The sequence below is a fragment of the Genypterus blacodes genome, unplaced genomic scaffold, assembly GCF_046128005.1.
Source record: "Genypterus blacodes isolate CSIRO-AG114 ecotype Tasmania unplaced genomic scaffold, CSIRO-AGI_Gbla_v1 ptg000023l_1, whole genome shotgun sequence".
NCBI classification, from domain to species: domain Eukaryota; kingdom Metazoa; phylum Chordata; class Actinopteri; order Ophidiiformes; family Ophidiidae; genus Genypterus; species Genypterus blacodes.
This window is the reverse complement of record NW_027466836.1, coordinates 176,088-318,989: the sequence shown is the minus strand read 5'-3', so window position 1 is coordinate 318,989 and position 142,902 is coordinate 176,088. Positions and strand designations below refer to the sequence as shown.

The 142,902-nt window shown below is 46.4% G+C and overlaps 7 protein-coding genes across 9 annotated transcripts in view; 3 read left to right on the top strand and 4 right to left on the bottom strand.

The window, feature by feature from the left end:
• Positions 1-11,781, top strand: part of LOC142992813 (transmembrane protein 132D-like) — a 97,314-nt gene extending 85,533 nt beyond the window's left edge. Inside the window, exons 6-9 of the mRNA XM_076143317.1 lie at positions 1,759-1,970; positions 4,756-5,098; positions 8,720-8,911; positions 9,466-11,781. Of these exons, the coding sequence (XP_075999432.1) occupies positions 1,759-1,970; positions 4,756-5,098; positions 8,720-8,911; positions 9,466-10,554 (1,836 nt within the window). The 3' untranslated portion in view covers positions 10,555-11,781. The remainder of the gene's footprint in view (positions 1-1,758; positions 1,971-4,755; positions 5,099-8,719; positions 8,912-9,465) is intronic.
• Positions 11,782-34,670: 22,889 nt separating this feature from the next.
• On the bottom strand, positions 34,671-59,382 carry LOC142992815 (transmembrane protein 132D-like). The gene is made up of 10 exons (XM_076143320.1): positions 59,334-59,382; positions 55,041-55,932; positions 49,390-49,542; positions 47,103-47,274; positions 44,939-45,082; positions 42,296-42,504; positions 39,025-39,199; positions 38,809-38,922; positions 38,460-38,651; positions 34,671-36,125 (listed from the first exon to the last, which is right to left on the bottom strand). Exons 1-10 carry the CDS (start codon positions 59,380-59,382, stop codon positions 34,671-34,673), a joined length of 3,555 nt encoding a protein of 1,184 aa, XP_075999435.1.
• Positions 59,383-66,534: 7,152 nt separating this feature from the next.
• LOC142992823 (RIMS-binding protein 2-like) lies at positions 66,535-107,620 on the bottom strand. Of its 3 annotated transcripts, XM_076143335.1 has the most exons (25): positions 107,548-107,620; positions 106,955-107,056; positions 106,668-106,808; positions 102,295-102,438; positions 84,800-84,889; positions 84,170-84,292; positions 82,843-82,947; positions 82,620-82,670; positions 82,196-82,406; positions 81,457-81,632; positions 81,212-81,291; positions 81,012-81,121; positions 79,131-79,949; positions 78,918-78,941; positions 77,811-77,962; positions 76,546-77,346; positions 76,005-76,160; positions 75,545-75,691; positions 74,480-74,618; positions 72,536-72,705; positions 72,047-72,215; positions 71,824-71,924; positions 71,466-71,537; positions 70,970-71,164; positions 66,535-68,907 (listed from the first exon to the last, which is right to left on the bottom strand). In XM_076143335.1, exons 3-25 carry the CDS (start codon positions 106,806-106,808, stop codon positions 68,677-68,679), a joined length of 4,407 nt encoding a protein of 1,468 aa, XP_075999450.1. In that variant the 5' UTR covers positions 106,955-107,056; positions 107,548-107,620; the 3' UTR covers positions 66,535-68,676. The 3 variants fall into 3 exon arrangements, with proteins under 3 accessions (XP_075999450.1, XP_075999449.1, XP_075999451.1); XM_076143334.1 differs by lacking the exon at positions 107,548-107,620 and having other exon boundaries at positions 106,955-107,063; XM_076143336.1 differs by lacking the exon at positions 107,548-107,620 and having other exon boundaries at positions 72,536-72,582; positions 106,955-107,063.
• A 2,081-nt stretch (positions 107,621-109,701) lies between these two features.
• On the bottom strand, positions 109,702-113,969 carry noc4l (nucleolar complex associated 4 homolog). Its single transcript, XM_076143353.1, has 15 exons — positions 113,799-113,969; positions 113,567-113,687; positions 113,181-113,287; positions 112,994-113,101; positions 112,757-112,906; positions 112,571-112,673; positions 112,441-112,475; positions 112,298-112,348; positions 112,097-112,208; positions 111,590-111,650; positions 111,314-111,424; positions 111,031-111,194; positions 110,339-110,421; positions 110,114-110,227; positions 109,702-109,937 (listed from the first exon to the last, which is right to left on the bottom strand). The coding sequence occupies exons 1-15, from the start codon at positions 113,949-113,951 to the stop codon at positions 109,818-109,820; spliced, it is 1,593 nt and encodes a 530-aa protein (XP_075999468.1). The 5' UTR covers positions 113,952-113,969; the 3' UTR covers positions 109,702-109,817.
• Positions 113,970-114,643: 674 nt separating this feature from the next.
• On the bottom strand, positions 114,644-117,138 carry pus1 (pseudouridine synthase 1). The gene is made up of 6 exons (XM_076143314.1): positions 116,814-117,138; positions 116,121-116,347; positions 115,887-116,024; positions 115,696-115,798; positions 114,898-115,598; positions 114,644-114,815 (listed from the first exon to the last, which is right to left on the bottom strand). The coding sequence occupies exons 1-6, from the start codon at positions 116,875-116,877 to the stop codon at positions 114,783-114,785; spliced, it is 1,266 nt and encodes a 421-aa protein (XP_075999429.1). The 5' UTR covers positions 116,878-117,138; the 3' UTR covers positions 114,644-114,782.
• A 4,380-nt stretch (positions 117,139-121,518) lies between these two features.
• atp2a2b (ATPase sarcoplasmic/endoplasmic reticulum Ca2+ transporting 2b) lies at positions 121,519-140,801 on the top strand. Its single transcript, XM_076143318.1, has 23 exons — positions 121,519-122,140; positions 122,434-122,451; positions 122,558-122,640; positions 124,632-124,736; positions 125,685-125,823; positions 131,438-131,518; positions 132,015-132,100; positions 132,305-132,460; positions 132,610-132,751; positions 132,916-133,082; positions 134,285-134,373; positions 134,501-134,603; positions 134,726-134,857; positions 134,956-135,075; positions 135,177-135,395; positions 135,498-135,621; positions 135,743-135,954; positions 136,062-136,282; positions 136,372-136,574; positions 136,661-136,746; positions 136,905-137,038; positions 137,164-137,281; positions 137,375-140,801. The coding sequence occupies exons 1-23, from the start codon at positions 122,023-122,025 to the stop codon at positions 137,645-137,647; spliced, it is 3,129 nt and encodes a 1,042-aa protein (XP_075999433.1). The 5' UTR covers positions 121,519-122,022; the 3' UTR covers positions 137,648-140,801.
• A 1,068-nt stretch (positions 140,802-141,869) lies between these two features.
• Positions 141,870-142,902, top strand: part of bcr (BCR activator of RhoGEF and GTPase) — a 55,829-nt gene continuing 54,796 nt past the window's right edge. The window contains exon 1 of the mRNA XM_076143345.1: positions 141,870-142,902. This exon is cut by the window's right edge and continues 1,547 nt beyond it. Within this exon, the coding sequence (XP_075999460.1) occupies positions 142,769-142,902 (134 nt within the window). The 5' untranslated portion in view covers positions 141,870-142,768.

Below are 142,902 nucleotides of genomic sequence, written 5' to 3'. Positions count from 1 at the left end.
CTGATGATTAGTTATTGGTGCAGTTTTATAAGACAATATTGTTCATTTTGAGGCTGCATGATGAGAGACGCCGTCTGTGGAGAAATGACGGCGACTTGCCTGCTGTCATGGTGATAACTAGAGACCAGAGACTAGAAAAGACTTGGAGTCAAGTGACAGACTCTTCTTGCTGTCACCTCTCAGTGATCCCATTTAAATTTTAATTGTTATCATCTCTGATACCTTTTAATGATGAAAGGCCGAGATTGATCCGCAATTTGGGACGAGCAGGAGGGAGAATAGAGACGGAAAGAGAGAGAGAGAGAGAGAGGGAGAGAGGGAACAAAGCAAAGAGAGGAGCTTTTAGAGACTCAATCAGCTCTGACTACCTCTCACTCTTCAGCCCTTCCTGCTTCTAGAAACCCTTCCATGTCTTTCATCCCTGTTTGTCCCAGATCACAAATAGCAGCCTTAAAAATCCATTTCTACATTTCTTACATGTACAATTCGTTAACGTCGAGAGAATGCAGGTCGCAGGTAAAGTTTCATTAGATCAAAATAGATTTCGCTCCAGTTACAGATGTTTCGCAATTTTGTTGAAATAGTGTGAATGGCAAACTTTTACATGTGGAACATCTGGACCTTTTGTGATTGGCTATAATTGGCTGCCCAAATGGTGAGAATGGTCGAGTCAACAACCTGTTAAATTAATCAATGAGAGGCGGGGTCACTGCAGGAAGACTTCTCGGCCTTGGTGGTGGTATGAACCTCCGTGGGTTGAATCTATATCAACAGATTTAAGAAGAGTCCTTGTTAAACTCTGGTGCCAGCCTCACTTTGGTTCCTGATCTAAAAGCACGACCTGTTCTCATTACGGGAAGAAAGAGCCGCGTAGGAGGCAGCGCCGTGAAAACTGACGGCGAGGAAGAGTGGGTGAGAGGAAAAGAAAGGAAGTGGAGGAGAGAGCTGACAGGAAACCAAGCTGTCAGTTTTGTTCGGCGTGAGATGGGGGGCTGGTCTGACATCATTTGAGAGTAAAGCTGCCAAGTTGTATGCAACCGCAGGGGGAGGATGACGATGAGGCTGAGGATGTGAGGATGGCAGCTTTCTTGTGACTGGTTTGTTATAAGAGCAGCATTCACCAGCCGCTGTGGTCCTACGCTGAAATTATCTCTCCTGACTCCACTGGAAACACTGTGGGAAGGTGAGTGATTAGGAACCCCAAACCCCACGGCAGTTTTGCTAAATAGGTTCCCTTTGACTCTGGTGTGGAAGCGAACAACACATTTGATGTGAAGATCCTGGAGCTTTGAAGATAATGACGGACCTTTGCAGATGTTCCTGCCGTGCTGGAGGAACATCTGAGACTTCCGCAGCCAGTCGTGACTCGCTGAGGTTGCATCATCTCTCAACTCCATCTGTTATGTGGAGTTTAGATGCCAAAGTCACATTGGCATAAACATCACACATGTGTACGTCTGCATGCTTTCACATCCAGTCACTGTTCAAAAACCATACATTTGCACGCAGGAGCAGTTATCATTAGTCCACATACAGTATTTGCTCCTGAAGGAATTCCCCTCGTCTTCTCCTGTTCTGCTCTCTGAAGAAAGTCGTCTTTTCATCTTCATCGTGTTGGTTTTCGTCCTTTTGTTTTGCAGCGGCTCTGAAGGAGCTTAAACCGAGGAAGACTCATGAAATTCATTGTTAAGTCTTAAACCAAACTATATGAAAGAAGGTCTCAGCACAAACTCTAAACTCTCTCTCTGTCTCCCTCAGGTGTCCGAGCGCTGCGACTACGTGTACGTCAACGGCAAAGAGACGCGAGGGAAGAGCGGCGTGCGGCTCAACTTCACCTACAGCTTCCTGAGTGCTCAGCTGGAGATGAACGTGTGGACGCCCCGTCTGCCCCTGCAGATCGACGTGGCCGACCCCGAGCTCAGCCAAATTAAAGGCTGGAGGGTCCCCGCCGCTACTGTGGGCAACAGGAGGTGATGACAGCAAACCAAAGTTCCATTCTCACACTTTTCACGCATTTCACATTCCAGTCTACAAAGTGATCTGCCGATTGATGGAGGCGGCGTTGAGAGGAGAGCCGGGCGTGCGTGGGTAACGCTGAGTAAGCCCCACCTGCACCGTGAGAGGTGGTGGCGCCAAAAAGGTCGCGACGAATCAAGCACGCTCGGCACGTTTCCAGATTAACATGTCTGAAGGTTAGCGTGCAGGAGACGATGCTCGATGCTCTCAGTCTGCCGCCCAGGACAGCTGAAGGCACCACGTCTTCCTCTTCCTCCCGCTACTGCCAGGTTATATTTGGCTCTCGTGACATTTCCTTGAAGTGCGTTCAAATTCATCACGTGCCTTGTCACAGTTTTGCTCACTATAAGACCCCAAATGATGATGAGGACGAAGAGCACCTGCCACTTCGGCTGCGGCTCCGTGTTACCTCGCTCTCCTGACACGATGGCACGGGAACCAAAATGTAGGTTTGGTGGGAGGATGGTGGTTTAGTTGTAAGTTAAGGCTACAGATCCCTAAAAATTAGTCCAAACTCTCAGTATTTGTAGCGTTTGCATATTTAGATTCCCCCGCATGAGAATCTGAATCACATTATTCACTAAATATAATAAATGTAGCCTGGAATATTTTGCAGACGTGTCAGCAGTTGTGGCTGCAGAGCGATAATGAGTGTGGAAGTAGTTCACTGGATCAGATTCCCATAAGGTGAGTGGGACTGAGCACAGAGGGGGAGGAGTCATTATGTGGAGCTTAACATTACGCAACACGGTTTCAAATCCCTGAAGCTGGAATGTGACGAGGATCTGTGCAGCTCAGGAAACAGCAGTAATGTTAATTTGAGAAACAAGATCATCACTAAAGTACATGTGTTCTGTTGTGTCTGTATGTTGATAACACGGAGCACACGCGTGTTTAGAGGGACCGGTTTGGTCCTCGTGCTCCAGTGGTTCCCTTCATCTTCACAGCTGGTTGTTAGGTTTACACACAAACAGCCCTGTGAAATGGAAACTGTAATGACATCATGCTCACCACACTCCACCTCACTTTGATGGGCTTGTGGGGGAGCGTTTGTAGACGGTTCAGGTCCAGTGCGCCGTCCCGTCTCTCCCAGAGGGGGGCGCTCAAACACTAATACCCCCTGCTGTCTGAGCGTCCACTGCTGCTCCCCGATGCACTTAGCCATCCTACATCCATCCCTCCATGTGTGTGTGTGCGTGTGTGACTGAACAGAATCCATCTTTCAGCACGCGCTTTAACTTCATTCCCTCCGTCTGTGCACGTGCGCTCGCTCACATCCGCACACACGGGCGAGTAAGTCACCTCATTACACTCCGATACCTTAGCTGACCTGTCATTTATCGCTCCAAACATGACCCGACCTCGTGTTTCTGCTGCCAGCCACAAATGTCACCTTGGTTTCCCATTGCCCTCCCGTCACCGCCGTGGAATAGAGGAAGGCCAGCGGAGGTTGGGATCTAAGCCAAGCCATTGGGCCACAGCATGTTAACCTGTCAGCCCATTTTTATGCCTGACCGGCCATGCCTCATTAAACCTAATGGAAGCTGTCACTGTCACTCCCCCTCGGCCACCCACCTGACTGGTAGAAGGGGGGGGGGGGGGCAGACAGGGCACAGAGGTGGTGGAGGATGAAGGAGAGGGCAGAAAGCACAGAGCTGAAAAATAGATTAGCGCAAAAGCCGCATCAGAAGTCGACCGGCGCGAAACGGAACGAGAGTCTGATGAGCGAGAGAGCAGGAGAGCGAGAGAGCGAGACGACCATGAATGGACAGACAGAAGAAGTCTGGATATGCAGTGATGGATGTGGATCATCAGCGTATTTGGCAATTTCCCAAAACCTCATCACGACATCACTGCATTCACCCCCCGCCCCCCACACACTACCACCTCACACACACACACACTGAGCACAATCAATGCATTATAGTAACCCAGGCCAGAAGCTTTTGTCTCTATGGTAATGTGTTTATTAGGAGAGTTGGAGCAGCGATGATGGAATAGAATCCACAGGGACATGCTAAAACTGTTCATTTAGTTGTTTATTCTATCCAGGCCATTGCTTGTTGGGCATTGGTGGAGGTATGCAGCGAGTGGCCTTCTGCTGCTGTTGGTGTTCGGCCTTCAGTCGCCCAATCCCTCTTCTGTTTTTCATGCTTTGTCCTTATTTCACTCATAGTGTTGCCCTGTGGAGACCTTTGATATTATTAATTTGACAGGAGGGTAATGGAAAAATGCACATATAACTTACTTCAAAAACCAGGAAAGGGAAAGAGCAGATTGTCCAGAGATCACATTTTCCTCCAAAAAACACAACAACCCCAACATGACTGTGACAAACCTGGCTCTTTATATCTGCAACCCGCTCAGCTCAGACCCAATATGTGGCAGCAGAATATCACTTCCCCTTTCAGAGGAAATGAAAACAGGAGCGAGGCGGCAGTTTGGCCACTTTTAATGGAATGTTTGGAAGTATTGAGTCTGTGACATTCAGGGGTCAAACACACCTTAAGTAGAGAAGACAGTAAAGCCTCCGACTGTGGTAGATACATCAGTGTGTAGAGGCTTTCATAGTGATAAGGAACAAGTAATGACATCACTAACACCGGTGTTAACCTTCAAAGTGTTTCTCTCCTCCGAACACAAAGAGATCCCACAGCTTCCAAACGCAGGAACAACCTGAAAGTTATCTGTCTCATCCTTATCCTCCCTTTATGTCAACCCCCCCTGTTCTCCCTTCAGGTACGAGCGGGTGACAGACGACAAGAACGGCAGCGACCGGGCCGACAGGGAGGAGCGGGTGGAGAGCGGCTGTGTGGCCCAGTACCAGAGTACCACCCTGCGCGTCCTTACCCACTTTGTGGCCGACGGCGGCGGCGATGGGCGAGGGGCGGTGGCGGCAGAGGGGGAGGCGGAGGAGGAAGGGGATGGGCCGGGCCAGCAGAGCTTCCTGTTGGGCAGCGACTGGCAGGTGGACGTGACGCAGCTGGTGAAGGAGTCGCTGAGGGTGGACGACCTGAGGGTGGCCCAACTGTTGGATGGACAAGTTCTGATAGGACGCAGCGCCGGGACCGCTAAACTACAGGTGTGTATGTGTGTGTGTGTGTGTGTGTGTGTGTGTGTGTGTGTGTGTGTGTGTGTGTAAAATTGCAGTTTGAAGTGATTTTAATTTCTTGGCAGATTATTCCTTTTTTCTAAGTCATTATAAGCATTTACAGTAAACAAGGTCAATACTGTGATGATGAAAGCTCACTGACAGCTTCTCCTGTTAAAAACTGAAGCGAAAAATGCAATCAAGCTGCAAAGTCTTTCAAAGTAAGTCAGATATAATAAATAAAAAGTAGAACTCCCTGCTGCCTGAGCTGCGAAAGCTATTTTTACAGTTTCCAGGTTCCACACCCTCCTTTTATTCTCTTTTATTTCAAGTATACATTGATAAATCCCCACACAAAACACAAACAATGAGCCTTGATGACTGCGACTTACAGTGTGGACGGTATGGAGGATGTATGGGAGAGACTTGACTGGCGGCGCTGCACAAACAAGCTTATCATGAGTTGACACAACAACCTGCCTTCATGGCACGTCTAATAAAAGCTCCAGCCTCTGTGGTCTCTCTCTTTCCCTCACACACACATGCACACACACACACAGGCACACACAGGCACACACAGGCACGGAGAAGCTCAGAATCCTATTTATCTATTACCAACACCGGCTCCTCGCTCGGAATGGCACATGTGCCTGCTTGCCTTGTAAATCAACATCGATCTGGCATTTACAAGGTAGCACGATATAGAACAACACGCTGGAGCGTCCCACTGCAATCTCCACCTCCTCCTCTTTATTTATACATTTGTGGAGCTGTGTGTGTGTGTGTGTGTGTGTGTGTGTGTGTGTGTGTGTGTGTGTGTGTGTGTGTGAGAGTCTTAATTCACAGCCGCTCCACATGTTTGGAGGAAATGGTTTGACCAGAAGCTAGCAGGGACTTTAAAGACATTTGAGATCAGCCGCAAACTTCTTCTTCTGGATGAAAGAGATGGAAACGTTAGAAATGGATCCAATCAACGGCGATCATTTACTTCCCTTTAAAAGAAAAAGAATCATGTGCCTGATTTGATGATTCTTCAATGGTCCATGCAGATGTCCTGCAGTGGTTTGAGTGTCGGTAATTGTGATGTTTGAAGCTGCAGCTCTCACACACTCCACCAATCTGTCACCACATTGTCAGCCCACTAATTTGTATCCATGGTTACGCTAAAAAAGATAATAGGAACCTTCACATTCATTCTAGATGTAACAAACCTGAATATGATGCAGATTTGAGGACATTGGGTCTCTCAAACACACGACACACACATCACAATCACACCAAAGAGGGACCGATTCAACTCAGTGGTCATTTCCAGGTCATAGTTTGTTGTTTTATTGGATTGCATCATAGTGAAAGATGTGAACCTGGATTAAGGAGCAGCTGAGAGGTCAGAGAACTTCCTGCTGAGTGCTGGACCAGAACTAGTTTTGATATACTGGAGGCAAAACAAGTGAGAACTTCTGTAATGTTTTAAACCAATCTCAGTGGATTTAGTTTAGGTTTTTTTTGGCCTTTCACCACATTTCTTCCCATTCATTTCACCCATATCCTTCCATTAGCCACAGCTTTCAGCCTTGGTGATGTCTGCTTAGTCTGGCATGAAAAGCAGTTCAGTTCACCAAATTTGTACATAAATAAGTGGAAAATGCTAAAGGACTCCTCCTCCTGCCTTGTTGTCTTTCTCTCCATCTCTTAGCATGTAGCCCACGTAGGTCTGCACACTCACACACACCACCCAACTCATTCCTGTTAAACACAATCAATTAGTTGCACTCAGAGGAGTATCGACGGCGGTGTTGGGAGAGCTGTGACGTTTATATTGCCTTTGTTTCACTCAGATGGGGTTTAGCTCCAGACTCAAACCTGAGCACCCTCCAATTCTCTGCCATTAACTCCCATTAGATTTATAATCGTTGGAGTGACCACATAGATGGTGAAAGTATATGAGGTGGTGATGTAATCGTTCTTGTCGCTATCTCTTCTTTGGAAATGCACACAATAGTGATGGAGATAAAGGTTCAGTTCGCCCTCCACGGCAACTTTGAAGTGTAAGTTAACCGTTGTATAATGATGTGTATTCATATGAACAAAAACTAAATGAAGGATCTAACGCAGCGATGTAATGTTGCATAACCGTTAGTTTGTTCTCTATACGTCATTGATGTACCTAATAAACTGGTAACTCAGTGTGAAAATTTCATATTGCTTTGGAAATAACGAGGAATGAATATTCAGACTTGTGTTGTCACATCTCAGTGTTTACTTAGAACTCTGATCTTAAACACATTTTCATTTCTGTGGCAGCGGTGCGGTTGTGTGTGCGTTTAACATTCAAAGATGGAAATTTCACTGCGTGGGAATCAAAGGGAAAAGCCATGGAGGGTAAAAGCAAAGAAGGGAGGAAGAAAGCAGGGCAAGGGGTCCGCACAAATGAGCCTGTGATCAGCGCTGACAGTTCATTATGGCAGGTAAACGCGGCGGCGCGGAGGCGGCCGCAGGAGAGGCTGGAGCCCTAATTGGAGCGGATGGAGGGATTCTCATCTCACCACAATATCACAACTACTTACATGACTGCAATGTAGAGGTGGAGAGCGCTGAACACTGTCTGTGTGTGTGTGTGTGCGTGTGTGTGTGTGTGTGTGTGTGTGTGTGTGTGTGTGTCTCACACGGGGCATCTATCTGTGTACTTGCTCTTTGCCACAATGTTCACATTTCTGAATATGAGGGAGTCTGGAATACAGAGACCAATAAGTGGTGTGTTGCATTTCTATTCCAGGATCACGTACAGACCCTCTGCCTCATGACGGCACAGCTTTAGGTTCATGAATTGAGTTCATACGCTTTTATCCCAAAACGTTGATAAACTTTCAACTTTGAGGCGCCGTTTCGTTCTGCGTATGATTTTTACTTATAGGACTATTGTTTAGTGTGATGGAGGTAAGAGCCATCTGAGGAAAGAACCAGAGGTGGAGAATCATTACGTGTGTTTACAAATCCAGATCATTTCATTCCATTTTAACGCCACTGTGCTTTCTTACCTTTGGGTTTTAAATTCCGTCTTTGCTTAGACCTTTGGCCTTCCCTTCTTCCTTCCCTCCCTCCTTCCTTCCTTCCTTCCTTCCTTCCTTCCTTCCTTCCTTCCTTCCTTCCTTCCTTCCTTCCTTCCTTCCTTCCTTCCCCCTTCTCCCTACTTACCGTTTAAAAGTATTTCCTTCTGAAAACCCTCTGAAGTAGAAACAGCATTTTCACCCGGCTGTGAAACTAAACTCTTCTGTAGTTCCTGATTGTTGTTGATGTAAACAGCACATTTTACAGCTTATACAGCATTTGTTCACTTTTACCAGTTAAAGTCAGAAGCCCCATGCAGGTTACTTTGTGGCTTCAGTTTTGATACTTTCTGTTCACCACTGTGATGAGCTATCAATCCCCTTGTTTATAAAAGCTCAAGCTGCAGAATTGCTTACAAGGCTCCAGGATTGGACTTTCCATCACCTCCTTGTCAATAGTAGTGGCGACCTGCAAATGATCTTATCCTAATCTGAAAGTGCCCCAAGTGACAGAATGTTGGATCTTAATAGACTCCCATGAATAGCAAGTGTCCCTGTGTTGTAGGTTGTGTCCCCTCTGTCCTCGTCCGTCCTGGCTGAGAGGAGCGTCCGGGTGCTGGACGACAAAGTGAGCGTGACGGAGCTCGGGGTGCAGCTGGTGTCTGGACTCTCGCTGTCCCTGCAGCTCAGCCCGGGGAGCAACAGGGCCATCGTGGCCACGGCAACCACACGGGAAGTCATCGACTCGCTCAAACAGGCAATTCCAATTCATGCATTTCTTGCTCACACATTGAAATGAACCTTCTGTGTTCAGGGCTGGATCAGGGTCTCTGTGTATCCATCCAGTCTCTGTGCGTGTCCGTCGGGTACATAGGGACAATCTTAACACACACATGTAGATTGCAGGCAGAAGGCCTCTCTCACTGTGCCCGGGGTCTGTTATGTTCTTTGTTTTTTTGCCTTTGATAATTCATTCACTACTGATATGGTGAAGTGAGTGCTTTGATTTGTATAACCAACCACTGAATAGCTCTGTTATTCTATAATTATAATTTCAAAAGTAACACAGCTTCTGTCTTATCCCCGAGACAGAAAAAGTCTGTTTGGCAGTAATTCAATTTTCAGTCTGTGTTCCAAGCTGTTTGAGCCTTCTACTGTAATTAAAATCTACTTTCCTCTGTCAGTCTTACAGAAAAGAAGGAAATGTACAGTTCACTGTGATCAGGATCATTCTCAGGACCCCTGTGTAGCTGCTTTTATATCGTTTCTGTATGTGTGTGTGTGTGTGTGTGTGTGTGTCTGTCCTCTCAGGAGTCCCTCATCAGTGCCTGGCTCCAGTTCAGCGACGGCTCTATGACTCCTCTGGACAACTACAACCCTCATCACTTTGTCCTTTCAGCCGTCTCCTTGAACCAAAAGGTGGTGGCTGTGCAGCGCGGCGCAGCATGGAAGTGGCCCGTGATTGTTGCCAAGGGAGAAGGTCAAGGCTCGCTAATACGCGTCGAGATGAGCCCGTCAGAGGTTTGCCAGAAGGGAAAGCGACGGAGCATTTTAGCGTCTGGGACGGTAAACATATTGGTAAGGTTTGGCCAGCCTGAGGAGCCGTACCGACAACCGGGAGACCGACGGACTCGGCCAGACCCCCCTTATTACGGAGGCTCCATCTCTGATATGGAAACTGGAATAATCAACCGAGGGGCTACGACCGTCAGGGGCCACGTCCCCATGAGGCCTAATGGGGGTCGTCTCTCAGCAAACAGCGGGGTGAGAGTCCCCAGTGAATTTTCGGAATATCCAGTCCAGGCAGAGCTGCCTCGGGGCCACAGCACTGAGGATGACTTGTTGCCGTCCCGACGGGGCCTGACAGACCTGGAGATAGGTATGTATGCCCTGCTGGGAGTCTTCTGCCTGGCCATCCTGGTTTTTCTCATTAACTGCATCTCTTATGCGTATAAGTACCGCAGCAAGCATCTGTCCCTGGAGGCCCCGGAGGCCATGCCTCATGCCCATGACTGGGTTTGGCTGGGACAAGAGGAGGGGTTGTGTCTGCAGCAGCAGCAGCAGCAGCAGGACGAGCTGGGCGGCACCCTGGAGGAAGGGAGTCAGCTATTAAACGGAGGCGTCCAGCGTGGCAATAATGGCGTGGGAGGATGCAGCTCGAGTGGGAGGGAACACAAGAACGAGTCCATTAACTCACCCACCACCAAGAGAAAGAGGGTGAAGTTCACCACCTTTGCCAATGCCAAGTCCAGTAATGGATGCCCCGTGCTCAGCCCACTGGCACTCGTGCAGACCAGTGAGATAAAGTGGGTATGTCCAGACATTGAGCTCGGGGACTCACGGGATCTTAGGAACTACATGGAAAGGCTGAACGAGAATGCCATCAAGAACACAGCATAGGGGGTCATACGTGTGTGTGTGTGTGTGCGCGCGTGTTTTCCAATGAACTAAAGAGACACTCACCTGAATGCCTTCAGAACAAGGAGGGTGTGAGAGCTGGAAGGAGGCAAGGACAGAGGAAGAAGAACACGGACTAAGGAGTGCTGGACAAACGCTGGAGCTGCTGCTGTTAAACTTTAACCACAGGACCTCTGCTGTCTGTGTGAGGCCGACACACTGCTCAAGGTCCAAGCAGAGGACTTCACACTGCAGCATATTTAAGGAGGCTAAATGTGAAGTAGATATTGTTGCTTAACATCAATGTATCTTTTTTTGATCCGCTTAACTTTTTATCAACTTTGTTTGGCATTTACACTTTTTTTACTTTGAAAACAACATTCTGTTTTAATGTTGTATCTGTTGTATTTCTGAGCTTTGTTGCTATAACAACCTGTACCACCTGTCAACACCAGAATCTATAAGAGGAGAGCAGAGAAAGTAATTTGTATTGTATATAAATGCACAGTTTGATTTGCCGGTATTCTATGTATAGTAACATTTTTTGTAAAAGTGTAGTTTTTGTTTGTTTTATTTATTTATTTATGTTTTCGTCTCCAGAAACCAGATCTGTGCATGTTGTAATTAAAGAGGCATGTGTGTCTGATCTGGTGCCTGAAATGAAAGTGTGTACATAACTGCTTTAACTCCTGGAGACTCAGTAAACATTAGTCAGTTTTAATTGCTCCGTTATGTTTGTTTAAACTTGTATCTTTTCTGGTTTCCTTCCTTCAGTTTTCCTTCTGATGTTTATGAACCCTTGCTGTTCATTGCATATCAAGTGATATTTCGATCTGAAAAAAAAATCTTAATCTTAAAAAACTGATCACGGTCATGAGCATCAGTAGACAATCACAGTAATAAGACCCAAACCCATCATTTATATTGTTCCATAATACTCTGTTTACTATTTGTATGGCTTGTAGGTGGAGATCAGTACATGCACAAATGAAATATACTTCTTCTACTATTGTATTTAAGTTGATGGGTCCCAGAATAGACTCGTGATTGATCAAAAATGAAGCTGAAGAGCTGAGATCTTCATGTCAGATTAGTCGAGTCCACCCTTTTCTATCTCTGTTTTAAAATTTGGCTGCTGGACTAATTAAAACCGAAGGTGACTCGTCTCCATCATGCTGCTGCTGCTGTGTGAGTTATTGGTCTGTCTGTTTTATTTGTCTCTCAGTCTGCCTAGTTTTGCCCATCTGACTGGTTTATGTGAGCACACAAACATGCGGCTTCATCAAATATAAGGAAATGAAGTGCCGGTGTTGACAGTCTGTGCATCTGCCAGCCCAGGCAGGAGAGATAAGTCGCCTCTGCACTCCAAACCACCGCCACACGCGGATACTTGTGTTGTTTCACTGCTGAATTTTAGGGACTGAATGAGATTAAGATACAAGTAACAGAGCAAGAGGAAACAGGAAAAGAGTCATACACTTTTTGGTCAAAAATGTATACAATGCTTACAGTAAAGCTTTTGTGTGTTCCGTATAAATAAAGTCTCTAAAAAAGGAAGTCATAACTATAAACAGGCAACAAATACCAGATTGTCCACTTGGCGCCCCCTAGTGGAGGGAGTTCTGTCCAGCCCTTTGAGGAGTAACAAGCTCCACCCACCGTCTTTGTTTGACTTTTATGACTGCTTAAATGAATGCGTTTTTTGTCTTCAGCCACTTGCTACAATGTATTATGTGGGATGCTGACTGTCAGAGTGAAGTCATCTGAGCAGGACAGGAAAGAAAGGCAGTAATGTAAAAATGGTCCACAGGGTTTCAAGACGCTGAATCAATACTTGAGGCAAAGTATAGTGGAAGTGAAGCATCAATGTTTTTAAGTGTTCTATGTTTAAGAACAAGCTCTGAATTGTCCCCGATATACAAAAAAGACAGCCAATCAGGTCGTTCACGAAAAAAGCAACAAGGCACTTTGGCATCCGATACCAAAGATAAAAGCCTTCACAAACAAATGACACATCACAACAGCAAAATGGATGCAGAAGCTTCAAGAGAAAATAGCATCATGGGGCAATTACTACTAATTATCTCTCTGGCATTAGACTTTGTTCCGGAATTGAAACCATTGCAAAACATCTTGGCAAAGATTAAAAATCGCTTAAAAGCACAGACAGGCTCTGTAATGTTAAGATTAAAGATTAAGTCATAACCCAAAGTAAGTAAGACATGAGGTCAGAGAGACATGAGGTCTCTCTCTCTGACCTACGAGCCAAATGGAGAATGATTTCAAACTAATGCTTAACTCAAAGTAGTCGCCTTACAAAAGTAATAAACATTCTTACCACCTCCATTTCACACTGCGATATAACACCTGTGACAGCCATTTGCATAAAGTGATCAAGCATAAAATGGATTCAGGCCAAGAGTGTCAGTGACCCAGAGTGCCTCTAAGGCTCTCAGGCAATTTGTCTTTTCGGAGGGATCACAGACAGCCTCCCCCTCCGAAAGGCCAAACTAATTAGAGATGACTTAGTTCACTCTTATTACATGTTAATGTGACATTTTCTATACAGCTTGTCTTGCCAACGTGTTACACCTGTGAATGTGAGCAGCCTAATTGAGGGGAAAGTGGGACACCTGTGGACAGGAGGAGGTGACCAGATGGGTTCAGAGGGCTGCTGTTGTTTGGCTGAAGGAAAAGAAAGAGAGATGAAGTTAACGTTTGCACAGCCGACAGATATGCACTTAATCATGGAAGACACCCAAACTGAATCTGAATCTGTCTTCTAATCCTCTCAGTATTCTTCCAGTCTCCTCACCTTATCTTTGTTTCATGCCTCGCCTCATCATCTGCTGTCTCTCTGTCCTCTACCCTCTCATCTCCTTGAGGAAGGTTAGCGTTCGTCCTCCTCATCTTCTTCATCGCTGTCTCACTCCTCAAACCAATCTCGGCAGATCGATTCAGTTTTTGTTGACAGCTATTATCAACTCCGCTCAAGCGTCTGTACCAACAGCTGTCATTTCCTTATCTATCTTTGCCTTGGCTTGTCTGATGTCAAGCTAGAAGGGCTTCCAGAAGAGTGTATACCTCTGCCAAGGCCAAGACAAAGCCCTGACTGCAAGAGACAGAACTGACTATTATTCTACTGTATAGCAAAACTGTCTGCATGTCTGATGTTTGCAGTAGTGAGTCTGCATGTCCAACGACTTTGGTTACAATGGGCCGATTCATTCATCAGAAACAGCTCTTTAAGAACAATAAGCCACGCCCACTCAACTTACAAACAGGCGCCAAAAGTGAAACAGTAAAAAAGTTCAAGAAACAAAGATGGAATGTTTTCTGGATCTATTCACTCAAAATTGTAGGAGGAGATCCAGAATAACGTACGGTCGATATGTTCTATACTGAAATGAAGATATTACAGCGCCACCATCAGGCCAAACTTTAACAGGTTCTTCCTTGGCTCGGGTCTTACCTGCCTCACCAAGTTTCATGAATTTCAGTGCTTGACTTTTTTAACATATTAACAAATTAATCTACCTGTTGAACTCCAACTAGCATCTGGGTACAGCACACCGGATCACCCTGCAGCCGCTGAAGCGCTCCACTCTGCTCACACTCTGTTCACACACTGCTGTCTCTCACACTTCACTCTCAGAACCTTTTTACACTTATGTGCCAATGTCCTCGGCTGTGCTGACACAAGGCATTCTGGGTCTACTGCCTAACTAATAACTGACAGCTTCTTGTCAGGCAGAATGGAGCGAACCCCTGTCACCGTTACACGCCGGCGTTCTGCAACAGAGCTCAATCCTGCGCCGATACACTCTTGTTCTTACTCTACAACTTTTCCCCTACTGTTGCCATGCCAACCATATCCAACACTACTGTTTGCTCCTCACTCCCCCGTCCCCCCCACCACTTTGTTTCCTCTGAAACGCAAGTTGAAGCGGTGAGCCTTGCCAATTATTGAGCCGCTAGTAGCCTATCGTTGCTCTGCAGCTCTCTATTACCGCTGACGAAACCACACCGACTCCTGTCAGACTGACAAAACACCTGGTGTGATTCTGACCTTCGTCCGGCCTCCAACGTCGTCTTCTTTATCTGATCTTGGAGGATTTTGCGAGAGATTAAAGAAAGACAAGGTTGCTCAGGTGCGGTCTCCTGCAGCTGCACCAGGATTTATTTTGAAGCATTATGGATCCAGTCTAAGAGGAATAAGTGATGTGACAGTTTGCATGAATTCATATTGATCAGTTTATGTATGTGTATGCAAGTGTGTGTGTAGTGTACTGAATTGCCTGTCAGTGGCTAGGTGCGGATAAACTAAGACGAATAGTGCGGTCGTGCTTGCGTCTCCTGCCTGCGCACGGCGGTGTGATTTATGGCTTTGACTCATGCGGCTAATCAGGTTCAAACGCTGAATGTTTTCTTTTTTGTTTCTTCCTGACGCTGAGACGCTGTTCTGGGTCAGGAACAAGACGCTTTTAAAGACGCCTTTTGACCCGGCTCCTTCCGCACTTGTAAACAATGGAGCGCAGTGAAGCGAGGCGGGTCAGGATCCCGGGAGCGTACAGAGGAGCTGAGGACGCCTCTGAAAAACAATGAATAGTTCATTACAGGAAATGAATCATGGCATTTTTAGCAGCGTGCAGTTGATCATTGTAAGTCCCCGTGGTGATGGCCTTATTGAGCTGCTGGTGGGGAGACGAGGCTGCAGCTGGTAACACGCCTCCCTCCAAACTTACAGCGCCCCCTTTACTTTTCGTAGGAATTTATTTTTTGCTTATTTTGTATCTCTGATGGTATTTTTGTTTTTAGGTCTTGTGTTTTCCACCATCCTAGGGGGGAATGTGTATTCTGGGTCCCTGAAGTGATAATGATGGCTTACTTCTTTGTTCTGTAGCGCATTGCCACGCTGACAGACCAAGCTACGAGTTTTACTGTTGGAGGAAGAAAAAAAAAAACTTTTGTAGAGTTGGAAGTTGGGGAAATCATGAAAAGAGACAAAACATAGACGTGTGTGATGTGTTACACCAACTGAATCTATACGTCCACCAACCTTTAAGGTCGCAGTATGATTTAAAAGACTGAAGATGAAACAACAGAAAATCGCAGGAAACAACGTGATGATCTTAATCAAGTGTTCTTTCTATGTCAGCAGGGGAGCAAAGAATGGAGTCAGCAGCAGTGAAAGAGGCTTGTAATCAACACAGCGGATATATTCTATTATTGAACAAAAAAGAAGAAAGCAAAAAGGGAACACCTGAGCGGTCCAGGTTCAGGCTGTTTGTGAGGTCCAGCATGGAGCATCAACAAACGTAACTCTTCTGGTGCTTCTTGAAGCCAGCAGACTGGACTGGTCATGATAACAGTCATTTTCAAACTGGAACATAAGCACTGTGGCTCTGCCCCATACAGGCTCTGCAGGGAGACGGTAATTACATTTGAACGCAACATTAATCAATTGTTGATGATGGACTGCCTGTGTCCAGTCTGATGTAATTGCATGGCCTTAACTGGCATGACTGATGTGGACCCCTCAATGACAAGACCTGAGGGTATAACTAACTTAAAACACACTTTCATCTTAGTGAGAGGATAAAACGGATTATATTTTCTTCCATCCACGCAGATAATTCAGTTGTTCGACGTCTGAATCATCTTTGAAAGCCACCAGGGCACTTTAGTACAAAAGTATCAGAGCCCTTAAGCATGTGGGGGACTTGATAATGTCATGTTCAAAATTCTTCTTCAGGCCAGCAATAAGGACTTCAAGTAGAGAGAGGTCACACTTAAGCTGTTTATTAAGCAACAGAGGTTAAAGAGTATTTGACTCAGCTGAGGTCTGGTGTGCTTCAATGGTCCACAGACTGCACGCAGTTAAGTGTCTACATTTTCACAACATGAGCCACGAACCTTGGATTTCCATTTTCCATCTTTGTGTTGGTTTCTGGTTGGTGCGCAGGCGAGTCCACGCCTCTCGGCACACGATTCCTCTTCAAGTATCAGAAATGGAGCGTGGAAACCATCTTGAGCCGTCTGTGACGCTCCCTCGTGAGCAGCTGCACGGCGACATCCAGGTTTTGATGCTTCAAGACTTCAGCTGTGCAGAACTACTCTGGTTTCAAACCCTCAGCTGGCCTGCCGCCGCACAAGCAGCACCACAACCTGCTAATGTGTGTATGTGACAGGCTTGACAGGATGCACACAGCAACAGGGCAGAGGGAGGGAGGGGGAGAGAGAGAGAGAGAGGAGCACCTGCAGCTCTATATGAGGGTGGTAGAGCAACGTGTTCGCCCACAGACGGCAATGAAACACAGAAAGGCTAAGTGAAACGTGGAGGCTCAGCGTTGGCGTGATGAGTGAGCGAGATGAGCAACAGGTGTCTGTGATCAAAGCTGATGACTGCTGAGGTTTGTGATTAGCACATCCAGAGCGGTTTATGAGGGGGAGAGCGGAGGGCGTGACGGCGTAGTGAGGCGGAACTGCACCATCTGCACCTCAGCCTCCGGAGTGCAGCGGAAAAGTGATTGACACCTACACAGAGACGCTCCCTGGTGCCGTTTCTTAGGCACATTGTATTGTTGCCATATCATTTTCTCTCTCCCTCTCTCTCTCCCCCTCTCTTTCTCTCTATCTCTCTCTCTCACTTTGTCTCTCCTATATGGTATTTTTGCTGGAGCTGCAGGATTTATGTGACCTCATATGGGGACGTTAGGACTGTGCAGATGGCGCGCTCTCCTCCATGCAGCGCCTCTTATAGCACGTTGTGAATTCACCACTTTAATTTACAACTTGCGACAAAAACAAACGCCTCCCTCCCCAAAACATCTCACGGAAGAAATCTCAGCCCCCCTCTCCCCTCCTCCAACCCTCCTCCAGCACTCAACACCTGCTGCCAAACGTGATCAGCGGCGCCGTTACCCTTCGCTACCTCCTTATTTGTCGAGCAGGTTTGTGGTGTGGGTGCAAATTTAACGAGTACCTGAGTGAAATCCGGGCGAGGAAACACTTTTATGTATTCGCTTTTACAGTGAATAAAACCTGGCGATGAAAAACCTCTCACGTCCTGTGGCAGGGTGATGTTATGAGTGTGTGCGTGTGTGTGTGTGTGTGTGTGGTGCGTGTGTGTGTGAGCATGAAACAATAAAAGTGAAATTATGTGCAGATTTGATCGCACGATTTGAGCTCAGCGGGCGACTGAGATTAAAAACTACCCCCTCCACACTCCACTTGGTTTTAATTCCCACGTGTACTCTGAAAACGAATGTCATTAATCTGCGATTCATTTAAGCACAATAAATAAAACCCAAACGCAGCCTCACAGGGTAAATTAAGGTTAAAAAGAAGAAAATTGCCTTCAGGTGTCGTGAGTATAATAACAACACACTACTTGCTCTGGAAATGCTTTATGTTCTCCTCTTTTAAAGTCGGTGCACTACTATTCCCATGATGTATGAGTCTGTGTGTGTGTGTGTGTGTGTGTGTGTGTGTGTGTGTGTGTTCCAAATGTTTGTTTTTAATAGATTTACAAGGAATAAAAAAAACTATAAGCCCAGTGCTTCTCCCAGCAAGCGGCTACAAAATAAACAACGCCAGTAGGAGATCATAAAATGTGTATTGGAGCGCCGGCCGTGTGTTTTAAGGCCTCGTCTGGCACCGAAAAGGCTCCGCTTGGCAAACAGGCTCCCCGTGTGTGTGCGAGGGAAAATATTCCTCTACTGTCTTAAACATTTCCTCCTGTAGTTTTGTCAGATAAATATTTTAGTGTTAGCCGCAGCAGCGCGGTGCAGCAGCAGAAGCAGCAGATTTCTTCTTTCCAAAGAGTCGGTTCTCATGTTTTGGCTCCTGCTTCCATGTTTTACCAGTTTACAAATCTGTGCACGGATCTGTTTACACGTGTCGCTTTGCACATGTCAATACTGCCTATTCAGAAGAACACATTGGGCTTTTATACTCGCTTTTGGTGCTGCACAGGTTTCCACTCTGTCGCTCTATGAGATGTTACAGCGTCGCCTCCTCCTACTCACCGCCGTGCACAGTGGGCTCCATATGCAATCCCACCACGTGCAACCCCACTCATCCAGTTTGCACATGGAGCTATAACTATACGTGTCTGAACTGTCCTGTATCTCTCCAATTTTCCAATCACCCCTGCCACCAGCTACAGGCCCCTCTTTCCCTTTTTAATTCCATTCTTATGCCAGCCACACAAAATTGCTGCCATGTCTCTTGATTTAACAGGATGGAAGAAAGAGGCTCTGTATTTAATGTTCCATGGATCAGTGGTGGGCTCCATGCTGTCAATCCTTATCCTCACCTCCTCTCAGCCCTGGCCATTTATCAAATCACAGCCTGCTTGAAGGAGATGGGCGCACTCAGAATGAGAGGTGCTTTTCAGTGGAAGCCCCTGTGCCATAACCTCTAATCAATGCAGCCTCCTCTGCCTCCACTTACCCAGCTCCACTCCTGCTTCCTCTCTCCTCGCCTTCGCTCAGCCATCCATTTTTTTAAAGACCCAGTGCAAGCCTTGACACTGCATGCCTTTGCCGTGCCCTCGCCTCCCCTCCGCCCCGTGATTACCTCCTGTGCGCCTCTGTGTGTGTGCGTGCGTGCACACGTGTGTATATACGTGTTTTCTTTGGACGGCGTGTTTTGGCGGGGGGGTTGCGGCGACGCGGGAGAAGCCCCCGGCAGCTCCATTATCCGGCCGGTGTCAGCCTGTCTGCCTGTGCAGCCTCTTTCTTCAGGCCCCCGTTCCTCCATTCAAACATTTATTGGCTGCCCTGACATTCCCTGTCAGAGCCCGTCTGCCTCTCTGTCAGTGAGCTCCCATACACTGCACTGCAGCTTCAAGGCTGCCCTGGACCACCATGTCACACCATTGGCAAGACGGATTTGCCCCTTTTCCACACCCAAATTGAACATTTCTTCGATTTTCCACACAGAAAAAAACATTAAATGTCCTACAACAGGACGAAGAAATGAACCAGATCATATTTTAGGTCTTATTTTAGCTCATTTTGACCATATACTGTATGTCTGCATATAGTGTGTGTGTGTGTGTGTGTGTGTGTGTGTGTTGAGTGATTGCATGCAGCTGAGCGTGATGAGCAGCAGGTGTGTGTGATCACAGCAGATGAGTGCTAAGGTGTGTGAGCAGCTTATTTAAAGGCTGTTTGACTGCTGTTCAGGTTTGCTGCTTATTTGCTTCGTGCCTGTTTTATTGTGGCGTTTCTGCTGCTCTAGCTGTTTGATTTGAGTCTGCCACGGCTGTGAAAACATTTCTTTTTCTGTGTGCGAAAAGATTTCACACACACAAACACGCAAATGCAAAACCAGATTTCCCTAAATGTAGCCAGATAATCACTCCCTTACCACCCAGTTATGATTTTAAAAAGCCCTTTAAAGGTCAGAAAATGCACCTGGGTGGATTTATTCATTTATTTCTACATGTTATGAATGCTGAATATTAAAGATCAGGAGGCGGGGCTGTTAAAAACATCAGCACTTAATGGGAGGAACACCACATGTGAAACCCATAACGGCACAAGGAGTCCAGCCTTCTGTGCTGTTATGGGTTTCACATGTGCTGACTCCCCTAACGTCCACACACACTGACTCTGCATTCATGAAGTCGCTAATTGAGGTCAAAGTGTAAATATGAAACCACCTGCAGTCTGTGATCTCATTTATTAAAAGGTCTGAAGCTGGAGTGGAAGCTAAAGACATGTTTGCGTCTCCTAGACCAAACGCTCTGGCGCTCGTGGCGGCTCAATTAAAAGGGTTAAATGTATAAATGTATCGGGGCGCCATTTTACCAACAGCTTGGGAGAATATGTCCTTTTATTTATGCAGCTATTAAGCGACTCCAGAGCAGAAACATCCTTCCCTCTGGCTGGCACAGTGGACCAATCAGGAGGGAGACGGCGTTTTAGATGTGACAATTTCTCAGCCCAAGCAACAATTAGCACCTTATTCTCTGAGCCGCAGTCTTTGACGTGCGGCTTTAGACAGGATAGTAATGCCACAGAAGGTCAGGGAACCAATTATTTACAGGCGATAGTTGTACTTTCGCCTGAAAATATATATTTAAAGAAACGTGCTAATGTGTTTCAAGATAAAATGGTGCAGTTATAAATACTGCAGCCTCGCAGGAACACATTATGATCCAAACAAATACAAATAACACCAGTAAAGCAGAAGGCAGAATGTTTCAACAACTCCATCTAACTCGTTGCATTACATATGTAGCCAAGTGACATGTAACCTGTTGAGGGTCAATCTTGTCGCTCACCTGGTGTTTTGCTGGGATTTGAGCCCATAAGCATTAACCGGTGTAGAGACTGAACCTCCAATGAGCTTTAAATCAAATTAAATTCATTGTTTTGGTTTTCCAAACTGCAGATTTGTTGTGTGGTTGTTCATCGCCAATCGAAAAAACCAAAACTCTTCCAGCAGATAAACTCAAATTGTTTGGCTGACATGTTGGCCAGATAGTCCAGGGCCTAGTTGAAGTTTTCTGCCTCCTAGTGGCCAAACTGTTTCTACTGCAGCTTCTAAATCGACTTCCACAGCTTCATTCACATCCGCCCACTTTTTTCCTTCTATTTCTCCCACCGTCTCCCTCCGTCTCCCTGCTGGCTCCAAAATAAATCTGTTTCCCACCATCTGTCTCCCAGCGCAACGCATGCCCGCTCGAGTCACCAGGGAGAGGGAGACGAGCGCGCGGGGACACAATAGAACCATTACAAGAGCAAATCCCCTCCTCCCCTCCTTCGTCTTCCCTCTCCTCCTTCTCCTCCTCCTGCCTCCATCTATCCAGATGCCTGAGACCCAGAAGTCAGGTACTGTCATGGCGCGGTTGCATTGTGAGATAAAGAGAGCCAGCTGGATTGCAAACCTCGCCGGCCTCTCCTTCCTTCCCTTGGCCCCCTTTCCTTTGAACCTGCCGCTCACTGAGGTAAATGGCGGGTTCAAACGTGAGACAGATTGTTAGAAGGCCGCCATCATTTCACCGGGGAGACGGCAGAGACTCGCCCATGTGGGGGAAGAGTGATAGCATGTAGGGAGACACAATGAGGCAGCGCGAGAGGTAAAATTGTGATGGATATGAGGAGGAGTAAACGGAGAACAGGTCAAGCACACAGCAGAAAAACGGTATAATTACCAATCTACCCCAAGCGAAATGAAAATGGTAGATGGGCCCTTAGATGTAACCAACAGGCGACAGACGTGAGGAGAGTGCCAACAGCGGAAAGGCATCTCCAGCGAACACATTCCCTTTGTTTTCAGGCCAGCGACGCGTCCAGATGGCTGATTTGAATTGTGGCATTTTGGGGAAGCAACAGTACCTGATCGGCGATAAAGATCAGGCGGATTTAATTGGATTTGGATAATGAAAGACCCATTCAAACATGGAAACTGGAATAGCAGAGTTTTCAGTGGAGACAAAAAACATTCACATGTCATAAATTTCCTGCATATCCAGATAAAACCAAGATGGAAATCCATTAGCGGGGACTATGAGGGATTTACGCAAGAAGGAGGAGTTACGTCCTACAAAAATTAAAGTAATTATAGGTTGAGATATCGGGTAACACAAGATAACAGAATGATACCGATACCACGACCTGCTGTGAGGTCAAACAGTACAAACACCGACTCTTAATCTCATTTTAATACGCGAGGCCACCAACTTATTTTCCTCATTTCCTCACAATAACTGAAGGTTGCTATTTATATTAACATTTGAATTGGTTTTATAATTAATTGCCTATAAATTGTTTTGTGCCGAAGCAGAATGTATGAGCCAGCGGCATCAATCTCAGTTAAACATAAAACATTTCAAACATTCCTGTCACACGGCTGACAGTTTGAGTCTGTGTTCATAATCACCAGCCAGCGATGTAACTTTGCTGTCGGGCCGGTTCATCGCAAGGTTAACCTGTTGGCTGTTTCAGGCTAAAATTTTGGAAGCCAAGCTAACGCAACAATCAGGCCACGCCCATTTTTGGGGAAGCTACTTTGGAATGTGAGTCTTCTCAAGGTACAAGCTACACAGGATTTAAAGTAGCTAAAGATGCCAAGATACTCAGTATATTCGCTTTTCCATGAAGTTACAATGGAGCTTCACGGAAAAGCTTTCACAAAAACATTTCCCCCTTCTACACAGAAGAGTGTGTGTGTGTGTGTGTGTGTGTGTGTGTGTGTGTGTGTGTGTGTGTGTGTGTGTGTGTGTGTGTGTGTGTGTGTGTGTGTGTGTTTGTTGTCCCTCATTTCTTATTTCGGTGGCGTCTCCTCTCTCGCTGCGGCCTCCTCTGGGTTCGCGAGTGAAACACAACAACCCCAGACGAGCTGGGCGGAGATTCCAGCGGGCCATTTGGATGCTGCGATGGAGGATGCATGCACAAATAACACACGCCACAAGAGAAATGGTGTGTGTCTGTCTGTTTCTGCAGCAAAAGAAACAAATCAGTGGGTGGCAGAGGCCCTGTTTGACTCTGAGACTTTGGTAACAAGCATATCTTCTGTCTTTGCAGGCGCGGCGGTTGGCTCTGTGGCGGGGGTCCGACTGTTTTCCATATAAAATGGTTGTCCTGTCTGAAATCACCCTGCGGAGTGCGGCTACGTCCCCACAGAGTTCATTTTAACGGCCCACAGCACAAATTTGCTTCATATGACCAGGAGAGAAGACAATCTGATGGTGTTTGCTGTTTCTCTGTTGATGTGCAGCAGAATAAACTGCTGTAAATACGCAACAAGCTGGGAGCTGATTTGTTCCAGATTGAACCACGCTGGGGACAGATTTGTTTCTTGCCAAACCTCATAAAGAAAAGGAAAAAGCTGCTCTATCATCCAAATAGGTGTGACAAGGTAACGTCTAGAAGAGACAGACGTGTTTGAGATGACTGATATGAGAATCACGGAAATGGGGAAGTGTAGACGGCGTGTCAAGAATGCGTCGGTACGAACGCTCTGTGTCAGAATGTGGGCCGGCATCTGGCAGAGCATTCCCATCCCAGCGCATTCTTTCCGCCCCCCCCATTTCAGCCTTGCATCGGCATGGGCATCTTGTTCTCTGGATAACATAAGCAGATAATGACATGACACCATTTGGAATCTTTCAGGTACACTTGTATTTGCTGAGTCTTGTGGAGAGATTAGCTGCAGATCCCCAGAGTTTGACCCATCGGCTCCTAGCAACAGGCAGGATAGGTAAGGTATTTACACAATTTAAAGAGACACCTTCCTTTGTTTGAATAAACTAAACCAGGAATTACATGTGCACGGTGTGTGTACACATAAGCTTCACCTTCACCTGTGATGAAGAATGCAGTGAAAGCAGGACTAAGAGATGAACTTCCTCCTGATCTGATGCCTGTAGCTTCCCCGCAGAGGTAGTAAACGCTTTGTGAGGGACACTTTCTCGGTTGTTGTTGTTGTTGCATCTCCTGGGCGTTTGGATGAGGCTCAGGGTAAAAAGGAAAAAGCAGCTAATGGTTTTGGAGTGATGAAACTGAGCCACAGGCTGATGTGACTCCTGGCAGCACGAGGTCGACCACAAACTTTTCATTGTTCTAAAAATATCTCCAAACTTGAGCTCCATTACTTTTCTCGTGTAATTGATGTTATGTGCAAGAAAAGGTTTGAAATGTGACACAAACATGGAGGGGCTTCTTTCTATAATGACCTGCTGAACTACCTTATTCAGAAGTTTTGAATATTGGTCTTAGATTGGAAAGTGTGTAAGAGAGTTTAATAGGATCAGATGTCAACATATCTAAAGTTCAAGTGCCTGCAGGTCAAGAGGTTCGGGTCACGGAAAAACCACAAGACTCCTTCCTCTGTATTCCATGTTCTTCCCAGCCAAACCCAAGCCAGACTCCACACTCTGAGCTGTGAGAAGTGAGATGGGGCTCTAACAGCTCTTATGACTCTAACCAGACGGCACATCAGAGTCAAAACAGAGGTTTAAGGGGGCAGAAAGCTGCTGTTAAAGGTACGGAGCTAATTGAAAAGCATTCAGAGCAATTAGTTTGTAGAGCATGTAGGGGAAAAAAGGTCCCCATCAATTACCGGAATTATACATGGAAATGTATGCAGACAGACGGACAGCAGCTGTTTTGATTGCAAGGGAGAGATGAGAAAAACATGGAATATGCAGAGTGTGTATGACACAAAAATCCATTAAGGATGTAAATATTTGTAATTAGAGGGAGGGAAAAAAACAGGGAAGCAATATGTGCAGTGCCGGCAAATGTATAGAAACGGAGATGATGCACTGACGGAGATATGATGATATTCACTATGGACAATTGGTAAATGGACAGACTGTTGAATCGGACGTCGGTGTGTGTGTTTGTGTCGCTGGCTGTCTCCTTATCAAAACTCCAGATGGACACGCTGATTGAATTCCACGCATATCAGGCATTATTGGCACAGGCGTCATGGAAACAATATTGCCAAACCCTCTGAGAAGACTGAGCTGTGACACGCGTCTTGTAAAGCAAAATGGCAGAATGTCGGCAGTCTGCGAAACACACAAGCCGCGTGACTGTTTGCGTGGATCCTGTGTTATTCTATACCGAACATGCTAGCGCTCTCGTGGAAGCTGTGCGGCAAAAACTGTCAAGATCCCGATCACAGGAATGCGTCACATTCATTATGAGTCCATGCAGGCATCTGTGAGGGCACCATCATCTGGCAGGAAAGGCTCGTTATGCACCGGCTGATGTTTCAAGTTAAGGTGTGAAATCAAGACGTGTCAGCAGCACTCGATATGCCGTGCGATGGTCTGGGCTGAGTGATCATACATGGAGTCTTCACACCAATTAAAAACCTTTGAATTCTACCATGTTTCACACGCTTCATTGGCTTCGTTTCCCGGGTGATCAAAGGAGTCGTAGGAGCCTTTTTACAAAATGTGCTCTCTCTCCTTGTAGCGTCTCTGTTTCAAACTGTGTGAACAAATGTGATTCCCTGTTTAGATTGTTACGCAGTTGAGTTATTCCCTAAACAGATCAACCCTTAAAACCCATTTCTCATCCATTAGCATTACTTTACAGTAGCATTAGCATGAGTTTATGATATATTCCTGTAATTAGAACGGGCTGGTTGTGATTAAACATGAAGCATGAAACACTCGTAAATATTCATCAAGCAAGTCTGCATAGCTGTCATGCATTTAGATCAGAACTACAAATACCTCCATGTGTACAGAATGGATTGAACTCTTTTGTAGACGTGTGTGTCATTACTGATTTAGCAGTGGGAGGAAATGATGACTTGTAAATGAGTTGTAAAACATTCTAGCACATTTGCTAATGTGTTACCAAAAATGGCATTTAGTTGTGAACTGTAAGAAACGGAAAATCAGTCAAACTGGTTTACAGATCGATTCACATTCTGTTCTGCGATAGCTCTCTGTGGCGGGCATGAGAGGGACCCCCCCCCCCCCCCCCCCCCCCACCCTGCCCCCCTCCCCTCCTGTAACACTGTCAAGGGCTTAGATTCAGATGTGACGCTTTGTCAGAGAGGAAATCACTGCACCGAGGAACAGCGTGCGCTTGAAGAACACGGCGGGTTTCAAGATAGCACAGACGACAAGACAGGAGCTGATGTGAGCACCTGCAGCTCTTGTGTACAGAGAAGAAGCCACGCAGGAAGGAAATGAACACCTCCGTCTGTCTGTTTGCTCTCCAAATGACACTTGTAAGGTGTTTGGTATATTACCCAGTTACACGTCGTCAACACATCAAGACCCCGTGCAAGCGTGTGTGTGTCGACAAAGGAGAGAGAGAGAGAGAGAGAGAGGCGGATAAAACAAATTATTCAGCAGCGATTTTGAAGCACCACATGAGGCCTCGGGCGAACAATACAAACAACTTAGGCAGCCACTCTGTATCAGGGCTGTGGACAAAAAAGACACACACTGGGCTCACCATCAAAGGCTCTCCGTCTTTGCCAGCAAGTTGTCACCGCAAAGGTAATAACTCTCTCTCTCACTTGCTCGTTTGCTCTCTCTCTCTCCATTTTTCATGCAACACAATGTAATTACTCCGACTCGGCAGTGTAGGGATTGTTTGATAAAGACGCCCATCCCACAGACGTTGTGTGGGTGTCAAAGACATCTGACGGCTGTGGACGTCGCACCCCCACATCCCCCTTGCTGGGCGCTCCCCCGCATGTCGCTGCTTGATCCAGCTATCAAAGGCCTCGTATGTCTCGGAAAGACGATTACTTACTCGCAAAGTACAAGCAGTCCTGGACGGAGCACCCGTGGGTGTTTGTAACCGGGGTGCCGATGAAGATTCATACAGATGGAAGTCAGGGTGACAATGTGAAGCTTTGAGGTGGTGTGGTTACTTTGTCCAGTCTTCCTGTGGCAGTGAGGTCCTAACTTGATTGACTCGTAATTCTGTTTCATTGAACCTTACCTTGAACTGTAATGGATCTTTGGTGGTTCTAATGACGCCCAGTTTGAATCCCACCATCAAATACTTTAACGTTAATTCAACAGTAGCTGTGGTTAGCGGTGGTCTATGTGCAGGTGGTCTACCTGTAGATCCCCTTATGTTCCTTTAAGGGTCGAGTTCAGTTTAATTTTCAATTCATTGGAGTTTGGATCTTTGTGTGGAGCTTTTGTGTCAAGCTCAACCTCAATAAACTTTGACAGATTCAAAGTGTCTTCTAGCTAGGGAGCCTTGACAGCTGTGGCAGTTCATCATAGCCAAGATGGGAAAATTAATTTTGTTCCACCTCACTTCAGGTGTGACACTGAACTCCCTTCTCCTGTCTGACGCAGACTGGAGGTGTGTGTGTGTGTGTGTGTGTGTGTGTGTGTCAGAGACATGGGCGGCTGAGTGGAAAATGTTTCATGTGGACCCCACAATTTTGCTCTTAAGCACAGAAAGAGCTCAACTAATGGTGCGGAGCAAATTGAGGAATCGCTCTCCAGCACTGTGCTGAGCAGGAACGTTAGATTTGCGTTCAGTGACGACTGTGCTCCTATTCCCGCTGTGCTTCAAGCAACTTAAAGATGGAGGAAATTAGAACAAGTGACATCTCCTCCTCCTCCAGGTTTTGGGTAATTATGCGCTTCACAAGCTCAAACAAGCATCATCACAACATGCGTTTCGGAGGGACCGGTAGTTGTCACCCAGCGCCTTTGTGCACAAACAAAATTCAGAATTCCTCAGATCCTGGAAAGAAGCAGGTCACACCAGCATCCGTGTGTGTGTGTGTGTGTGTGTGTGTGTGTGTGTGTGTGTGTGTGTGTGTGTGTGTGTGTGTGTGTGTGTGTGTGTGTGTGTGTGTGTGTGTGTGTGTGTGTGTGTGTGTGTGTGTGTGTGTGTGTGTGTGTGTGTGTGTGTGTGTGTGTGTGTGTGTGGTAACCCACAAGGCATCAGGTCCATTTGATGAAAAGTCACAACAAAGACTTCTACTGCCATTCAGGAAATGATATCAAGGACAAACCTCCTTATCCACTTGTGTCCTGTAAAGCTTCCTTTATACAGCACTTAAGGCTCCAGCACTCAGCAGAGAGGAATGAAATCAGCACAAATCAAAATGTGACACAGTAAGACTATGTCCATTGTAACTCCATTTATTCCGGCATGTCAACGTCTCATTCTGCGTGTTTCCTCCTGCTGCAATGACACAACAGACGAAGATCAGGTGTCATGTGTACGTGTCGACCCCGTGCATGGAACGCCTGTTTTTATTATCTTTCATCGCAGTTTAGACAAATACTCTGATTATCTGGAGCATGGAAACGTGCGACTCCATCCGCCACACACACACACACACACATACAGTATACAAACACGCCGAGACAACACCCCCCGCTGTGAGAACCCCCCTCCGCCCCAGTGAGCTCCTGCTTTATGTTTCCAAACCTTGATTCATGTGAGACGTGACACTCACGGCCTCTTCATCTCCGGGGGAGCTGCACTGCTGCTAACCTCTGAAACACCGAAATGAATAAACACAACTGCCACAATAAACAACCTCACTCGCGCTGAATTAGTATTATCTAAATAGAATCACCTTTTCTTCTCGGCCACGTGTACGACAGGTTTAGCACAATGGAGCAATTAACATAATGGCCTCTAGCTGAGAGTGGGAGAGAGGGAGGCAGAGGGAGAGAGAGAGAGAAAGAGATATGAAGCAGGGACACATTGAGGTAATAAAGCTACAAATCAACACCGCAGCCTCCTGGTTTGTCTCACAGATGCATAATGCTGCAGATTTTAATAAAATATTCATTATGCTGCATACATACTACAAAGCTTTCCCTTGATTCTCCAGAGAATTCCCTCGTTTATAAAGATGCATTCAGTTATTCAGCATTTGGTCGATAATAGGGAGATTTCATCACGTTGACGATTCAGAATGAAATGTAATTAAGAACAAAACGGATGTAATTTCTTTTATAATTGTATGGAAACCTGTAGGTGTGAGGTGAAATTTGAGAAATGAACCTGATAGAGAAGGAATGTAAAAGTTTCATTTGTGAACCTTCCTAAGTCTCACCTTGTGTCTGACACTGATATATGCCACAGAGCAAAACGCTGAGTCAGCACAAAAACTGAAGGGAAACAAATATGGAGAGAGAGAGCGAGAGAGAGAGAGAGGGAGGAAAGGTGAGGGAGGAGGGCAGAACAGCAAGCCAGACTGACTCTGTGTGTGTGAGGGATGCAGGCGAGATGAAAGCAGCATGTGTATAGAGTGTGTAGTGTGCAAGGAGAGGAATGGAGAGGAGGACGAGGCAGGTAGAGAGAGGAAGGATCGAGGATCAAACGGGGAGAGAAAGACAACGCAGGAACTATAGCAACAAAACCGAAACAAAGCCGCTATTTTTCCACAAACGAACAGGCGAAGACGTCGATGTGTTTTATCAGCCCACAGGGAAGAAGGAACGTTATCTCCCTTCATCCCTTCATCCCTCCATCCCTCCATCCCTCCACCACAGCCTGTGTTTCCTTATGTGACAGGCTGACGAGCCTCTCCACTCATCCCTCAGTCCACAAACATCTGCCTTCACACACGTACACACAGCCAGACAGAGACACACTTTTATGCCTGCAAACCATCCAGCATGTGTGTACCTCTCGCTCTCTCTAACTCACACACACACACACACACATACGTGCACGCTCTTGCCTTCAGATCTGAAATGAGGTGGAAAAGTAACTGCGAGGCGAGCCGGGCGCCTGCAGCTATCTCAGGGATGAATACAACTATTCCATTACAAAAAGCTTTAATGTTGCCATATTGCGTCTGGCTCGCCGTGCAGTCCCATCATCACATTTCTCTTGAAGGTGGCCACACTGTTATTCCTGGCTGCAACTTTGCAGAGTAAGAGGGGTGAGGAGGGGGAGAGAGAGAGGGGAGAGAGAGAGGGTAGACGGCCAAACGACAGGAGTCAAGGGATGTGGCGTGAAAACAATGTGAACGCTTCTCCTCAACTGGCTTAACTCATCACACTGATTTCCATAATCCTGCTGAATCACATATTACGACACACACACACACACACACACACACACACACACACACACACACACACACACACACACACACGCATTGGGTCAGCGCAAGGCAGCCATGATGTTTTGGGGGTTAGGTGCCTTGCTCAAGGGCACCTTGGCAGCGCCCCAAACTGGCAACTCTCCAGCTGCCAGTCCACACAAGATCTCGGTAGCAGACCCACAATATTCTCTACGGTGGAAGAACATTCCCTGAACTTCCAGCAGAAACAGAGCAACACGGTTATCCCACTTGACACCTCTTAGGCCACCCTTCTGTATATAGGTAAGCCCACGCAAGTCTGACAATCGCTTGACTTTTGACTCTGATTTGAGAAATATCTCACTTCCACTTTCCTCCGAGCCGTTTCCTTTCATTCATTCCTCTCTGCCTGCGACTCTCACACACACACACACACTCGCTCCACTAACCCTATTTGAAGGAAACGGTCGACTCGCCACTCTGTGATGACTGCGCCCTGACCGTAAATGTGTTGTTTAATGCATTTTTTTTGTGGTTTTCGCCGGCTCCACATCACATGCAGAGATCAGAGCTAGAGAGGAGAAGAAGAAGAGTGAGAGAAGCAAAGAAGATGAAGAAAACAAAAGAATGCGGCATTGTATCTTTGCCATAAAATGAGTATTTATTAAAGTAATTGAGTTTCCTTTTCCCGGGCACTCGTAGATGCACAGAGGCTTATTAATCTACCGTGCTGTGGAATCTCTCAGAATTGGGAGGAAGCGGAAGGAGAATGAAAGGACGACTCATCTCTCACGCCAAACCTCCTGTTGCTCTGTCTGGAATGCTAAGGCGCTCTGAAGATCATAATCAATACCAGAATAAGGTTGTCTCATAACTTATTGCCAGCTCGAGCCATTTTCTGTCAACGGGAAAACGAGATGAATAGCGACGGAGCTGGTTTGTAGCAGTCTATCCTTCAAAGGCACATATGGAACAAAGAGGCGGGCTTGTTAATTTTCAGAAGCTCTATATTCGCTCTCTAATCTCAGCCGGGATCTCGTGCTGGGGTCAGAGACGCAGCATGAGGCCTGTTTTGTTCAACAGTTCAATAGGAGGATGCAGTTGGAGAAGCATGTGTGTGTGTGTGGGGGGGGAAGTGACGCAAAGCAAAGAGGTTTGAAAACGATTCGGAAATTCTGTTTGAGGGGAAATCAGAGTTGGAGGTGAAGCAGGTGAAGAGCATGTGATGACCATGTGCATTGGTCATCTGTGTGTGTGTGTGTGTGTGTGTGTAGCTTCACACACACTCTTATTGTCTGTGAGAGACGGTTCCAAGCAGCAGCAGTGACAGAACATGGGAAATGGGTCTGTAGCTGCAGCTGAAATAAGCGGCTGCCATTCAGAGGTAATAAAGTGCAGTTCCATGAAGCAAAACAAGCGAAGGCGACAGCGGCGGGTCGGCGTTTCCTCGACTGACAAAACGTGATGAAGTCTGACGTTTCCTCCTGGTTTCACCATCAGTCACTGGGGTTAATGTGCTGGAGTGTAATCCTGAACACATCAGACACGCTGTAATTACAGTTTTCCACATCAGGAGCTGCGATGTTGTCACTCAGGTTGATAACTCTGCAGTGTGTTGGTGAGACATCAAGCGGCGCACCCAGCTGCATACAAACACCTCACTCACCAGCTGGTTAAACACCAGGGGCCCTCCTGCTAAACAACGGCTTCATTCAAGGGGAGGCAGAATCATTCAACGCCACATAGTGTCTCACAAACACCACTCACTTCAGCCTTCATCATCATCAGCATCATCATGTGTCAGAATTTGACCTTAAATCCCAAATTAGTCACTCAAACGTTTTGGATGAATCATTTTGTTGCACTGCGCTTCTATACATTTCTGACTTTCACTATTTTGCAATCCTGGCTCAGTTTTCTCTTTATTGCAGCATCAGTTCAGACGGAACATTCCAGATGATGGATTGTTATAAATTGTTATTTCCTTTAAACATTCCCTCATTAGCTTGACTCCATTTCCATATGGTGCTTTTGCTCCCGGTATTTCTTAATGGTTTCCTGGAAAGTATCTTATTTGTATTTAAGATGAAATATATTACACTTCAGGTTTTCATATTTGCATACATTGGGCATTTCTGTATTTATATATCCTCCTCTCCCTCGGGGGGGTAAACGTTGTATATGGCAGCACCCTGCTGTGGAGAGACAGCCTCCCACATGTCTCAACTCTTTACACAGATAAACAAATTAATTACCGAGCCAGATTCCATCGTTCTCTCATGCGTCTGCTGAGAATGAAGAGGAATGATGTCGGAGGCACGCAGAGCGATATCGCCTCACCCCCTGACAACAACACGTGTACTGTGAGAGCACAGCGATGTCTGTGTGTGGCTGCCAGCACAGCCTGACTCATCGTCACCTCCACACCTTCATCTTTGCATTCATCTTCAAGTTCTGTGTTGGATCAAGCGACAGCTAAATGTGAGCACTCATAGCTGCAGCGTCTCACCAAATGGTTTGTTCCCGTCATGAACCCCTGCCTCCACATGTGAAACACCGGTGGTAAACCAGCTTTGTGAAGGAAGTGACCTTGCCTCTGTTGGCCTACATTAACTGGTGTGTGTGCGACTCAGAGAGGGTCCACTAATGCACAGTAATCCTCCCAACACAATGACCCCAATCCCTTAAATCTGTCAATAGGGAAGCTGATGCTGCAGATTAGAGATCTGATGTGATGATACCGAGCGACTCGGCTCTCATCTTCTAGCTTCCTAGACAGTTTGTGGCAGAAACGCGTCGCTGTTCACGCCCAGACTGCAGCGTGTTTGCAACTCTATCAGACAGGGTAACTTTCACTATGATGACTGCAACTATCCTCCACCGAGACGTTGTTTCCGCTCCACTCCAGACGAGCTTGAGTCCTCTGCCAGACAAATCTTGAGTGTGATTAGCGTGATTAGCGTGATGAATTTAAAGAGTCTCCCAGCGCTGCATCTTTTGGACGGATCTCTCGGCTGCTTTTTGGTTCCTCATGGGAGAATCAGTGATCAAAAATAAAATGAATAAGAATCACTTCAGACACAACACTTCAGTAAATTAGCATGTTAACAAGTATTTCATAGCGGTTCAATATCTCAATCATCAATTCTCTCTGAACTCTCTTTGAATTCCACCTCTTCTCTTTTCATATGGCTGGTTTGCAATCAAAGATGCCAGTCCACAATGTGCCGCCCAGGCAGCTTCGCCTCATCGCTTATCTACAAAGCGGGTTTGTATACTTTTGGGTGAGATAAATGGACTGGAGAGGGGAGAGAGTTTATGCCCACAGACCCTGAGCACCGGCAGGTAGAGAGAAGTTTTTTTGAGGGAAAGTTATTAAAATTCCTTTTTATCAACGTTTTAAATCCAGCCGGTGCCGCTGTGCAGCAAGAGTGACGACGACCTGCCGTCAAAATCCACAGCTGCCAGTTCCCGTTGTTCAAGGCATCAGATTATCTCAGACTTCTTCAAACTGGATGCGGCGTTTTTTGCGTCGCAGATCCTCAAAGGCAATTTTAAGATACCAGAGGAAGACCGGGAGATAGGAGCAAAACAAGAAATGAGCCAGGAGTTATCAAACGTGCACCTCAGGTAGTAAAATACCTATAATTCCTGTCACAATATAAGAGACGATAACTGCTTTCTGTTTGTGTGTTTTTCTCACAGCTGAGGAGGAAACATGAGCATTATGATCTGTATTTGTATATTTTCAGACGCTTCAAAACAATTATTCAAGGTAAACCCAGGAATAATAGTTCTTTATTGATATACAGGATGTCAAAGGAAAGACACGTCACATTTTGGTTCATAAATGGCAGGTTCAGACATGGAGGAGGCGTGCTTAGAAAACACACACGTAAATATGTGTTTCTGTGTGAAGAAACCGAGACATAGACCCAGATCTCCAGGTGACACTGAGACAATGTCTTCAAACTCTGCACGTCCGATATTTACATAGCATGCATCCATCTGAATAAAGGATGAGGCTGATGCGTCACTTGAGTTACAGTCATTCCACACACGCGTCACGCTTCTCCGGCAAATCGCACGCAACTCCATCGGGATCGTACAAAAGAATCTCAAGTACAAAAGCTGGAAAAACATAGAATTACGAGGAAATCGTGTGGGTTCTGCCACCGACACCTCCAGAGCTTCACTACAGGGGCGAGGTAACGTCACAAAAGCAAAAGGAGATGGAACATTCATTTGTTTTGAGTTAGAAATGTAGAAATAAGTCATAATATATAAATATATATACGTGTATTTACAGCTGCGGGTCTGTAGAGGATCAACACACTTTCTTACTCTAATATCTCTTCTTAGTTTTGTATGTATACACATTACTCTATGTACAGATCTTTACAGAGTTTACCACTTTAAACCTGCTCTCATGTCATCTTAATAAAATGATTGTTTCCATATTCTGATCCTCCTAAATCAAAGCCAACTTGCTTCAGACATTCCAGATCATAAATGTATATCTGTGCTTTTATGTTTACTCATACACACACACACTCTCTCTCGCTCTCCATCACACACACTCAGTGGGGCTCTCCCCTGCCCCGTTAGACCCCAGGCCATGGTATGTCAGGTAGTGGTATCTGTGGCGCTTGGTGCTGCTTGTGGGTCCAGTTGAGCTCCACGCCGTTCTTCTTCAGCGCCGCCAAATGCTTGATGTCCAGCGTGGTGAAGGTGGTGAACTGGACCTGGTTCCTCTTGCTGGTGGGGGAGTGGAGAGGCTCGTTGCGCTGAGGCTTAGCCAGTAAGGTGGCGGAGCGGCTCGCCATGGGATCCACCACCTGGGCCTGCATGTGCTGCTGGGAGCTGGACCGGCTGCGGCCCAGCGTAGCGGTTCTCTCCGGGACGGTGGTGATGCACACGCTGGGAATGTTGTTCAGGCCGTGATGGCCCATGGAGTCTATGGAGCAGCGCGGCAGCAGGGGGCGATGTGCCTCTCGTTTCAGGGTAGCCATTTGGGCCGCAGCCCCGCCCGAGCTCGGAGCGCAGTGGTTGTTGGGATCCAGCCACACCCAGTCGTGCTTGTGGTCTTTCGGGTCGGCGCTGGGCATGGGGCCTGCCTGTATAGGGGTCTTGGGTCTCCGGAAGCAGAAGTTATAAAAGGCACAGTTGAAGATGAAAGCAAAGATGGCCACACAGGAGACCCCCACCAACGCATACATGCCGATCTCCAAGTCTGACATGGCTCTGAATGTCCGGATGAGGTCGCTCTCAACAAATCTGGGAGTGGTCTTAGATCTGGGGGGCTCCTTCTTCATGCGTAGGTCCACTTTAGGAATGGCTCTCTTGGGGACTGAATTGGGGTCATCCAGCATGTTTCCAAAGTTTCTCCTCTGCTCGTCTCCTTTAGCGAGCAGACCCACTGTTGTGTCTGTTGGTGTACTAGATCCTGGCGTGGTCTCAGGTGTGGTGGGAGCCATGGTGGGATTGATGGTGTATGCTGTGTCTCGTGAGGCTCTGCTGGTGCTCCCAATCCACACCACCTGTGGCTTCATATGCCTGGTTGTTGAAAATGTGGCTGTGGTTGTAGATTCTACTAAGTTGGACTCCCGGCGCTCGGTTGCGGCGCTCCTAAACATCTGTCTATCCCAGTCAGCAAGACCACGCCGCGATGTCACCACCGCCTTGGGCTCTCTCATCAGCTCAGACGCAACATTTTCAATTGCTACACCTCCCTCTGTTCCGATCCCACCGGTGACACCTGTTATGGCTTCACTGTCACTGCGGATGTTAATCCTGAGGAGCCCCGTGCCGGCCGCCAGCTTGCTTTTCCTCTTGAACTTCTGGCATTCCTCGCAGATTCTCAGCTCCACTCTCACCAGCGCCCCCTGGCCCTCGCCTATGCCGCGCGCCACAACGAAGGTGGATCGCGGCGTGTGTCGTACGGTAGCCACCTCCTCGTCGGGGGTGGAGACCGTCAAAGCGTAGACGCTGCGGTCAAACAGCTCCAGGGGAGTGACAGCACCGTCGCTGAACAAAACCCAGCAACTGATCACCGCCTCCTGCAAAGGAAGAAAGAAATGCAGCTCTCTTTAATAACAACTAACTACCATCCTTAAGTTTAAACACTGTCTTTACAAATTAGAAAAGCTCTGTTACCATGGCTGTATTTCAAAGCCAACAATTACATCGCCTTGATTGCTAATTACAATAAATTGCTTATGGTAATCTCCATATGATTGCGCTCAGTAGGAAGCTATTCTGCCATATATTGGATGAGATGCAGTAAAACCATAAAGTTCTTTTGAGTTTGAACAAAACAATCACACGGCGCCGCAGAGCAGAGTTACCCAAAAACAATCACACGGCGCCGCAGAGCAGAGTTACCCAATGCAGTCACAGGGACGCACAGTGACCTACTTCCTGTCACTGGTGTGAGCCGCAGCAGAGGCCTAACCTCCATCTCATGGTGGTCTAATGGTTCAGTATCGACCAGCCGCAGTGACACGGCTGGTCGAGTTGGAAGCGTGGGCACGCTGCCACCACTAAATGTGTTAACGAGCTTTGGAAACGACCGCCCGAACGCCCGGCGTGTCGCCCGCACAGCAGGACCGCTGCACATGACGATCCGGGCCTGTGAACACAATGAGTTCACATCCAGCCAAACATGATTGGACCCCTAAGTCATAGTGTAATCTGTTCTGTTGCTGCAGTTCTTGTAATTCAAATCCACTTCCCCCCTTCACTTCTGTTATAAAATTAACAATTCATTGCCGAGTTGAATATGTAACTTTTCTTTTAAAGCCTTTTATGAAAGTTTTACAATAAACATATCTTACATGATATCATATATGGCACCTATAGTGCATTTGGTCTATTAATAATGCAGAACTCTCGTTCCCAGAGCATTACAGAACACTTAGATAAGTCTGCAGTATGGCAGTTATGTAGGGATGAATTATTAACAACTATTTGACATCATAGTATTTTTTTCCGCATTTGAAATTTATCTTTGAGGATGAAATGATAGAAGAGACGTACAGAATTTATTCATTACTCACACCAGGACTGATAAAATCAAATGAGAAATATTTAAATATGGTTTGAATGACATGAGGTGCCGTTCTGTGTGCTCGTCAATCCTGATCTGCTTTAATATTTGGATTATTCCCTATAGATCTATAGATCCGCAACAAAGTTCATGGGTTTAGATTTGAGTAAACCAAAGCAGCAAAGAGACAAACTGTGATTTCTAATCCACTAAGGATGTAGATAGCATGAGGGGAAAAGCTTTAGTTTGTGTTGTTGTTCTTTATAAATGCATCTCTTGTTTGTTTTGCAACCTGGAACACATAATAGGAGGGAAATAAGGGATTTGTCAGTGGATGTCATTTATCAGCGCCTCGGGCTTCTTCTTGATTGCCAAGAACTTTGAAGCGACAGGCGACGGCTTCCATGGCAGCTGCTCGGCACAAAGCCTAAATTTCATTTACTTGAGACAAATAAATAATTACACATTTGGGGGAAAAATACAGGGAAGGCGCAGTATGTACTTAATCACAGCCTTCAGCAAGTCAGTGTTGAGTTGCTAGGCACTCTTGGGTAAACCCACTGATAAAGCCTTTGTCTCGGCCGTGTGTGATTGAACGACGCCGCCCGAGGAACAATGCAGCACCAGTCACGGCGAAAACAAAATTGGTTCAATCTGCTCAAAACACAGATATTTACATAATTGAATGTGTCATGCAAGTTGTTCAGGAGTTTCCATCATCATCATCATCATCATCATCATCAGTTTTGGATGTTATGTAGTTGCCCCCTGCTGAGTGCTCTTGTTTTCTTTAGTAATTAAAGTTACTCAGGTCAATTTGATCTGCATAAGACAATATTGCATAAAATGTCTCTGAGGAGTTCACAGGCCCACTAAGCAAAGCGCTCCGCTGTCTGCGCTCTCCAGGGAGACCAGGAGAAACTTCCACACGGAAGGAAAACGGGAAGAACCCCTGTGAGGAAATCTAAAGGGAGATTCCCTCGATGCCTCGCACAGGCGCACGTGTGTGTGTGTTGTGTGTGTGCGATAGGAGCCATAGAACAATAGCTACAACAAGCGAGTCCTGATTCAATAAGAGGATCAAAGCTCTTTGATGTAAGTGAATGAAGTCTACAGTAAATCTCCCAGGATACTTTAGTATTTACGACAGTTTCCATAACGATGTAAAGTAGATTCTGCAGATGAGTCAGGAGGCCAAAAATGTATAAATAAATACAAAACAAATACTACAGAGGCTACAATCCACCCATTTGCACATTCCTGGTGGCATTTGACAGTGTTATTTAAAATTTTGGAATCCGTCTGTGCATTTTCTCCACAATGCTTGTGAGTCATTATCCGCTACCTGTTTGAGCTGTGTGATGATTTCCCTCGTGGCCGCTGTGGCGACGACGGCCCTGTTGCTCCCCGGGCTGAGCTGCAGGGACAGTGAGAGTCCAGACACCAGCTGCACGCCGAGCTCCATCACGCTCACTTTGTCCTCCAGCACTCTGACCGTCCTCTCAGCCAGGACGGAAGACGTCAGAGGGGACACCACCTGCAAACGCACAGCGGTACAGCCTCAAACTAACCATGGGTGGACATGCATGTAAGCCATTCAATGGAATGGCAGAGAGCATTTACACACACACACACACACACACACACACACACACACACACACACACACACACACACACACACACACGACTCACCTGTACCGTGGTCGTACCCACAGCTTGTCCTTGCAGCACGACTCCATCTTGCACCCGGGCGACTTCAGGGTCTGACACTTTCACTGAATTTCGTACAAGATTGGTCACGTCCACCTGCCAATCAAGAGAGAGGAAGAGAATCTTAATGTTTGTTCAATTTCTAATAGATCAGAGATGTCAAAGGAGACAAATCCTCTTTGGAAGATTGATATATACCTGCCAGTCAGGTCCCAGGAAGTACTTGACCTGTGCCCCCCCACTGAGAGGGTCAGGAGGCGCCTCAGACTGAGCGATGAAGGGTGTGAGCACCCTGAGCACAGAGTGTTGATACTGCAGCATGCAACCCCTGCCCTTCCTCATCTCCTCCTCCTCCTCACTGTCCCACATAGCCCTGATGTACACATGGACACACACCAAAACGCACACATTTAGTTACATTTGGTTCATATTTCTTCTGCCAAACTGGTGAATCTGAAGCATAACAGGTCTCATACATGAAATCTCTGATGTAATATATACTCATATGATATAAAAGAGGAGGAAGAATGGATATATGGGAAATCTGATGACAACATTAAGAACAGCTGAAACTAAAGATGAGATCAGCCAAAGCTAAAAAGCTCATACAAAGTCACATTAAAGTGTGTGATGCCCTCTGGGAAAGCGATGGTTTGAGCGATGAAGAAGACAATTCCCCATATGATGACGTCCCGAATCGTTATCAGCTGCTTGTAACGCCATTAAAGGAGCAGTAAAGTCGTGCAACATAATGCAGGGCGCTTGTGGAAGCGTTTCTTGAAATGATTGACTAAGGAACAACAATGATGACAAAATCCCGACCAATCAGAAAATGTTTGGTCCAGTTCCTTCAATCCAACATGAAACCAGACTATGATCCCTCACAAACCAACAAACGTTTGATTATCATTCATTCTGAAATGTAAATAACAGCATAAATCTCATAAAACAAAACAAAGAGAATGGTATGAGTCACTGCATTTAATCAGATTCTTGTTTAGTCAAGATCATTACATAAAGAATGAAACGTGCAAACGCTGCATTGGCTGTTTGTATATCATCTCCAATGAGACGCTGCCTTCAGGGACTGTGTTATCTGAGAGCGACAGATGAGTCGCGCTAGGGGGCCGTTTAGGAGATGATGGAATCCCTCCTGGATCTCTTCAACAAACCCCCCGGGAGCCACAGCAGGAGAACCAAAATAGTCTGAGCCTTAAACCTCCTCCTCCACATGCTGCCTCCTCCTGCCTGCTCAGCTACCAGCAGCAGACTGAGGCACATCGGCCTAACGCATCACAAAGAGCTCAATGCCGATACACGTATACAGCAGTAGATCGTCAGCGTATCGTCAAATACAGCAGAAATATAAAGACGTCATCCTGCTAGTTCTTGCAGGCCACAGAATGTCAGAACAAAAGAGTAAACTCATCCATCTAAGAGTAGATGTTTATGCAAATTGAAAACTCTCCAAAGACGTTGTGTTAATCTGCGCTGCCCCCTTCACCTCCTAAGTGTGGTTTCCTCCGAGCCCTGGGCGAGGGAGACGTAACTCATTGTTATTTCGGAACAGCAGTTAGGTCGACGCAGCACATTGGTTAGTGACCTTTCCCACTAAATGAATTGAAGTTAGATTAAGCGTGGGGGTCTCATGGCTAACCGGTTTTGTCCATAGGGGAGAGAGGTTAAGCTGCGAGCCGTCCTAAAGCCCCTCAGCAGTGATCATGTAATTATCATGCGCACAGCTGGACTAATACAAATTGCAGCACAGGTGCGCTGCGGGGAAGACGAGTGTGTGTGCGTGCGCACACTGCAGGGCCGGGAGCTTCTGTCAGGAGCAACGGTGCAAATAAACATCATTATTCTATAGCCCCAAGGTTGGAGAGCTTAGCATCTGATGGTGATGCTGCTTGAATTAAATCAGTCAGACTCAACGAGAGAGCAAAGGAACGTTTGTTTCCTGAATCCTTTTGTCCACATCGGCTGAGTGTGTGCGTTCTGCCTCCTACGGACAAATGAATAACACAAATCAAGCTTTAGACGTCTTGCATCTTCTGCCACACAGCCTCACATTTTCTTCCATTCCATGTTTTTGTACGTTTGCCATGGCTACCACACTTCTCTTCTTGTACTTTGGTGACCCTTCAGTTATCGCGTCTGTAACGACAGGCTGCTAATTACACGAAAAAGCACTTGTATCTAATAGTAATCTGTTTTAATTATACCCCACAAGCACTTGCTTAATCCATTTTAACACTGTTAGGGCTAAATAGAGGCTGAAAATCCTGCTACACTGTCGCTCCTGAGGACACGCGTCAACATCGCACAGACGTGGAACATTCATGAAGCTCAAACTTTGGCCACAGGCAGCTTTTATCTCTCCAGAACAAAGTAAGGGAAGAAGAATTCACAGCATCTGTTTTGGGTTGTCAGGCCAAACTCAACTGAAATTGCAGCAATCTTACAAAAGGCATTGATTTTGTGGAAACGGTGTCCAAACTAGTTTACTGACATCGTTTTATTTAGGAAACTGGAGCATTTCCACAATATTCCTCACTCACTTCCAGGTCTAGAGTTGGTGGAAAAGACCCAGAAATGGAAAAGTGACTTTAGCAGGCGTCATTACAGCGTGACACAGTTCTGTTTGTAAATCCACAAGATGAAAAAGCCTTTATTGTCCCTGAGTATCTCTTTAAATAGCTAAACCAAAATCTGGGAGGTTCCAACTCTTCATCAAGCGGACACGCATGGTTTTAGGTAATTGGGACCCGGAGCGACTAATCGGAAAGATGCTAAACATGAGACGAGGGCACATTGAACTCCCACGCAATTGAAAGTTTTTTAGGAAATGAAAGCGCCAAAGAGTTTTGAGCCCGGAGAGAGCGAACGGCCCATCAGCTGTGCCATCATCATTAGTATTGAGTGAAACCTAATGACCTCACTGTAAGTATTGAGTGAGAGGCCACTAACCTTTTTCCCGAGGGCAGCCGCGTTGCTTCCGCTCGCTGAAAACATCAATCCCGCAAATACAACCGACACAGATGTGAAATTTGGTCCATATAGATCATAAGACTACATTAAAGTATTTCCAACCAATTTCCCAGAGAGGAACTTATTACTTTTTGCTCCCGTTGTCCTCAGACCTCTGAGATTGCGGCTGATCCCAAGGCGAGAGGGGAGAATGAATGGCCGCCGCTCTCCAAAAGTCGGGTCACATGCAAATGAATTTCCCTGCAGGGATTAATAAAGTACCACTTAAAGAAATTTTCACTTTCTTTTTTAGTGCAGGACCTATTTTCAGAAGTTTTGGCCTTTCCTGCTGGTTATGATAACATTTACTCAGAGATATGGGGGAAGTTGTGAATCCATTAGACACACAGATTTAAAATGCCACCAGAGATCAGACTGAATATACTTAAATCTCTAGGTGTCTTAACTCACTGCTACACTTAATGATGCACAGGCGCCTCACTTTCTGCTTCCTGTGGTGATGGGGACCCTCCACCCTTTGATCTGGCTGAGCTCGGGGTCGGCCACGTCGATGAGTAGAGGCAGGCGCGGCATCCACACGTTCACCTCCAGCTGGGCGCTCAGGAAGCCGTAGGTGAAGTTGACCAGCACGCCGGTCTTGCCTCTGGTCTCGGTGCCGTTGACGTAGACGCGGTCGCATCGCTCAGACACCTGGACGTGAAGGACGAAAGGAAAAGAGACACAGACGTCACGACAACATGGCTCTGAAGATCCAGGCGATTGAAACTCTAGCAGTGCAGTTCAAGGCAGCTAACAAGCCTCATATTGCCTGGCCAAAGGTTAATGATGAAACATTTTCAACAGGCACAAGTCAGAAATGTTTAAGGAAGGAACTGACAAAGAGAAAAGGGAGTGAAAAGGAGGAACACAAGCACCAAGACAAAGCAGCTGTAAAACAGTCCACATTTTTATTCACTTTGTACACTTTTCCCAAGTCTGGCCTGGAAAATCCGGATTATGTTTTTGTTGCTGTCGTGTAAATCCACAAGCGTGATCTCTCGCGGAAAGGGCTTGCGACTACAAATGAGCTCTGCCTGGCGACTGGGCTTATACGGCGCTGCAGGTAGAGGAGAGCAATGAGCTGAAACACAGGAGCCGGTGTGTCTTATTTAAGATTGGGGGGCAGTGGAGGATGGGGGGGGGGGGGGGGTCCTATCTCTACCACCGCCTCACTTATCTTAACAAACCAGTGGCTCCACAGAGGTAATTGGAGAGCACTAGACTGGAGAATAGAGTGCAGCACTGGAGAAGGAGGAGGGAAGGAAAAGGGGGGGGGTCAAATTGAAGCGCTGTGTGGATGTATAGAGGGGAAGCCAGTACAGGATGACTTTTTCCCATCACGCCAAGTGATTCTGGCGCTGGGCTCTCCGGCGGGCGCACAGCCACACAAACCACTGGACACTAAAAAAAGAGAAAAATGATCTCTGAGCACCCAAAGCAGCTGATTGTCTGCTCTGGAGTGGGGAAAAAGATCACAAACATTTTTACAAAGTCATTCTCTTTCCTATTTGCTGGTCGGTTGCGCCCACCTGTCGCCAAGCGCTGCAGGCGGGAACTCGCGGTGTGTTTTAGGAATGTGGGAAAGAGGCTGACGAGCGGGAGAGAGGCGGGAAAATGCATTGTGTTAAATTAAGCAAATCAAAATGAAGAATCACTGGAGGAGATTTATTTAAATGGAGAAACGGACGGCACAATATGTCCTGCATCATTTATTTCTATTAGTCCTTTTCTTTTTTAGAACAAATCAATTTCTTTGTTTTTTTCAACACATCCAAAATGCAAATGAGGGAGCTTGTTGAATCTCCAGTGTGTGAGTTCATGCAGTCAGCTGTCGATTCTCTTCAGCTTTGAATCATTACTTATCGCCTTAACGGAGAGAGACAAGGAATCATCTGAAGCCTTATTCTGCTCAGACACACAACATCCATATACACGCTTCAGTCACTCTGCAGTTTCGCGCTTTAACCCTCAGCTGGTCAGTGGCTTTGCCTCTAAGAGGGGTCAGCGACCTCAGGGAGTGCAGGGGCCATTCAGAGACACAATAATAACTGGATTACAGCCGCAGCGCTGATAGAGAAATCATCACATGCTGACTCTCTCTCTCTCTCTCTCTCTCTCTCCTTCACATAAGCTGACACACTTACACACTCCCTCACAACTTACAAAGCCAGCGGATGGCATGTCACCTAATGAAAAACAATGCTCTCTCTCTCACTCTCTCTCTCTGTCTCTCATCTCCGCTCCGACTGTCCCACTAACATGGATCCATTACACGCGGGTCACATCGCTGTGCTTATAGCTTTTGAGTGGTGGGATCATGAGATCAGTCTCTAATGCTACAGTGGAGCGGCTGCTTTCATTCACCACACACACACACACACACACACACACTCCTGTTGATGCCATGGTCTTCGAGCCATTCATCACTAGAATACATCTTGTGTTTCATTGCCATTAAGCTTCTCAAATGGGACCAAACGTGTACAAATCAGCAGGAAGACAAACTAAATTCATATCAACATCAAAATATAAGAAACGACTTACGCCCTGCAAATCTTTATTACTGTAATATCATGTAACACACTGCAGAGCTCAAATAGCCAATAATCACATCAGTCATACATTCTAATATTTACTTGTGTGACTTGTCTACTTCTGTAAAGCGTCAAGGGAAACATTAAATCAAACAAATCTATTTATAGCGGAACTTAATGTGTACAGTTGTTGTGCTGTTATTGTTTTCTGTGACTTGTTTTATTCACAAATTAAGTGAAGACAGGATAATCCCACATTAGCATTCAGAGACGATGTCATTCAACAGGATTTAATTGAGCAGCACATACATCTCCACTGTGCACTGGTAAGACGGCCCCAAGGCGAAATAAATAATATATATTCCCAGCCACATCACAATGCAATAGCTGTCAGAAAAGTCAGAATATATCTCTCCATATAATGCTGCTGCAATGCAAATGTGTTTTACCAGCAGTGGGGGAAAGATTAAAATAAACATTTGGCTCTGTGGAAGTGTGTGTTTGGTTTTCAAAGTGGGTATTAAGCAAACCAAAGCCGAGGCTGAAATTACCCTGAGAGCGTCCTCGTCTGTGGACCTGCAGCTGGTGCGGTCGGTCACATCGGCCACTGAGCCGTCGGCCTCCACCGCCAGAGTCTTCACGGGCACAGACACCATCTTGCCTGTCAAGACTGCAGTGTTGAGGACGTCAGAGTTCTGCAGAGAGAGGAAGAGCTCAGCTTACTTTAACTGCTGCAATATAAACAAATACAGTGAGAAAGGTTTGGTATGAATATCAAGATAGTACTGCCTAATAATGCCTTACTGGACTGAATACATATCCGGGTCCTAACAAAAGAGATTTTGCTAATTCGAGTGTCAAATGACTAAAAGTGTCATTTGTATCATGCAGAGTTTCATCAAATCCAAATTAAGTCAGCCAATTTACATAAGAGATTTGGTTGGTGAAATATTAATGTTCAGCACCAACCCCACTAAACTAACACTCCAAAACTAAACCTCAAAAGCTGATTTGATTGAATTGTTCACACAGCCACACACATACAGACAGCTTTTCAGTGTTTCTATCATCCCTCGCTCTCACTCTCGCTCTCTCACACACACATACACACACGCACACACACACACACACACACACACACACACACACACACACACACACACACACACACACACACACACACACACACACACACACACACACACACACACACACACACACACACCTGCAAATCTCTTATTCCTCCACTGCATTTTTTGATTAACCACACATCTAATACTGATTACATTTTTAATCTTCCGTCGCATTTTCCCGACCTGGTACATCCACGTCCACCCTGATCGCCAGCTTTGCTCTTACACATCCTGTACATTGTCTCCACACCTGATGCAGTGTGTGTGTGTGTGTGTGTGTGTGTGTGTGTGTGTGTGTGTGTGTGTGTGTGTGTGTGTGTGTGTGTGTGTGTGTGTGTGTGTGTGTGAAGGAGCTCTGTGTGATCAGCTTTCTTGCTTGTGGCCTGAGAAGCGTTGGGCAGGACTCGACAAATGCTTCACTTCAATCATAATCAATAAAATAATCAAGCTCAGCACAAGTAGTTCAGCTTTCTATTTGAAATATGAGCATAACGATTGCAAAATGAGTTTGAATGAGTTCTTGTCATCTATTCAGAGCTCATCATCATCAATAGACGTAAACCAGACTTGTAATTTCTGGTAATTTACCCAAAAGCCTTTTGAGGCCACAACATGTCTCAAAGTAAATAATAGCAATGGAGAATCAATCTGAGCAATAGAGAAAAAATTGGTGCAAGCATTACGGATAACACTCCATGATTACAGTGTCATTTCACACTCTGCAGTGCAGACCTAATTTGAGACGGAAGAAAAAAAGCATTCGTGTGAAGATGAATATAATTACTACATGAATAGAAGCCTTCTAATGGTTGCAAAGTTCTGAAAGTAGGCAAACTTTGTTTTAAAGAACAAAGTTGAGACTAAATCATGGCCACGGGCAATTAACAACCGAAGACAAAATGATCAAAACACGTGCTATGTATGATGTCATCTCGACGACGTCTTTTACCGGCTGCCAATTTCATTGACCTCCTCAGACCCGGACAGCTGTTTTGTTTTCATTTTTAATTTCTCCTTGTTATTTGTGATTAGTATGTATGTAATACTTTGCGACCCTAAGTGATATTTATGCCACTAGGGGGTAGCGAAAAAATGTCCAGACATGAGGACAACAGGTTCAAGTTAAGCATAGTGATGTAGAAGGCGTAGGGAAGGAAAAATGTAATGTCCACATATGAGGACGTGGGGTCTTTAGGAGGTTAAGATGGAGTGGGGCCCTGAAGCGACCCTCTGATGTGAGGTAGCTGTTGTTTGGTCCTTCTGTGACTAACAAACCCTCACCTCATCCGACTTCTGTCTCCAGGTGCTCTACTTCATTTCCTACACTTAACCAGCGCTTTACAGCTTCCTCAACCTCCTTCGTCCAACAGCCTCACGTTCAATAAAACTACAATAGGCGTTAAATCACTGCGTGTCCCAGAGAACTTAATCACCCGTGAAGGAACTGAGGGGTTGATAAAGCTGCAGGAACAGGGAACTCGCTATATAACAAAAAGGTGCATAACAGGGCCAGACTCACGCTTACATGCTTACCTAAATGTATAGTAAACACGTGAGATAGAGACGCAGATACGTTTCTCACCATGATCAGCGGTGCCAGGCCCACGTAGTCCCTCTGCGTTGTGTATATCCGCATTACGCCGACATCTTTAACATTCCCTGGCAGCTCCAAACGCCATGAAATCAGTTGGCCCTCTGCCGGCTCGTATACTTCTTTGGGTGTGAAGTCCAACTGCAACACTTCCAACAGACCCCTGTCATGAAGATAAACAATACAGAGAACATGGATTAAAATAGAAATAGAATTAGAAATAGAACATACACATACAGTTTCATTTGTTGTCCTTCAAAGCAATCAATACATCCACACAGCAGACCAGTTAGTGAGCCGAAAGATGGAATTCCAGGGATTTATTCTTCAGGAAACTGCATGAAAGGAGCTGAGGTCATGTGTGCACCAAGTCTAAACATATTGAATATGAATAAATGTGACATTTGTGCTTATCAAAACGTAGAAAGGCTCTACTGGCAATACACAAGAGGTCTCATTTCTAACTGCGTAGGCAGAAACAAGTGAAGGTTTTGGGGAAAGATTGAGTTTGAGTGTCATTTATTTGCAGTCCTTTGACCAGAATATTTGATATTCAATGTTTGATTTGATGCTGTAGAGAGTGTGTGTGTGTGTGGATGCATACCTGCCAGAGAAAAAAGATCAAAGGGAGAGCAGGGTGTGAGTGTGAATAGAGTTCCAGCACTGTATAATCACCAACCAGCAAAACAAAGAAGCTCTGCATGGCGGAAATTTACATGGAATAAAATGAAACGCGAGAGACACCAACGCTGAAATCCGACACAACACGGACGACAACACACAGAAACAAACATTCGCCTGCGATCAAAAGCAACTCAAGGTCTCACAGCGACAAGCGAGGGAGCAACGACGCAGCGAGAGAGGCTAGAGAGGTGACGACAATAACATCGCAACGTCTCCCAACACAACGTTTGATCTGTGAGAAGGAAACATGGGGAGACACAGTTTCACACACAGGTCTTTTAGCGAGAACTGAAATACTGACGGAGCCGAAAGGCATCAGGGTGAATATGAGGTCATTAATTAAGCCTTATTAAAGCTTTGGCAGTAAAGAGCCAGAAGAAACCCTGATCCCATTTCCTGTTGTAGCATGACATCGCTGTCGCTCCCCGTTTCCTGCCTCTGCTCGATCAATCAAATCAAACAATCCTGCATTCCAGCCTCCTCTCTGCCCGTCCATCCATGTGTGTGTGTGTGTGTGTGTGTGTGTGTGTGTGTGTGTGTGTGTGTGTGTGTGTGTGTGTGTGTGTGTGTGTGTGTGTGTGTGTGTGTGTGTGCTTGTGCTTGTGCTGACCTATGGCTGCCATTTGTTTCCCTGACGACTGCCTCGCCCTTTTTAACCTCGCGTGTCTGCTTTCTGCTTTCAAATGTGGTTTTCTCCGGCTTGTTTGGGGCTGAATTTGCTTTGTTCCCAGTTACGGATCAAACTGCTCCCCTGCCTTGAACATTCACAGATCTGATCAGGGCCATCTGATGTTGCCCTACCTCACATTGCAGCCCTCCACTATACAAGGAAGAAACTAATTTCCTCGTTTTGCTTTTGTATTCCTGTTTTTGAGTTTGCTTTTTAATGAAATGGACTCAGGCCAAATGTATGATTCAGACTGCAGCGAGTGCATGAGAGAGAAGCAGAGAGGAAATTTAGAAGGCTTTAATTCCCCTGCTTCCTAGAAATCTATTAGGACGACTTTAAAGCCTGGGACGTATCATCGCTCCCAAAGCAGTGGTGGGAGAATGCGTCCGCGTGTGTGTGTGTGTGTGTGTGTGTGTGTGTGTGTGTGTGTGTGTGTGTGTGTGTGTGTGTGTGTGTGTGTGTGTGTGTGTGTGTGCGTTCCTGTGCCACTCGCTATATCTCCCTTTCTTTCTAATCTCTCCCCTTACTAAACGTGCAAGCGCTTAAGCCCGGATAACGTACCCGTGATTATGGATGATTACAGATAAGTGGGTCGGACGGACGGAGGGGTTGTGTGTGCATGTGTGTCCATGTGGGAGGGAGGTTGCTGGGCAGAGATGTGTATGTGTGTGTGTGTGTGTGTGTGTTAGTGTCTGCCACCAGCATCCGGTAGCAGATACAACTCCATGATTTATTATGATACTGAAGCCACATTCAAAATACACACAAAAAATAAGTATAGTTATAAGTAGAACATGTACACAATTTTAGTTCTCATAGTGAAATATCATGTACATCCCCTAAATCTTAATCTCAATTTTCATTAAATAGGTGAAAATAGATGGAAAGAAAGATGGCAATGTGGTGTTGAGTTCAGGGACCGACCTCTTCGCAGTGACTGTAAGCTTCCTGCGGCAGATGACGGAGATGGTGCTGCCCGTCGCCCCCCCTCCTCTGCCGGCGTCCAAAACCACGTCCCACAGCGCCGAGTCGCTGGGCCGCGCCGCGCTGAACACCAGGCCCTTCTTCACCGTCGCCCTGCGGAAAATACACACATGTACACACACACACACACATGTACACACACACACACACACACACACACACACACACACACCGAAGTTATGAGACGGTAAAGGTTATAAGCCGTGCGTGAGAATGAGGAAGTCTGGTGTTCCTGTGCTCAATTAGTTTGTTGTCTTTTGTCTTTTGTCTTGCTGCTATTTAACTATGAAGCACTTGACACTATGACATTTTAGTATCTGTGAATGGTGCAAGAACTTACCTACTTTCAAAGAACAATATATGGCCTTCAAGTTAAGGTTTTGCAGTAAATGAGATAAATTATGCTTGAAACTTCATTTTCATTTTGAAACACAAACAGGTTTTTGTTGTTTGTGTCCTTGCTTCAGGCCTCAATACCAGACAACATGAATCATTTTTTGAAAAAGCCAAACCATCTTTTCTCTGTGTACATATTCATGATAACAAAGAGCCACTCGCAGAAAAACGTGTCCATGTGATCGTTACCTCCAGGCTGGATTACTGCACCTCATCATCATCAGCCTGATGCTTCTCTAAAGACTCTCCAGCTGGTACAGAATGCAGCTGCATCTATGTTGCCTAAAGTGCCTTGACCTTTTGTTGTGGTTTGGTATGTACATAAAGTTGAATTGAATTGAAGTGAACTTGTTCTTCATCTTCAGCCAAACCCAACAGACTCCTAGAGCTATCAAGGCCCAATGCCTGTAAACATGTTGTCCTTTGAATGACAGAGAGACTAGGTAACCTGCCAGAATGACGCTGTCTCCACCGCCCTGTTGGAGAAACGTCTCTTTTGGACCTCTGGAGTTTTTTGTCTCTCCCCATGATCCCACTTAACTAACTGACTGATTGGCATTCTGTCTGGAACAATCTCATCCCTTGTCCCTCGTCTGAGTCACTTTTTGGATGTAAAATCTCACCTCGCCATTCGCACGGTGCCTAACGAGGTGAGACACCAACAGACTGATGTGCGGCTGGCTGCTGGCAGACACAGAATTAGCAGGGGTATTTAATTCCCATTAGCCCCGAGGAAAACTAGGCATCAGTTAATCAGATGTCTGATTCAGACACACACATCACTCCTGCTGGAAGGAGCTAGAATGCTGATTAGCCATAATGTGAATGGACTAGACGCTCCCAGAGGCGCAGCTACCGTCTCAGGCTTTAAACACACGGGTCACGACCTCTAATGGGCTTCAGGTATCTCTCTGTTAAGCAGCAATGTTTCATGCACAGAGGAGGATGAAACGTTGGGTGGATCAGAGGATGAAGCGAGAGCCAACTGCCAAGACAGACGCACAAATACTTTATATTTAAAATGCACTAAAGCACTGATCTGCACTCCGGCTATTGGAATTAAATTTAGTTTGATGCTGACTCGATAACATCAACTGCAGATTTTCAACCTCCAATAAATTGGTCTGTTAGATGCGGAGGACGTGCAGAAAAGTCACCAAAACAATCTCAGAATGAAACATGGTGCAATATCCTGCTGTGTGTCTGCAAAGAGATGCACCTCAGAACACACACACACACACACACACACACACACACACACACACACACACACACACACACCACCCTGATCTGCCTGATGTGTTGCACACTTTCATATTTACCTCTTTTAGCTCCATCAGACATCCTGAAACAGAATCCTGTGTTTATCAGATGGAGCGTTGATGGTGATGGTGCTTGTGCAGTGATCTCATCTCCCTTTATGGACCCGCCAGACACGCTTACGTGCGCAGCAATGGTCCAACGTTAGTCTGGCTGTAAGATATGATCGCGTATAGTCTGGCTAAGGCTATAAGTTTGGTGTAAAGATTCATCTGTGCCCTTGTATCGAATATAACACGACTTTAGCAATACAGGCTGAGGGATATGAGCATATGGCTGCTGTGTGTGAGAAGAAACATTCATCATTCTTCATATGTTAATGTTCCATGTGCCTCTTTACCTTGGCTCCATCTGTGTGCACCATGTTTCCTGATTCATAATCTGTGTGTCCGTCGCTTTGAAACATGCAGAGCTTTAGGTTCAAACCTCCGACAAGTTTGTCCAAACCAAGCCAGTGTATCTTAAGGAAGCACTAATCTTTCCTTCTCCCTCTGGGGTCTATGCTCCAGCTGTGCCACACACACACACACACACACACACACACACACACACACACACACACACACACACAGAACAACATGAGGGCTTAGAAAGGGGGAGAGGACATGTGAGGGACCAGGACCCGGGCTGGTGAGGACAGATGACAGGATGAAGCCTGGAATACACGACTAAATACGCCTTATATGATGTCAAACCTGTAATTTGTTAGGGATGCTAGATGGCCAATAAATGGACGAAGACAAAGACACCTGAAGACAAATGTTTAGTTTAGTGACATTGCAGCAAACTTCTGAGCTTAACAAACAAAGCTCACACTCACACTGTGACACCTTTTGACACGCTAACAGCACAGGGGTGTCATGCTGAGTCACTAATTGCTTCATAAATAGCAACAACTTACTCTACAATCCATACTCAAGACTTGTGAAACGTAAACTTTGGAGGGATTCTGTTGGCAACATCTCCTTCTTCTCTGCAGTTCAAAACCCCACATGAAACAAAACAAACGCACCTCATGTTTTGTTTGTTTGAATAGATCTTTATCTATCTTTATCTTTTGTATTTGTTTTTTTGAAGTTTAATATTTGTTGTTCGGATGTGTTTCCTTAACTTACAACCTGCGGATCTCCTTTGAAGGTTCCCACTTTTTGACGACTCGTCCCAGTATAAGACCAGTTTAGTTCCGTCGACAGCACAAGCAAATTAAACACAAAGACTGTCGCTCACTAATCAGTGTTTTCTAGGTCAGCTTACACACACTCCAGTCCAGATGCACACATGAACAAACACTGATCTGCAATCAAACAGCACCCAGACTAATCAATAACAGCTGAGACGGGGTCAAGGTCAGAGTCGTTCAGCGGCTGACAATCCAACCCGATGCTAGACAGCGACACACACACAGATGCTGATCAATATCTGGATGAAAACCTGTGAATGATTCACTCAATGAAGAATGAGAAATGATGAAATGTTGGATTTTTTAAGCTTTGCACCTTCCATCTCTTATTTTCTGCCATCTGTTCTGGACAAAAGCTGCACTCCTGTAAGGCGTCCTCACCCAATGCCTGAAGCACTTCAAAGCTCTGAGTGTGAGCGGGAACCCAGGGTCTCTGTGGAGCACTGAGCTTTCCAACTCATCACACAGTCACAACCCTCCTGCAGAGGAACATCAGGGTTTCTCTCCCGCGTGTATTTTTGCTCTCAGGTTTTGAACTATGACCCCGAGTTCATGACTGAGAGCTGAGTTCACTTCACATGATGTTTTTAAAATGGCTTCGAAAAGCACAAAGCAGTAATCAGATTGAGTCTCCAGCATTCGGAGGCAATTATAACCACAGAGGAGGAGAGAGGTTTTCTTCCTGCTGAGCCACTCGATACAGTTTTTGAATTAGCTGTGTCCTGTTTGTTCATTTAATGATGGCCTACGTAAGAGCTGCACCCTGGTTTAAGGGGTTGTTGGCCTGGTTATCTAAATAGAATCAGGATGTTCTCCAATGCTATTAAACATTTTGCCTGAGAAAAGAGAAAACAAGCTGAAGGATGGGAGAATAATTTGTAAACTGTAAAAGAGGAGATATTTGGTATTATTGTGTTTAACAGGTGAGTGTTATGTCCCTGTGCCACACTCTGACTCCCTCCATCCTGCTCACAGGCACACGTACAAACAAATCCACTCACACACACACACACACACAAACGCATGCTGTAAATCCTGGCAGTCAGCCCAGATCATCCCCATACCGAAGAGTTAACCTCTTGATTCGTTTTCAATCAGGCCCCACAGATTATGGGGCTAACCCTGCCGGCGTGGACTCAATCTTTGGCCAAGGAGTGAAGTGGAGCAGAGGATTTCTCCCAGGGAAGAATCAATCACTTCGTCCGGCTCCTCCGAGTGCCTTCGCTCGGATTTAACCGCTGTACTCTCTCTTCCCGGAAACACTGTGGCTGAAATTACAGACGCCACCGAGTTAATCCTTCCACAAACGGTCAAAACGGCAGCGGCAGATTCCATCTCCGCATCGTCTCTCTGTCTTATTTGCCTAATTTACACAAACTCTGCGTAGTTACCATTCAGGTCACGTATCCGTCTGGTGTTTGAGCGGAGCACTCGGTCTGACACACAGGTTTCCCTCTGTAAACTCTATGGATTAACCCATATCCTGCCTGCATCTCACTGCAGATTACTGTGGCAGCGGTTTGTTCGCCGCTAAATCGAGACATTAAGGCTCTAATAAAAACACTTCTCCTCACTTCGTCATGGAAACAGATTGAACTGTGTGTTTTGGCGGTGTGACATTAACCTCCGTCTTACCCAGTCTGGAAGTTGTTAGCGATTTGTTTGGCCGCTCCATTAAACCGATGTATTATTTATGAAGCCAAACACCCGGAGAACCTTGTTGGAATGTTAGCGAGATGTTGAGATATTAAAACTGGTAAATCACGCAGCCCGTTATTCCCCCGTTTATGGTAGAGCGCTCCTCCATAACTTCTGGGCTAACTGAGAAGTTGGAGCGGACGGGATTTAACGCGGGGCTGATTTATGAAGCCGGTGAAACTGGCAGGCGACACAAGTCATCCTGGCGTCGCAGCGTTTTACAGCGCGGCCTTGATGGCGCGGCCCCCATCAGTATTCAAGTGCCTTAAGTAACCATTTAAATGCAAGGAGCTTATCCTTCATGAAGACGCTCAAATATACATCATGATGATTCCGCTTTTTTTTCTTTCTTTTTTTCACCCAATCTCTTTTTCTGCTTCACACGTTTCAGTGACAATAAAATTTTATTTCACTCCCGCTAAACTCCTCTCCTCTGCAAACTCAGCAACGTGCTTTAATGGTTGTAGTGTTGCCCCAGACGTATACATTACCCCGGCCCAGCACGCTCCATTTCCCCATTACTCCACTCCCAAACGCACCGTTGTCATAGTACATACAGGACGCACTGAACTGAATCAATGGATCACTGAGTCAAATTAGATTTCATCTAATAATAATAAATAATCTTACTCACCCCATGTGTGACATTACTCACTCACTCACTTATTCCTATGTATTCTATTTTATGGATTTTCCTCTTTTGGGTTTCATTTGAGAATTAGTTGAGGCTGCATGTCAATATTAGTTATGAATACATCCATCTTAACCTCCTGAGACCCTGCGTCCTCATATGTGGACAATGCATTTTTCCTTCCCTACACCTTATACAGCATTATGCTTAACTTAGACCTGTTGTCCTCATGTCTGGACATTTTTTCGCTGCCCCTAGTGGTATAAATACCACTTTGGGTTGCTAGAAAAAATAGCAGGTCTCACAAATCCCAAATAGCAAGGAGAAATAAAGAGCAGTGTAATAAAGAGGCAATGCATCTCTAACCTGAGCGTGAAGTTCTCCAGGGTGGATGTGCTTGGCAGGAACACATAGAACGTTGCCACCTCTGTAGTCTTCAGGGGCCTGGAGGAAGTCTGGATCACCACCGCGCCTCCTAGTTTAAGTCGCAGGAAGGTGGGGTTCCCCAGTGGGGTTCGAATCAGGTTCACGCTGCCTATCCTCCTCATTGGTGTGCCCAAGCCGCCGGGGCGCCCGCCTCTCCCCACGCCCATGCGTCGTAGGCTATCCTGGGGAGCGCACTGGCCTGTCTGGTCCCCCCGGCTCTGGAAATAGATCTCCACCAGGTTCCCCTGCAGCCCTTTGACCCCTCCGGTTCCAGCTGTTGCCTCTCTGCTGCGGCCGACTGAGCTGAACCAGGCTGGCTCTGGCTTTAACTGGGCCACACAGAAGCCACCAGGCGACACTAGGCACGACCCACGGACTTCACGTGTCTCCCAGAAGGCGTAGGCTGTCATGCAGTGAGCCTCGTCCTTGGCCTTACCTGGGGGGTCTTTCCTGTCTTCTCTGGACACCCTGGTGATCTCACTGTCTGTGGGCATGTGGAAAAGGATCCTGATGATGGGGGAGGAAGAACGAACCTGGCGGAGCAGGATAACAGGGAGAATCCTGCGTCCGCTAAGTAGCAGATCTTGATTAATGGGGGCGTCCACAGTCAGGGGACCGTATGAGGCATTGACAGTGGGCTGAAGGAGTCCGAAGACTGGACCACTGATTAGAAACGTCTGAGCCTTCATGCTTGAATTTCCTGATGGCTTGTGGGTGTTCTGCCTCAGGAACACATGATCCACATTCTGGACGTGAAATCCAATCGTGGGATAAACCGGGGACGGGTTAGAGGATGTCCCGATGTCTTCAGCGTCCTCCTGGCTGTCAGCAACTATGAGGGGGGGGGGGGGACACACAAAACCAGGTGAATGAGCCTGTGTGTCGTATTCAAATCAACATTACAAGAATGGGGTCTAGAAGGATCAGACAGAGGAACAGCTGGAGTCCTTGTTTGGACACTAACTTTGTTGTACTAGTTCAGTCTGACGGCGACTGAATTTGCTGATGTGTAATTATGAATATGAGGATGAGGTGTATGTAGTTAAAGAGCTTTCAAAGTAATTACTGCTACATTGAGACCATTAACTTTAACAGCTATTTAACAAAGTGTGTAAACTGATGTTGTACCCGATGTGTGTGTGTGTGTGTTCACCCTCATATAAGATCAACTGACCTTTAAAGCAGCTACTCACGTTGTTATTTACAATGTTCCCAACACCTGTAGAGACCTTTATCCCGAAAAGGAACTTAAGAAAGCTGACACTCATCTGTTGATTCTCCCGGTGACACAGTATACACCAGTTTAAAACATCTTATGCTACAAAACTGACTTCATAAAGCTTCATTGTGGTTCTGTGGGAATAGCCAGTATAAGGTGTGAGCGGTGAAAAGGCCTCCCTCGTAAATGTTTGTGGGATGACTGTTTGGTCCCAGCAGGATGTTGCCGTGACAGCCTCCTCTTCCTCCTGCCAAACACACTTGATCATTTGCCACACTAGTGTTGAAGTGCTCCAAAATGACTGTCTGGCTGAGACTTTCCTCACAGAAATAATGTGTCTGACGGGGAGCGTACGGCAGAGACTCATTATCCACCGCAGGAGTCTAACAAACCACACATTTAGGTTCTCACATTTCTATAGGTTCTCACATTTCTATAGGATCTCACATCATTTTTTTGCAAATACGGGGATACATCAATCTGGCTTCTTGAAAAACAGCAAATCAAATCAAATATCTATAACTTTGTGTGACGGCATCACGTAATTCTTGAAGTCTTCCTTCTGCAATATGTCAACATCAATTTTGCAGAACTTTGGATGGCACTTTTCATAGCGAAATGCACAATTTTCCCATTCTGAAGGTGTCGTTCAACCGGCTTAATGTGCCGCCACGTCTAGACAAGACGACGATAGGGAGGAGCTCAACTCCAACTCACAGGCAACGTTACCTTGATGATTTAGAAAAGGAGGGAGAAAAAAAACCATCTTGGCTTATTCAAAACTTATTTATTCACTTTTGATTTCTTGAGAGAAAAATCGAGCAGAGAGCATGTTGCCTCCACTGGTGCTGGGAATTCCAAGCGTCCTTATAGATCAGATAAGTGATTTATTTGGTTTGGGTTTTTTTTACCCAGAAGGAAAGTTTGAGCCAAAGTGAGTCTCTTTCAAAAAAAAACTCAAAGTGAAACACAAATCATGCTTATATCTGCAGAACACACAGGCACACACAGGCACAATATGAGCTGTGTGATCTGTTGACAGCACAGTTGATCAACACATATCTGCTCATGAACTGTGACAGGCAGGAAACCGCACAGACGGCATCGCTGACTGCTTGGCTTTGTCGACTAACAACCTGTCTCACACACACTCACGCAGACAGATGCTCTCTAGAGGAACAACTGATTGATGAGGAAGATTTTCCTCTGCTCCCAATTTATGAAAAATCAGCATTTGGAAGCTTTCCGGATCCCCCACAGTGGGGACTCGGAAATGTGAAAAAGGAACGCCGTCCAAATCGGATCACAGGAGAGGAACTGAAAACATCAAAGGGAAAGCTGAGACTCGTGGTGATTAGTGAGTCTGCGAGGTGACGTTTGGGATGTGTGCCCGTCAATCACAGCCCAGATGCCACACACACCCCCAGTCCATTTCACTGGGTGGTCACTGAACAAAGCACCACCTCAACAATAAGCCCCTAGTCCTGCACAAAGAAGAAGAATTACAATGGATGAACATAGTGTGCAGACAAAATATCTATGTTTGGAATGAATAGGCTATTGTTGTAGTCTGATTGACAGGCTCCAGGTTCTACACCTTCTTGTTTAATGAGTCTATACCACCAGGAGTCATGTGTTACTTGGATACAGTGGCATTCACGTTTGCAGTTGGAGCTCTTGAATGAAGCCATCGTTATTATTTTAATGACTTTCCAGACTATTGCTTCAGTCTTGCTTGTTCTGATTCATGTATCTTAGTTACACAACTATTTATGTGTAATATGTCACCAACAGCTCAGTGTCATTTGGTGATTTCTGTTTCCATGAAGTATCTGCAACCTCACGTGTACGAAAACTTCAGCATTAAATCAGATTATAATCAGATTATAATGCTGTCGTGCATATTCATGAGTGTGAGGCAGAGATGAATTCAAAGGCTCAAGCCCTCATCACACCGAAACCACAACTGACAGCTGAGTCCTGTTGCCGGGAGAAGCGTCGCCATCGCTCACATCCACGATGAAATATTCACACTCAGGTATCTCCTGCAAACACTCGGGAGGGATACAAACGCCGGCCATCTGAGGATGTAGTCGACGGTGACATATCTTTATCAGTGAGATAGGCAGCTGAGCGCCGTGGCTTCTAATGCAGGTTATCTTTAAACAAGCACACCAACAGCTGGGCAACTTTGGCTTGGAGTCTCTTTAATCCCAGTGATGAATCTTTCCCTGGCTGAGTGCGTTTTACACACACACACACACACATGCACGGTAAAGAGGTCCAGCAAAGACCCAGAAAGACAACTTCAGAAACGGGCAAACACAAGCCGCAATTAGGCAACTTGGACTTATTTTGGTTTAAATGGGTTCATAATCTCAATATGGAATTTCCTGATAATCTGTCAGAGGTTTTGTAAATGTGACCTGGTTTGGACTAAGTGACTTTGAGGTCCCAGGCCTTTTTCCTAAACAAAGATATTGATGATGTTCAAGGCAGAAATCTGCGATCAACAAAGACGAAAACGCCAAATTAGAACCTGCGATCGATGGCAAATTCCATTGAGATTTCTTTCAAATGGGGACAAAACGTGGACAACAACTAGTTAACTAAGAATTCATTCAAGTTCTCTGGTGTTGTTTTACATCAGGATCACTTGAATCAGGGATCTGTCACCTTTGTAACATACTTTTGCCTTTTTAAGTCAAATTCCAGGCAAATTTTAACCATTTAGCTCTAACTTTCAAAATTAAGGCATAAGAGTGTTAAAGGAAGGTTTCACCTCTATCATATAGAACTGATTCATTCTGTCGGCTGGGGGCTGCAGGCTAATGTCGACCTGCTGCATCCTTTAAGCACACACACATTGCATGCATGATATAAGAGATACTTGGAAACTATACAAACCTTCAGCACGACAGCCTTTCAGAGCTCATATTTCTATTCTTCACCATCATCCTTACAGTCTGCTGTGACGTAAACGTGACACACACACACACACACACACATCTCACCTGTGATCGCAGCCGTGAGGAAGAGCGCGCGGAGGGCAAAGTTGAGCATCGTCCCGGTAAAAGTTGGAGGTTCAAAACTCTGAAGAAGCTTCTGTCAGTGTGGTGAGAGCTAAAGTCTGGATCTGGATCAGTGTTCACATGGTCCAGTGCTGGGAAAGTTCCGATCACAAAGCGCGCAGTTGAAGTATCCACATGATGCGTTCAGGGTTCGGAGCTCCGTGCGTAAAGTCTGGTGCCCGTCTCCAAACCGGGATCAGCTGGGTGATGACGATGATGATGGGGATGATGGTGATGATGATGATGATGGTGCGGTGACAAGACAGCAACAGGCTCACAGAGACACACAGATTAGCGTGTGTGTGTGTGTGTGTGTGAGCCACGTGGGTTAATCGTTGGTTAGTGAAAGAGCAGCTAGCAAATGAAATGTAGGAGGTCAAGAGGATCAGTGACTCACGTTGATCTGACAAATGAAGGATAGGAGGCCAAACGATTCTATATGTATAATTACAGATCAGACAGCTGCTGGTCCACATGAATCTCCTTATTTATTTACTTTTACTTGCTTTTTTTGATCATTGTACAGTAAATATGTCCTTGTTTTTCCATTTCCTGTTATTTATCTACATAATAGATATGTTAACATGTTATTTATCTTGGTATTTTTATTTATTTATATATCTAGAGGAAAAGTTTAAAAAAGTAAAAATAAAACACCTAGATTTGTATATATATATACAGTATACATGTTTGTGTGTGTGTTTAAGGTCAAACATAAGCAGCCAGATTGGAGTGTGTGTAATATGGCGCATTATGCAAAGATTTGCATAAACTGTAAACAACATTTTTAAATAATGTGTATTTTTTGACAGAGAGTTTCAAAATGAAGCCACCGTGCACACACACTGGCTCCACACTCACACACACACTGCCTCCACTCACACACACACATTGACTCCACACTCCAAACAGAATGTTGCCGGTGGAGGAAAAGTATGAATTACAATTAAAACAGTGAAACAAAGGCAAAAGTGTCTAAATGGCTTGCAAAGCTCCAGAGAGGCTCCCTGATGTTCACACGCTCTCCACAAACACGCCTTTGTCATAATCTTGACTTTATTTGAGCCCGGAAAAATCTGACTTTTTGCCAGCAGCAGTCAGCAGCACATGGATCATGTCTGCTGATGGAACAGATGGATGCAGGCGCGATGGAGAGCCCGGTGGTGTCAGAGCCCGCTGTACATTTGGCAACGAGAAGCAAAGCAAACACCCACATTCATCTCCTGCATGTGTCCCACTGCTCTACTTAATGTAAATGAATGCACACAATCAAATCAAGTAAAACACCTTTCTGAGTTTGGACGGCTGCGGGCCTTTAAGACGCATTTAAGTAAATCCTCTAATTGTCTGGTTTAGTGTTCCTGCCTTGATCTCAGCTCCCACACACTCATTATACTGCAAGTTCACAGTCTGATCTTGAAATAGAACGGCGGGTTCTGTGGTGAGCGAGCCAGAGGTCACGTGCTGCAGAGACACTGGACGCTGGAGCGCTGACATCAGCTGCTCTCTGCACCCGACCCAGAACACACGGACGGCCTAACGAGCCGCCGGGTCCCGCTCGTCCTCTCTTCTCCGTCCAATCTCTCCCCCAGACAACATGTTGTCTTGCTTGTCTGAACCGTCTTCACTTTACGGGCCGAGTCTCTGCCAGCTCGCCCCGCCGGGTCCGTCCAGTTTTGATTGTGAGATGGCGCCGATGCCAAGGTGACAACATTAAGCACGCAGACGCCAGCGAGCAGACATCCTCTGCCTTCAGGACGGAGCCTGATTTAAATACACGCGTCCCTCAGAGAGACGTTCAGGGCTCTAAATGCCAATAAAACTTTGAAGGACTAAAGGAGTTTGTATCATCTCTGGAGAGTCACTTAAATTTACTGTACACTTTTAATGATGCAGTGTTATTACACACATTGCGTTTTTAAAACCGCAAGGGTTCAACTTGAGTGGTTAGTGTGTGTGTGTGTGTGTGTGTGTGTGTGTGTGTGTGTGTGTGTGTGTGTTTTTTTGGCTGGTTGCGATTATTAAAGCTGACAGAGGCAGAGGCAACTGGCTGTCGAGTCTGGGAACGTCTCCAGATCTCTGCTGCTGCTGCTCGACGTGAGCGGAGGCAACTGAGACGTGGAGAAGCTTCACCATGTGTGACGCCAACTGGAGATAAAGAGGCGACCAGGTGGCGGCGAGGCTTTTCCGGAGGTTATTTCACGTGAAGGAACCCCAGTTTGCCCCTTAAATCGCTGGAATGATACAGGAAGCTTGCTGTTCATCGAGCTGTTCAGACAGATAATTAGTGATCAACGTGAACTCTTCATGGATCTATGAGGAGGAAGCAACAACTGTGACTGTAAAAGAGACACACACTGATTTAACCTGATGTTGTTTCAGAGCAGAAGTCTGGATTTAGGCTGGCTGGTGATGCATCATGGCTGCATTCAATTCATTTGAAGCCTGTTTGCAAACTCTCTACTCTCAATACGCAGGAGAACAAAGATAAGATAAGATGAAATTTTATTATCCCGAGGGAAATTACTGTGCAACAGTTACAGTACAGCATGAAAAAAACAAGACCCAGAAATCAGAAATCAGAAATCAGAAATCAGAAATCACCCAACTAGTGCAATAATGAAAAAGTGCAAGAATGCAAGTAGATAATAAGTACAAGAGAAGTACAAACAATAAGGGGGGTACGAAGTACATACAATGGGGGGAACAGTACATGACAAAATAAGTACATAAGGAAGTGCAAGTGCAATGTGCATCTGACTGAGGTATGAGTAATGACAATCTACAACTACAGCATACACATGTGTATATGTGACATACAACATTTAGTGCAATATACTATAAGTGACAGTGAAGCAGGTTGGGGGGGGGGGGCGGGCTCAGATCCCTATGTCCCCATCGTCCCATCCCGACCCGAGGTAGCTTTACTAAACAGTCCAATGGCCACAGGAAGAAAGGATTTCCTATGGCGCTCAGTAATACACCTGGGGGGAATGAGTCTGTTACTGAAGGTGCTCTTGTATGAGGCCAGCACCATGTGGAGAGGGTGAGAGTCAAACAACAACAAATGAATCAATCCAAAATCCATCTGAAATCATCTCAAACACACAGCTGAACCCTGAATCCCTGTGAATGTAATCTCAAAGTGGGTTCAGTCGAGGTGACAGAGATTACGTCAATGCCCGACTGACAAAAAGTGAAGATGAAGCAACCCAAAGGAGCTGACAGTGCCATTTTACTCCCCAGGAAAAACCTAAATGTCATCCCAAGAAACAGATGAATGGTTTCAAAATGGCATCATAACAAAGCTCCGAGAAGAATCACGTCCCAAACAACAAACGGGAAAAGGGAGAAGGAATAGATTCATATCATCTCTGAGGAGGAAGAAGAAGAGTTAGAAATGCAACACTGTGTGTGTGTGTGTGTGTGTGTGTGTGTGTGTGTGTGTGTTATTCCATCCAAATGACAAATGCCAGACCCATGTATTATAGTAACAGAACAAAGGTCACAGAATGGATCCACAAATCTGCAGACCACCTGACGAACGTTTCCACCTGGACGTTTTGACATTCAGATGAACTAGGGCCCAATCACTTCCTGGTTCATGGAGGGGTCACAGTCTGAGCGGCCCGGATCCGTTGACCTTTGCCGACAGTGATCTGGCTCAGAGGGAGATGCAGAGCGACGGCATTGTTCCATCTTAATGCCTCCACGCCTCTTAGCTGCTCCCACACTGAATGACATCAGGCGGGGGAGAGAGAGAGAGAGAGAGAGAGAGAGAGAGAGAGAAAGAGAGAGAGAGAGAGAGAGAGAGAGAGAGAGAGAGAGCTGAAGGGGATGACTGAAACCACCAAAATCTGAGCTGTACCACCTCAGTGTGTGTGAAGCAGCACTCCATGCTCCAGCGCTCCTCTGCTCTCTGGGGAGTCGTGGAGTCTGAGCGCGGCACAGGTGTCAAAGCGGTGTGATGACACTCCACATTCCCGCCATCCAGCCGGCCTTTTCCTCACTCAGGCTGCTAAACTGTGAGGGCTCTTCACTCGATGCCCCTGTGGACGCCTCTCTGCGCCCCGAGCTGCCTCAGACGAAGACTGATCACCGAAGGCCCCAGACTGAGTTCCGGCTTCTCTGCCTTTGCTGATGTCAGCCAACATTTGCGGCGTCCCTGACGAATGAACGTGCTCCTCGGAGCGTCGCCGCCATAAATATCCGCTTTCCCCCGGCGGGGGGCCTTGAATGAGCTGGCAGCCAGGTGGTATATCCTCCCGCAGACGGGCCGCCCTCTGAGCGGCGTGATGGACAGGTGAGATGCTCGCCTGCAGCCGCCTGCTGGGAAACACATTTATGTTGGAGCGGATGGATGGACACGCTGGGAATGTGCTCAGCGTGACGGAACGTTCTCCTCAGAATTTCTCTTACCTGAGCTGACAAAGGGATTACATGAGGCTTAATGTACACACAGCTGCAGGTCAAGGGGTCACTGCGTCGGGTTATTTATCGACAATGTTTCCATCCATGTTTGCTTTAATGGAATTGTTCTCATCACTGTCTTGTAACAGTGGGAGAGCTCAGCACCGTAACGTAAACAATACATGAAAGCCTCCATATTACTGCCATGTGGGACCAATTAGGCAATTAACGTGTGTGTGTGTGTGTGTGTGTGTGTGTGTGTGTGTGTGTGTGTGTGTGTGTGAAGCCAAAAGGTGATGTTTTATACTGTTGTTCTTATTTACAGCCTTTTATAATGTATTTTACCAAATGTACCTCATTATTTCTCATTGTAAACACATTCTGCACTGTTTCACTGATCACTTCTTCTGCATCTGTCCATCGGATGTGTTTTCTGCTGTCCACCATGTTTAGAACCAAAGTGCAGCTGCATCGTGGGAGTGAAAGTCAGTCTCCGCAAAATAGTGCTGCTATTGAAAGTGTGTGTTTAGGGTGTTTAAGGGTGTCAAGAGTGTCCTAAAACATCAAAATATGCCAGCGTGAGGAACAACAGAGGTGCCTGCTGTAAACTGTGCGGCGTATGGACGCATGATTCACGGCTACACTCACCAACCTGCCACCTGAGAACCTCTGACCTCCACAAATGGACCTCAAGTCAAGAACCTGTGTTTTCAATCCAGCAGAAATCAATAACTCATCTGAGTACATCAAAGAAGGAGCCAAAGGAGGCAGCGGTGCACCGGGCACGTCTCTGCCGTGATGCCGGGCCTGCGAGGGTCAAGCTTGACGTTGAGTGTTTAACAGGCCCTCTGAAATATTCAGAAAGGCCAGCAGGAAGATGGATGCACCCCCACCCCCCACCCCCCACCCCACCCCATCCCACCCCCCTCTGGTGGAATGGCAGGCTGGGTGAAAGGCAGTGATAAAGAGTTTACAACAGGCAAGAATTTTAAACATCCGCCGGGCCCTTAGGGAGCGTGGAGACTTATGACTCAATACAGAACGGAGGGATGGAGAAGGGAGAGCAAGGGAGGAGGAGAGAGAGAGAGAGAAAGAGGAGGAGAGGAGGAGGAGGCAGACATATTCCATGCAACAAAACAAAGATGCATTGATTTCACAAATTCAATCTCCTCTTTCTCGCGGCCCTGACAGATTGAGCGTAACCACGGCGCGCTGCCTCGGCCTCTCCTTTCCCTTCAGCCCTCGCAAAAGCACAAAGGGGGAGAGACGAACACGAGCGTGCAGATGGCAATGGAAAGAGTTGGAGAGGAAGAAAAGGGACCCAAAGAAGGAGAAATAAACAGAAAGCTTATTGCTCTTGTACTCTGTGCTCTTACGGCAACAACATCGACCCGAGTATTGGGAAAACATTAGTCAGACAATTGAGAGGTTTGTTGATGAGAACAAATTCCCCCCAAGAGCAAACTGCAGGAGTTACATGCAGTCGAGGGAAAATGCACTGCTGCCCTCTAGTGGACTTTGATGGAACAATAAAACTATAATAAACATAATAAAACAAATCTATCTATCTGTCTGCCTGTCTGTCTGTCTGGATCCTCTGATACGAATGTTCACATAGATTAATCAGAAGTTTGTGTCTGTGTGTATGTGTGTGTGTGTGTGTGTGTGTGTGTGTGTGTGTGTGTGTGTGTGTTGAATGTTGAATTGCCCGAGAGCTACCCATTTCCCCACTGTGCTCTTCTAAACACGCACAAATGGACACAGCAGAACAGATAGAGAGATTAACAAGAACAATAGTAACTTCCTCCTTTATGGATGAAGAGTAGTGCAGAGTAGCTGTCGTTATGCAGGCCTGGGTATGATAAATGTGGCCTGTACAGCACAAACAACACACACACACACACTACTGAAAGGAAACACTCCAAGTGTGACCGCTTCCCGTGATGTGATGGATAAAGCTGCTAAATCCACGTGTGGTAATCATTTTAATGTGCCAGCAGAACTGTTTCTACGAAGGCGTTTGTTCATATGTAGCTGCTCCACTCACTTACCGGTGATGTCAGCCGTGTTATTTATGACTCCTGGCTCACCAAGTGACACAAATGAATGGTGTCAGAGCAAACTGAGTGGATGTGAGGGCGGCAGACTGTTAATGGGACTGTTGATGTGCTGAAACGGCTGCAGTTCATCTCTTCTCTTTAGGTTGTGTTCGGAAACAAAAAAACGTTTCTCTGAGGTAGATGAAGAGCGGCGTGATGAAGTCATGGGTGTGTGAGCAGTGAAGGCCTGAGGCTCAGATGGGTCTATGATTTGAACGTAACATGCTATGACTTTAATACCATAAATTTCATTTAATAGAGAGTCTGGATTTAAAAAACATTTCAATCTCAATTGACACAATAATATGAGACATCTACTCTTTCTATAAATCAATAAGAGAAACCGCTGAAGAGAATCCAAAGGCAAACACAAATAAATGCAGACAGCGTTTTTTCTAAAAAATATCAAATTTAATTTGGTTATAAAATGTCTATTCATTTTTTTCACATGCACACCCACACAGTTAATCACCATAAATATTGTCCAATGATTTCTCTTCTTCTTCTTCTTCTTTATCTTCTTCTTCTTTTGTTTTAAACTTTGATTCACATAGCAAGCACATTCGGTGGACTGACACATCAGACAGTTCTAAAGGACACAATGGAGGAATGCTCGCAGTCTTTTACAAGGAGGGGGGGCCAGGGGGGGTCAGGGGGGGCTCAGTGCACTAAAAAGGCTTAAAATCAAGTAGAAACATTTATAAATTACCTACAAATGGATTAAAGTACAAAAGAGCTACAGTGTTTAGAGACACTCCACCCGTTCACAGCTCACTGATTTGGTGTGTGTGTATGAGTGATGATTGCAGTGGACTGGTGCAGAAAGTGTGTGTGAAAGCAAAACATCTTTGGAATGAAGTCATCAAATGTAAACCTGCTGCCAGCTGGTCCCACACACAGACCATCATCTCCCTCTAACCACACAGAAGAAACACAGAAGGAACCCTGTTTGTTTACATCAAATACAAGTGCAACTTTACATTAATAAAGGGGGGGGGAGTGGACATTAACAGGCTTCAGGCTTCAGGGGCGCACTATCTTCCAGTGAGTCATATGAGTAGTTGAAAGCCACCACACTATAGAGAACATAGGTACAGCACACACACACACACACACATCACACGCTTCTTATGCACTTCCTATGACCTTGTATCACAAATATCACAAAGATTCCTCCAAAGCCAACGATGAGGTAAGATGAGTTCATGAAACTGAGGCCCAAGATCCATTAATTTACATAGAAAAATAAAAATCTGAAAGTTTGCAACAGCAGTCTAAAATAATAAAAAAAACTTTGTTACAGAAGATTTGCGAGGGGGGGAATAAGAGATGTGAGGCTTCTGCTACAATCTAACAGAGGAAGGTGAAGTGTAAGGACTCCATAGAGCAAATGTGTGTATGGAAAGGAGCTACTCAAGATGCCCACTCAAGATGAATAAGAGAGCATTTAATGGACCGTTGCCGTGACAAATCCCTGGCATATTAAGTCATTTCTGGTGATCAGATGACATTTTCTGGTTTTCCGTGGTGTTAACACGACCAATGAGTCAGCAAAGCAAACGCGGCTTGATTTTTTTAAGATCATAGGAAAGATCTAAACTCTCTAAACTCTCCTCTTTAAATGTACTGTATATGTCAGGTGGGTGTATGGTATAAACCTCATGTAAGCAGATACATTTCTGACTTTAAAATCCAAAAGTAAAACAGATTTGTTTCGCTACGGTTGGTTAAGAGATCACAAAGCAAAGAGCAATAAGAACTCTCTCTCTCTCTCGCTCTCCTTCAGAAGAACTAAAATAAAAATGTTGCACATGGACACAAACACTCATCAGACACATAACACCTCATCACCTTCGTGCAACAGGAGGACAAACACACACAAAAAAAAACATGTCTGGAGCTAAACTGAACTAGGCGTTTCATGACAGTTTGAAAGCCAGGACACGTCACACCTCTGTCCTTAGATGGAGACGCACAAGCAACTCACGGTAGAAAAAAAGAAAAAAAGAAAACGGAGAACCAAAATGGCGTAACTCTTTAACTGCAACCTGCAGCAAAGAAGTGAGGAATGTGGTGCTGGTAAAGGCCACTGATAGAGCCAAACCTGCCCGCTGCTTCTCACGCCCGGCCTGCTCTTTGTCTTTACTCATCATGTCTCCTCCTCCTCCTCCTCCTCCTCCACCTCCTTCCTTCCTCTTTTTTAATAATATTGCACTGAATAAAGCCTTTGTGTTAGCAGCCAGCATTACTCAACAGAATGCCTCAATAACAGTGTCGTGTAGTCGTTTGCGCTCCTCCTCTGCAGAGAATCAGAGATGGTCTTTACTTCCTTATATTGACATCGATACTCCAAAGGAAATGGATGGTTTCAGCTGATTTAAAGCCTCGTTAATGGAAACTCAAATGTTACCAGAAGCTTCTTGTAGTTTGTTTCTTCAAAGCTACACTGCTTGAAATAAATGTAGAGTAAATATAATCTTAGAATGATAAAGAAGAAACTAACACGTCATGAAAATCCCAGTTGTTGCTTTTTTTTTGTTGTTTTCTTTTAAGTCGTCCCTGGATTTAAATACATCACAGTTGTTTTTCATGTCGGTGGAGTTTGGCACGTCGCACTGTACAGAATGTCTTAGAGTTCTATCCATCACTGAAACATAATAATAATCACCACCAGATATATTCAGACATCCTCTCAGTAATGGGTCAGAGGTGATTGTATGGAGGCAATATACAGAGCAGCGTGAGCACAGATGGGACATGGATGAGCGTGGATCAGTTTATTTCACAGGGGAGAGTCTCTTCAACAACTTCTTCCCCTTGGAGAGAATTCCTTTCTTCTTCTTGCCTGCCAGATCATGGGGATCCCGCGGGTCCAGGGGCGCTTGTGGGCCCCTGGTAGGGCTGAGGGGCCTCATGGTCCCCGGTAGGAGGGGCCGCACGATGGGCGACGGCGCTCGGACGGGCGCGGCGCCGTTGTTGCCCGCCGTGTCTGTGGTGTCTGTGGTGACCTGAGGAGAGAAGCCATGGGGGAGGCGTGCAGGCAACGGGGCGGCGGGTTACAAAGCCATAGAAACACTCTCACGCTGCAGAGTCCACCCCTGTCTGTCTGTGCTCATCATCAAAGATCTGAAGCACAAAAACACTGACGACTATCAGCTTTCACTACAAAAGGCAGAATGATGAAAGACCTGACAGCGTGTTTCCTATTCTGAACAAAACGTGGAGAGGAGCTGTGTTCGAGTCTGAGCTCTCTGTGGATCGACTGCAGCTCCTTCAAACGGCACAAAACAATACATGTAATACTTCTGAAAAGGAGTCACAAGAAACATGTTTTTACACAGACATACTGTACACATGTGGAAGAAACAGGTAGGAGGAAGCCATCAGATGGCAAGCACGACATCAGCACGCCACAAAACAATAGAGGTCCACCACCGTTAGGCCATGAAGAAACAATAAGTACAATAGAAATCATATACAAAACACCCAGAGACGCAAGCGTAGATACCAGACCTCACCTCCAATGCAACAAGCAAGAAGGTACTCGTGTCTATTTGACATTTATTACCATTTGGAAGGGTCGATATGCACACGACTCTGACAGTGATACACACAGATTCAGTTCATTGGTCTCTGCAGTGCAAATCAGCCCGAAAAAAAACAATCAACTGAATTCGATGTGTAGAATCTGCAGAATCTCCCTTCAATCAATCTATTAGAAGAATGAAGCTTGTGGACATTCTCACCCAGAACAATCTATTTACTATCATTTCTCTACAATAGATACAGTACAGATGGTTTTGCAGATGCTCAAACTAAGAGAATGGTTTCATTTTTACAGATCTGATGGGTAGGAATTAAACATCACAGGAGCGCCTGAGTGGCGTTTCTGTATGATATGAATGTAAAAGTCTCGTCTGCGGCCATCAATGTGGTGCATTAGAGCGGCTAGCTTGGTATCTGCGCTCGCTGACTCGCTGTACACGAGGCGCACAGAGCCATTTACGGCGTGAAATGAACAATCTTCTTCTTTTTTTTAAGTTTTGTTTTGTTTTTGCCAAGCGGGGTGAGGGGGGAGGAAGAAGGGGGGGAAGGAGGGAGGGGTGGGGGGAGAAATCAGACATGGCAGCGCTTCACCATCGCTTCAAAGAAACCCACACCACTATGAAAAGTAAACAAAACAACAACAACAACAACACCACCACCGACACACATGAACACAGCGCAGAGTTTAGTGTTTAGTATCCAATTCTTTCGTTTATTGTTCCATTGTAACAATACAGGATGGATGTCTCAGTCGAGCGGTTAGTTGTCTGAGCTGAGCTTGAATCACACATGGCAAGTGTCAGTATCCACTTTCAACAGGACTGAAAAATAGACTGGTGTGTGTGTGTGTGTGTGTGTGTGTGTGTGTGTGTGTGTGTGTGTGTGTGTGTGTGTGTGTGTGTGTGTGTGTGCGTGTGTGCGTGTGTGTGTGTAAGAGTGTGTGTACAAAAAAGAACCAAAGCCTCTTTAAGGAAATAGAGCAGTCGAGCCAGGAAAGTTATTAGAAAACAACGTATCAAGTTTAGGATTGAAAAAGGCATGCTGCTCTCTCGTCCAATCACGTCTTTCCGTGCCACTGGCTAGCAATTGGTATGTGTTGATGGAGCACTTATATGACACACAACAACCGCGGTTTGATTTTGTGTTTCAGTGCAAAAGAGGAACCAAATTATCTGGTGTCAGGAAAGACTTCGCCCTCCTTGAACAGTGCGACATGCATGCGTCACCCACAGACCTCCCAGAGTCTATCCTCTCTGTCCATAGCAGGCTTTGCTTCTTCCTTTCTCTGAGACTCAGAAAGGAGATTCGCTTGGAAGGGTGGGGGGTGAGTGAGGGGGGGGGAGGTTGTTAGTTTGTCTAGAATCGCCACTGTCACCACACGGAACAAAACACACACAATGAACAGCACACAGACGGCAAGTGGAGGGAAGCGAGAAAGAGAGAGAGAGGACGGAAATCAAGAGAGAGGGACGGAGGATGGATGAACACAGGGGCCTAGCGCTGAGAGCGGCGATGATGGTGTACCCGTTTGCCCTCTGGGACGGCGGCAGAGGAGGAGGCGGCGGCGCAGGAGGAGGAGGAGTTGGCAGGAGGGCGGTTGGCAGGAGGCTCCTCGTGGGGGTAGTGGGTCGGCGTGTCCGTCAGATACACCTCCACGTCGTCAGGCACTTCTTCCAGGAAGTTGGAGGGAACCAGGCCGCGGAGGCCGTTCATCTCAGCCTGAGGGGAGGAGGGGGGGAGAAGGGAGAGGAGAGGAGGGAAGGAAGGAAGGGGAGAAGAGGAGGGGAAGGGAAGGGGAGGGGACAGGTGTGTGTGAAGAGTTTGTTTCATCCATCGTATTTGCTCTTATAGTATAATTCCATTTCATACCTGTCTTTCATCAAATCAATGTGCAAATGACTTTAATAACAAGTCTGCAGCAAAGGTTTTTGGTTTTAAAAAGTTTTTCTCTTAACGTTTGTGTCTGATGGAAACCGATCGAGACGAAGAGCGAAGCAAGCGCAGACAGCGCAGCACTCACGTAATAGAAGCCGTCTTCATCGATGTCTCCAAACACGGCGAGGATGTCACCGGCACAGAAGGTCAGCTCGGCCTATCAGGAGACAGAAAGGAAACCTTCTTCTTTGCTCCAGCAGAGAATTCCAATGTTACAGATTTAGAATTTGGGATATACATTCATATTCCTATAATAGCAGAATGTTCTTGACTTATATATCTTTATTAATAAATACATCGGACCATCTATCATCCTGAAAAGTGCAGAAAACAATCATAAGCTGAAAGTTTAAATTGAGTTTTCAGCTTTCCATCCTGGGGTGTGTGTGTTTTAATGCGTATGGCAGCATGCGTGTGTGTGTGTGTGTGGGCGGGGGGTGCACCTCTACGTCGACGTTTGGGGAGCTCTCTCGTGGGTCGTAATCGTACAGAGCCACCATCCTCCTCGAGGCTTGATCTCGACGGAGGCCTCGTCTGTTCTGCTCTGGAAGGCGTTTGAACAAGAAACACGGTCAAAACCAAGTTTCTGTCTTTTGAAGTCATTTTCAACTCTGACGGCTCATTTTTGCACACATTCCCACCGTCTTGGCTTATTTGCTGCAGTACCTATTCTGTCGACGGGGGTGCTGAGCGGCAGAAAGCCCTGTTTGATGAGGTGGTCCATGGTCTCTTCATCCTCCGCCCGTATCTCTGACACCATGTTGCAGGGAATCAAACCCATCCTGCCCCGAACCTCTCCTCTGTAAAACCCGTCTGTGTCTTTGTCTCCATACACCTGTAGACAGAGAGAGAGGGAGAGAGGGAGAGAGAGAGAGAGAGAGAGAGAGAGAGAGAGAGAGGGAATGATGCAACGTTTCATCTTTGAAACTTGAACCAGTTTCATTTTCTATTGGTGCCACCTAGTGGGCGACTAAGATTCTTATTACATTTTACGAGAGCTTTTGATATTGACTGGACATATAAATAACTTTCTGTGCATCAAAATAAACATTTATGATGCAGCCCACACTGTGGTGAACGACTTTTTTTCCATTTTAAAGCTTTGAATCACCTAACAGACAAATCAAAGAGCCTGACAGCCCTTCAGCCTCTCACCCTAATGATCTGTCCCTCTTTGAAGGGAAGCTCCTCATCGGCAGCATCTGGGTTTGGGGACATAGAGAGCGGATCGTAGTCAAAGAGGGCCACAAACACCCGGAAAGGTTCCTCAGGCTCTGACTCATCATAGTACGTTGGGGAGCGGCGTTCCCGATCCCTGTAACCATCTTAAACAGAGGGAAGACAAACAATCCCATCATCCTGGATTACAAAACAGAGCTTCCACTAAACGTGACCCCCACTGCTGCATGTAAATCACTTCTATGATAAGTCCAGGTGCACACAGTGAAGCATGTTAGTCATCGATGAAGTATCATTCACTCCTCATATTGATTTGATCATGCAGGTTTGCACGATGGATTCAGTTCCATTCATACTTGTGTCTGTCAGCATGCAGGCAAAAAAAATCTGTGATCAATTACCTCATTTAATTCATCGCCTATAACAACCACACACACACACACACGCACACACAGACAGACCAACACACTCCATTTATCCATAACATATTTGTCTTATTATCACATTTGAATGTGCAGTGAGAGACAAATGAGGGGCAAGACAAACACGGTGCATTACATAGAAGTGATTCATGGATGTGAAAAGACACCGTGGCACATTACACCGACACTGACAACACACAAGACTCTGACATGCACGCAGTGAAATGCACCTGATTACCAAGACCGTGTGTTACTATAGCGATATAAAGATCTATACCACTCTGTGTGTCCCCTGCAGCAGAAAGAGGTCTAAGGTTTATGTTCTATGTGACTCGTATCTACGCTCTCCTCCACTGTCTGTCTGGCTTCATCCGGTTCCACCTCAAATATCCAAAGAAACATAAGTCCCGATATAAAGCAGTGACGTTACAGTCATTGTTTATCATCTGATCAACCCTTATGTTTCTTTTGCGTTCATGCATGGATCCCCCTCCCCCTCCTCCCCCTCAGTTTAGGTGTAGCGGTGGTGGCAGGTGTGGTTGTACCACAGAGGGGAGGGGTTAGCAGGCATCTGGAGGTCAGTGCAGTGAGGGGGGGAGGCATTCTCCGAGCAGTCAGTCAATCATTTCTCATCTGACCATCCCGAGGGGCGGCCGGGTGCGACTTGTCACGGCTCCACGTTTCGCCCGTTCAGTGCAGTGCAGCGACTCATGCTGTGCAACTGGAAGCATAACCATAACCATTTTCTTTTTAATTGATTGAGGGAAAAAAAAGAATCAGGCACGCGCAGGTGACCACAGCTACTTCTTGCCATTGTCGGTGGCATTTGGTGGCTGTTCTGAGGAGGGGGAGGGGAGGGGGGCGGCAAGGGGTAAAGGGGGGGTAGAGGTCCAGGCCCAGAGATACCGCAGGCAGCAGCACGTACCATGGGGAGACCTGGTGCCGCTCGCGTGCCTGCGGGACGAGCGCGTCTTGTGCCGAGCTACTCTGCCATAGTAAACATCCTCGTTGACGGGCGAGAGGTTTCCCTCACTGTTACTCTCTGTGGTTATCTCTACAGGAAACATCAATCACAGGGGGACGGGGTTACAACGCAAAGCTCGCCCATCCGTGAGCCCACCTGAAGTCTTTCCTATTGCACAAACTCCACATCCATGTTTAGGTAGTAGATGAACATACAAAACCAAAAAGGAAAAATTATAATAATGGTGGTAAAAATGTTTATGGATTATTCATTGGTACGAGGATACATTACCATATCTGTGTGAGGTGCATTGGTGCTACTGTGCAGAGCTGCTTGCTGCTTTATTTTCATGTCTGTAAGCTCTTGTGAAGGGTATGGACATGGTTTACAGTACAGACAGAGAAGTGATCTGGAGACACACAGAAGCTAATGGGGGTTTTAACAGAGCAAAACAGACTAATAGGGCACAGAAAACATTGAAAATAAAGAAAACACTCTGAATTCTCTGTGTCACTCTCCAGTACCCATACTGACCAATGGAAGGGACCATGAGGGGTCGCCTCTGAGGCTGGGGCCCGCCGCCGCCGCCGCCACCGCTGCCACCACCGCCACCGCCGCCGCGGTTGATTCTCCTTCCTCCGTCCCGGCCTCGGCCTCCGGCGGGAGCGTTGGCCTAGAACACACACACAAAAGCACAGAAAAACAAATACAGAAACACTCGTGTGCTGCACTCACACCCCCGCACATGCTCGCATACAGCGTGTGAAGAGAGACGCGTCCACGCACATACAACGTCCACAAAGTCATGGAGCACTCGGGCAAGGCACGTACGAACACAGACGCACACAGGAGACGCACACAACACACAAAACATAAACAACTGCTAATGACAAATTTTAAATAAAGGTTTGTGGTTTATGATTGTGTGGCATTTATGGTCTTAGAGTCTTTCACGCCTGGAGCCGTGGGACTCAGTGGGTGACATGGGAGTCTACAGTTACAGAGCAGTTTGCATGGGACTCCAACACCAACAGATCTCACGTGACAAGAACCTGACTTTCAAGCGATACTCGGCCGATTCGGCCAAATTGAAGGATTCTCTCAGCTACTTGTGTGGATGTTATGGAGGCGACGTCACGTAAAAGCTGCAGACTACCGTGAGGCGGCACCAGGAAGTCACTGTAGGATTAGAATGTTGGAGAACCACAATCAGGGAACGTGTCGTATCTTATAGCGAGCAGCTTTTCTATTGCGTTCTGTGGTTCTGCTCGGGTCCAATCGGCTCTATACGGGACCGCTGCAGCATCGCTTCATCAACTCCTCTCATGACTCCCATGTGACCCAGGGAGTCGCCTGGCCTGAGGTGTGAGCGACTCTCAGAGCATAAATGCTGGTTTACTGCTGACCACTGACTCAGAACTGAAGAAGATAGTTGGATGAGTAACCAAAACTCTAAACCAGTCAATTTGCCTCCAGCTGCTTTGGCTTGAACTCCAAATCAATCTAGCTCATTGTGTGTTTTTTTAACAGTTCACACTGATCAATAATTTAAGCTGGATAATCACTGATTAGATTTATAATAAGGGCCACGAACTGCACCTTGGGTGTGTTGTGCGAGTTGCGTCGGCGTCCCTCTTCCAGCTGCATCTCAGAGTACAGCTCCTCCTCATCCTCCTCCATGATGTCAGACAGGTCAGAGCCACGGCTGCTCTCGCTGTGATAATCTTCACTGTGACTATAGTGAGGCTTTGACAGCCACACACACACAGACAAATGTAATTATATACATCCACATACAGAAATACGCACGCAACACACACACACACACACACACACACGTACATTTGAGCACACACATGCATGCACAGACTTACTCATATGAATGCATGCAAAGACGCCAGCGTAGGAATATACACATACAACCACACAGACACGAACACACACACGCACTCGCTTCGCTCTCTCACACACACACACGCGCGCTCTCGCATTGAGAAACACACTTGGAGTGGAGCTCAATAGATGGCAGGTGATCCATCACGTTTCTCGTGGTTCTTACCGGCCTCCCCAGCTCAGAGCCTCGGAGGAACTCGTCCACCGAGGGTCCTCTCCGACGGCCGCGTGCAAACCCTTCCTCATCCTCCTCCTCCTCGTCAGAGTGATGCTGGTGAAATGACTGTCCTTGCTCTCCGTACCTGGCCGGTCGTCTGTCTCCCTAAATGGCGCGGATGAGGAGAGAGTAAATTAAGGAAGAGGAGGAGGAAGACGGCGAGGCTTTATTGTTGATTGTGTTCTGAAAGTAACTTTGTCTTGTGTGGATAAACACTATGCTGTGTGTGTGTGTGTGTGTGTGTGCGGTGTAACACACTGACATTAATCAATACAATGCTTAATATCCTTTCCTTGGTAATCAATAAAACATTACAAACTGTGAATTTACTATCCTATTTACTGTACGAGAATTTAGTATCCTCAGTCGGGTTCTGTGAGAAAGTGTGTGTCTGTCTGCCTCCCTCCCTCCAGACAGACAGCAGCGCAACACAGTCACACATGATCTTAGAGATTATTCCTATGGTTCCTATGGTTCCCATGGTTCCTACCTTGCCGCTCTCTGCCGCCACCCTCTGCGCCGCCTCCCGGGCGATGGCTTTGGCCACTGTGTCTGGGATCAGCGTTCCTCTGGGCTGTGGTAGAATCCTCTGTGGGGAGGGCGAGCGGGGGTTGGGGGGCGGCGGAGCCTCCAGGGTGTGGCACTGCAGCGGCAATAGAGGCTGTATGGCTAGAGAGCGTGTAGGGTCCCAGCCCAGCTGGCCAGGTGGAATGGGCCCCCCGTGGTGGGGAACTGGCTCTTTGGCATCCAGGTCTCTGGCACTTACTGGTCTCTGAGGTACGGGGTAGGGCTGAGGGTGGGGGAGCAGAGGCAGCTGGTGCTGGGGCCGAGGACCTTGGTGGGGCGGGTGAGGCTGAAGGTGTAGGGGCTGAGGGTGTGGGGGTCGCATCTGAGGTTGCGGGGGTCCCCCTGGGTGGGGAAGTCTTGGATGGGGTTGAGGGTGCAGAGGATGGGGTAGGAGAGCGAGCTGCTGCCCGTGGACCTGGGGGAGCGCGGGCAGCTGGGGCTGGGGGTGCGGGAGGTGAGGGGACTGGAGGTGGGGCTGAGGGTGCGGAGGGGGGCCGGGGTGGGGGTGTAGTGGCGGGGGGCCGGGGTGGGGGTGTAGTGGCGGGGGCAGGGGAAGCGGAGGTAGAGGCACCAGCAGGTTGTTTGGAATGACGGCGACTTGGGAGTCCTGGGATTCTCCCTGTACGGACAGCGTCCTGACGATGACCTCGTGGGCCTCCAGGCACTGAATCCTCGTCAGTTCCACGGCAACATAATCTGCCATTGGGAACAAGACCTCAGCGATCTACAACAGAAATAAATAGAAACAACAGCAAAAGCATCAGCGTAGTCATCAATTTCCTCATTACAACAAATATGAACGGACATCTTTCACTGTTCCTGATGAACTGTTGCCTCTAATTGAGTTGAGAGTAACTGAGTCTCTCACTCCTGTGCTCACCAGAGGGAGTGAGAGACCTTCCTGTGATATCATATTTGCACTCATTTAGAATGACAGCTAGGGGGCAGTGCAGCGTGCCTACAGGCAACTGATGACATCATACCACTCTGGCACTGACAGAGGCTTAACTCTTTGTTTCCTGTCTGAAATAGAGCTTCTGATTCAACAGGATTGAAGCACAGAAGTCTACAACTAGACACTCCAGTTGCTCTGTGCTACGCAAAATCTCACACAAGACACACACATTCACACACTGAGCCTCTGATGATGAAGCTATAGAGTTAGGACACAAACACTGGCTCCCCTACCCTCTGTCCTTTAGTGCAGACTGCATAGCCGATGACATTTGCCCCATTGGACGTCCCTGTGGGGGAGAGGAGGGGGGGCTTCCAGTGGACCTGCAGGACCCCTGGCGCCTGCCCACACAGCACCTGTACGTCAATGGGAGGGTTTGGAGGCCCTGGAGGGGGTATGAGGAAGACGTGTAAGAATATATCCCTGTCACATTTTACTCCAATAATAAACATGGACTACAAACAGGAGGGAGGAGTGTGAAGCATTCATCAAGTGCACACAACCATGCAAATAAATGCTCACACACAGGGAGAGTTGTGGTGTGGGAACAAAACCAGGCTTGTTATACGCTTCTGTGCGCTTAAGTCTCAAAATGATGACACTGCGCCGTGTTTATAATTTGTAGGAATACACAATTCATGCGTGTACATGTGCGTTAAACATATGATGATGTCATTCTATCAGGTGTGATATAGAATCGTTCTCGAGTTGTAATAGTACTGAATTGTTCATTTACTTCTGCCTAAGTCTAATGTCCATTTAAATGTGAAGTTTAATGAGATGAGACATAATTCAAGTCACAATGACACAATATGGTGTTCTGGGCCATCTGGAGAAACACTTTGTTGTCTTTTGTCTGCATGCAGGAGACAATCCAGTGAGTCTGAGTACAGTCCATTCCTTGTCTTCCACTGTCCTGGGCCCCTGGTTAACCATGCACAGCTGCATGCTGCAGGCTGAGGGTAATGAGTAATAACTGATCGTATCTTCTGGTGTTTTGACGTAAACCAATTACTACTGTGCAGTAAGCAAACTTGGACAAAACTGCATTTGGATATGGTTTCAAACAGCTGATTTGAATAGAATGGGGGTCTGTGTCATCACGTGCAGATGGAGAATGTTCCATTCAGCTTGGACCCATAACAAAATGCATTTTGGCCCATATCTCAAAGTGACACTGCCATAACAAGTATCTGTGCCCAGTCAAATCAGGGAGAACATTCTTCCAAAAGCATCGTAACATTAAAATCATCTCTGCACATTGGTTTGCAATAGAAGAAAGATGATGTATTGCTAAGCCTCATGGGAAACCCAGCCCAGGAGTGGTATTTCATTCTGACCTGTTCTGCAATATGGTGTTGGACCTGGACAAAATACACAACAATGGTACAGTGAGACAAAGCTCAAGTCTACAACACAACAGTACATGTGTGTAACATGTTGTATACAGAAGTCCTGACCGCTCTAATGTAGCATCATCCCGTACAAACCCACTGTGCATATTAGTGATACTGCTCCTCTAACTTATTGAGGTAAAAAAGTGCAACACTGACCTGCAGCCTGAGTGCAGAACTCCACTCCAGCTTCCTTCTTCTCTCTCTGCTCCAGTGGCAGCTGCCATGGCACCTGATGAGGCTGAGCCACCACCGTCACCTTGTACACTGTCAGGGGCGTTAGATTGAGGAAACGAAGTCTGTATCTCCCTGGCTTTACTAATGCGTGTTCTACCCCATCCATGGACACTGTGTGAGCATAGTTACTGTTGCTAGGCAACCAGGAGAGCTCAGCGGTGTCACGCTGGATGTCATCCACGCGGAGGCCGCATGGCGCCACCACGACGTTGGCTCCCACCAGCAGACTGCAGCGCAGCTCGTCTGATAATCCACGGTCAGTGGCGCTCTGCACCGACACGCGGTGAATGCAGCCGTCCAGGTCCAGCTTCTCCAGCAGACACTTGGTCCGCCCGCCGTACTGTATACTGGCACGAGGCTCCCCATCTACTAGTACGTTGTAGCCAGAGATGTTCCCCCAGCCCAAAGGCACCAGCGGAGGATCCCAGGCCACGATGACACTCCGTGCCAGCTGCTTGATCAAGTTGATCTTACGAGGATAAGGCACAACATCTTCAGCCAGGTCCTCAGGGTCCAGGGGCAGCCCTGTCCCATTGCTACATGGTCCCAAGGTGCTGACTGAGCCCAGGAGGCCGTCCTGGGAGGAACCTCCATCCACAGCCATCAGAGCTAGTTGTGTGTGATCGAGCAGGCCCAGGTCGTCCCCTCCATCTCCAGCCATGATTGCTGGTCTTTCTTTATCCTGGACAAACTCCACAAAGTTGGAAGGGACGAGCCCTCGCTGGCCGTCCAGCAGCTCTCCTGAAACACACACAGCAGGGGGCTACTGCGTATATCTCCAAAGACGTGCACTCACATACATACATAGACACATACACATACACATCCCTATACAGTACAGAGATCACCCTGACTGGATCGATGTCACACACACAGTGCAGCATGATCACAACTTCCATGATTCAGGAGAACAAACAGCTTATTGCCAAAAATGGTTGAACCTGAAAAGGCTCCACTTCACTGAGTGTGTGTGCAGGAGGATACAAAGCTGCCTCCTGTAAATGTTGTAAAAACAGCTGCTAAAATTAGCCTGAAATGAACTAATGGCTCCTGAGAAGAGAAAGAAAAGCAATCACTTGAATACACATAATTATAAGTGAGAGCTGCTTTCCTCGCAGGGCAGGAGTGAGTCACAGAGTGGGAGGTGGGAGATGCAGCATGTATACATATTTACTATTCACTGAGAAGTCAAATGTAGGATTCACTGCTTAAATCTCAGAACTGAAGTTTCTTGTAGTGAACATTTTGAAGAAGATTCCCCCCCAAAGAAGCAGGAGATGAAGCAGAACCTCCCTCCTGCTCTTCTTCTCCCTCAGCCTCTCTCTCCCCTCTGAGCACTGGGAGACCTTAACCTTAGGCCCATCTGTGTGTTTCCGTCCAGTGTTTGTGCTGTTTGCGTGCGTGTGTGTGTGTGTGTTGGCGATGACGCTGAGCCCTGTTGGATTAGTCACGGAGCTAACAGGGATCCGGGGTCGCATCCTGACAGCAGCCTGGTCCGAGGCCTCAGTCTGCCTCCTCGCCGATAAACACCAGGCTGCCTCAGGATGCCACCAAATCTCACCGCCCACACTGAGTGAATCACAGCAGCTGAGGGGCCGTGCGGAGCTGCAGGACCGCCAGCTCGGGGGGGATTAGGATCGCCTCCAACCAAGAAGCTTTCAGAATTCGAAAGAGATTAGACAGAGAATCGCTCCGATCGGCAGATATATAAAAACAGGAAAACAGCAACATTTTTAAACCTCTGCGTTCTATTTAGGATTTAAGATTTAAATCTTAATCGTCAGTCAGAGTTTCGTTTCTCACCTTCGTAGAAGCCATCGTCGTCCATGTTGCCGTAGACGTAGAGATACTTTCCAGCCACGAGGGGAAGTTCTGCCTCCGGGTGCTCGTTTGGTCCATCGTATGGGTTATAACTGCAAGGAGACACGGCGGCGGTTAAGCCCAGACAGGAAGTGCAGCATCACTTCCTGTGCACCGACTCGACTCGGCGTGGTGTCGCTCACCTGTAACGGGCAGTGCAGAGGCGGACCTGGCCTGTGTATCGAGGCTTGGACCTGGGTGACGGGTTGACCTCATCCTCCATCTGCAGCTCCATCAGACGATCCAACACACACACACACACAAACACACACACACATTAATCACACTCACATCTACTGTACATTCACATCATTAAGATTCAGCGCCGATCGCAAGTGAAGCGGCTCAGTTTTTACGCAGAAGAGGAGATTTTGGGCGTGGCTCTGACCTCTGTGGGGGTCAAGTGTGGCGGGCTGCTGGGTGGGTCCGTTGTCACGGCGCTGGATCGAACGCACGGCAGCTCAGCTCGCTCTTTGTTTCGACTCTGCAGTGGGCAGGGCGACAACTGGGAGATCAGTGGCGGCGGTGGCGGCGGCTGCGTGTTTGCTGCTGCGTTCTCATCGCCTGGGAAACATTGATTTCCATAGCAAATAAAGAGCAACTGTCACTCCTCCTGCACCCGTTTGAAGCTCATTGCACAGCTATTGATCTGCCTGTTGACGGGAAAGACTTTACCAGGCGAGGAGCACCAACCCCACCCCACCCCCATCAACACCTTACATCCACAAAGCCCAGTGAACTGAAATAAGTGTTCTGTGTGTGCTTGTGTGTGCTTGTGAGTGCTTGTGTGTGCGTGACCTTTGCCCTTTGCCGCTCTGTATAAATCTGCATGGCTGATTCTCTGTGTTTGCTCACTCTGCCGATAACGTAGAGGAGGATGAGGAGAATCCTAATGTGTTAAATTACGTTTTCCTCATACATCAGGCCCTGATCAATCAGGGCAGGTATTGATCACGACTGAGCAATATTGCCGTCGCTATGGCTGCGGTGCGAATGAGCTCATCCAGCTGTTTAATGTGTCGTGTCTGGCGGATTGGAAACACGGCGGCTCTGGTTCGGTTCTGATCATGAGCCGGGATTATGTAGAGCAAAGATCTGTGGTAGGACTTGCTAGGATCTGTACCCACCTGTCTCTGGGGGGGCGTCCAGTCCAGCGACGGCTCGTGACGGGTTCTTCTTCTCCGATGAGATGGGGACGTGGGGTTTGGTGGAGGTGGAGTTGATTTGGAGGCCGTCTGCGCCGTCCGATTGCAAATGGAATCTCAGCAGCTCTTTGGACAGCTGGTGGAAGTGTTCACTCTGCCACCTGCATTTCCTCTCCAGGTCACAAACCTTGACCTGTCAGTCACCGCAGAGCAGGGAGGGGCGGGGACAGAGGAGGGAAAGGGAGGGAAGAAGAAGAAGAAGAAGAAGAAGAAGAAGGAGAGGAAGAAGAAGAAGAAGAAGAAGAGTCTTATACTGTAGAGGCGCCACACTTCTATCTGCTGTCAAATATATGATTATGTGATTGGATCTGTGTGTTTGTATGTGTAGTTATGGAGCTTGCAGTACCTCTAACAGGTGTATTGCTCCCTCATGCTCTTGGCCAGTCTGAACCCGAGCCTGCAGAAAACACACACACACACACACACACACACACACACAGAATAAACACACACAAATTCAGCACTACCTGGCAACAAATACATCGGAAATGAAGCACAAAGTCTCAAGCGTGTAACACAAAGTTCAGGTGTTCTTCTTCTTCTCTGCTTGGACCCTCGCGGCCTCGTACCCTTTGCAGTTGAACAACCTCCTTCTGCTTGGTGTGAAGGGCCACCAAGGCCTGCTCATGCTCTGTCTGCAGCTGCTGCTTCAGCTCCACAGCCTCGCGCATATGCTGCAGGAGGACACACACACACACGCACACATTGCAGGAGGATGTAAATAATAGATACGAGCTCAGAGCCGCGTTGGGTTTTATTCGCTCTTTTTTATTGAGTTTGGCACATTTGCTTAAACTTGGAAAGTGTGCTGCTGCTGCTGCTGTCCCCGGCACCCGTGAGGAACTCAACCCATCCACCTTAACGCCAATCCTGCATTCTGACGTCTCCGGAGAAGATAAATGAAGCTAAAATACGGTGGAGTTAATATAGAACACACACATGGACGCCAACAATCTTTCCTCCCTCAAATTAGCCGAGTCACGTCTACACACTTACTCCTCCGCAGAGTTAAGACCCGCTGCCACACGGTGCGGAAAAGTTAAGAGTAAAGACCCTCAGATGTTTTGTGGAGGAGGCTTAAGGAGGAACGACAGCTTAGGAAACTCTGACGTCCATCATTCCCTCTCTGTCTTCTCGCTCAGAAAAGCCTCTTTGCATCACGGAGAGACTTCGGGCTAAAGCTTAAAGCGAGGCGCGACTCAGACGAACGCGGGCTCGCTTGTGTGCGGCAGAAAAAGCCCAGGATTGTGTGTGTGCGTGTGTGTGTGTGTGTGTGTGTGTGTGTGTGTGTGTGTGTGTGTGTGTGTGTGTGTGTATCGACGGCTGTGTTGAAGTTTCTTAATGAGATGATGTCACCGCTTAACCTTTGAAGAGACCTTTGCATTGTTTTTGTTTGTTCTTCACATTGGAGCTTCCTGCATCTGTGCTCTCTCTCTCTCACACACACACACACACACACACGCACACACACACACACACACTCATAACGCGTAATTTTCCGTAAACAGTCCCTTTGTCTTTGTAATCGATACAGAATGAGAAAGTGATAAACCTTTCTTTTCTGTGTTAGGGAGCGGGTCAATTTTTCTCCGATGGGTACATTTCTCTCTCAAAGACGCCGACAAACAGGCGGTCGATGGGAGACGCAGGCCGGAATGTGTCTGATTACTATTGGCGGAACGCCATGAAGAAGAGACGGAACCCGCCATGCCTTCGCCCTTAGGGAAACTTTCTCCAAAGCAAAAACTAAACGATATTAAAAAGGGGGAGTCGCGAGCCGGAACCCTTCAAGTGTCCAGTTTTATGAGGTGGGAATGAGTTGGAGTCCTGTGATCCGTGTCCATGAGAGGAGGAGGAGGAGGGATGAAGGTATAGATGAAAGAAGGGAGGTCTCACCTTTAGAACCTGCTCGAGGTTCTCCACTTTGCCTTGGAGTCGACCCCTCTGCCGCTGGGCCGCGTCTCTCTCCTGACTCACCGCGGCGAAGGTTTGTCTCAGCTGGTCGTAGTCCGACTTGACCTGAAGAGACGGAGGAAGAGGGAGAGAGAGGGAGGAAGAGGGAGAGAGAGGGAGAGATGAGGACAAGGGACAAGGGGGATGATCAAAGGGCGCAGTCGTTCCGTTGGCGTCAGTGCTCTGTGTGAAATCCTGCGTGTGTGTGCGTTCTTCTTCTATGGTCTGTGTTTTGGGCCGCAGGGTTGACTGAGAGTTCACAGCCCAGAAGAGAAACTCAGCACTTTCTCTCCATTTAGCCCCGACGAGGCTCAGCTGCTGACTCCAGTGTTCCCGCCCTGATTCCTCCGTTGGTCAGAGGCCCCTGAGCCCCGCCGGCTCCCCCCGAGACCGAGAGAAAAGTATTTGTCAGCCATAACGCGGATCAGCTCGTTAATTAACAGGACGGATAGGCTCACTTTAGGGCCGCTGATTTAGACGGCGGCAGGGGAACTCGTTTCTTCTTCTATGATGGATATTTTCCACACGTGTGTGTGAGTGTGTGTGTGTGTGTGCTCACTGCGTCTGTCACACCTGCTCATACTTGGACGCCCTCAGGTGTTGGACGATCAGCTCGAGGTTCAGGCGATTCTTCTCCTGCAGGGTGGCGCCAAGCTTCGTTTTCTGTGGGAGGAAAAGGAAAGAGTTTGGATTCTGGAGAGATTTCTATCCTCCTAACACCGTCTTAAAACTCTTATATAAGCGACAGATGAGTGACTCAGGTTAGGGCCGACCCCCCCCCCATCCCTCTGCATGTGTGTGTGTGTGTGTGTGTGTGTGTTTGGCTGAGCTTTCATGACGGCTGGAGGACAAAACCCACAGCTGCATACTGTCACCCTCCATTCAGTATGTGGTTTTAGGAGTTAAGCGAGAGAGATGTAAAGGAAGGGGAGGACAGGAGGAGGAGGAGAGGAGGAGGGAGAGGGGGACGAAGGTGAGGAGAGAGAGAGGTACGCCTGCACTTCCTCTCTCCACTCCCTTCTTCTTCTTCTTCCTACATTCACATTGTGAGGCTGAGGCTGCTGCAGGTACTCGAGCGTTACATAATTACGTCAAACTCTAAACTAGGCCGACTCTCTCCTCCTGTCACAGCCCGGCATAGCTTCAGGAGTGATGAGGCCGCTTCGTTCTGGGCCCGGTCACATCCTGGCACCAGACGTCACCACGACTACAACACAAGCAAAGCATCCTTGATACCAACTAAACCAGCAATGGGAGTTTAAGGAAGATGTAATGTGTAAGGTTACAGCTGTGAAAAGAGGGTAAAGGACACGTTTGACTCATTCTAGACAAAGTGCAACAGCTGAGCGTCTTTGCTGTGAAACACACTGGATGTTAAGAGTTGTAGTCGTGTATCTATAGAACAAAGGTTTGTCACAAATAGAGACAAACTGAGAGACGCATCACCCTGTGTACAATTACAGGGACAATGAGACAGAGAAGGACGTGGAGTAGACATGGTAGGAGATGGACGAAGGAAGGAAGGAAGGAAGGAAGGAAGGAAGAAAGGAAGGAAGGAAGGAAGGAAGGAAGGAAGAAAGAAGCTTATGTTTTCATGGGCCTCAGGAACGATCCGTCTCCTTCTCCACCTCCTCCCCATGAATCACACGTTCACAGCTCTGCTTAGCACCACATAACATCTTGTAAACACAGCGCTATACTGCAAAGCCAAAGGACACACACACGTCTGGGTGCCAGCGGCAACCCTCAATATGCACCAGTAAACAGAAAAATCTGCTTCGGAGATATGAAGGATTTGATGAATATGCCTCCTCTGGACCAGGAACATTCATCTAGAGCCGGATTAATACAAGAGAAGAGACGTAGGAATCCTGCTCCCTCTCTCTCTCTCTCTCTCTCTCTCTCACTCTCTCTCTCTCTGTGTGTGTGTGTGTGTGTGTGTGTGTGATGATATCCGATCCATATGTGCGTGCAGGCGGAATGAACAGGCTATAGGGGCAGAAACCTCAAAGCCACTATTGACTAATTCACTTTGACAACTTATTTGATCTCACACACGCACACTTACACACACACACACATGCTGTCTTCTTTTATTCTGACCACAATTATCGTCTTCCACCCAACACCACAAAATTTACCCTCTGACCCTGAATCACCTCAGAGCAGTAAAGCCTCACGGTAAACTTATACACTCCCATAGTGTGTGTGTGTGTCTGTGTGTGTGTGTGTGTGTGTGGTGTGTGTGTGTGTATGTTAAGGAGTATTTTGATTGGGGATAAGGAGTAAGGATTGGCCGAATAACGCACGAAGGTGTCGATCGTCGATCAAATCGGAGTAGGCGGGACGGAGTAGTATTCACTCCAATGATTGGTCAGTTTTCCTTCGTGCCCTTTTCACCTGAGCTGAGAGACGCCGTTTCCTGTTTACGTTACGTCTAAGCGCCCGTCCCGCACCAGGCTTGGTGGGGATCGTTACAGGAAACAACAAGCTTCAGAATGCTGGTAAAGTCACAAATTTATTCCATATTTTGGCGGAGTTATGGCTGATAAGGATGCAACGGTTACATGACGTCTTGAGCAAGCTGCGGTTTGTTTATAAAAAGTGAGCAGCCCAGTCCAAGGGCTTATCAGAATGTTTTCACTGGTTTTCATTGTTTTCAGTTGTTGCTAAGCTGCTTTTAGTTGTTGCTAAGCTTGTAAATGATTTTTGTGGTGGTGGATTAACATGATCAAGACTTATAAGGTTTGAAACGGCAATTGTTTGTGACATGGCCGAATTCCTGAGGTGTGCATACTTTTATTCAGTAACAACAGATTACAACAGGTATGAACTTGTGGCTTTTTACATGTTTCTGTACCACTGTGCTGCTCCTTTTGAGAGTGTTGTTTCCATATGAGAGTGGGTAGATTGCTTTATTGATCCAATCATCTGGCACCTGCAGAGATTTGTGACGTGCAGGTCGCCTGCTTGTTTACAGCTTTACAGTTTGATTCCGCCGCTCTTTGTCTTTGCCTCATCTTCTCAACAGCCAACGTAAATCCATCATCATCATCATCATCATCATCAAGTTCTCTAAATCTGCCATCTGTGTGCCGTGCACTTCAGAAATCTCCTTCTTTCTTCTTTGTACCCGGCGTTTTGTGATGAGCAGATAAAGGCGAGAGGCTTCACTGTATCAGCTCAGAGTATCAAGTCGCTTCCCTGAGCAAACGCAAGCAGCTGTAGCAAAGCCGCAGCACCGAACGAAACGCTGATGCCTCCACAAAGACTCCAGATCAAAATTCACTGTTATGGGAGTTTACGGCGGGGATCAGGACGATTCTCACCTCTGTAATGTAAGAAAAGCTTTGATCAGATCCACAGAACTCCTCCACGATAACAGTGTGAATGCTGAACTAATGAGCAAGGCGTCTCACACTTAATGGACTGTGTGTTTACTGTGATGCTGCAGGTGGGAAGATGTGTTTTAATCAGTCTAAGCATCATATAGTTTCAACCGAGTGTGTGAAACAAAGAGATACGATTGATGTGAAATAGTTCTCTTCTGGAAAATTAAAGAAATACAATCAAAATGTAGCTTTGACCTCTTACACCTCCTACAATTACTACCATAGCATCAATAATGAGGCCAGATAAATGATCAAATCACAGGTCCGATTTCTATGATGGCTTTTGCTGAATAGCTGGAGCCAGCGCATGCTCGTGTGTGTGTGTGTGTGGAGGACTGCTGCTCCTCCCTCTCACTTCCCGGGAGGATCGTCATTAATCAGATGTCACGTTGGAAACACTTTGTTCCACTTAACTGTGGCTGTGGAGGCCGTGGCGACATGTGCGATCTGGAGTGGTGAAGCTATGGTGGGAGCGTCACAGCTAAAGCTCCGTATTCTCCCTTATGTTATATTAATCACAGCTCAGAGATGTTGCTGCATCAAAGCCGTCCAGTTTCTCTTTCTTCTGCACCACAATTCCTCCCTGGTCCTAGTTAAACATGGTGCCACCTCAAGCTATTGTGATATTTCAAGTGTGAACTTTACTCTATCATCCCCTCTGATGCGCTCTGCATCTGCTGGGCCTAACGCTCCACTCTGCATGCTGAGTGGTCCAGTGAGGATGCTGTGGTCTGGCGTCTATTTGTGCGCAATCGCAATCGCAATCGCAATCTACGACGGTGTGAGAGATGCTGCTGCACTTTCGCGGTTGAGGGAAGTGGAGCCAGAGTCGCTCCTCCGGCCTCAACGCTAATGGCAGCTCTGGATCGGTCACAATGCGTTCAGCACCACGGACAGCGACTCTGCTTCATTCCAGCACTAGAAACGGACAGAACACGATAAACAAGTGTTTCTCAAGCTATGATTCATGTACTTATGGTTGTACTTGCAGTGTTATGCCGGATATGAGGACACACTTGCTGATGTGCAAGTTTGAAGTTCAGTTTATCTGAAAACGTCATTTTTTGGGGCATGGGACAAAATGAAGGATGTGGTGCAGTGTGAGACGTTTGAGACATTTCCATGGGCCCTTTAAAAACCCCTTAACTAAGGTAGTGATGAACTTGAGTTGAGCAGAGACACTGATCCTGATCCTGATCCTTTGCAGACCTCAGGGGTGAACACGGGGACACACTAAGACAAAGTTCGGCCTCCAACTAAGGACACGTTCAAGATTGTTGACCTTAACTGAGTTGCGAGCGAGCGAGTCCTGGCACTCTGCGTTCCCACTTAAGAAATTGCTTATGAAGATGAGGAGGGATCGGGAAATTTATTGCGCAACCCCACAGAGGTTGCGGTTTCCATATGAAAGGTGATGTAGACTGTATAGATAACGCAGAGTTTGTCCTCTGGAGGAATTTGGAAAAGTGTTTCAAAACCAAATGATCTTCAGGGAGTTTCAGCTTCAGAGCATCGCAAAGAGCATTTAGATGTGGGTTGTTGGGGAAAACTCAGAAGTAGCTTTGGAGTAGGAGATACTCACAGAGCTCAACAAGAAAGATGTCATAGTTACTCCAACACCTTTACGTGAGCTTTTCATGAGTGGCATTCATGGTAAATGCAGGCATAACTTCAGCAATACATCATTCATGACCATACTCTTCATATATTTCCTTTTTATGCGTGAGTTTCAAAACGCTCGTTAAATTTGCTCCTCTAACTTAAGCTGATCGCGTGTCTCCACAGGTGCCTCATCCATGAGTCATGAATCTATGGCTAATCCTGTTTAGATGATGGTGCGAGCATGTGTGTGTGTGTGTGTGTGTGTGTGTGTGTGTGTGTGTGTGCGTGTGTGTACTTGTGCGTCTTCCTTCCTTTGTGTGTTTGGTTATATTTAACAAACGTGTGTAGACCTCCGGGGCCATTTTCTCCTGCAGTGTTGACTATGGACACAGCTGGCAGGGGCGTCATGCTAATATAGAGAAGCATCAGAGCTGGAGTGTGTGTTTGTGTGTGCATGCAGGCATGAGTGAGTTGCGTGACTCGCATCTCCAGGCATACATTCATCATAAATTAGCCTTAAGCTCTCGTGCATCCACAGAGTTCCAGACCCCTCGTCTGACCCCTAAGGAAGCAGAATCCCTGAAAATAATTCATGTGGCAGACACATTCGCCACACACTCGCTCGTTCTGGTGAAGCTGGAGTCCTCCTGACATTTAATACACTCACAATTTGAGGGAAGCCCCTTCTGCTTGTGGTGGATAAGTAAATAAACGTAAAAAAAAAAAATAGCCTGAATATGTAAGAAGTGACTCATTTCTGCAGAATTAATATGCGGATCAGCTAGGATGGAATCCCAGCCCACACACTACGACACTCACACACACACACAGTCACACTGTTTAAAGAAGTGAGATCGATATGAAAGGGAGTCTTTACACACATGCACATTTCTTTTTACACAAACCTAAATACATACTGAAGATTTAATCGTGTAGCAAAAGCTGCAAGATTTATCTGCTGTACATCTTGTGCATGAATACATCAGGTGTGTGTTTGTGTGTGTGTGTGTGTGTGTGCCTCTACTGCAGCTGGGGCCGATTCAGAATTTTATAGAGATACGGCAGCTAAGGCAGAGTTGAAGAGGAAGGAGAGGCGGGGAGAGGCCGGCGCCACCGTCAGGAGAGATTAGATTCTCCTCCACGTGAGACGCAGCCTCGCTCACCTCCTCGCTCACCTCCTCGCTCACCTCCTCTGTCTCCCAGCGGCCTTTATTTTCTGCCTCTCCTCTTTTTATAGGCGCGATACCCAACAGGAGAATGCAAATCTGTAAATCTGCAATCCCCTCCAACATGGATCCAGAAACGTGAGCAGAGACAAAGAGAAGTGAATAAAGAGAAATGGTCATCAGCATAAACACCGAGACAACAAGGAAGCAGTTCTACCAGTGACAAAAAGTGAAAGGTACAAGGCGGCCACTACATCTCCCATGGGGCATTGCAGTGAGGAACAACCAATCACAGAGCTTAGAATTTATTTTCATCTAAAATGCATCTAATGATACGCTGATGATACGCCTCTGTACACACAGTAACAGTTTAGGTTGTGCTTTGGGGTCTGAAGTTGACTCTGATTTCCGTCTGTTTCCACCACGATCCATATAGTCTGAACATGTATGTACTGTATTCTAGGACGTCTTCCCCTCCTGTATGTAGGTGCCTGTTATGGTTCTTAGACATCTGGACTTCCTGCCTGCTTGTCAGAATACAGTTCGGAGAGAGAAACAGCCCCTCTTCTCCACTGTAACAGCTTCTTATGATCATAACTGCTGTCGTGTTCAGAGCTTTCCTATGATATCAAAGCGTCATCCAGGAGACTCCACTGTTTCTCCTTTTGCAATAGTCCAAAATACTCCCAACCTCTCCTGAACATACTTACATACTTGCTGGGTTCTATACAGAATGTTTCAGCAGTGCGAGGTATGAGGATGAGGAGGGCTACCATGATCTCCCTTGAGAATCTGCGTACACACGCTGTGTTATGTGGTGGCAGTGAGAAGACAAACAAACAGGGCTCCTGTGACGTGGGCAGCGATGCTTCCTGTCACACTGATGACAAAACAAATTTGACGTGACCGGGACCTTTTGTTCCCGCAAGCCACAAAAGCGAATATCAGACCACTGAAAAATAAGTTCTGTGGGAGCGAAGGGGAAAAAAAAGGTTTACATCTGCGCGGCTGGAACACAACATACACACACACATATACACACAAACGCATACTAATCGATCATCACAAGCTGTTGCGCACACGTCTCTGTGTGTTGCCATACTGACACGCATGCCACAGAAAATGCGGCACTCCCACTTAACACGCTCCCATGACCCTAATCTCCCGCAAAACACACACACACACTGCACAAGTGCTAAATAATTTACATCTGACCCCATTGCACAGTTGCTAAAATGTACAGAACGCCAGAAACACACACTGACGGAGCCTGAGCAGAGGTTTTCCTCACCAACAGTATCCATGGCGACTATAATGCAGATCCATATCTACATGTATATAAATGTACATGTAGGAATTATAAAGGAAACGGAGGTGCTACTTGTTAATCATCCGAGAAATTCACCTCAGAAATTTCCCCTCCAAAAATCTGGGATAACGTAAACTGGGAGTCAGAAAACAGCCATCTGTGGAATTCCGCATAATGGCGAAAATACAAATGCTGGCATATGGAACACAGCTGACACGTGAGGCAGTCTTAGGCCTGGTGCGGGCGGGACTCAGAGGCACGGAGCCGTAGGTGACAGGCGTCCCTCCGTCCCCTCTGCCTGCCTCTCGTCCCCACATTTGCATGTGTTGTGTTTAATCATGGAGTAGGTGGATGAAGGGAGAGAGAGAGAGAGAAGGATGAGACGAGGAGAGGGAGAGAAAGTTGGAAGAGAAGGTGATGGTATAGAATCAAGGCCTGTTGTCTGTGACTCACACGAAGAAACAAGCCACTAAATGGAGTTTGTCCAACCTACGGACTGCTGCTTAACTCGTCTGGGAGGCTTTTACTCTGAAGTCGTCCTCTAAATGACGCCTATTACATGACACACTCTCCATACACGCCCTCAATTAGAGCTAGATAAAACGCCGCCGATAGCAGATGGCGGGAGACGCGCGCACGATAAAACCTAATTGAGAGACAGTCAAGAAAAATACAGCTTCCTGACTCGTGAATTTGTTTTATATAGTTTTCATAAGAGCGCCTCAGGTTGTAACAATATAAACTAATGAACTGAGCCACGGAATTGATGCTGAGTGAATTTAGTGGCATTCCAGCCGAGGTAACGTCAGCGTTTAAATACCTCGTTGCACCCGTTTGTTTTATGGATTTCAAAAGGAGCCCCTACATCCCATGTATGACACAATGAACTCCTGTTATACTTTATTAAACTGGGACTCTGCTCAGCACGACTCAGACATCTCCCCGCCGCTGACTTCCCCTCTCTGCACACCCCGCCCTCGCCCGCTCTTTGCGTTCCCCCTCTGCAGTAGCTCGGTGTCTCTCCTTTTAACTCCTGTGCATCTTGAAAAGCTGCCAGGAAATGCTGGGAGGAAAACGCTCCTCCATTGTTTCCCTAGCCGGCGAATTTACATCCACACTCACTATCAGCCAGTACTGGTGCTCACACTCATGTTCAGGCACATGTTCATACAAGGTACACACACACACACACACACACACACACATACATACATACATACATACATACACACACACACACACACACACACACACACACACACACACACACACGCAGCATCCACGCGCATAGGGGTGAGGGTTGCTGGAAGGGGTTGCTATAGAAACTGCTCTCTCTCAGGTATGTGTCAGGATGATAAAAAGTAGCAGCTTCATATTGAACAATCGTTTGCATCCAACACATCTGATGCATGAATATGCTGATTGTGATCCTGCACACAGGAAGAGTCAGCGAAACTTTGATTTATCTGCTTTCAGATATTAGATATAAGGAAAAAGTGAAAAGTACAAGTTAGTATGCCAAAAAACACTGACCATGCACACACACACACACACACACACACTTTGCATACATGCTGTATGCGTGTGTGTGTGTGTGTATGGAGGCTATAATCAAAATCACAAATCAAAATAATCATGTCTGACACAGAAGCAAAACAGAATCTATACGATGCAAATGTATAGGACGCACAAGCATGCATGGCTACACACTGTTAATAACATAGTGCGTGTGTGTGTGTGTGTGTAGGAAGGCACATAAACCAAGAACAAGTATGACAAATGTGTGTGTTGGTGCACATGTGAAGCACACACACACTGTTTGCTGATGTATGCATGCGCAGGCTTACAGTCTGCAGTTTGCTTCTACGTGTTTATATGCATATGTGCTCTGGCTCCTTTGTGGCTGTTCACGATTCAGGGACTCTGCAGCGCCTGTATGTCCTCAGGAACATTTAGATTAGTCAAGGAGGCTGTCGTTTGGCTGCCACACTCACTGATAATCTCGAGAGGAGAGCAAGGAAATCAACCATGAGACTCAAAACACAAGTTTCATTTCCTCTCTCGTGCTTCGTTCCTCCCTCGCTCTTTCCCACTCTCTCTTTCTCTCTCTGTCTCTCTGTCTCTCTCCCTCCCCTGCCCTCTGGCACTCAACTGATGTCAGCTGGCAAAGCCAACTCGTCTGCTGCGGAGAGATGAGAAGTGGAGGAAAGAGGAGATAGAGAGAGGGGAAATATGAAAGATGAAAAAAGATCAGCAGCGCGCATAAGATTTGCTCTCGTCTTTCGCTGCGTCTTGGAGAGAGAGAGAGAGAGAGAGCGAATGTGTGTGTGTGAGACGCCAATCACACCAAGGTAAATGCTGCAAAATGAGATTTATGTTGAGCTGTCTGGACATCATCTCTATCGTTCTTCTTTCTACTTAAGTGTCTCACCCGTCCAGGAAGCCATATACACAGAGCAGGAACATGCTCACACACACACACACACACACACACACACATGTTATCCCAAGAGTGAGCAAGTTACTAGCGATGGACGGGCCTTCAAATGTTTAAAAACTGACTAAATGTAAGGCTGGTTTTACTTGCTGAAACCAGCGATGACGCTTGACCTTTTCTCATAAAGAGCCTCCATTGATGTCCCACACTCTCTGTGACACGTTCAGCTCACCTGCCACAAACAGGTGTTTCCCAGTGTCACTGTGGTTACTTTGTCTGCACATGTGTACTGGTGAGACGTTCACTCAGCCAACTCACCACCTACAAAACATCAGCAGCTAGGTTAGCTTAGCGGCTATGCTAGTTAGCTACCTTAGCAGGGGCTTATTGGCTTGTAGAAAGTGATGCTAGGTGCTGGGTCGTAAAGTTACAGCTCAAAACAACATGAAGTACTTCCTCAATATGGACGTAAAGCACAGAGGGCCCAGTTTAGTCTTTGCCAGTTGAAAAGAAGCAAAGATAAAAGTAAATAATGATGAGTGGTTTGTTTTGTGGACTTGTAAGATTAGCTGTTGTGTTTGCGCTACACTGGCTGTCTTTGTTAGGCTACAAGTTAGCCACAGCCAACGTCACGGTGAACTAACACATTATACGGCGCAATAGTTGTACATTTTACATCACATGATTCTACATGTGCGACTATTGAACGCAGTGTTTGTGGAGAAGGCGGTGTTTACGCCGGTGCATTGACTCCACGGTGCTTTGAGACGGTGGATGTGCGAAGAAGCTCGTCTTCTGTTTCTGTGGGACTGACACCAAATCCTGATGTTTACTATTGACCTTTTAGATCAATGAAAAATGTGTAGTTATCTGGTTTCAATGTAGCTGAAACTAGTATGGTAGTAACGTTGGCACATTTCATAATTACATAAGAAACAGTTGTAGTGAATGTTTTGTTTCACTTAAAGCTCCGTCTGACTGTCTGTAATGTAAAGGTAACAGATGTCGGGGTCGTTTTCAAAGATTTATAAATAAACTCTAGCATACTAATGAACTATGCTGCAATTTAGTGTAATTACTTTTCACAAACTGAGTTAGTGATGACTGATTTTTGCAGTGTGGAGTTGGAGAACCTAATCACATAATCAAGAGACACATGCCAACTAAACTCATACATCATCTTGACACACAGACACACACACACACACACACACACACACACACACACACAGATTGTTGGCATCAGGAGGATCACAGAGTGGTAGAGAACAAGTGTTCATCAGCCAGGAGTGAGTTAATATCACCACCAAACACTGGCAGCTCCTCAGCCAGGCAGGAACCAGGAAAAGCTCAGGTTACCACAGCCAAAAGCATCAACAGAGAGAGAGAGAGTGAGACAATGCAAACATAATCACAGGTTCAGACCTGCACACATGGACGTGCAGAAAACAGAATCAGGTGTCAAATCAATCAGGCAAATTATGAGATATCCCAACCAAACATGTATCTCCCTGTCTCCATGTGTTCATGTGAGCATGTGAACACGTGTCTTCATATGATATCTTGCAAATTATAACACTCTACATGTGTGTACGAGTGATTGTGTCTAATCTGAGAGCACAAGCCACACCTGCAGAATCAAAAGCTCACAGGCTGATTCTAACCTGCCAAAACTCAACACACCATCAAACCAAATAAAGACCAACCCAGAACACACACACACACACTGCTCACACCCAAAACAGGTGGCTCTGCTACCGCCGAGAGACAGACAGGCTGGATGTCCCCTCTTTCTCCCATCAAATGAAGTCCCAGAGGAGACAGGATGTGCTCTTCCTCCCTTCGTCCCCCCTCCCCTCCACCCCGGTGTCCCACGGTGCAGCAGCACAGACAGGTCCCCCCCCCCCCCCCCCCCCCACACACACACACACACACACACACACACAGCTGCCTGGCTATGCTAACCTCATGCACTATATATAGGACTCAACCCGCACGCAACACACTCGCATCGACGCAGGCATGCTCACACACACACACACAAGAGGAGGTGCCCAGAGACAGAGAGAGAGAGAGAGTGAATGAGAGAGAGAGAGAGCGGAGGGACAGACAGATGCAGCAGTACATACAGGAAGCAGATAAAGGTTAAAGGATTAGTATTTACCACGTTTGTTGGCTACCACAGGAGCATCTTTACTGAGGTGTCGCTTACTCCTCCTTCCTCTGATCTCCTCCCTTCCTCCCTGCTCTCTGTGGGTGGGGAATTGTCAAACGGCTGCAGCAGCAGCAGCAGCAGCAGCATCACTAGCAGCTCCAGGGCCTCTCTCTCTCTCTCTCTCTCTCTCCTGCTCTCTCTCCGCCCCCTACACACACTCTCTCTCTTCCCCCGTTCTCTCCTCTCCTCTCTCTCTCTCTCTCTCTCTCCCCACCCTTAGACCCTCCTCCTTAACACCCTTCCTCCATCATTTTCTCCTTCCCTCGCCCATGCTCTCTCCGCCTCTGCTCAATTTCCCCCCATTCTCCCTCACGCCGTACGTGTGTGCAGTGAGCTGAGGAAATCCACTCTGTTGAATTAATCAGCCATCTCCACCGCTACAAACATCAGCAGCTGTAAAAGGGGCCACACTGCGAGGAGGAGGAGAACTATCATTAGCAATAGAACAGACACTAGAGGCTGAGATCCAAAGAATAATAATGAGATGCAAGGCTGGTTTACGACCACTGTCTCGACTTAAGCTTCAGATTTCAAATTGCCTGGCTGCTTCTCTCTCTCTCTTTCCCGTCTGCTTCCCAGTTTCCTTGTTTGGTTTGACACTAATGGGACGGCCACTTCCTCTTTATCAGTTACATACACACATACTATGGCTGCAGTGAAGCTGAGAAAGTGTGTGTGTGTGTGTTATGTATGTGTTGTCTCTATGAAGAATGTTCTGAAATCAAGGTAATTTTGGTATTGGTGTCTCTCTCTATTGTGTGTGTGTGAGGGGGAGAGAGGGAAAGAGAGACAGAGAGAGAGAGAGAGAGTAGCACACAGAAGAAGCAGAGAGAAGTAACTGAAATAATCCATAAATCAGAGGAGAGAAACACTCCTGCGGGTGTAACTGGATCAGATGTTAATGCCTGAGGAGACAAATGGAGCAGAGTGCAGCGTCGTGCAAAACTTTTCCTTGCAAAACTTTCGAGTTTTGGCGTTTAGAGTGTGAGGTGCCGTGGGGCATCTCGCCAACTCATTTAGCATATTAGAGCACTAACAGGACTAATTCCTTGGATGTTTTCTCTGCGTCTCTGGTTCAGTTCAGAGGCCTGCAACCCTGTCTGTGCTGTGAGACACGTTTACCTTGGTTTGCTCAGAGGATACACACATTTTTGCATGTCATCATTTCTCAATGACTGTGTGACTGAGTGTACATATGTTGTTGTTGTATCTTATTTGTGGCAGCACAAATCTGAGATCTGATTTGTGAACATATTTTGTTCAGCGGATGACACAAATTCAGATGATAATGTTTGGATATAATTGGAGAAATTGAGCTCCATCCTTATTTGAAGGGTTTATGAATGACTTGCTAACCCAAACGTCTCAGGTTGTGTGAAGTTTTGCATTCAACAGACAAGATACCTTATCACCGCTCTACCCTTCACTCCGTGTTGTGGTCTGTCAGAAATGTAATCCTCGCAGTTTCACAGCTCCATCACAGAACACACTCACTATCACACTGCATGATCACAATGAGTAATTACATCATGTTGATATCAGTTTATGAGTAGGGGCTCATATGCGCATATGCATGTGTGTGTGTGTGTGCGTGTGTGTGTGTGTGTGTGTGTGTGTGTGTGTGTGTGTGTGTGTGTGTGTGTGTGTGTGTGTGTGTGTGTGTGTGTGTGTGTGTGTGTGTGTGTGTGTGTGTGTGTGTGTTGGTATACCACCACGGGGCTGTGAGGTGATTTAATCCCGTAAGAGGGATTTTAAATGAATCCAGGAGGGCCCTATATTTTTACACTGCCACATTTTCAGTCTCTCTGATGTGACAGAATTTATTTTCCCCTTCAGGTCCATTAAAGTAATATGATGTCATGCTCCCACAAGGTGGAACATGCATTTGTCTTGCACACTGTTGCCTGTGTTCTGGCCATTGGCAGTCCTCTTGCTCTACTTTCTCTCTTATTTACAATATTTTCTTTCTGCCAGCTCAACTCAAGGAAGACTACAAGTTAAGAGTTTCCTTGAAATTCAATATTTAAATGTCATCCCGAAGCCGATTGCTTCTTCCGTTTGGTTCGACTTGAAAGGGAAACATCACTGAGCGTATTTGAGTCTCTGTCTTTCAGTGCTAAGGCAGTGGTGTAGATGCTTCTTGACCCATAAGAGACAGAAGGCTAAACTTAATTTACGCTGGTGTTACCATTTAAAATATGGTCTATTGACTGACAGGAAGAGAGTAAAGCTCATCTCCAAATTTGTGTCTGGAATGAGCTCTTAGAAAATGCCTGTGATTTGATTAGATTCGTACCGTCACTGGCTTAGCCTTCCTTGATATACATCAAATCTGCTTAGATTACTGCCAGGATGAAACAGCACAGCCCTGCCCAGTGGCCTCAGTCACCCCCTCTGGCCGGGGATGGGCTGGATGTGGGCACTTAGTGGGAGACAGCGAGCAGAATGATAGAGGCATAAGAGAGTGGAGGAGTGGAGGAGGAAGTGGTAAAAAGGGAAAGGCTGGAATTCTTTCTTCTTTTATTTTTTAAGGGGGAAATGCCTGAGGGGGTTTGGAGAGGAGGGGGGGGGGGGGGGGTGGGGGATTAAGAGAAGGAGGCCTTGTTAGTAAAATCCAGATTACAGATATTTCAACTGTGTTTTGCTTTTGCCCTCAGCTGTTTCCTCTTTAGTAAAGACAAATAAACAAGGAATTGACTTGGGAAAAAAGGGAAAATAATGCAGTTGAACAGACAACTTGTGAGAGAACGCAGACTCAGATCAATTCAATTAGGGGTGGCGAGAGAAAGCTGCAGCCTGTCTAATATATCAAACTATGAGACTTTTCACAGCAAAGCTTATTTCACACTGCTGCTATCATTTACCCTCGTTAGTCTGCACTTCTTTGATTAGCTGGAGCAGGGTGAGATTATTGGGGAAGCCTACAGCACACTGCTATTACGGATGTATTGATTAGTCATTATTCCTCTTTGCACTAAACGGCCAATAACATCATAAGGTCTATCAGTGAATGGGTCAGGTGCTGGCGGTGCACAATTGTTGCCATAGGGACAGTGTCCAGGGAGGCAGCTGCAACACGGCAACGCAGAAGGTCATTCCTCACCAAGGGAACCTTCCCGCTCCTGCCCGTCGCAGATTGTTTTCAAGCAACGACGTCGGCATGTTTTGAGATAACGAAGCGGCAGATGAGAAGGAAGAATGTAACGACACTAATCCATGAAACTTCAACAATAAATCAGTGTTAAAGGCAGTGGGGGGTCCTTCTTTACTCTGTCTTGTTGGAGGTGAAGTGTTTTACAGCTCCACAAACTTCCAATCAGTGCTTATTCACTTTGCTTTAATTCCCTTCCAGGCTTGATTGTCTGAGGGATGTCAGGGGGTCAAACTCAAACTAGTTGCTCTCAAGAGTTGTTATTTGTTATTATCATGTATTTGTCAAAGGACTCATGATGTACACAACAAGCATCAGATGAGCTTTGTGAGTGGCGAGGCTCCTCTGGGCGCGGTGACCCCGGCAGACTGTGACCCCAGCAGACTCCTGGCATAGCATAGAGTCGTAATTTCTACACGTTGGTCACAGTCAAAGGGGCTTTAAAGTATACAAACCAATGACGGCTACTGAAAGAATCCTACAGGCAGGCAGAAGCTCACGCTGCCCCTCATAATGCATTGGATGCACTTCATGTATTCCACCACACCGAATGAGACTGTATGCACACTCAGGCAGAATGTGATTGTTGGGTCGACTGCGTGCTGAGCTTACAGATTGTCAAAACAAAAACGACAACACACGAGCAAAGTCATGGCGGCTGATATATTCAACTAAATCTATAAATAGCTGGACTGTGTGTGCACACGTGCAGTAAAGATGGAGAAGCGTTATTGGATAGTGCCGTGACGAATGAGGCTCAGGAGGTTAACGCATCTATTTGAACCACAAATAATGAATAAATATAAAGGTGTCACATTGCATTCTGACATCATATCAGGAGTTAATATGATTATAAGATTACTATTCTGTGTTATTGGTTGTTTGTGTCTTCATCTAAGACACAATGACCTGTGGATTCCCTCCAACTCACACTATATAAAACTACACAAACACACCAAATCTCAAAATTGAGTTTACAGCACACATTTTTTCCTCACATACACACACACTCACACACTGGATTGAAAATGATGTGTAACGCTGCTGACTCTGTTAGCTGATGACACACAACAGGGCAGATGATAAAGGCGAGTGTCAACAAGCTATTGGCTGTGAAGACGCCCATAGATTGCGCTTCCAACAGAAAAGTGCAAGTACGGTACATTTAGTAATAAAAATGGAACAAAATGTAAAGCTAAAAAACTGAGAAAGTGATGTGTCAGCTATTCCACCAAAGGGAAAGTGGTCAGCAGCTCCAGCAGCTCCTGCAGCTCCTGCAGCTCCTGCAGCTCCTGGGCAATATAAAGCTGGGAAATGTTATATGTTAAATGTTAAAACCCCTTAAAGCGCACTGTTAAAGCTGGCCTGTATATTTTGCTTGTTATTTATGCTTATAACTCTTTATAAACACATCACAGAAACACAACAAAGCTCACAATTATTCTAGACATCTTCACCATGAGATTCCATGTGTTGAAAGAAACAAAAATAGCATTGTAAATGAAAATACTTTAAAAAAAATCCACCATTTTTCAATAAACGAACATAAACATTTTGTAGTTTTATATCAATAACTTTCCATAGCATTCATAGATTTTCCTGGAGCCAATACATGTTCTGTTCACAATGCTGCTGTCTACATCTGTACCAAATCTCAGCCATCTAGGCAGAATGGATCACATTTTATTGACGTTTTACTAAATTGTGGTCATTTCCTGTGAGTTGGTGGTGTTAACTATTCAGGAAGGCTTAAGGTAGTTTTTTAAGTCATTTATTTTCTGAAACAAGCTCAAAGCCTTTCATTATAAGTTCATTTTGACAGGAGGACTGTCTCACTTTTTCCGCATTCTCATCAGTTCATCACATCTGTTTCTGCAAAATAACTCTTTGGATCTTTGTCTTCTCTAAGCTGTTCTAACTCTATATTAACTAAATGTCATAGTTTTTAATAGGATAGTATTCTATCATTCATTTACAAATGTAAAGAATAGATAGAAATTAAGGGCTGATGACTTTCTGTACATAAATCGACAGTGGAGTGAAAACCCCTACTAAATGCTCTGTGTCCCTCTATAATGAGCTCTATTATTCTATTGTAGAGTAAAAAAGAGCCCTTGCCTTTTAAGTGCAGTTTGAAGCATTCAGGCTCTTTTACTGAAACTAATTCCGAGCCACTAAGGCTGGTAACAGCAGCAGCCATTATGCTCTGTCAGTTCCCCTCTGCCAGTCTGTCTACACTCTTGCAAATGGGCTTGTTGCCAAGACGACGGCTCACACGCCTTGCCATCCGAGACCACCTGGGGGAGGGCCTCCAAAGGACAGATTCAACTCGGCTAAACACACAAACACTTGCATACACATACTGTGTGCACGCCGCTGCGCACAATAGCACACCACACACACACACACACACACACTCACACTCTAAATCAAACACCCCTCCTTATCTATTTTACAGCACGTCGCACATGTCTGCATAAGCAAGACCAATAGGGAGCATATGTGCATAACACCATGCAAGCCACCCTCCTATGCACAGCTTAGCTACGTCCTTGAAGAATAAAAGCAACATCAGGGACGCCGCTGAAGTGCATCTTCCTTTATACGCTCTACATGCACAGGAACCACGATCACACACCTTTATGAATGTATTCTTGTGTGTGTAAAAATTCATTTATTGTGTTGCTTTGCAGAGATGCCATTTAATCTGGTTTTCTCAGGCAGAAAGAGAAAGAGTGTGAGACAAACATCAGATGTGATAGGGAGAGAGATGGAGGCCAAATAAAAAAAGCTTACCAGTTTCCTGTATTGTTGCTTCTCTTGGCGAAGGGTGGCCACCTCCACTTTCAGCGTTCGGTTTCTCTCCTCCAGCAGGCGAAATCGGCTCACATTGTTGACCGAGTGGCCTGCGGCTTGCAGGGATGAAATCTCATACCTCGACTGCGAGAGGAACAAAATTGAGAGGAGGGGGCAAGAGTTTATCCTTTCTTACCGAGATTACGGCGCCGTGTTTGTTATCTATCACCATTAGTAGTAGTAGTAGTGGTAGTAGTAGTAAATAAGTGATGAGAGGAGGACAGAGGTGTGCTGTCAATCTTGCTTACAGCGATGAACTGGAGCATCCCAAGGGGTCACGCTGGCAGGAAAAGGATTACCCAGACTACAACAGGTTCTCGGCCTCAGCAGGATTTTTTCCAATCAGCGTTTCCCATTGAATGTTTACTTTCTATAGGGTAAGATTGCCTTTGAAGTACAACGTAATTTTCCCTCTAATCCTTTGTTCCTCCATGAGAAACTGATACGCATCTGATTTAAGCGGAGTGGGAGCTTCTGTGAGGGCTGCAGACAGATTCTGCACACTGCTTAGTTAGTTGTGCCTTCATGCCAGGCATTAATTTGTAATATCAGTAATTAGAAAACACAGAGGGGTTTCAGTGGCGTAATTACTAATGCCAGGATCAGAGTTACTGAGCCAAAGTGAGGGGGAAGCTGATTTAAGATAAGATGGATGTAGAGTGTTCTTGAGAAGAGACGCCCTCCAGCTTTCCCTCCCTCTCATAAGTCAATTTGATATTTAAGGACACACTTTGCTTTGTGTTCTGTGCAGTGAAATGGATCCGATGCTGCGGTCCAATCTGATCACAGCCATATAAACACATAAAAGAGGAACATTTTGGATTGCAACAAGCTGCAATCCCAAATGGGGTTTAGTCTTTAGTGCAGCACACTCAGATCCAGCACAGCCACACGACACCGCGGCTATAAAAGGAAAACTCCACTGTCCCGCTGTCTCCTCTTCATCCCTCTGCCACGTTTCAATTTCCATTTAAAAGGAATATAAGAAAAGAGTGAGATGGCCGTCGTACTCATTAAACACTTTTACAACTATCCTCTTAAAAAACATAAACCAACCCCTGAAGGCAACAGATGGTGTGCGTGTGTGTGTGTGTGTGGTTTTTAAAATATATGAATTCGAACATTTGGTATCTTGTACGGCATACAAAGGAGCCCACACACACTCACACGCACTCACACACATTCAGAGCTGCCTCACTGCGAGCCAGACTATCACTCTGCTCAAAAACAAAAATTCCCAAACAAAATGTCAGACAGCCAGAAGGCGGGCAGATCCACCTGCTGATTTACAGCACCAGCCGCTCGTACGGTAACGCTCACCAGAACAAACACACACAGATCCACGTGCCAGCCGGGACTGTGGATCATTCAAGCAATCCAAAACTTAGAGATGACCATATCCTCTAACTCAACCTCTCTAACTCTTGCATACATCAGACCGGACATATAATTAATTGTATAGAGAGACTTTAAAGTGAGACATGTTAGGTTCACTCCAGTTCATTTATTTTACCCACAATCCAATTCATCTCCTCTTATAGATAACCGTACGTATCTCTTGACAGTTTCCATGACACGACACTGTTGACTGTACATATGTGGACGTCAGATTACAAATTAAAACCCGACAAAAACAAACTAAGCGAAGCAGCTCATGTGGGCAGCTATTAAAATGTTACAGCTTGTAATTATGTTATGTGAGCATTTTAATGCTAAATTTGCTTCTTCCCACCGCCGTGCTGTAAATAACAGCTTACAAATGGGATTCAGCGTGTGGCAAATTGCAGCGTCTGCGTTCATCACGTTTGAAAGAATTGGCTTGTGCCTCGCTGGGTGCTGTGTAAGGGCACAGAGGAGGAGGAGGAGAAGGAGGAGAAGGAGGAGGAGGACGGGTCGTGTGGTGTTCAGGTCTCAGCCAGGAGGGCTGAGGGTCAAATGGCCTGGGAGGCACCAGGATACCCGGGGTGGTTTGGGAGTTGTTTTTTTTTGAAGGAGGAATCATTGAGTAACTTACTGCCATAACGCCATCTGGTGTGTAAATGAACCACCTGCATGAACGCTGCTCGCTGTGGTCAGACACGGGGAACCAACATGGAAGATACTGGCCCACAATTACAAAGATTTCTTAGCTGAAAATTGGAGAGATATATGAATCTTCTCCTCCTTCCTGTCCGGCTACGGCCGCCTGCTCTGTCCTGACAGTGATGATCCTCCACACTGACTCACTCTCTGCTCACATCAGAGGAACACACTGTATGCTATCTTATGTGTGTAACAATGGGTTATAACACACAGAAGCTACTCTCAATGGGAGTGTGTTGCTGCCGTGGCTCATTTCTATGCAGTGTGTGTCTGTAGTGACGTCCGTTATGACAGCTTCCCTACCTTGCAGGCAGCACCAGATTTGTCCCAAAATTACTCTTTTCCCTTTCACAAGCTGGCAGTGGAAAAAGAGGTGACGCATCCGTGTGTGTGTGTGTGTGTGTGTGTGTGTGTGTGTGTGTGTGTGTGTGTGTGTGTGTGTGTGTGTGTGTGTGTGTGTGTGTGTGTGTGTGTGTGTGTGTGCGCGCAAGGAGATATATATCAATGGATGGGTGTGTGTCTGGGTGTGTGTTTGCATATGCTGTGAGCTGCAGTCTTAATAGCCCTCCTAGTCTGTATGCAGCTGGAGCTCTCACCCTGACAGTGAGAGCAGAGTAGATTCATGTCACTCACACACACACACACACTCACACTTACTCTCTCTCTCTCTCTCTCTCCCTCAATCCCATCGGCGTGTTCACGTTTTCTCTCGCGCTCTCTGCTCCTTCCCCCCTCCCCCTGCTGCTAAGTGTGCACATGTCAACACCCCGTCCACCTGACCAAAAAGCTACACACACACACACACACACACACACACACACACACACACACACACACACGCATGTCAGCTTTCTTTGTGCAATTGTGCTGAGCAGTGATGTGTGAATCATTGCATCACAGATGAGCTACTTTTCCTTCCTATGAGAGCAGAGAGGATCAGAGCAGAGCGTCCATCTGTCTCCAAACAAACACAATCTAATCATCTAACAGCAATGTGTCATCCTACACTGTTATCACCAACGGAAACAACCACACAGATATCTCTCCGTCCCACATTCATGTATACATCTTGATTGAACACTTTCACAGAGCCAGAAATGCCTTAAAATCACATACGTGTGTGTGTGGGTGCTTCTCCTGAGCCTCAGTGACTGTAACTTTCCTCTGGCGTCACATCAAATCTAAGCTGACGAGCTCGTGGACAGACCCGGCACACTAGCATCCCCTTGCTCTCTTCACCTCTTTAAATCCCAGATCAGAGGGCTCAAATTAAATCAGAGCACCGGTTGTGGCCAGGTTACATCAGCATCAGCATCAGCATCAGCAGCAGCAGCAGCAGCAGCAGCGAGCCCTCACGTGATCCTGATCCAGAGCTGCTCTGTGCTCAACACTGGAGCGCAGGACAGAGAGGAAAGAGACACTACAGGCGCCTGAGACGAGAGTGCAGCATGTACACTCAGTTCCACTCTGTTGCTTAGCAACACTTGTTCACTGTCTGCTCCCATCCTTACTATAGAGTCCTATAGGACTCAGGGTGAATATGAGTCTAGGCGTGACATGAAGTCCTGTGAGACCGTGGTCGGGGAAATAAAAACCCACTGCATGATTATGAAAATAGATGAAGGCAAAATGTCATTAAACATCTAAATGAAGTCACAGCACTGGAACATGTCAAGGCCACGCCTCTTTCTTAACTTGATAGACTTAAACATTGAATACTCAGAATGATGGTGTCCCCTTCTGGTCATATTTGTATCTGGCTTTGCTCAGTAAATACTCCAGTCCATGAACACTAATGCAGGCTGACTTAATGGTAAATTGAGCTGCAAATTAAAGTGTCATTCAGAAATGCCTCGTCCATCTATATGAGGAATAAATCAGTGTTAATGCTAAAGGGTAAGAAACTGCATCACTAAGCAGAGCAGAGCAATTAATGCAACTGACGAGGTTGAATGGTAATTTAAGGTGATCAGGCGGCTTTGTCACAATGTTTTGTCCCTATTTCCAGTAAGTAACAGAAGAGGAGTGTTTAAAGTAAACACACTACTGGGTTATTCTGTTAGTGATTACTGAGCATTCAACAAGAGAGTACACGATGATTGAAGACTCAAGGGAGCTGAAAGTACAGCAGCAGCAATCCCATTTATCCTAAACTAAGATTTATGCCAACCCCCCCCCATCAAGTTTGCCTCTCAGTAGGAACACATGGCTACATCTAAGTGCTTTAGTACCTTGGCCTTGGTGTGCAGGTTGTGGTGTATGTTTCTGGCAGAGATCATGGCCAGCTGCCTCTGCATCCACTGGAGCTCCATCTGAGAGCGCCGCAGCAGCTCCTCCACGTCAGCGCCCGACGCATGATCTCGCACGATCATCTGAGGAGCACGCAGAGGCACGGATTACAATTGTTGTCCACTTTAATGTTGTTACGCTGCCACCAAGAGGAACAAGTTCACAACTAAACGATACCAGAGAGTGGAAACAACTTCACATACATCAATACTTCAAGCAAGACACTTACGGTAAGATTCCTTCATCTGCTCACATTCAGTAACATGTCTGCGCCCTACAGCCTCATTAGTTAGTCTGCGTCTGCTGGTTCTGACTCGGATTGATATGTATACTGTATGAAGGAGAGAGAGAGTGAGAGAGTGAGAGAGTGAGAGAGTAAGAGAGAGAGAGTTACATAATAGAGGATTACTAACTGCAAAACAATGAGGAGGGGACCAATGACAGGCCTCGGCTTTTATCGGGCATTGCTCTGTTTCACACACACACACACACACACACACACACACACACACACAGTAACACACTGAAAGTTAAAAAGTTAATGTTTGTATTTCAGGACTTTTGTACCTTCGTTTACACATCATGAGTCAAACTGCTTTCCAAAACAGCAAAAAGTAACAAAAATAGTATTTGTATATTTTTTTGTTAGAGATTAAGTTGAGTGCCCCATGGTGACCGGTGACTGGTGTGTTTCCATACTGCTGTGTTTCCATGCTGTTGTGTTTCCATACAGAGAAACAGAAACTGTGTAGTAGTTAATCTGCTCCCTCATCCCTCCTCACCTCTGCCAAATGCTTTAACAGCTTCTTTGCGCTGACTCACCTTGGACAGCTTCTACTTCCTTGCAGGGGGACTGTGGAGGAGGAAGATACACACACACACACACACACACACACACACACACACACACACACACACACAGACACACACACGGCAGGACAATAACACAAACAGAGCCCAGGGGTCCTGCAGGTTTACGCAGAACCTGCCAAGCCCTGCGTGAACCCACAGCACTGCCAAACCCAAACCCCCGCAGACACACAGATACAGTGACAGAGCAGAGCTGTGTGTGTGTGTGTGTGTGTTTGTGTGTGTGTGTGTGTGTGTGTGTGTGTGTGTGTGTGTGTGTGTGTGTGTGTGTGTGTGTGTGTGTGTGTGTGTGTGTGTGTGTGTGTGTGTGTACGTCACCATCCAGGCCTGGAAGGAGTTTCTCATTTACTCCTTCTGCATTCTAACGTACACAATGTTAAGCCTAATCAATAACTGCATTACTAAGATTAACGTCACGACACCAGAACATATTTCATCTCAGTGTGGACCAGCAGTTTATTACACGACATCATTACTACGCTGACCTCGGCCAGTCAGTGCTGCTTCATACTCACTTGATTCTCAGCCAACAGCTCCTCAATGTCACAAGAAAGAACGAAAGAAAGAACGAAAGAAAGAAAGAAAGAAAGAAAGAAAGAGACAGACAGACAGACAGTAGAAAGAGACAGACAGGCAGACAGACAGACAGACAGTAGAAAGAAAGAAAAGAGAAAGAAAGGTTGAAAGAGAGAAAGAAAGATTGACAGAGAGAAAGAAAGAAAATAGAAAGAAATAAACAGAAGAAAGAAAGAGGGGGAGGAAGGAAAGAAAGAAAGACAGACAGACAACAGAAAGAAAGGAGAAAGAGAGAAAAGAGATGGAAAGAAAGATTGAAAGAGAGAAAGAAAGAAAATGGAAAGAAATATACAGAAGCAAGACAGAAAGAAACTCAGCTTTGGCAGCAAATTGTGGCTAAATTGTATATATACATATATATATGTTTTTTAAGAGTTCATCAATTGAACTAAAACAGCGATGATGGTTGAGTTTCTCACCTTGTCTGTTTGTCAGCGGAGCGTCTGGCCTGTGATCTTCATCAGTAAGGAGACATGTAAAGCATCTATCTCATAATGTGGCAGCCTCGTCTCTCTGCACACCTCTGCAGATACATGATGGCGTTTCCGTGGCTCTGGTCTGGTTCTGCCGGGCGTGTGTGTGCCCGTGTATGCCTGTGTGTGTGAGCCAGGGCATTTGTGCATTTCACTGATGTGATTTGCTCTTTTGTAACAGAAGTCAGCTGTGTTTCAGAAGGCGTTTGTGTACCCAACGCTGCCCGCTGTGTGTCCATATGGCACTAAGCAAGAGAATGGAATACAGACAGAAGATGTAAAAAGAGCAAAGAGACACACACACTCACACATGCAAAACAATCTGAAGTCTCCTTGGTGATAACTTATGGGCTGAATCTTAATAGACAGACACACAGACACGATTTGAGCCCATTGCCGTGCTGGTGGCAGAAGAATTAGAATGTGAGTTATTTCTGTCACATTCATGTATTTGTGGTGTGTGTGAGTCACGAGGCTTACCGACACACACCTACATAGACCTGAGCCACCACCAGCTTCACCTGTTCCCCCGCACTGTCCTCGGGCTTCTTGCGACGCTGTGTCGCGCTCTTCCTCCTGTGTAGTCGTAGCTAACAGTCCTCTCCGGCTCAAACTCACAGCAGTGTGTAGCAATTCATTTGTTGACATCATGCGGAGTGTTTAAGTGTTTTCTGGGCCAGCTGGATGAATTCTGCAGCGCCACACGCCGCGTCACGGATCTCTCCTGCCACATGGACAGATTTGATGGGATTTGACTCGAGCCACGAGTAAACTGTGGAAGTCTGGAACAATTAGCTGCAAATGAGTGGAAACCTACTGCCTGCATGTCCACAGCCTCCACAGAGAGTCTGTCACAAGGACACTCTGCTCATCTTTGATGCTCCATGCCTTTCCTGTGGTGCAAACGGGTTATTATGTGCAGCCCACAAGACTCCACCTATATCTGTGACCCCATGACCCTCTGTGCAGCCAACAGATCCCTCCAGTCCACTGATCAGGGTCTTCTGCCTCGCCTTATCTCACTCCAAACATCAAACATAGTCCGTCTTTCACAGTCTGAACACTTTTAATACAAACACAAACACAGGTCAGTTCGTCAGAAAGCCATTTATACACATTCTCATCTTCTGGTCCCTCAAGCCAGCACGGTGGATCCAGTCTTGCGTCGTCGCTCTAACCCAGACAGAAGTGGCGTGCGAGCAATCCTCCCCCTCCGCTCAGCAGCTGCGTGGCGGTTCCAAACTCCAGCGGGACGCCCTTGCTCTGAGTCTGCTTCAGGTCTCTCTCCATTAGCTGAGGTGGGGACAAGAACACGAGACAGGACGGCGCTCAGACACTAAATCTCATAGCGGCGGACGTAAAACAGGGAAGGACGCGGAAAGGTTGACTGCGTAATGGAGCCGACGCCTCCATACGTTCAGCTAACATCTATCGCCTATTTATCTTTCATGGCTGCGCTGCCAAATCACCTCATACGCTGTGAGTTCCAGCAACTCGCTGATGTCGTCCTCGTGTCCCGACAGCGGCGTGTTGATGACCATGGCGGCTTTGGCCACATCTGGATGGAAGTGCTTCTGCAGGCTCTGAGGGGATGAAGAAGAAGAAGAAGAAGAAGTTATTTCTAAGTGTAGTTGTGTGTCGTGTCTCAGACAGTGAGGAAACCTTGGGCTGAAACAAGTCGCCCTGATACAAACCTTGATTTCCCACAGGCTGCTCTCCAAGGCGTGGCACTGAGCCGGATCCTCTTCCTCCATAACATACGGGTCTTCTAACGGCTCTGTCATTGTCAACAAAACAATGAGGTGCAAGTATGAATCAGCGACGTTCCTTTTTAAAACAAATGCATCCAACGGGCGAGGCAGAACGTGGACTTTGCTACAATATCATATGATACAGGAGATCAATCAGAGGATTATCAGATCAATATCAATATAAGGTTTCTGTAACGGAAACGCTCGCCACCGCAGAGAAGGAGGAACGGCAAATCAAAACACAGGATCTCTCCCCCGTGCCTTGTTTGTTTACGGCGCCGCCCCGAAGACAAACAAAGCACAAATCGATTCGGACAAATACAAAAACAAGTCGCCGCCGGCAACACGAGCCGGAGGTGAAAGATTGATAGCCCCGACTGAAAAACGGAGAGTGTGCCATTAATATTTCCCCCTACTGTCTAAAATCACTAAAACTACACAAAATCAACTCAACACAACCTGTTCATGATTTCCCAAGACATCGATTACTTAGCCTGCAAAACAATCAGCGTACTTTTAATTTCAGAACAGATACTTTGCTCATTTGTCACCTCGCTGCAAAGTTCAACCAGGTACATAAAGTAATTCTGAATCGAATCGCGACCCTACGACCTCAAGCGAGGACGAGCGCTCACCGTCCTCGGCGCTGGGCTTGTGGATCAGGACTCTGCAGGACGGGTGGCGGCGGATCAGGTTGTAGATGAAGGGCAGCACGACGAGGAGGGCGGCGGGCGGAGCGGTGAGGGCCAGGCGGGCCAGACGCTTGGCGAAGGCGGCCACGAGGTACACCGGCAAATGACTGTAGGTGAACACAACCACAAACACACACACGGTAAGCGAGGGGAGTTGATCCAAATCCTGTCTCCAGCAGATCAAATGTGTTACAATCAGCTGTGAATGTATTCCCATGATTTTCACCTGGAACTGAGGAAGATGTTGGCCAGGTGGAAGAACCGCGCTCGGTACTTCACATGGAACACCGACGGCTCCAGCAGGTTGTAGAGCTTCTTGTAGAAATCCGGATAATCTCTGCACACGAGAGTGACGAGATTCGGCGAGTTAGAGAGGAGATGTAGCGAGTTAAAGACGAGATGCAGAGCGTTAAAGACGAGATGCAGCGAGTTAAAGACGTTCAGGCATCAAACTCATTTTGTTTGATCCGATGTCACTTTGTTTGTGATGCCAGATACTCACAGGTTGTGTTGATGTATGAGGACAAACAGCCCGTTGAGAGCCAGCAGGCTGATGGCTCCGCCTGTACGGGCAGAGACAGCAAGCAAACACACACACAAACACACACACACACACGTGAAAAATGGTCGACATTGGTTTTACAACTTAAGCCAGGCAGACGCTGTGCGAATCTGCTCCGATTTATAACCTGGATTCGGCAGCTGGAGACTAGTCTGAGTCAGAAAGTGTGTGTGTGTGTGTGAGTGTGTGTGTGATTTTAGTATAGCATAAGCTTCAGCTGTGCTCCTGCTGCCAAGAGATTCATCAGAACTGTAGAGAGCTTGTTCTGTTTACATTGTGACACAACTGACTGATTATTTTCACAATCCTGGCTGCTACACACACACACGGACGCTGGTCAACTATCTGCATATTCCTTTCTGTCTTCTCTGTGCACCGTCGTGGTGTGTGTGTGTGTGTGTGTGTGTGTGTGTGTGTGTGTGTGTGTGTGTGTGTGTCACAGCTTACCAACTTCATAGGCGGCGGTCAGGAAGTCAATCATCAGTGTTGGTTTGCTCATGTGGGGCAAAATGGAGTCATGGAGGATCACCAAGACCCTTTTGTACATGTTGCTGGGCAACTACAGAAAGAGGAGAAAGTTGTGTCAAAAGCAGGAAGAGAACGCACAGAGGCATGTGTGTGTGTTTGTCAGGTTGTCCTTGTTGATACCTTATACTTCAGGAAGCCGAGCCACATTCTTTCAAAGACGCGCTTGTGTTCCTGCGATTAGAGGGAAAGAAGACATCTTTAATGTTGGAGGAGCGTTTCCACAGCAGAGATATGAAACACGTCGTCTTAAAGATGTGACTCACATTCAGTTTAGCTGCTTTCCAGTCCTCGTGTTTAGCTGCAGAAGAGAAATGTGTGTTTCATTGCATGAGTGAAAGAAAACAGTGGAAGAGACTAGAGTTGTCGGGAAAGATTGATTGAACTTCTTCTGACCTTCTTGTTTGACCATGAAGTTGGTGAGCTCTGCCTCTTTGCTGGGCAGGCTGATGTTGGACATTAGAGTGAAGGCGTTGCTCTGGAATGTGGGAGACACTTCCTACAGAGGGACGTTCAACAGCACGTTAAGCACCAAACCTTAAAGGAGACGACACGGGCAGAGACTCTCTTCTCCTCTCTTACCCCTCTGCTCCGGTCCATCACCTTACACACGTTCTCACGAACCGAGCTCATGACGTAATAACGCACATCCTCCATCTCCAGGAACTCTTGGAACCTGGAGATCAGCAGGGAGGCGTCTGTGGTTTTGGACAGCAGCTTGTCCACCACGGCCTGGACACAGAATGAGACAGACGTGGGAATGAGACGGACGTGGAAGGAGACATGTGTGCCTGATCTCGTACTGAGGCGTCCCCCTACCTGGATCAGTTCCCGGGGGAAGCTGTAGTGTTCACTCCAGTCCAGGTCCTCCAGGGGGTGCTGACCTTCGCCCGCAGCAAACTTCATCAGGCAGCACAAGGCGCCTTCCTGCATGAGAACACACACACACATCTGTCAGTTTGATGGTCACAGGGGCGATGCTGATCCAGATGTTCAGTGGACTCACCTTGACTTCATGGAGCTCGTGGTCCATGTGCTCCAGCAGCATCTCCACACAGCTGTTGTAACGGTGTCGCATGAACATACGATACTTGTCCTCGGCACTGTGTCCTCCTGGGACAAGAAAGACAGACAGGGGACGTGTTTTACATTCCCAAAGAACGTGATATAGAGGTGAGACCCAGAGATATCAACTAAAAATTAGGTTAATACTAATATACATGTAGAAATTAATTCATTAGGTTAGAATATGATGAAACGAAAACATATTTAACAGTTAAAACACATAAATGAAGTTATGAATCAGTAATACCGCAGTACTGGTGTGTAACATGCGGTTTAGTGGCGTTGTTTACATCCATTTGTATCATTGTGTTGTGGATCTTCACTCACCGCTCATCGCCTCCTCTTCCTCGGGCAGCTTCCCCACAAACAGCTCTCCTCTCTCCAGCAGGGTACAGAACAGTTCGCCACACGCATTAATCGCGCTGACAACATGTTTCTGCTTCTCCGACTGCAAGCGGGGATAAAGAAAGATACAAAGAGATCAATGGCGATCAAGCTAATAAGCGTGTGTTTACGTTTAGGAGCTCTAACACTGATGAACTCGTGCGAGTATTGTTACCTGGAGACACTCTATGATGTCGAATATGTCATTGGCGTGTTTTCTGCTCTCTAATATCTTCTCTACTTTGCTTTTCAGGTCCATTTTGGCTACTTTTCCACTTTCTTCGGATGTTTTCTCCGGACACGCGCTTCTCTTCTTGGCCGGCGCCATGCTTCGCACTGATGTTGCGTTTCTGTGTCGTCGGAACTTTCATTGCTACGGAAGATTCGCGTTTAACTTCGTGGTAAGTACGACGCTTTTCTGAACATTATTAATTCACGAACTTGTAATTAATGATTTGTTCGTTTCCACGACTGTATGTCAACACACTTGATGGAAAATATAGGCATAACAAACATCTACAATACGCTATGGATTGAGATTGTAGCAAACCCTACTGCACCTGAACGCGCCACTACTTCAGCACAGTAAGCACAGTGAACCGTTATTCCGCCCCCTAGTGGATGGATGATAGCTTGACGGTCCCATCCTCCACATTATCGACAGCCTGTAAATTACAGGTCCTTTCTACAATACTTCATTAGATCGGCAGAGAATTATTGATTATGTTCGGCAATGTAGTTATAATGCTCCATCTGCAACTCTTGTTTTAAGACAACATTCCTGTTAAGCTTATTATCCCTTCAGTTTTGTTGTTTATACAGGAAATATTAGCTGTTGTTTCCATCCTCAAACAAAGACATAACTGTATTCACCTGTAATTTGTGTTCAAATATACAGCAACCCTTTATACACAAGTCAACAACCAAACCAGAAAATGCACTCCTTTGAAGTTCAGCATCCACAATTATGATTCAATGACACAGAGGCTTTTATCAGCATGTTTTGTATTTTTAATAGCATTTGTGTAAAAGAACCAAAATTGACTCCCACTAAAATAGTTTGGCTTAGAGGATTACATAAAATAATGTCAAAGTGAAAAAGAAGAAGCTTCAGAGGAAGTTCGGATGGGGAAATGTCTTTTGAAGAAGACGTGGTGACCTAATCAGAGTGGTTTCCAACTTCTTCATTGTCCTGAGAAGGAGAAGAGGGAAATAGGTCAGAAGAATAAATGCAACACAATGGTTTCAAATGCACTGTGTCACTCAGAGCGAACCTGTTTTTGGTCCTTATTTTCCTGCGTTCCCGAAGCCGTAGCCTCAAAATCGTGGATAGGGAGGCTGGACATCCAGCTGACCATAGAACCTTCCTGACGCTCCGTCTCCACAATGCTGGGGTAGATGTAGGCCTCCTTGAAGGCCTGGATGGCCTCCTCCTCTTTTTCCCAGTCCAAGCACTCGTGCAGGCCGTCCCCTCCGAAGCGTTTGTTGTACTTCTCAAAGTGGACCCTCTCCAACACCAGGCCCAGCCCGGGAGCTTTGGGCACGTCCACCTTTTCCTGTCCCCAGCTCCGCTCCATCACCGCGTCCTTGGCGTAGCCCTTGACCACGGCGATCACCAGGCCGATCATCTTACGGATCTGGTGCATCATGAAGCTCTGGCCTCGTACCGTGATCTCGGCAAACTCTGTGCCGCCGCGGATGAACGGCTCTCCGCAAGACATCTCGATGATGTAGCGGCGGGCGCTGGGGTCCTTTGCAGCCTTCTGAGAGGTGAAGTTGTGGAAGTTATGGGTGCCTTTGTACAGCGCAAACAGGTGGTTCACCTTCTTAAGTGTCTCTGGCTCCAGGCGAAAGGCTGCTGTCTGGTCATTGTCATAGTCCTTTGGGGCAAAGGCCACAGTCGGCAGCATGTAGGAGTACGTGCGAGCGTCACAGTTGTTTTTGGAGTTGAAACCCTGCGTCACCCGTTTCAGACCTGCAGGAAGAGGAGCATTGATTCCGTTCACACACACCCGAGTCTGATAACCTGCGTGTTACAATTGACTACAACAAAACCGCAACAAACGTCTCACCGAGCACTTTGATCTGTGGCGGAAGATGCTCGTTCATTTTCTCAATGATGTCATCGATCAACCACAGCTTTAGAGACACCACCTGGCCGGCTGCAGACACGCCCTGAACAAGAAGCCATCAGAAGTCAGGACAAATGTGACAATACACAGATACACAGACTGAACTCTTATTGTGCTCGATGCAAGCTCACCTTATCTGTCCTGGCACATCTTTGGAATGACATCTTCTTCATCTCATCGCCGTGGTTTTCAGGGATACAACCGGACTTGATCAGAGCCGTGACCAGCTCATCTTCAATGGTCCGAAACTGAGCGGTACCAGGATTTCTCTAAAACAGAAAAAAAACACAGAAAACAGTGAATAGAGTTTCATTTGGCCAGACAACAGATTGACAGAGCAGCTTCTAAAGAGCGACGGCCTTCACCTGCATGCCGTAGTATCCCTTTCCAGAGTAAGCCATGAGAAGGACCACCTTCTTTTTGGGATACTTCCTTTCATCTTTGTCCTGTTCTCCCTCTGATTTGATTCTCTTTGGAGCCTGCACGGTCTCTGTAGCGTCTTCGTTCTCTTCCTTCACTCTTTTCGGCAGCTTGGCCGTCTGCGTCTCTGTGGATTCGGTGCTCATCGTGCAAAGGGACTTCCAAAGGCCACCTGTGAAGAGAAGAGAGCGCCAGAACATCACAATCTATTTCTGTCACAACTTATTATCAACTTTGAGGGTGATCACAGTTTGTCAACAATGAGCTCCAGTAGGTGTTGTTACATGTAATACATCAAACATGACCCTGATAGGACCCATGTCTCTGACGAGCTCCTCCTTTATGAGGATGTGAATCATTCAAACCAACTGTTGGTTGGGACTGAGACTGAAAGCCTGAAGCCTGTCAGCCCTTATTCTGGGTTTACTATTGCACACAAGCGTCACTTTGCCATTGATTAACTATAATAACAACAAGACCCTTTGAAAGTGGCAACCAATGTACTTTATGTTTGTAAATGGCTCGTGTTTGTCACTTTACATTCATAAAAAGGTCCATGGTGTCCTAAGTCATACATCCAGGCTGTGTGAATCTGTGCAGCCCGCAGACTGAGGTGTGTGTTGTTGCAGTCTCCTTACCGTGTCTCTGTAGAGTCCGTGTGTGTGTCGCTAAGGCGCTCAGCACTGTTCTGACTCTCACCATCTCTCGTTAAACCATCACGAGAGGATCCGCGGCATTAAAACACGCAAACCGCTGCTTCTCCTCCGGGGCGGTGAAGCTGAAGTTGGAGCAGATCACGCGATGTTTAAACTGGCCGATCTGTACATTAAAGAAAACAATATACAACGCGTTCGGTAACAAGGTTTAATATTCATAAATGCGTTATTAATAAACGGGCGCTAGTTGTCAAACTGTTGTGTAGCAGAAACGTTACAAACACATGGCCGGAGTCAACTCTGACCCCGGGACGGAAATATCGCGCGACTTCCCTCGTCGGTTTTCCGGCTACGTCATTTCGAAAATAAACTAGAAAAACTGTATTTGTTACCTGACCCCGCTCTACAAAACCCATATTTACTGTGGATGAAGATGATTGAATTCTTCAGCACTTTTTTGTTGTTGTTGTGTAACTCCATATCCCATCTATACATTAAATAAAATATTTTTCATGAGAAATCCAGAGTATTTGAGTGTTGAGTGTTGTCGATCAGTCCTATTGTCCTAATACACAACAATGCTTTTTGAGAAAAAGTAGTACTTGCCTAGGAACTTTTTGGAAAACAAAGGAATTAGTTGGGTTTTGGTAACAGAACTGAGAAAAATACTTGAAGTCATATTATCACATAATTCACTCTGAACAGGGGAGATTAATATGAAATATATATTTGCAGAATGCAGCTTTCAACCTACACGCAGTTTACTTAGAAGATGTAATGATCTACTTGTAATGTCCTTTCTGTCCACTAGAGTGCAGGAGTTATCCAGCTTCCCTTCACATTTCTTTACACATTTAAGAACAGCATGCAAGTTGTAGCATGAACAGCAGGCACAGTGTGATTATTTATTCAAGAGAAAATGGTTCATGACTGAAACATGAACACAGTTTCAGGTATCACCTTAGCCATCACTCATTTTGTTTGATGTTCTCTGGCTTTTGTCTTCATAGCAAATAGAACAGAAGAGATCATAAGACAAGTTCAAATAGGACAACAAACGCCTGTATGAGTCAACTGTATAATGTGAGTTCATACTAAATCCCTCTTTAATGGACTGCCTGCCAACGTGTTTATTGAGGTCTTCCATCGTCTCACTCAAATCCAAATAGTTCCGATTGTGTCTGAATCAATTGCAATTAAGGAGAAAAGCAAGAGCAATAATGCCGATTCGGGCACTTATAGACACAGGGCACACAGATCAGCTTCCCATTGTCATTGAACACCATGTAATATAAACTACAAAAGTCATTTATACCATCCAGTCATCACACAGCTCACAAGGTTGTGTGAGACATAAACACTGCTGTATCTGCTGTGTACATAGACGTAATGGCACCAAAGTCAGAGCACAGTGGCGTTGAGATTAAGCTCTGAATGCAAAAATGCATTCATATGTCTTGTTGAAGGACACCACAACAAGGAGAGATACTGGTTTCCAGGAGACCAAACCTTTAAACTTCTCATCCTGTGATGGTCTCAGAATTCATTCTTCCACATTTTCATACCACCTTATAAGGTGATCAACTAGATCTCTGCTGCAAACCCAGTGCCAAACATAGACATACTATGGGAGAAGTGCCCCCGATCTCATATCACACGAGGCATGTGCTCATTTTCTAAAGGAATGCTAATGAGCTTACTCCAAAGGTTATGATGCTGGTGTTTCTGGATATGAAACATTATTGCTGCAGGACATTTTAAGATATTGTTTGATAGTATGCATAAGGCTCAATTATTAGTTTTCCTACACGTATGTTAATACTTCCTCCATACATTCAGTATCGTCTTCATCAAGGGTGAGCAGGATCTGATGATGGGGGCAGCTCATTCCCATTAACATTTCTGTCACTTGTCACAAGTCTAAGAACAAAGGTGTTATTTGTCTGTCCCCTAAAGGCATGAATTGTTTGTCCAGTTATGACAGCCAGCCTGTGCTTAGTAATTGAAAGCTCTAGTTGAAATATCCTTCCTATCCATTTCTCTGTTTGTGTGCGTCCCAGCAGAACCGTTACAATCCTCCTTCTGTTACAGCTCAACATTAAAGAGCTTTATATAAATTGGTCAGGACAGCAAGACTTTCCTTCTTCAGCTTGTGAGCTGTACTGACTGTCTGAGATGTAAAGGCAGCGGGACATCCCGGTTCTTCCACATCAAAACCCTTTAATTTATATAATGTGTTGCCCTACAGACATGCCAGAGGGAACCATATTAAAGGAAAACAAACATGACTCATGCAAAAGTGGTTTCTCTGAAGTTAATCACCATTAATGCTGATGAAGGTGCTTGTGTCTTATAAACTAGCAGATAAAAGGTGAGTGTTCTTATATAGAGAGAGAGAATAACAATAATGATATTAACAATATGTTACACTCATGAGAATGGGTGGAAAAGGAAACAAAGCAATGGCGAGAAAGAGACAGTTATGATGACATCAGAGTGAACCAGGTGGTTTACTGCTGTCAGCCTGACATAGATACAAAAAAAGGGAATGCAGTCATAAACAACACAAGGCACCTTCCCCCACCCAGGGAGGGGGAGGGGGAGGGGGCACAGCAACAGCAACAGAACTAATCAATGGGCACAACAAGCTGCGACAAATGGAAAAAGAGAAGAAAGGAAAAGAAAGAAATAAGAAAATAAAACCTACCCAGGTGCCAAATCACCTACCGAAACAGTCACACAACCCTGCAGTCACACACCCCATCCTGGCATCCCGGCAGCAAAGAGTGAGGATACACATAAACATCACAAACTATATAATTTAGGATTTATTGGATATTTTATTTAAACAGGGAACAACCAGGGTGACTCTCCCTGCTCCAAAACTGGGATGAGCGATGCGGCTCCGGAGCGAACCACTAAACAAGCTGTCAAGACAAATCCAAGCCTCTTTGCACTCAGCTGCACTCTAACGTAGTGTGAGCAGAGTCCAGATCCGAGCTGCTGAAACCTGCCGCCTCTGTCCCAGTGAATCTTTCTGAAATAAAAATTATTTATTTCAAGATGTCCTCGGCGTCAACAAAGAAAGCCCCAGCTGTTAATCTGCCGGATGAGTCATGCGCATAGTTGAAATAGAACAAACTACAACTCATTGCCAACTATGAAAAATGGAAGGAGAAATAGCAAAAAGAGACTTTTGCTCAATTGAATTATAGGAAAAAGAGAATCTCAGTGCAGGTGGATGTTCGGCCATTTAACTCTCTGCCTCTGCCAAACCATAGTAACAAATGGATGCATTTTATGTACAGTATTGTATCAACCATCAATACTTGCAAATGCACCTCACTATGTAAAAACAAGGGGAATTTCAGGCTAAAACCAGCAGCGATTTAAATTTGATTATACACAGTGATAGGGAAAGGTAATGTGTGGGAGTGCCCACTGCATTATTTGCTAAGGGTGGACAGCGCTCCTTGTACCTGACACCTCTGCAACCACGCACACGCACAGGCACACGCACACGCACACACACACACACAGGGTTGTCGCGTTTCTTCATTCTTATCTCCAACTGTTGTGTGTGTCTGAGCTGTTGCAGATGAAAGTTTTCCTGAAGCTATTCCAGTGACACTCCCTGACTGCCAGTATAGCTGCACCGATTTTTATCTCTCCTCGTCTCTGAGCAGGAGTGTGTCTGGCGGTGTGCATTAATCAAAGTGACTGAAAATAACTTGACTATCTGATAGGCAGCAGATAAACTGCAAAAGATACGCCGCAAAAGACAAGACACCATCTCACACAAGAACCTTCTCTCTGTGCTGTGGTTTTGGTTTTGCTGGGATAAGGGTGAGGTGAGCACTTGAATGAACCTCACAGCGAGAACGCATTTGTGACACCATAGCAGATGAACGGCTATTTATGTAGGCCTCGTTTCTCTGCACTTATTGCCCTGCGTGTGTGCCTTTAGACTGATAAGCCAGAGACAGTAGCCTGAAATGTGTGTGCCTTAAAATAACTTTGATTGGCTGCAAAAGACTCTCACACAGGAGACACTCTAACAGATAATGGTGTAGCAGTCATTTCTATTGTAAACATGATGGAAAACCTTTATGACCAATCATTGTCAAGTCTGGGCTGCGAGTACCTGGTGGGAAATGTTGTGTATTTATTACACAAATCAGAAAATTATATCCTCTTTAAATTCACTCACAAACTACAGTGTGGATTAAAAAATACAATTGGTAGGAGTGTCCTTGAGTAACTAAGCCCCTCCCCCCCTATATGTGATTGGGGTTGGAGTTGTGACATTTGGCTCATTTATAGGGTCCAAATAGTCACGTGTGTAGCTTTAACTAATTCAAAATAAATGAATAATTAAGTTATTAAATATAAAATGTAATATGAAGTGTAGGTGTATTGCGGTATTGTCATGTCACATACAACAAAAGTCCTGTGTCCTGCTATTACCAGATGCTAAAATATGGGGCTGCGGTTATTAATAATAATGTAATGATGAGTGTGTTAGATGTGATGTAACGATATGACACTACACACGGGAGGGAGAGAGCGAGAGCGAGAGCGAGAGCGAGAGCTAGATAGAGGGAGCGAGAGAGAATAGGATTTCCGGTGTCTCCACCAATCAGCGGATTCCACATGCGGACACCGAGCGCCGCATTCGACGCACGCGAGAGCTGCAGCGGACAAACGCGATTGGTGCTGATGAGGACGCGAGCGATTCCGCAACATTAGGCAACAGAGGAGCCGCGCTGCGACTTAGACACATGTTTCAGTCACATATCGGGACGGATTTCTTCTCAAACTCGCCGTTTTAGTCGAAGGGGAAGAAAAGAAAACGAAAAACAATACGCAACCTAGGGGACCGTGTTGATATGAGTCGTTCGTTCGTGGTCTCACGGGGAAGCTAGCCGAGCCGGTGAATCCAAGCGTAGCCGTAGCTTTAGCCTGGGTGCTAAACAGTTAGCCTCCGAGCCGTTAAACCTTCCGCTCTCCGCCACCGGCACGCCGCTCGCTCCGGTTTTAACTCGTTGTTACCCGACGCTAGTTCGCGGTGCGGGCTTCCTTGTTTTTTTTTGGTTGGTAATTTTAAACCCGGAGTGACACCGAAGGAGAGAGTCGTGACCGGGCGAAACGTACTGATCGCCTGGCGTCCTTTACTCGGTGGTCGTTCGTCATGGATAACGCACACACAAAGACGGTGGAGGAAGTTTACAGTTTCTTTAACGTGAACGAAAGCACGGGTCAGAGTTCAGAGCAGGTGAAGAAGCAGCGGGAACGATATGGACCGAACGGTAAGAACCCCCAGTCTCATATCCACTGTGTCGGGTGTCATTTGAGGGCCGTGGCGTCGGTCTGTAACGGGCAACAAGCGGCTAAAAAAAATGGGGAAGGCGTGTGACGTCACTGAGTGTCGTAATACTGAAAAGCATCACTGATGCTGATTAATCGGCGATCGATATGTCACGCTTTTTCCTCTGAATTTTCTTCATTATCGCAATCTTGACTGAATTCGTGCTGTTCTGTTGACCTCTAATTCAAATCTGTCACTCTTTTTGTTTGCGGTGTCCATTGGGATGAACTGCAGAATTGCCAGCAGAGGAGGGTAAGTGGAGCCAAACACAGACTCTCCTCAGCAGAAATCCTTATTTTCCGATTGGTAGTGACTCGCTGGCATTGCCATGTTTTTGAACGATCCCTATGTTTTCCAGGTAAATCTCTATGGGAGCTGGTGATTGAGCAGTTTGAAGATTTGCTCGTGAGGATCCTTTTACTCGCCGCCTGCATATCCTTTGTAAGTATGGCATATTTGTGGTGTAGTTTGTTTTGATGGAGTGGGCCTTTCATGAGATCTGGACCAGATAGAGCTTAGATGAAATCAATAGCTCATATGTAATGGCCACAAACTAGACCCACTCGTCTTTGGCCTTAAAACATATACTTTGATGCTGTCGACCCTACCCCGGCAGATAGGCCCACCTTTGACCCTGACGCACAAAGAACTGAAGAAGGAATGCAATATTTTTCGTGGATGCAATATAATTCCATAAGTGCTTTCACAAAGCCACTGCATTTTAGAATATTGATTGGATGTAGAAAAGAAGAATGTGACCTGAGACCCAACTGTAAAAATGAAATTAATTGGAAGCTTGGTTCAGAATGCATCAGTCCACTCTTGTACACTGTAGTGGTCTGAGTATTAGTCGTACCCTTGTATTCCCAAAGTAGTGAGAGGCTAATTCAGAAGCGTGCCCCGTAGAATTGCAGATAATCTCATTAAATCAAGAGCATTTAGTCTTGAGGGAAACGTGGCGTGCTCTCCCAGCTGAACGCCTCCATCTTTTCTCTCCGCTCTCTGTGATGGGTTCAGCCTCCCAACAAAGTGAATGTAGTCCGTTTTCAGGTTGATTCAGTGCAGATCCCAACCGAGCCAGCATGATGTTCAAAGTAGATGAGGCGCCCAGAATCTGTCCAGTGACACAACGCAGAAGAACACTTTCTTCTGATTCTGTCTGTAGGCATTTTTAGATGTCTTACATTTTATTTTTTGAAGTAAATCATAACTCATTGCAGCTTCTTTCACTCTGATTTGTATCATGGAGTTCATATAAGAACATCAGTATTCTGCTGCCCTGTACCTATTAAATACTTGAAGTGACATGTTGATCATTTATGAAGGAATAATTGTGCCTCTTTGGCACGGATACCTGCCTGCCTATTCATTTGAATGAATGTCATTCTGTGTTTGGTTATTAAAGAGAGCAAACAAACAGACAAATGGGAAGCATTAACCACCTCTCTGATTTGAATTTCCTAGTTCAAAACATTAGATTAGAACGTTAAGAGGGTCCACTGTGCATGAGGTCATCTCTGCTCACACACAGTCCAGGCAGTAATTCCATCAGCACATAGATGTCATTTGTAATGCTTGTTATGAGTGAGTGACAAGCCTAAGTGGAGTTTTCAGGTGTGAGAGTGTTGGGTTCACGGTTCTGTGACCCCCCCTTTACCACTCGGCCCGTGTTGGCTGGTGGCCTGCTGGCTGAGAATCTCATCAGTCACTGAGGCGTAATGATGACGGCCTTACTGTCTATGATATACAGCAGCTCACACACACACATACAGAAATATGTGGCAATATTTACAATACTATGTTCATTGAAAACATTGATGTTAACCCTACTGCACCTGTGATACTTAATGGTAATTGTCACTCGTTCAGACAGACTTTTTTAACTCCCACTGTCAGGCTTTGAAGCTGTTTCTATACCAGAAGAAACAATGATTATCATAATGTCTCTCCTGGTTTTACATTTAAAATAACATAGTGAAATTTTTACGACAAGATCCTTTTCACTGACAAATTCCTGATCCTCACCGATTTGATATTGACATTGAATTACTTCATAGAGTTATAATGTAATATTTATAAACAGATGCTTTTGCCAATAATACCACTTGACTAAGTGCTTAAAGGCCACGAAATGGACAATCAGCTGAAAATAGCATTGACATTTCTACAGCCTGTTTGCTCGTGTGTGTGTGAGTGTGTGTTTGGGCACATTAGACTGATTTTAGCCATTGAGTGAAGTGCGATAGCCGGAAAGTGCGACATTTGGACCAATAAGATCACTCTTCCTAACAAGTATTTGTAGTACAATTGTGCTTTGTGTTGCTCACGTTACCTCCCGGACTTGGCTGAGCCCAGAATCTCACAGTGCTGTAATATTTAATAAAGTGTCAGTGATCATTGTAACTATTGTCCTTCCCCCCCCTTTCATATAGGTGCTGGCATGGTTTGAAGAAGGAGAGGAAACGGTCACAGCCTTTGTGGAGCCGTTTGTCATTCTGCTCATTCTCATAGCCAATGCCATTGTAGGAGTCTGGCAGGTAAACACACATTCCTTTATTATCTCTGTTAGTTTGGGTTAATAACAGTGTTGGTATAACTTTGTGTGCACAGGACCTGCAGGTAAACTCACTGTGCCCTTAAATATTTACCATAAACAAGAGAAACACTGGTTCAGTTTGCCGAATTATGAAGTCCCCTCCTGTGGAATTTCTTTCAAGGTAGTGTTGTGTAATTTATAGTTTGGTGAGCGCCAACATCTAGACATTATACTTACATTTTTTTTTCAATGCAGGATCAAATGTCCTTATCGGGTGAGCGTAGCCTTCAGACACTCGTCTCACACACTCTGCTCTTCCTTTGTATATTTCAGTCCCAGACCTTCACTCCTGACATGAGCTGAGCACTGGTTCTTCAGTAGAGAAAATGCTTAAAAAGTGTATTTTGTGTAGCAGTGAAGATGTGTGCGTCTGTGTGTGTGTGTATACCGCTGGCCTCCCTGGGGGTTGAAAGTGTCTGTTCCTTTGAGCAGCAGTATTGGTTTGTCAGCATACACATTAATTATAAGCAGGCAGCCGCAGTCTTGGGTTGAGTCTCTCATGTGGACATGGTGTAAAACTAATTACCATTTTCCCTGGCATCCTTCCCACCCGGCATCAGAGTAGCCAGAGAGAGACGATAGCACTTTGCCCAGGAGTCATCTTAACCAGACACCGTCACCTAGAAACGGTTCAGGGCGCGTTTAATGTATTGATCCAATGTGTGATGTTCTAGATTTTAATGGCGGCCTGTCCCTGGCGGTGTTCCTTCTCATGAGCCGACGAATGCATTATTTTTCACATTTGAAAAAGAAACCATGTGACCTAATTCAAAGCTTGCTCACCGAAACCGTTTATTTATTTGTCTAAGCCACTAATCATGGCTCTTTGTTGACGCAGTGTCAATAGTGAAGGTTTCTGCTAAGCCCTGTCTTTGATCCCACTTTAAAGGAGCGAAATGCAGAAAACGCCATCGAAGCTCTGAAGGAGTACGAGCCGGAGATGGGGAAGGTCTACCGCCAAGACCGCAAGACTGTCCAGAGAATTAAGGCCAGGGACATCGTGCCCGGGGACATCGTGGAGGTGGCTGGTAAGATGAATTTGAGGCACTCGGACTCAAAATAGTTTGAATGTGTTTCGGGCAGGAAACTGCGCGAGTAACAAAAGCTGCCAGGCTTACAGGTAATGCGAATATGTTCCAGGACGTTCAAATGATGTTGTGTAGCTTTACAGAGGTGGATTTCACCGTGGAAACAGGAGTGAAATGGTGTTTGGTTAGGTCTGTTTTAAGGAGCAGCCAGACAGGAGTTATCTCTCACACACCCTAAACTGTTTGACATCCAGGTTCGTGGAAAAAGCCTGGAAGCATTGCTGGAGGCTGTAACTAACCTTATTTAAAGGAGGATTATCAGCTGCCGTGTATCTGCCTAATGATCAACATTCAACAGTCATTTGCATAGATTTGTTTTTAGTCTTTGCATCATCTCAAACACACACGCGTTCACAGAGGGGATACCATTTGTCTCGCTTGACAATTCTAGAATAACAATCCACAAGGTAATATAAAGAGTTGTGCAATAATAAAGCAGATGTTGCAGTTTGTGTCCTTCTGTCGATCCTCAGCTTGTATCTACCGTCGTCATGCGTCCTCATCTTGATACTTTATTTCAAAGCCTTTTCTCTGTGGATTTCTTTGTTTTTCTTTCTTCCCTTCTGTTATTTATCCAGCTTCCCACAAATGCTTCTCTACTTTTTCCAGAAGCATAGGTCAGAATCGGGGTCGCGCCATGAATTTCTTTTGTCTATGTTTACGCTCTCATCATTACACCAGAACACAGAGTTTGACTTCCCTTCATCGTCACACAGTTCTACAGGGAATAAAGTAAAGTCCACCGCCGTGCTCCTGATGCTTATTTCAGATGACACTCAGTCATTTTCAGGCTTTAACTTTCCGTTCTTAGCGGTCACGTGCCCACTTAGCTTCGTCTCACTCTCCGCTGACGGGGGTTGGACCTCAATGCGGACTCGATGACGTGCAGACATTGGTACTGAGTGGAAATCCCTGGAGAGCCACTATTTCAAAGGTACTCTAACAGTTCAGCTGTGTTCAAAGATGTGTAGAAGGTCACACATCCTGCCCATGGTGGTGCTGAGACAATAACCAAGCCGGCCTGCATTATATTTGCACTTACAGGCATGCGGTTTACTGTAAGCACCAGCAAGCTGTTTGCTGGAAAGTGGCTCTCACATCGGCTAAATAAGCTGCATTCACCTGCGTCCTGGAGATCTAGTTCACAGCGAGCAGGACCTCCTGCGGGTTTACTCGCTCAACATGCGTGTGCATACGTGCGTCGGGTTAAAGAGTTGATGATTTACGAGGGCACTGCAAGGCTGTAAAGTGTGTTGTCAGACCAGGCATCTGTTTTATGTCCTCTGAGAACTTAAAGATGTAGAGCTGCTAAAACTTTGCCATCACACGCTCAGACTCCGGCGCACAGTGAAGGGATTAGCCTTAGTGGGCCTATCTGCCGAGTGTGCGCTTCACTGCGGCCGTGTGCGTCTGTCTCTGTGTTGATAATACAGCTGTTTCGTCCCTGTCTTTGTGTATACAGCGTGAGTTAGCGTGCCTGCTCCTCTGCCTCCAATCGAATGTACAGTCTTGTCTTTCCGCTGAAGGATGAGTCGGCTTAAAATTGCTCGTCTTAGCCGTCCACTTGCCCGTCTCAGAGGTGTACAAGGGTTCCTTCCTCTGGAACTTGTCTCCCCCTTTTTGTCACTATTCTCAGTTTGTCCCTGAAGCACTTTGTTGCTGTGGAGTGATTGTTTCACTACTGACTCTACATCCGATGGGCACTCTCTGCCATGGCACCATGTTGACCCGGTTACCCAGGGAGATTCAAAGGGAGGCTATTCACACACTGTTTGAGGATCAAAGAGGTCAAAGTAATTGATTAAAGATGAAATGACTCCTTTCAAATAACAATGGAACGGACCAGTGAGTACAGTTGGTAGGGGGGGGGGTAGTGGTTGTTGCGACATAACTGTCGTGTCTCAGTGCAGCACATGAACAGCCGGCTCCTCTTTTAAAAGTGTTGAGAAATCTACCAGCATGATTAGAATTTCCCTGTTCTGCCCGTGGATAACAACATAACCAAAGTACCAACAGACATTATTTACATGAGCTTTTCATTAGCGCTTCTGTTTAAATTTCTTTATTTACAAATGCTCCATTAAACAACTAACAGGTTCCCAGTGCACTGTGGGAAACTGCACGCAGCCTCACACTTGGCTCGGGCGGTAAATTGGAACGGGCCTGTTTTGACACATTTAATCTGCCAATGGGCACGACGACAGAGCTGCCCTGAAACGAGACGCAGCTACACAGTGAGTCAACATGCTGGTTTTTCAAGTTTGGAGCCCAACAAGCCTCAGTGAGTCTCTTCACACTGCTCAAGTCCACTTCCCCAAAAGAGACTGACTGGGATATGATACAGGGATGATACAGCATCTGAGGGTTTGATGTAGTTGTAGAGTTTTGACAGGTTTGTTTTCTTGCTTTCATGGCTCTCCCTGCTTTTCTCACTTTGTGATTTTCTGATGTGCAGACTTCAGTCCTTATAGCTGCTCGCCGTCCCTCTATTGAGCCGTTAAGTCGGTCTGCTCTCAGAGTTTTCCGTGTTTTCTTTTTTCATTAAAAAGTCTGAAGTGGCTTTTATCTCCTGCCAGCTCCCCAGTGAGGCAACAGTGACGAGGCTCCATGTTTGTATATCTACCGTCGTCGCCGTTTGCTTGCTTTTGTTTTTAGCTCGCAATTCCTTACCGCAGGAATAGCTCGCCGCGTTGCCTAAGCGATGACCTCGACCTTTGTAGGAAAACATCCTGTGGCTACAGAATGAAATAAACAAGCGCGGTTTTTCCTTTCCCACTTTATCTCTGCGCCTCGCTCTTACCGAGTGTGTGTAACCCAGATCAAAGTGTGTGAACATCGTGTGCTTGTGTCCTCGTCCTCATGCTCACAGTGCAGCACCAGACCCAAACAGAGCGGGGACCTGCTCATCCAAACGTTGCTCTACAGCCCCACCGGTGGTCAGGACATCAGGCTGGCGACCTCCTGTCGTCGATGCGAGGACGCCACTCACTGCTCAATGTGTCCTCCCTTTGGCTAGGAGACGTCCATACAGGATGTAACATTTAGAGAGGGGACAGATTCGATTCGATAAATAATTTGTGCTCCAGATGGCTGCTCTTTCCTCTCTCGTGTTTAAAGAGAGTAGATAGTCTGTCTTTTGTCGTCGCCCAAGCCGTTTGTCTCCGTCCTTCCTCGGCTGCCTCTTTCCCTTTTGTCTTTGCTTCTCTTTGATTCCCCCTCCTCTCCCGTTTTGATCCACCACATTTAAATCCATTACATCCTAACTAAACGTTACATAACATGCAGCGCTCAATTTGATGTGTTTGTATTCATTATAAATTGATGGTGTGATCTTTCCATGTCCTCCCCTGAGGACTTAAGGACTGCTTGTAGAGCCCCAGGACACTCTGAGCCTAATGTGCTAGTTCACTTGGGCGCCTCAGTCCCTGGGAAAGGAAACACACAACCCCCCCCCCCCACCACCCCCCAGGCCTCTAAAGTTTCACTGGGCCCTCCACAAAGAATAGATCCAGTGATGTGGGAGTCGCTGTGTAACTGCTAAGAACCTCATCCAATATGCAAAACGGGGCCGTTAATGCTGTGTACCATAACCTGACTATAGGCTTTGGTACAGTGGTGCCATTCTCTCCTGCAGTTTACATTTACAACATTAGAGAAGTGATGCAATCAAGAAGCCTGGTGGCTATCGGGCTGCCGAGTAGTTTGGCGGTGGTTGGGCGGCGTTTGCAGACACTAAACCGGCTACGCTGAGAGCTTGACAAGGTGATGGAGTGTTATCACTTAAGTGTTCGCAGCTGGACATTTGTCCCTCACTCATAGGACAAGATAACGCAGATACAGTGCTTTGCTGGCATGGGAGGAGGCTTTGTTGGCCCCTACGCCGTAGGCTCGTCAGGGCTTTCCCAGAACCTAACACAGTGCTAAAATAAAAAAGTAAGGAAATGAACGTGATTTGGCTCAAACTGCTGCAGAATTGACAGACGTGGCTTCTTTAATTGCAACAGAACACCATTATGATATCATATTTTGTTGAGGAAGTAAAATGACCTTTTCAGTGATTTGGAGGGATTGATTACAGCGACCTTAATGCTCAAACGCCTTCCTTTCTCACATCCATGTAGTGTGACGCTCTACTTTCTTTGACCTCCTTTACCAACTCTGGATGTATTCTGGGAATGTGTGTCACTAATACCTTTTCTTTTCACAGTCACTTTTTTTTTTTTTAAGCTATGCTCCCACAAGGCCTTGCTTCCTGACCGTCCACTCTTAGGCAGGCAGGCAGGCAGGTAGGTGGGTGGTGATGAAGAGGCTCTGACAGCCTCCAGTCAGGTGTGGGGCCATATTTGGAAGTGTAGCTGGTACAGCTGAGGAGCATTGTCACTCAGGTTGGACTCATCTTTACATGGACCAGAGGTGTGAGGCAATAGAGATCCTTACATCTGTCTGGAGTGGAACGTCCTCAGTCCAGACAGAGTGTGTGAACGTTGTGTCTCCACGGACACGTCATGCTCCTGTGTCCACTATGATGTGGTTTTCCAGAGGTTTCACTCTCCTCCCCCCCCCCTCCCCGGTCCAGCAGCACATGTTGCGCTACTGATCAAAATAGTTTTCCCATTTTTGGACGTGTGTGTTCTGCGAGACACATCTAGTCCCTCTTCGCCTCCTCCCCTCTTCCTCTCCAGTCAGAAGGGCACCGGCTTGCGTCGGCGGATCTCTTCGGACCTTTCAGGCTAATTGCGTTGTAATGTTTGTTTTCTTCACTGTGAAGCGTTATGCTGCTCTCTAAACCCCCAGTTGTTTCTGTAATACAGTTGTGACTTTGAAATACCCGGAACACTATTTTCAAAACATTATCTCGGGTGTTATTTTTGAATTCTGTCATGGATCTCTGTAAGTCATTTAGCCAGTTGTGTATTTCCAGTAGAACTTAGTACAGATGCTTGGATTGGAGAACTAGAAAGTGTACAATGTCCCTTTTGAAGCAGATGTGGATCAGAACACGGAGCTAAGTCTCGCTCTGAAACACTCGTTCTTCAATCAAGCGGTTGAGCTGAGAGGTTTATCATCAGCACTCCACATCCCTCCAGCTTTGCCTCACTAAAGCACATTTTCGAAAGCGGCCGAACGTTAATAAATGGCAGCGGCTTAGATAGTGAAGTGGAGCTTCCATCCTACAAGGGAAGTGTTTGGGAAAATTTGGGTTATGTTTACTTTTAACATTTATTTTACTGGGATTTACTACAGTCCTCTCTCTGTGTTAGTGGAAAGAATGAGCAAGAGTCTATTTCCGTCCCGTGCCGGAGAGGAGATAAGTTTCAGATGCATCGCTCTGGATTCATCTCCAACAAATATGTGGAGTTTGATTATTTTATTACTGAAGTATTGTGCTTTGTCTTAATGCTGCGGCTCATTGCGCAGTGGGAACTGTGGTTTTTCTCCTCTTTAACAATCGCCTCTATTGATTACACTGCAGACTGTTTTGTTGCTGCAATGTATCCGTCTGTTAGTTTCAAGGGAGAACCTAAGTTGTGTTTTGTTTTGTGCCTGTTTACAGTCGGTGATAAAGTTCCTGCAGACATCCGGTTGACGTCTATCAAGTCAACGACACTGAGGGTGGACCAGTCGATCCTCACAGGTAAAAGCATTGCTTCCATCTTCCTGTTAAAGCTTATGTTGACTTACAGTGCCATCGTCCAACCTCTCGTGTTTAGATCACATGTAGTGAGTCACAGTCACATGTCCAGAGTCAGGCCAAAACATAATAGATGTAAGGAAAGACGGAGAAATGGACAGTGAGGTGGACAGAGTTTTATGGGAATCTCGTCTTTAAATCTCCTCCGTTGCTTCACCGCCTTAATTGGAAGCAAATTCCAGAGGATATTTGAGTGTTTCTGCTGTTTTCCTATTCTCTTCGTTTCCCCATTCATGGCCATCAAGCGCTCGCTGCTGCACGCTATTAGGCCAGTGCAGCCCATGCGGTTGATTACCGGCTTACACACACATTCATACACATGCACACACACATGCACAGGCAGTACAGTTCTTTGGTTTAAAGAATTTTCCCCCCCAAGTGGCCCTGAGTGTGAACAGGCCGTCACCCCTCTGTCATGTTTCCTTTCCTCTTCCCTTAGGAGAGTCTGTGTCTGTCATCAAACACACTGACCCCGTGCCTGACCCCCGCGCTGTGAACCAGGACAAGAAGAATATGCTCTTCTCTGTAAGTCACTCCCAGGACTGTTTGAGTCCCAGTCTGTGTGGTACTTCTTCTCTTTCCTCTCTAGTCTTCCTCAGTCTCTTCTTCTCTCTCTCTCTCCTGCTCCTGTAAAATGTGCCGCGTCATGTGTCCGGTCTTGCACATCATGTCTCACTGTAGTCGTACCCAGAGGAATCATCCCTAATGTTTCCTTACCTCGTCTCACAGGGTACCAACATTTCAGCGGGTAAGGCCGTCGGCGTCGTCGTGGCGACAGGCGTCAACACGGAGATTGGCAAGATCCGAGATGAGATGGCAGCGACGGAGCAGGAGCGGACCCCCCTGCAGCAGAAGCTGGATGAGTTCGGACAGCAACTGTCCAAGGTAAAGGCTGCGTTCAATCATTTGGTACCTCAATGTTCCGCTGCACCTTTTTTGTGTTTGTTTCGATTTTGAAACAAATCTACCCCAGAGAAAATGGAATGTACTCTTGATATCACGCTGAAATCTAATCTGCTGTTGTGTAATTGAAGGTTATCACGCTGATTTGCATCGCTGTGTGGATTATCAACATCGGACATTTCAACGACCCCGTCCACGGAGGCTCCTGGATCCGCGGGGCCGTCTACTACTTCAAGATCGCAGTAGCTCTGGCAGTCGCTGCTATTCCTGAAGGTGAGTGAGAGAAGGACGGTTGTTGGGAATAAAGTGCATAATGATCTGTCACCCTGTATGTCACAATATAGTCTGGATGTTGTTTTGACACCATTTATCTCTGCCCGCTTCATTTCCTCCTCCTCTATTTCTTATTTGTGGTTCCCTTTGCCGTTTATCTCCAGGTCTTCCTGCTGTCATCACCACCTGCCTGGCTCTGGGAACGCGCCGGATGGCCAAAAAGAACGCCATCGTCCGCAGTTTGCCCTCGGTGGAGACCCTGGGCTGTACCTCCGTCATCTGCTCCGACAAAACCGGCACGCTGACCACCAATCAGATGTCGGTGTGCAGGGTGAGAGACGGGAACGCTGGGAAAATCGTGTATCCATGAATGCTCTCTGTCTGTCTCTCTCTCCCTCTCTCTCTCTCTCTCTCTCCATCTCTGTTTTTACTCTCCACCCAAATCAACATAATTCTTAGACGAATGTGTGTAAACGAACTCATCTCTCCTGTAATCCCGTCCACCTTCCCTCCGGTTTAGTGCCGCTGTGCTCCCGACCTCCTTTGTCACCTTCTTCCCTCCCCCCTCCTTCCCTCCTCCTGTCCTCCCTCCTTGTCCTGTCGTCTTCCCCGTCTTGTCGAGGCAGCTTGCTGATCAGTATGCAGTAGTTAGTCACTTGCAGCAGAGTTGCATAACTGACCTTGTGTTGCGATATTCTACCCTCCCTCCCTCCTCCCCCTTCTTCATCTTTGCTCATTTCACACAATTTTTTCTCTCCTAGTTGTGTTCAGCCCACATCACATTGTGCCGAAAGTCCTAATGCGCAATACTGGACACCATCACCCGCCATCTCTGGATAATTGATAGTTAGTGACGGGGGCATCTGATGCTTGGATCGGCCCACGCATACAAAATTAGTTGTCGCAAACGGTTGAAGGTTGAGCGTCAGTTTCTTGAGTTTCTCTCGTCTTCTTGCGTTCGTCGTTACTGGTTTTCCTGCCTGTAGTGCGGCTGGTTCCTGAAGGCAACGCAGCTAAAATGGCAGCCGATCCCATTTTAATTTCAGAAATCTCTCTTTTCGTCCCTCCTGTGTCCTTCTGTCAACACTCTGACTGAAGAGCTGACTTTGGTTATTGCCTCTGCTTTATGCAAACCTGGGTCTCTCTTTATTACAGAACCTGTAGAGGGAATCACCTTTTGCCGGAGCGTTTAAAGTTCTGTGAGTGCACACGGAGGAAACGTGCGTCTGTCTCGCCGCAAGATGACATTTATTAACCCTCCCCACCAGAGCGCTCGGCATCTGTTCTGGCTCAGAGTCGCTGATTTCATTACAGCGTCCTGCACTCAGGATGTGAAGGTTATTCTCTCACCTTTGGGCTCTCTGTTAGCTGTGTGCTGCCACCTGCTGGGCTGCAGCGTGTACTAGCCTCAGCTTCACACTGCGCAGAAACATCCTCTGAATTGTTGTTTTGGGATAATTGAACCATGGTGGTGTTTTGTCGTGCCAGTGTTGCCAACTAACAGTTTCTCTCTGCATTTGTCGTGTCTTCCAGATGTTCATCATTGATCAGGCAGAGGGCGATCACTGCTCGCTAAAGGAATTCACCGTCACTGGATCAACATATGCACCCGATGGACAAGTGTGAGTATTCAGTCTCATGTCTCCATAGTATAAGATGACACCAGTGTCTCAGTTTCTTACTACAGGTGAAGCTTTGGCGCCAGGTTGTAACTTCATCGCCTCCCGTCCCCCTCTGTGCTGTGTTTAGATACCACGATGGCAAACCGGTCAAATGCTCCCAGTATGACGCCTTGGTGGAGCTGGCCTCCATCTGTGCTCTCTGTAATGACTCCTCATTGGACTTTAATGAGGTTGGTACCGCTGCACAGTTTGTCTGCATGAGCCAGTCCGTGTGTTCCTGTAAAGAGTTCACTATCTGATCAGTCTTGAGCGTCATTTTGTGATTTTAATACTTGTTTTTGTTTCTCTCCAGACCAAAGGTGTGTATGAGAAGGTGGGCGAGGCCACAGAGACGGCGCTCACATGCCTGGTGGAGAAGATGAACGTGTTTGATACAGATGTTAAGGGTCTGTCCAAGATCGAGCGATCCAATGCCTGTAATTCCGTACGTACTTTCCATTTGGAGTCAAACTAATTACAGAGTGCTGTTGAAATGACATGGATGCATTTATATTGTACTTTTTGTTTTGTCCATACTTTTAGGTGATCAAGCAGTTGATGAAGAAAGAGCTTACCTTGGAATTTTCCAGAGACAGGAAGTCCATGTCTGTGTACTGTACCGCTAATAAGGCTCGCTCCGCCTCTGGCAAGATGTTTGTGAAGGTACGGTGCCGTCTGGCTGTCACTGTTTTTTGCTGCAATGTGCCACCTCGATGCAGTTTGATCTCATGTGTGTGCGTTTGTGTCTGTGTGTCTCTCCTCAGGGTGCCCCCGAGGGTGTGATCGACAGGTGCACCCACATTCGTGTAGGCAACAACAAAGTGCCTTTGACTCCTGGCATTAAGGAAAAGCTGATGTCGGTGATCAGGGAGTACGGGACCGGCAGGGACACACTGCGCTGTCTGGCTCTGGCCACCCGAGACAACCCCTTGAAGAAGGAGGACCTGGCTCTGGAGGACTGCACGCGCTTCATCGAGTACGAGGTGAGACCCAGGACGGAATGTTTCCCTTGTGTTAGATGCCGACGATGAAGCGGAATGATCTGAAACGTTGCTTCTGCTCTTTCCTCCTTTTTCACCATCCAGACCGACCTGACGTTTGTGGGCTGTGTGGGGATGCTGGATCCTCCCAGAGCCGAGGTGGCCGCCTCCATACGCCTCTGTCGCCTCGCAGGCATCAGAGTCATCATGATCACCGGGGACAACAAGGGTACGTACATAAATCATGGACCAAACCATAACCAAGAGAACATTCTGTCAGTACACAGGCACCAAGGGAACATGGTTGATCCCACATGCATGAAGAGTGAACGATCTGCTTTGTATCTTAGGCACGGCCGTTGCCATCTGTAGACGCATCGGTATATTTGGCGAGGACGACGACGTCTCCAGCATGGCCTACACCGGCAGAGAGTTTGACGACCTGTCGCCCGCCACACAGAGAGACGCCGTGATCAAGGCCCGCTGCTTCGCTCGCGTTGAGCCGTCCCACAAATCCAAGATCATCGAGTATCTGCAGTCCTACGACGAGATTACAGCGATGGTAAGAAAAACCACGTCACTCCCACTTTATTTCTTCTTTGTCTTCCCTGTCTTCTGAAAGGTCATGGGTCAGATGAGGTGTACTGATCTCCTCTTGTTTGCCTTCAGACTGGTGATGGAGTAAATGACGCTCCCGCCCTGAAGAAGGCTGAGATCGGCATCGCGATGGGCTCGGGCACTGCCGTCGCCAAGACCGCCTCCGAGATGGTGTTGGCCGACGACAACTTCTCCACCATCGTGGCCGCCGTGGAGGAAGGCAGAGCAATTTACAACAACATGAAGCAGTTCATCAGATATCTCATCTCCTCCAATGTGGGAGAAGTCGTCTGGTACGGTTGACAGATGTGAACGCCACGCGTTTAGTCACACGACATCCTTGCTCTTTCCTAATCGTGCTTCTTCCCCTGTGTTTGCTTAGCATCTTCCTCACCGCTGCCCTCGGGTTCCCTGAGGCCCTCATCCCCGTTCAGTTGCTCTGGGTCAACCTGGTGACCGATGGCCTGCCCGCCACCGCCCTGGGCTTCAACCCGCCAGACCTGGACATCATGAATAAGCCCCCACGCAACGCCCGCGAGCCCCTCATCTCTGGCTGGCTGTTCTTCAGATACTTGGCCATTGGATGTGAGTGTGCGAGTTTTTAGCCCCGAATGAGGAAGTTAGACGATATGACTGATATGTGACCGTGTTACGTCTTTTTATATCTCCAGGTTATGTGGGTGCCGGCACTGTTGGTGCTGCTGCCTGGTGGTTTGTTGCTGCGGAGGACGGCCCGAGGATAACGTTCTACCAGCTGGTACACACACACACACTTACACACTTACACACTCTCTGCTACTTTCAACCCACACGTACTCACCGACCTCTCTGACATGAATCCATCTGCTGTGCTGTTCTGGTTCTGATGTTCCCACACAGTCTCATAGCTGAACGGTCTCTGTGTTGTTGTTACAGAGCCACTTCCTGCAGTGCGCTCCAGAGAACCCAGACTTCGAGGGTCTGGACTGCAGGGTGTTTGAGTCCCCCTACCCCATGACCATGGCCCTGTCCGTGCTCGTCACCATTGAGATGTGCAACGCCCTCAACAGGTGAGTTTGAGTCCCGCTCGATCCTCTCAGTGTGACTTCATGTTTAGGAGTAACTGCACTTTCACCATCAGGTCCAGTGAGTGAATATGTACTAAATATGTCCGTTTGTCTGCGTTGCTGCTCAGTGTGTCGGAGAACCAGTCGCTCCTGCGTATGCCTCCGTGGGAGAACGTGTGGCTGCTGGGAGCCATCTGCCTCTCCATGTCCCTCCACTTCCTCATCCTCTACGTGGAGCCTCTACCAGTGAGAAACACTTTGCTTACTCTGACGCAGAGCCACATGGTGGGGGAGACCATGAAGTCTGAGCACCTTTTTGTGTCCTGTGTTTCCCCTCAGATGATCTTCCAGATCACTCCGCTGAACCTGACCCAGTGGCTGATGGTGCTCAAGATCTCCCTGCCCGTCATCCTGCTGGACGAGTTTCTCAAGTTTGCTGCCAGGAACTACCTGGAGCCGGGTAAAGAGCTGGAGAAGCCCGCCAGCACCAAGGGCTGCTGCCTGTCTGCATGCATGGAGGGAATCTCCTGGCCCTTCGTGGCCGTTTCCCTCCCCTTGGTCCTCTGGATCTACAGCTCCGACACTAACATGGCCGACATGTTCTGGTCTTGACTGACTTGAGCACAACCTTGACTTTGCCATCCCCCCCTCCCCCTCCCCCCACACCGTCACTTCCCTCTCTCCTCTCCCACTTCCCTCTCTGCCATCCTTCCGTGTGCATATGTGTGTGTGTGCGTGCGTGCGTGCGTGCCTGCCTGCCGTGTGCGTGTACAAGAAGGACCAAATTTAACACATGAAACATAACAAATAATATAAATGTTAACGTTGTTTTTTTTGGAGCTGGATGGAGCGGACGGCCGTCACTCACTCCTATCACCGCCGTGGACGCTGAGAGAAAACGCTGTCATCAGGTTTCTTTGGTTCACGTCCACTTAGCCTTCCATGTTTTGTCTTTGTCATGATTTCAGCTTCGTCTCGTCACTACAGTTACACAATCTTTGTTTTTGCTCCGCTGCCCTTTTTCATACAAAAAGAGAAAAAGACATCAGAGGTCCATCGACTTGTACAGAGATTTAACACTATTTTATGCAAGCGTTTTTTTAATGGCTTTGTAAATTGTTTGACCAGCGTGGCTTAAGACGGGAACTCCTCCATTTATTTTGTGTTTTTTTTGTTTTTTGTTCTCATGTTTACCATATTGTGTCTTCAGTTCTAAAACTCAAAGAAACTCTTAAGAGTGGGACCGGCTCGGTGCGGCAGAGGAGGACGGGGGACAGGTTTGGGAGTGTGACCGTGTGAATGCTCCGCTTCAAAACAAAAGAAGAAAAACCAAAAAAATACGTTTAAGAAAAAAAAACTAAAAACAAAACAAACGCAGCATGTTCTGTGATTCAAGCATGAAGTGTTTGTGGTTTATCATTTCTAATTTAAGTGTGCGCCCCCCCCCCCCCCCCCCCATGTTTGCGTACAGATTGACCATCATGGACGTTTTATTATTCTTTTTCTTTTTGACTCTTCTGATTTTGAAATCAGCCAGTTAGTTCTTCTGCACTGGGCAGAGCACAGCTACCTCAATATGACACAAAGGTTTGGCTCATTTCTCGACGCTTCTCTTCCTTCTCAAACTCCCCACAGTCAGAAGATGAATCCTGCTCTTGCGTAACATCTGAGCTTTGGCCCCGATTTGCTTGTGCAGAAAACAAAAAACAAAATTCCCCCCAACCCCTCCTCATTCCATTTTTTATTAAGGATGTGTTTTTGTTTAGATTTTTTGACAATAACTTAATTTGTGTCTTTTTTTTTTTTTTTTTTGCTTTTTGAGGTAGAACTGGGCGGAGATGAAAGTATGTGAATATTCTTGTCTCCATAGCGATGGAGTTTTTGATTCAAAGGACAGTAATGTTTTGAGTTTTTAGGAAAAAAATACTAATACATTAAGTACTCTAAATGAAATTGGATTTTGAATAAATTACAAATGTTTTCTACGTCAAGGAGAAATACACTCATGAACCCTTTGAATCAAAGTGTGTGTCTTTATTTAACGCCTCGCAGGATTCATTTATACGCAGTGTTTTTGTATGGTGCTCGTTCGTACTTGAATTCAGCTCATTTCAGACGTATGAATGCTTCCGTTTACTCGGCACAACATCGCAGCAGGACATATTCACGCCATCGACGGACTGCTGTGTGTTTTTGACTCTTTTCAAAAGTGTATAGGTTTAGACAGCTGTACCATAGCTTGTGACCGGGTGTGTACATACATGCACTAACCTTGGAGCGTTTTATGAAGCATCATTCCTTTGCCTGGTGTGAGAAACCAAACCATGTGTGAAGCATGTTTTTGTTTTTGGTGGAAACCTTGGTGGGTTTGTTCACACTGCATTTGTGTTCCACTTTAAACGACTTGTGTGCTCTCTTCTTCAATGCCTTCCATTGGCTCCCCTGTCACTGGAGTGAGTATTCCTTTGCTTCTCTCACCTCACCCCCACGTTGTCTAGGATACCAGCTCACCACAGTTCCATTAGCAGTTTGAGACATTCGCTTGACATTTAGGCCTCATATTGAATGTATGATGATGTAAACAGGATTCAGGGTAGGCTGATGTGTAGTAGAAACCTTGATTAGGGTCACACACAAGTGAATGTCACCGTGTGCTCGTCTTTTCACCTCTGACACGTTGCTTACCATCACCAAACCCAGTTCCTGCTCCTGAAATGTTAACGTGACGTTTCATTTGATCCGGTGTCGCTCTAACGCCACTTTCTCTCCCTCCCTCCCTCCAGGTTGGCTCTCGTAAAAAGCTTCCTTAATATGTAATACCTAGACGCAGAGGCCGACGTCACGCTGCCATCCAGTTTGCGTGCTGGCTGTGCGTTCTCACACCTCAGACATGGTGGTGAGCAGCAGCAGCAGCAGCGTGCGCACACTTTGCACAGATTTTCCACAGTAATAATAAATACTGACTGTAGTTTGGCACCGTGACACACATCCACACACTCGTCACACAGCTATACCTCTGTGTGTAGACGCTATATGAATATGACACGTGCGGTTTTGTGTACAGGGGAGTTTTAACAGAAACCCTCAGAAACATTCTTCTTTGCATGAGAAACTCATTCCAGAACTCCATTGTAACTTAAAAACTAAAATTGGTCTTAGCGCGGCATCTGTACAGTAAACCCATCATGCATGCATCTCCAGCTGTACGTAGGCTTTTTGCTCTTTGTATTTATAGATTATAATGTACAATGCTAAAAATGGCAAATGGTTTTACAGAGGAAGATATATATGGTAGATGTTAGGAGATCACTGTTTTTAAAGGGTTTGGGGTAATTTGCACAATGTTAGAAACCGAGGATTGACTGAACTTGACTGTGCTCTACTTTGTTTTCTCTCCTTGGGTTTGGACTGTAGGTGAATTATTAATGTTTGATTTAGTTCCTGGTGAATTAGTCTGTCGCAAAAAAAAAACGGGACAACAGACTCGGACACTTCATTGTTAAACCGCAATACTTCAGTGTTCAGTTTTATTATTGCCTCTTATTGCCTCGACATTATCATCATCAATCTTATCAACTGCTATAAAAACTGTGATCTAATGTGAGGGGGCGGGGCCTGTGCCCTTCCCCCCCCACCCCCCAGCAACACCTGGTCGAAGATTAATATTAACCATATGTAAAAATACTATCATTATTAAAGCCTAATAATGATTGTAAATGCATTACTGAAATTGTTGTTTCAGGTAAATAAAACTATAGTATTTGAATCGCTTTGTTTTTTGTATTTATTCTTAAAAGGAAATTTATGTTTTTTGTGAATGTTGACTAAAAGGACCCGGAAGTGAGCGCTACAGTGCCTGATGTTCAGTGAAACCATTTGCTGCTGTAATCTTCTGTGATGTCAACAAAAGCTCTTGAGATCTCGTCAGTTGTCTATAGAACCAAAGAGGCAACGGGGATCCCTGAGATCCACATTATGAGAGCAGAAATGGAGCTGAGGACATTTTGTTTATGAAAACCTACTTTTCTTGCAGTCAAGTGAGACCAATTTACATGATTACATGTAAGACAACCAGGTGGAACAACTTGGAACACAAATTGTGAATTCATCAAACGTTATGTACAATTAAGATATACTAGATCAGGAAACTATTTTAGGGTGAGGACAAACTTTAATCATGAAATGTACATAATAGACTTTCTGAAGTACAGCTCGCACTGCGTCAAAGGTTTAGTTACTTGCAATCCAAATACTTTCAAAAATAGTTTGTCACCACCTTCCTACAGCGTGTAATAAACAGAAAGATCCTAAATCAGTACTTAGCCTTTAAACCAGATCAATCAATTCAAGTGTGAAATGTTTGAATTTACAATCCCACCACCAGGGGGCAGCATTCAGCTACACATGGCGCCATGACGCCCCGTGGATCCGAGCACCTGTCTGTCAGGTAGAGCCACTCAAAGTATATGGTCTTTGTTGGAACATATGATATGAATTTTAATGAGATAATTATAGATACAGCACAAAGTAAACAACGTAGAAGTAAATGACATGTCATGGTTAAGGAAACGATCGGTCTGCGGCGCGTATCTCGGGATCACAAACAGGCGAGACGGTGCTGTAAATCAACCCGAATAAAGTATGTGAGGTGCTGCTTAAACTTCCGGTGTGAAAATGGAACTTTAGTGGCCGCTGAGCTCATCCGTCTATCCGTCCATCCATCCATCCATCCATCCACCGGCTCTGTTTCTTTAACCAGCTCGGCCGCTGTCACCGAGGTCCCTCCCCTCCCTCTCCCTCTCCCTCTCCCGCAGTCCTCCAGTGTTCGCTGGCCTGAGATGGGAGCGCACACGGCGGCACCATCACAGCCAGCAGGGAGACGCAGACGAGCCGCAGTCTGGAGGAGAAAACACATTTAGAAGGAACCTCAGCATGGGGAAAGCGGGATAACACAAGCCGAGAGCGAGCAGCGATTCTCGGATCTATTCGCGAGGAACTCCGATGTTCTTGCCGCTTGTGGTGGGTGTCTCTCTCTCTCTCTCGCTCTCTCTCTTTCTCTCTCTCCCTCTCTCTCCATTCTCCGTGTGCGCCGCTGGTACAAAGACGCTCTGGCAGAGCAGCGGGAGCACCGGGGGATTATTTCCATATCATGAATGAACCGTACAGAATGGATCCCGCCATCACGGATGAACGCGGATTTACGGCGGCAGACAGCAACTAAACCGGAGAGGATTCTTTAAAAAATACAAAACACTTTATTCATTTTTTTTTCCACACAGTGGGATCCGGATCACCCGTGTGAACCCGTGAACACAGATGCTGTCATTGTGTCGAGGCTGAGATTTTCTCCCCCTTTTCTTCATCATCATCATCACCTTCTTCTTCTTCTTCTTCTTCTTCTTCTTCTTCTTCGTCTTCTTCACGTGGCCTTCCGCCGGAATAATGCGTGAAAAAGACGCGAGCTGTTCCGGCGTTTTGTCTATTTTTCGTGTCTGGTACGTTTCTAGCATTTTGCGCGTCCGCGGTTGTGAATCGGATGTATTGTTGCACAACCGACAAGTGTCAGTAAACGCACCGCGCGCAACCTAAAGGTCCATTATAGACCCCGACCTTGTGATCTGACTGGAGGGGACCATTGTTTGTGGAGAGAGAGAGAGACTGTAAAGGGGAGGATCGGTGCCCCCCTGCCCCCCTCCCTGTGTGTGTGTGTGTGTGTGCGAGGACCAGAGATATATGTCACACAGTATGGTAGAGCCAGTGGGTTTCATTGAGGCGTGGAAGGCCCAGTTCCCAGAGTCCGAACCCCCCAAGATGGAGCTGCGATCAGTTGGCGGCATTGAGCAGGAGCTGGAGAAGTGCAAAGCCTC

Bases quoted from the DNA above. Each gene is read 5' to 3' on its own strand.
- LOC142992815 (XM_076143320.1), bottom strand. From the start codon at position 59,382: ATGCTCAACTTTGCCCTCCGCGCGCTCTTCCTCACGGCTGCGATCACA. The intron at 49,543-55,040 runs GTTAGAGATGCA...TATTTTCCGCAG, and splicing joins CTGGAGAACTTCACGCTCAG to GGCGACGGTGAAGAAGGGCC. The intron at 38,923-39,024 runs GTATATATCAAT...CTTGATTGGCAG, and splicing joins TCCTGGGACCTGACTGGCAG to GTGGACGTGACCAATCTTGT.
- LOC142992823 (XM_076143335.1), bottom strand. From the start codon at position 106,808: ATGATCGTGCGAGATCATGCGTCGGGCGCTGACGTGGAGGAGCTGCTG. The intron at 79,950-81,011 runs GTGAGAAACGAA...TGTGTGTTTCAG, and splicing joins CGACGATGGCTTCTACGAAG to GAGAGCTGCTGGACGGCCAG. The intron at 77,347-77,810 runs GTAGGGGAGCCA...TTTCTGTTGTAG, and splicing joins TCTGCACTAAAGGACAGAGG to ATCGCTGAGGTCTTGTTCCC.
- noc4l (XM_076143353.1), bottom strand. From the start codon at position 113,951: ATGGCGCCGGCCAAGAAGAGAAGCGCGTGTCCGGAGAAAACATCCGAA. The intron at 112,674-112,756 runs GTAAGAGAGGAG...GTCCCTCTGTAG, and splicing joins TGATGGACCGGAGCAGAGGG to GAAGTGTCTCCCACATTCCA. The intron at 111,425-111,589 runs GTGAGTATCTGG...TCTCGTGTGCAG, and splicing joins CTCATACATCAACACAACCT to AGATTATCCGGATTTCTACA.
- pus1 (XM_076143314.1), bottom strand. From the start codon at position 116,877: ATGGTGAGAGTCAGAACAGTGCTGAGCGCCTTAGCGACACACACACGG. The intron at 116,348-116,813 runs GTAAGGAGACTG...TTCTCTTCACAG, and splicing joins ACGGACTCTACAGAGACACG to GTGGCCTTTGGAAGTCCCTT. The intron at 114,816-114,897 runs GTTCGCTCTGAG...TCTCCTTCTCAG, and splicing joins AAAATAAGGACCAAAAACAG to GACAATGAAGAAGTTGGAAA.
- atp2a2b (XM_076143318.1), top strand. From the start codon at position 122,023: ATGGATAACGCACACACAAAGACGGTGGAGGAAGTTTACAGTTTCTTT. The intron at 131,519-132,014 runs GTAAAAGCATTG...CTCTTCCCTTAG, and splicing joins GGACCAGTCGATCCTCACAG to GAGAGTCTGTGTCTGTCATC. The intron at 132,101-132,304 runs GTAAGTCACTCC...CTCGTCTCACAG, and splicing joins AGAAGAATATGCTCTTCTCT to GGTACCAACATTTCAGCGGG.